General features: G+C 40.7%; 3 protein-coding genes across 7 annotated transcripts; all 3 read right to left on the reverse strand.

The window, feature by feature from the left end:
• Positions 1-1,706: 1,706 nt before the first annotated feature.
• Positions 1,707-68,867, reverse strand: FZD6 (frizzled class receptor 6). 3 transcript variants are annotated; one of them, XM_066564790.1, is made up of 7 exons: positions 29,972-30,015; positions 29,091-29,471; positions 12,233-12,429; positions 8,370-9,387; positions 5,898-6,046; positions 4,230-4,658; positions 1,707-3,741 (listed from the first exon to the last, which is right to left on the reverse strand). In XM_066564790.1, the coding sequence occupies exons 2-7, from the start codon at positions 29,268-29,270 to the stop codon at positions 3,585-3,587; spliced, it is 2,130 nt and encodes a 709-aa protein (XP_066420887.1). In that variant the 5' UTR covers positions 29,271-29,471; positions 29,972-30,015; the 3' UTR covers positions 1,707-3,584. The 3 variants fall into 3 exon arrangements, with proteins under 3 accessions (XP_066420887.1, XP_066420896.1, XP_066420905.1); XM_066564799.1 differs by lacking the exon at positions 29,972-30,015 and adding an exon at positions 29,865-29,957; XM_066564808.1 differs by lacking the exons at positions 29,091-29,471; positions 29,972-30,015 and adding an exon at positions 68,788-68,867.
• BAALC (BAALC binder of MAP3K1 and KLF4) lies at positions 33,428-69,001 on the reverse strand. 3 transcript variants are annotated; one of them, XR_010784939.1, is made up of 4 exons: positions 68,788-69,001; positions 51,096-51,265; positions 37,926-38,078; positions 33,428-37,206 (listed from the first exon to the last, which is right to left on the reverse strand). XR_010784939.1 is itself a non-coding variant. In XM_066564832.1 (3 exons), exons 1-3 carry the CDS (start codon positions 68,951-68,953, stop codon positions 37,995-37,997), a joined length of 420 nt encoding a protein of 139 aa, XP_066420929.1. In that variant the 5' UTR covers positions 68,954-69,001; the 3' UTR covers positions 37,488-37,994. The 3 variants fall into 3 exon arrangements, 2 of the variants coding, with proteins under 2 accessions (XP_066420929.1, XP_066420917.1); XM_066564832.1 differs by lacking the exon at positions 33,428-37,206 and having other exon boundaries at positions 37,488-38,078; XM_066564820.1 differs by lacking the exons at positions 33,428-37,206; positions 37,926-38,078 and adding an exon at positions 42,590-46,015.
• Positions 69,002-88,255: 19,254 nt separating this feature from the next.
• Positions 88,256-107,738, reverse strand: ATP6V1C1 (ATPase H+ transporting V1 subunit C1). The gene is made up of 13 exons (XM_066564844.1): positions 107,624-107,738; positions 103,648-103,830; positions 101,481-101,548; positions 100,306-100,391; positions 99,516-99,610; positions 95,745-95,836; positions 94,598-94,696; positions 93,211-93,279; positions 91,817-91,909; positions 91,635-91,728; positions 91,011-91,108; positions 89,774-89,900; positions 88,256-88,865 (listed from the first exon to the last, which is right to left on the reverse strand). The coding sequence occupies exons 2-13, from the start codon at positions 103,777-103,779 to the stop codon at positions 88,770-88,772; spliced, it is 1,149 nt and encodes a 382-aa protein (XP_066420941.1). The 5' UTR covers positions 103,780-103,830; positions 107,624-107,738; the 3' UTR covers positions 88,256-88,769.
• Between the last annotated feature and the right edge of the window lie 28,563 nt (positions 107,739-136,301).

Consider the following 136,301-nt stretch of genomic DNA (forward strand, 5'->3'; position numbering starts at 1 on the left):
CAACTTTTCATATTGCTTTTTTCTATTTTGCTTCTGAATTTCAACTGGATTTGACTGTTTAAACCAAATATATTCTGTATCCTGTAAGGAAAAAGGAGCTACAGTTCTCTGTAAATCAGCTGAACAGTTGTCAAAGAAAATTGTATGATACTTCACCTTGTTAGTGCTCCATCACTGAATTGTTGGGATTTTTACTCTAAAAAAAACAGTAAGTTTTAAATAACTGCAGGTTTTTGTGGGTTTTTTTTCCTTTGGCAATAGCACATTTTAAATGTTACAAACATCATTTTCTTTATATTTTCAAACTTAGACTTATTTTTTCAACTATATGCAGAGATTTACACTCTAGGTAAAGTCTATCCTGGTTTTCACCAAACACATTTAGCAAAACAGAGCAGTAAGATACAGTATAAACAACATGTACCATAAAAGTACCATATTGGTAATTTCAGGTGCTGTTTATTTCACAAATCAAGTATTATTTGATATGCTAATTTTATCTTGTCCTTTGAAAGATTTTCTATGCAACCTGAAAACTCAGTGCAATGCATAATTTGAACAGATTTATGACATCTTCATTCAGAGAAAGACTATTTGGCACACATAATTCCAGGTTTGGAGAAGCTGTCAGTATCCTGTGATCTAGCTTCTTGCATACAGTGGCAGCAAACAAGACTAAAATGGCTGTATCAGTGTAAATAGCTGGATTTACAGCAACATCTTCCAGAAGACTGCTAGCCTCCATTAAACAACTTCAGCTGATGGAGATCAGCTCCCTTCTTCCCAGGGAGAAGTCATTCTCACAGGTTCAGAAATGCCCTTTGAACATGAATGGTTTAACTTCCTTCAGATAACAAGAAGAAAGCAAACAAAAAAAATACCTTTTGTCAGAGAAGCTGCTTATGATATTCTGCATTGCCCCTCACCATAAGGCAGTCGGTCTTCCAGGCCCTGACTCATCTCTGTGCCCCTTTTCTCTCAGTTTCCTTCTCCTCATCACTGCAGTGAGCATTCAAACAGAACTTTAACTTCCCATTCACTGCTTGAGTACTTGGTTAAAGCACCCAGAGAGGGCACAGCCTCTGCCTGCAAGGATCACCCTGGGAATTCTGTTTTTTCTGGTGCAGCTGCCCTGGAACACAAAGTGCTACAGTCTCAATCTACCACTGATGAGTTTCATTCCTAGTCAATGTTTTGATTATTGCTTTGTATTTCACACTTTGATAATTTACCTATTTTTAAGCCCACAGTATTGCTGTAACTTCAAAATTACTTTACTTTTTGTAGAGCAGAAAAGTTACCACAAAACAAATTTTTTCCAGAGCTTTGTAAAAAGGGGGAATAGCACTAAAAATTAAAAATCAGTATTTTAAGAAGGTGGCAGCATGAGCAGTCTGGAAATACACATTCTACATAATCTAAAGGAGGTCTTTAGAGGTCATGAAAGAAAAGATGCTGTAAATATTAGGATGAAAGAACTAGTTCAAGTTCCTTACTCCTGCATAAGTCTGTGTTCATGAGAACAATTTCCAGCATTGTTCTGTCTCAGTTTCTCACACAGGAGAACTAAAAGCATTGCAATACTTACTAACTCACACAGCCCTACTAAAAAATACTTGTGTTTTAGGTGCAAAAGTACTACAGTAGTGGGTAGAGCAACAAACATGCCACATCTAGTTACTGAGAAATATCCACTCAGAAGCTCATACTATACAACAGCATATTTTATTACCAACAAATACAGTAATAACAAAACTACTGAACATGTGTATAAAGTTACCTGGTTACAAACAGAACTAGAAAAATGAAGGGTATTTTGTGCACCTTTTCACAGGAGGTTTTTCATATCTTTCCTACTGTCCACTCAGTAGCAAGAATTCTGTGTACTTTTAATGGGAAAATTCTAAAAGAAAGAGCATATCCCATTGATAGCAATAAATTACAAATGCTAAAATGCAGATACTGTAATATAAAGGTAAAAAACCTTCATTTTTAATGCATGATGGATAAACAAATAACTTTGGTTTATCAGAACATAGTTACTTTTGTTCCAGCATTTACATGTCCTTTGTACCATGCAATTTTCATTGTTCAATGCATCACCATGAATGCTGCCCCAACTCACAGTAATTCTCTGCCTAATACCATAACATTGAAACACATTCTTATTAGTGGTCAAATGCAAGATGCTGGACAGTTTTACAAAATGCACTGACATTTAGGTTTAGAAAACAGCAAAATCTGTCTCCAAATTATCTCAAGTAACAAATCCCATTGGCTCTTAAAAAAAATTGACTCAAATGAAGTCAGACAATGAAATTGTCATCCACATCAGCAGTACTTGCTCCTGAGAACCACCTAGCATAAGAAAGGCTATATGTATTAAGGCCTTTTTGATTTAGAGAAAATATATTGCTGTAGCATAATAGAAAATTAGGCTTTGTAGAAAACTAGATTTTGGAGGAAAAGTACTAAGGCTGTCTTCTCTGTAAATAGATTGTTAAAGAAACCTGCATATTCATAACTCACCAGTTATTCGCAGCAGTTATCTGCAAGATATTTCTTTATAGAATTTTTTAAAAAATGAAGTTACTCACTTAGAAACAGCACGAGATGAGCTCTCACTGCAGCTCAGGACAAAAGCCCCAAGCCTGCACGTCAGGCTGTGCCCACTGAGCCCAGGAGTCTGAGGTGTCCCCTTTGTCACCATGCCCTGGAACACCAGGCCAGGAGAGGCTCCAGGAGGCATTTCTCTGAGACAGAGCTGCACCTTCTGCAGCATCCCTGCAGCAGGGCCTGTCTCACCCCAAACATCAGTGCATGATATGGGTAAAGGTCCAGCCTGCTTTTCTCAGAACTGTGTCACGTTGGCTGATCACCAGGGGACTGCTGGCTTCAGCAACACCCTAAGGGAAACACAGGAACTTTCCCAAGTTTGTACATTACATACAAAAGAGCAATTCTAAAGATTTACCTTATGCAGTCACTTATTTACAAAATTCATTTTTATGTACAAAATAAACTGCTATAATTTCAGATTCCTTTTCATATTCAGTGTACAAGCTACCACAAACCAGTGCTATAATTGATACAACATGATGCATCATTTAGAGTATTTAGAAATTTGTGCATCACTTACTTAAGTGATACTGTTGTTCAAGAGACAGTAAAAAAGAGAAAAAGTTACAAATTTTGAAAAATATTGAAGAGGCAGATGGAATTTTATACCTTGAGAAGTAACAGTGCTTTTGAAGTATTATTTTAATGCAACTCATTACAAAGTGTTCTTTATATGAGGAATAATATTTGTCTCTCATCTTTTTCTTACATTATTGCCATGTCCTACAGAACTTCAATTTCCATTAGTCCTGGACAGGATTAAATACAGTACATTATTGCTAGCTGTCCCCACAACAAAACATACATTTTTAAGTGCAAAGCAGGATATATGTGTTTTTAATAAGGCACAGAATATCCATTATTTCCAGTGTAACAAAGAACTCATGTCAGTTTTATACAATGCAAATGTTCATATAAATTTTCAGTCTTATGCAATACAAATGTTCATATACATTTTCTATCTTTCAAGGATTAGAACTGTTTCCTGAATCCAACTCTCTTCTCGTGTCTGAAGCTGAGTAGACAAGTAGTGATATGGAAGGTGACTGTGGGACATCAGGTATTTGGGAACAGCTCCTTTGTAGTGAAGGAGATTCACTAAAATCATTTTTAGGAGTTATTCTGTAAGTAAAGAAAAATAAAAGACAGTAACTTTTAAGCACAGTTTAATTTCCATTACACTGGGAAAAAATTGAGTAGTGAAATCATAATATATATTCAGCTGTATTCTTTTCAAAAGAATGCAGTAGAGTTCTGTACACTTTTCCAAGCCTACAATCATCATTGCTCTTTTTCAGACTCATCACCTCTCAAAGTGATTGCAGTGCATACACAGGTTTCTTGAGGGTCACTGTTCAGCAAGGCAAGAATATCCTACAAGCTGAAGCTCCAGCACACAATGCTTAAAAGAAAAAGAAGAACCCTAAAAAAATACAAAACAGCCCAGAAGCCAAACATACATGGCCACAGTCTGCAAGTTCTCTTGACAACTACTGAAGGTCAGGTGCATCCTGAGAGTACCCTGATTCTTCAGAGAGAAGAAACAGAACACCAACAAAACCAGTGGTAATATGTAGAAACAAAGAAAACACTGAGTTCAGGAGCCTTACCTTCCTTCACCTACTCTCTTAATACTCTCAGCCAAAGTACTCATATGGCAGGTGCTGTCTGCTTTGTTTCTCCTTTCCAGCTGATCCACGGTCAGTTTAGCACTGGGGAACATCTGATCTCCGCTGGTTTCACCTTCCTCCACTCTTCGGGCGGATGCTCCATCTGCCTCCATCTCCTTCTCAGATGTCTCTGGAGAGCTTTTAATTTCTGCCACAGTTTCTTGGCTCAAGTAATCATGATTAGTGATTGCTACTGCAGAAGTTCCATGATTTGTTGTGCCACTTGTACTGGTCCCCATTGACTTTGAAATGACTTTCAGTCTGTGTGAAGTTGACTTGTAGTGCTTCTTTTTATGTTTAACTTTGGAATTGTGCCTCAAGAAAAATTCACATGATTCTTGCAGCACTCTTCGACTCTCACTGATTGGACTGGAAGAGAGTACAAGCACATCACTGAACAAAGAGGATAATGTTAGCTATAATATAATAAAGAGTAGTACACAAAACCTTGAAAGAATAGCAACCAGTGATGCAATCTGAGCTGGGTGTTAATGAACACAGGGAAAAAATTATATGTGAAAAGAGGAGGAAAATCATAACGGCTCCAAAGTAACTGTCTGTGGAACAAATAAATAAAGCAGATTTCTACATTTCTTACTTCTGCAAATAGGTCCAATGACTACAGTGAATTAATGATCTACTAGAGAGAAAAGAAGAATTAGCTCATAAGCAGTTGCATTACCAACTCTATATATAGAGTCAACCTCCTCCAAATGAAAAAATATAAGCATTGTAAAAATAACTTCATTATTTTTAAATCCTTGTAGCTAAAAGCAATTGACATCTAAAACACAAGCAAAAATTATACAGGAAATGGAAAAAGAGGGGAGAGGGAAAGGAAGCTATAGATTCACCATTGAGGAATGGAGATGTAAAATAAAAAGACCTTAGAGACTACTGCCTTGGGAAAACCGAAGAAACAAAATTATCTAAAGCCACAATATCATTTATAAGTAACAGATAATCTGAAAAGAAATAATCAAGACATAAAAAGAATTGGAAAAAGCAACAACTATAAGAAATGGAGACAATATTTATAAGCTATTTAAATCCACAGATATAAATTTGCTTAAATTAGGTAATAAAACGGAATTCTTCTGTTTAATTAAAAAAAAAAAGGAACACTAGATTAATGCAATAAAAGTGGTAGTAAGGAGGGTTCAATGAATATTAATTTCAAAAGAAGACAAGCCTGGCAGAGGAGAAAAGAGAATATTATTATTGCATGACAGTAAACATAGTACTAAGTACTGTGTCAAATGAGGTGGTCACAACACCTGAAAAGAACTAAACTGATGGCTGATACTATCTTTCCTCCTTTGACTGTGAACCAGATCTGTATTAGCCAATGCTAAACACAGCAACACACCTTCTGCTCTACAAAGAGAAATCAGCAGAGGAAAATATTTTCTGTCTTCTTGAGACTGTTGTTAAAGGGTCAGTGCATATTTAAAACTTCCCCAGATTCCAGTGGAATTCTGCTGATGCTCAAAGCAGCATTTATAGTCTGAGGACAACATTTTGATTATCTGAGCTATATATAAAAACACATGTCTGAAAGCCAAATTTAAGTTTACGCTTTAAAAAACAGAGAAAAAAAATTCTTACTCTCTTTTGCGGTTTCTGTTGAAGAAATTGGCCCATTCAGAGCAGGTCTTTTTACTTCCCACCCAGAACACTGGAGATATGCCAACAATTAATGTCAGCAAGTATTTCATCAGAAACAAAAATATTTCTGGTCTTGCTAGTGCTTTTGCCTAGAAGATAAAAAAAATTAATAAATGCAAAGAAGAAAATATACTCATTGATTTATTTTTTTAAATGAAGAAAACAAATACATTTCTTAAATGAGAGACTTTCTCCTTATGACTGTTGCTCTTTGTTGAGACTTGTACTGTGGACAAACATCAGACATGTACAGACAAGTCAGATGTGTTAAGCTGAATATACACACAGAAGAGATCTGTCAGAAGGAATTGCTTTTCTTTTAAATTGAAAGGAAACGTAATTTTGGGAGTAATAGTATTAATAAAAATGTTCTCCAGAGGTAAATATGAAAGATTTATCCCTTCAACTTAAAAGAAACAATAAGTGGATCACAGAATGGTTTGGGTTGGAAGGGACCTTAAAGATCATCAACTTCTATCCCAGATGCCACAGGCAGGAACACCTCCCACTAGACCAGGTTGATCAAAGCCCCATTCCAGCCTGGCCTTGAACACTTCAGGGATAAGGTATCCACAACTTCTTTGGCAAACCCGTTTCAGTGCCTCTCCACCTTCAAAGTAAAGGATTTCTTCCTAATATCTTCCTAATCTAAACTTACTCTCTTTTCAGTTCAAAGCTATTCCCCCATGTCCTGTCACTACATGCCCTTGTAAAAGTCTCTCTTCCTCTTTCTTGTAGGCTCCCTTCAGGTACTGGAAGGATTAGTTGGGAGTTAATCTGATTAGACAGCATCTTCAAGGAGCTGCAGGGAACTGCACAGTAGCTGTTTATTGCAAATTTAATCCACCTATTTGCAGAGCTGTATCATAGGAGCTGAGACATTTAACCCAGTGAGAGATCATTATCTTCAGCAGTCATGCTGCAAGTTTAATTTATGCCACTTGTCTTATCTGCCAGACCCATCTATGAAAGCCACTATTTTTGTTAGCCAGGTAACATTAGCTACTTCAGTCTGGTTTTATTTGGTTTTCATCTGGCAAATGTAACAAAAGTCTACAAGCCAGCTCAGATAAGCCAAGGCCAAGCACACCACTTTGAGCTATTCCACAATTAGCACACGCTGTCTATCATAGGGACAGATCCCATAAAGTAGATCTTTGTGTAATATTTAATGTTGATATTTCTTCCTTCCAATGGGTTAATTAAAGGCTAAAAATACATGCTCTGTGTTATTATGCCAAGCTGTTATATTTAAGCACCACAAAACAAATTTATTGATTATTTTTAAAGCATAAAAGTCTTGTTTTCAAACTTGTATATTCTGAAGCATTTAGGTTTATACAGAGCTCAGAATAAAACCCACTGAAGTCAAAATACACTTGTTAAGAAACAGCATTGGAAGCCAAAATAACTAAGTAGTCTGTGAGCTGCGCTGCTCTCAGCCTACACTGACTTCAATCCAGAGGATACTAAATGGTGTTTAAGAATGAAAAAGGTCAATCCTGATCATTCAATAATGCCTGTATTTCTATTCCTCATTTTTAATGATAGTTTATTGCAGCAAAAAACATAGATGGGAAGTGTAATGCAATGAAAGATGACACAAGACACTCGCATTTTTTAGTGATGCTGTCTTCTTATATATTTGTTCTTAAATAGAAAGAAATAATACTTGTCAGTATACAAAACTCCCTGCAACTGCAGAAAATTTATTCTACTGAACATAGGCAGATTTAATTTAAAAGTCTTTCCAAAGAAGTTGGATCTTAAGAGGCAAATATTAAACACAATCACCTCCACAATTTTAGTTGAGGTTTTTTTCTTTATTTGCTTTTTGTTTTGATTGGTTTTTTTAATAAAGAATTCTTTGCATTTCTGAAAATCAGCCTGCAAACTACAGCTATTGTGGAAAAAAATATATGGGAAATTTGTCCTGTAATTTCACATGGTTTACACTTCTACACTTTAAAGAAAAAAAAAGTGATTCTAAATCTGTGGTTATAAGCAGCATTTAAAATCCAATTTAGTCTAAATTTTTAAGAATCCTTATTTCAGCTTCAACCAAAATTGATGAAAATTCAACTTATGTACTTTGATAATGAGCTTGGCACTGAAGTACTAAGCAAATGCTTTCAGAAACAAATATTGTGAAGAACAACCCTCCTCCATCACAATTGTAACATCAAGTTCAAAGATTGCAAAAAGCTATATATTCTGTTAGAGCTGCAAGTTGAATTTAATTGCTGAATGCTACCAATTAGATTAAAATTTTCAAAGCAAAAATAATATTCCATTGTTTTTTGACTTGAAAAGGAACTAATCACTCCATGTTTTTGAACTGATTACTCATTGCATGGCAGATATGCATAAGGGTTTTTGCTAATTAACTTTATAAAGGAAAACGTTACTTGCCTGATAAGGGCAAGGAATATGGTACTGGTCACAGTGGTCAAACACCCAAGTAGTTTCCCAGATCTTCCGATTCACCAGTTCATAAACGTAACATCCGAGAAGGGCTACAAGAGGCACCAAGTACAACCCACTGAAAACTCCAATTCGGATCATGAACTTCTTGAGCTTCTCCTGGTTCCTGCCGTCGTGCTGAATGACCTGCCGCACGTGGTTCAGAGAAATGATGCCAGCTAAAAGGAGAGAGAGACCGAAAAACACACAGAGGCACAGCGGCAAAAGCACGAAGTACAGCGAGGCATCCAGGTCGTAGAGACCCACAAAACAAACTCCACTGATATTGTCCCCTTCCACTTTGTTCATTGCAAGGAGCATAATGGTTAGAAAACCAGGTATTCCCCAGGCAACTGCATGGAACCACATGGCCTTCTGTGCAATAGCTTCACAGCTCCATTTTCTTCCTGCTGCAAGGAACCAAGTGATGGTCAGAATCACCCACCATATAGTTCCTGCCATAGTGAAAAAGTACAAAACCATGAAAAGGACAGTACAGGCTTTGTTCTGGGAGCCAAGAACAACTGTTTCACCAATTTCTAACTTCTCATCTGCCTCATTACAGGCAGTTCTGTTCCCAAGTAAAAATCCAATAAAGTACATTAGAGAGACTATGCTGTAACAGACAGAATAATAGATGATTGGCCTCTCTGGGTATCTAAACCTTTTAACATCAATCAGAAAAGTTAGGAACGTGAACAGTGTAGCACAAAGACAAAAGATTGAAACTATTCCAATAAAACTTTTTGCCACATCCAATTCATAATTCTTGAAGTACATATTGGGACATGGGGGTGCACACTGATCAATTCCTAGAAACTTGTAGCCTTGTCCATTGGTAGTGTGTAGGTGTCGGGGACACCAGAATCCATAATCCCTTCGGATCTGGCTTGGGGTCTTCTGAGTTCCATGTATGTTTGTGGTTACAGCAGCAGTGGCAGGAGCAGCCTCATCACAGTTGATTAACCTGAATAAGTAAAGAGAAGAGGAAATATCTCAATAGCCCTCATCCTCAACTAGAATTGATGCCTTAGGTTTTAGCTTTTATATTTTTCAGACTCTGTACTGCTTTAGTGTGTAGTTCTGAGCTTCATATTATGAGATGGTAAGCTCTCTTCACAGAGCAGCTAGACAAAAACAATTCCTTTCCTAGCTTGGAACCAAGGACAACTACCCAAATTTCAGGCCCCAGAGCATAAACAACGTGGACTGAAGAGAGAAAAACAAGAAGGATGAGACTTCATAACCTAAATCTAAAATTGGACAATTAACTCCAATATGCTAATGGACTAGAACTTATAAAAGTGAGAGACCTCGTGACCAGTTGTCCATTTTGTGACCATTTTGGGTTCATCTTGGGTGTAGCCCTGGCTGGGCTCTTGTGCTGCCCAAGGTGTATCCATTGAGGCCTTCTAATAAATACCTGCTTTATTCTTTAACTCTATCTAGCCTCTGTTCTAGGTCAGCCTTGATAAGGCATCAGAATCACTTCTTATAAATATGAGAAAAATCTGATCCTAAGCACTATTAAATTTTATAGATGATGCAAATGTGAAATTATGTGAAAAAAAATCAGATGACATTATAAAATCCAAACTTCAACTATTCTAATTTCAGAAGATTTCAATTGCATTTAACTGTTGCTCTCTAGCTTTATAATTTATGAAACACTACTCAAATTGCAATCATTCTACACTTTAAAATTAAAATTATTATTATGTAAAATTTTACATATGCACATAAAATATTTACAGTATATCTTTTTAAAAAATGTTTGATAACTGACTGTTTGTGACAGCAAAAAATCTTGTGAAAATACAAGCTTCCAATTAAGGAAGAAGACAGACATCACACTTGATGACTAGTACATGATTATTAGAATTTTTTGTGTTGTACTGCTATTTCATTACCAACAATAAACAAACTAACTGAAAAAAAACCTAAGTAGAAAATGCAAGCACTGTCAAAATTATTAGTATTGTCACAATTTTCTAGCACTGTGCTGTTAATTTAAAAACTGCTCCAGGGTTTAACTGGACATAGGATGTGATCTTTTTATAATACTGCCATATTAGTAGTGCTGGATGTATCTTCAAATAAGATTATGTAACTCAAGCAGGTAAGCATTTACTCAAAATGGGATTGATGGTCACAGGCCTTCCAAGTTTAAATGTACATTAAAAGGAACAAGTTTCGCATTCTAGCTTTTAAAGTGTAATTCTGTTACGTTGACATTCTTTGTCAAACACTATTACAAGAGCCTCTCAATTCAGTGTCCAAGCTCAGCTCCAGCTAAAAACTCCTTCAGTTCTGTGTTTTACTGCCTATCATGCTGTCCAACTAAATCCAGACTAATTGTTAAGAAAACTGATTCTATGGCAGATTCTCTCATTAACCACAGGCTGGAGCAGTGCATGTGGAAAGAGAGTGAACTTCATTCACTCATTGTCTTAATCAGCTTCATGTTCATCTGTAAGAATACAGAAGTGTGGACTTCAGTATTTCAGTTACATGCTCACACCAGCTCTTCTTCCATGGGCTGCAGAAGCAGGATCTCTGCTGCTCTAACAACATCCTGGACTTCTCAGAACATGGACTTTTCAGTACTGGCTACCAGGGAGGTATAACTTCATATATGAACAGGAAAGGTTCATTTCAGTAAACAGTATTAAAATAATTTGAAGTTGCACTAAATCCTGCAAAAAACATAATTTTATTTTAAATGTCATTTTAAAGATATATTGAATAATTGCATTCACTTGTAATTGTCATACTTTTTCAAAATAATCCTTAAAGATATCTGCTGGCTGAGGGGCACTATTGTCACATAGAACCCCACAAAAGATGGGAGAAGTTAATGCCTCCTTGTCTTAAAACTCCACAACTTCTATTTTTCTGAAGAACTATGGGAAATGGCATTAATGTCACTTGTCATATTGACTCCAGTACTGATCTCTACCAGAAGTCATCCCCAGGACAACTGTCCCAGCTCTCCCTCAGCCCCATCACAGATTAGCAACCGCTAAAAATTGAGTTTCGAGTCTCTGCTCCTTTCCTGCACCTCTTGACTGGATGCATGTTAACAAAAAAAAAAAAATCTGGCCTTAATAATTTATAAATATCCACAGTTGGAGGTCATAATCTCAAAAAGATTGCATTGGAGTGTTTCCAGTGGTTTCCATTTAAAATATATAGAAATCTTTTCCCCAAATGAAGTATTAATTGTCCTCTATCTGAAACAGACATGTGAACACCTTTGAGGAAAAGGTGACACTTCAAAAAAGGGAGTTTTGGCAGGCAGTACAGGAAAAGCAACACAAGACTAGGTTGGCACACTTAAACAGGGGCAATGGAAAGTTTCTACTATGCAATGTTCTGGGTCTGTTGAAATACAGAATATTCTACATTCCATCATCTTACGAGCAGTTACTTCTAAAACCCCTAATAAAGTAAGCATGATCATATCCCTAGTTTAGAGATCAGAAACCAAAGCAAAATCTCTGCTGTAACATATAATATTTAAAACTTTTAGAAATGTACAGTGAAAAAGCTACCTCTTGCCAGGATGTGATTATTGAAAAGAACTGTCGCAGAGCTTTGTTGCAAAAACTGTCACAGGCAGAAAATGCAGGTGATAATTTGAATAACAAAAAAGTTTTAATAAAGAAATAGTCCCATGCATAAGCACTGCAGGGTCAGCATAGTAAGGAAATTACTGCGAGGTGATATTTAATAGTCTGCCTCAGATTTTCAACTCAGTCTGTGTGAAACATGAAAATACCACTCCCACCACCTGTCAATATGAAAAATACCTGGTACATTCAAGCTCTTCAGGCCATGCAATTCCAAAAGTATCCATCAACTGCTTGCAGTCAGAATACACTTTCTCACAGAGGCTTCGACAGGGGTGAATCACGTGAATCTGATCTAGGCAGGCTGGGACAAAGGCTCTGCACAGAAATGTGTGGACGTCTGGTGAACAGTGAAGATTCATAAGAATAAGGAAAGGCTACAGGGAAGAAAAAGGCTTTGGTTAGCAATTTTTAAAAGATAATTCAAAGCATCAAAACTAACTTTCATCACTAGGGCTTACATTTAATCCTATATAGGTTTTGAAAAAATACTAGAAAATAGTGTTTGTTCAGCAGTTCTGAAAAAGCAAAACCCACTGGCTTGAGTGGCAAGAGGCTCTGTTGGCACTTCCAGCCCAGCCCTTGTCCCAGGATCTTGGACAAGGATCTTTGGATTTGGCTATCCAAACTTCATGTTTCCTATGTGACAACATTAGAAATCTGAAAGGTATTATGAATGCCCAAGGTATTTAAAAATAAAGTAAAACATTGAGTTTCTTTGTACATCAGTCAGCTTCTAAACAAATGCCCTAAGGTTTTCTAAGGTGTGTCTGTTCCTGTAGTTCCTGTTAGATTACATTTTCAGTCCTAAGTGGTGTGATATACTCATCTCTCATGCTAATTAAATTTAGAGCTTTTTTTTTTTGTTGTTAATGAGGTCTAAACATTATTTCTCATTTTTAAACATCTCATTTAAAATCTCTCTCAACATGACTGAGAATTTCTTTGCCTGGATTACCAAGTACCAGGCAGTGAGTAAAGAGAATGCATAGAATGAAGTTTAACTTTTTCTGCTCAATGCATTCAATTGCTTATTCACAGTCAGACAGGCTTTTAAGTAAAAAAACCCCAGCCTTTCTGTTCTACATTTTCTCAGCTTTATTGTTAGAGCAAATTATTTTGCTCAAAATACTACCATGTGTGCAAATGTTATGTGCGATGTTAAACAGGAACAGTGCATGCAATTTTCAAAGTAGGTCAAGCTTTCAGTAAGATTTTTGTGTAGTAAGAATTTTATTTAATTATTTCCCATCAGTATCTATGTCTTTCAAACATTCAACCAATGGCTGTAAAAGGAAAGATTAGATTCTGAGTCCAGAACAGTATCCTTACTTTTTCTAGCTTTTAAGCATTGCATATCTATCTATCTATCTATCTATCTATCTATCTATCTCCTTACTCAAGAAGCAAGTATTGCTACTGAACGTGCAGTTTAAAAGAAAAGACATTGCTAAATAAAATTCCCTTACAAAATGAAATACCTACAAGTCCTTAAAGGACCTTGGTAATAAACACAGGAATGTATGGGGAGGAAGGAAGAAGATAAGGCAGAGCAAGAATAACATACAAGTGCTTTATGACAAACCAAAAAATGCTGGCAGTACCCTTCAGAGCACTCCAGCTCTGTGCTGCATCTGCACAAGCCATTACAAGAGGCATACATTAGTTTGACCCCCTCTCTGAATGCCTCCTCTTGAGTTGCCTTTGCTGGAACCCTATATTTGAGTATTTCGTGACAAGGACAGAAATGCAGTTCTGGTATACTGTGTTCCAGTTCCATAAATTGGATTATTTCCTAAAGTCTGCTTCGCTTCAGATAAAAAAAGTACTCAGGAGTTTACCTTAAATGAATTAAATTCCCTTTGCATAATTATGATGCTTCCTTTCTTCTCAATTCTTAATTTGTATTTGCTCTGTTCTTCCCGGAACTTAGGATAAACAAAATAGCCTGGGTAGTCATATTCAATTGTTACAGAAATTGAGTTTATTTTTGACATTGTCTTGCAGAATTTGTCTTGATTGTTCTGAATTCTTCCTTTTTGTCACCCACAGTTCATCTCATTCAATAAGAAGTAAAATTAATTTTCTAGAGCAAATTTTGGACTACCAGCCAAAAACTTTTTCATCAATCTTATCTAGAAAAGTAAAGATTTTTTAAAATCTCAGTATTTATATCAATGAAACTGAGTTTACCTACAGTGATATTTTACCAACTATTTTCATAAGCAACTTGACAGTTTCTAAATAGCATTTTCCAATACAGAAAATAGGCTTACATATTTTAAGCCTGTTCCTTTGATACAGAAAATGAGCATAAAGAAAACATCCAGAGAAGAAAGTCAGGACATAAAACTAACCTCTACCACTCTAACAGAGTTTCTGTCATATGAAGCTACCTAAAAGCTAAAATAGCACAAAAATCACAACATGTATAATGGTATTGTATATTAGAGGCAGATAACGAATGACAAGCAAGAATAAAATGCTTGCATTTGCATAAAGAGTTTTACTAAAGCATGTGGTCATTGTCTAAACACTCATTTAAAGAGTATATTTTATTTAAATGCAAAACCACCCCAACAGATAAATTTAAAAATTTTTAGGAAGAATGCCATGTTTAGCCTATATTGTAATCAGAGCAGTATTCCAAGGACTTGGCTGCCAAGAGTAACTGTCCTTACAATATTTCTTTTATTTCTTTCAGCTTGCTAAAAATATTTACCTTCTGACACCTGAAAGTATGAGCACAAGAGCAAGAAGTTTAATGTTCTGAAAACACAAGCTGACCTCCTGAGTCAGACCATCCAGCTGGACACCTCATTCCCCCCTGGCTGGTAGCAAGGGGGCTGTAATAAGACAAGCTGACATCTCTTCCAGTTTCCTACTAGCAAGGATTTAGGAAACATGCTGCACATTGCAACACAACCACTGTGTTGAGAAGAGTGACAAACCTTTCTTCCTAAAATGCATCTTCTCCCTTTTTCAATCATTTATGTTTGAACCCTTTGTAAAATACTACAGCAATAAATTGTCCAGCATAATTTAAACAGACATTGGCAAGAAAATAATGCACTTTATCTGTTTATTGTAACTCCTGGTTTTGCAGCCCAATGTGTGTTTTGACAAACAGGTAACAGATTGCACTATACTTTTTCCTTTCCATTTTGTCTTCCTGCTATAATTTTTATAATATATTTATATATTAGTATAGTAATGCTTTAAATTTTGATTTCTGCTCCTTTTCATAATATACTTTGTCTTCTATTTGCCTTGACTAAATTTGAAGACTGACATCACATTTCCAGTGACAACGAAGACTTTCTGAGTGACAGTAACTGGTAAAATACTGTGCCCACTCACTAGTACAGATAGTGGGTGTTACTCTTCCCCCATATTTATTACTCTGGGGGTTATTTTCCCCCAAACTTATTACTCTGCATTTCCCTACCCTAGATCATACCTACCATTTTATTGTCCAGTTGCTTCTAGTACATGATCTCTCTGCAATTCTTTCATCCCATTTTGTTTTCTCAGCACATTCAGTACCTATCCCTCTTCTAGATCCATTTATGAATTAGTTTGTTATCAGAGGTTTCAGTACAAGTAACTAAGGGGAACCACTCCAGTGATTTATTTGGTATAGCATGAAACTATCAGCTCAGGATTTAATACCTCTTATTGGGAAAAAAACATTTATCTATTTATTTATACCTATTTTTCTTCTTGTGCTTTAGGCTGGCATTGGAAAACAAAGTCTACAATGGGTTACCAGCATAGTTTCTTAAAAATATATAGGCTGTGAACATGTTTTTGGAAACTGAAGTATATATAATCTGAATTATCCCTTTCAACAGAAGCATGGAGTCCCTCAAAAAACTAATAGATTTTACAGCCAATGAGTTTTCTCAACCAAAAAAAAAACTCTATAAAACGTAAAACTTTGCCTCAAGCACACACACATGGAATTTGTAAATACAGATTTATTTTCAGCAACTGCTTACTTTTACCATTTAAGAACATCAGAAGTGTTAGTGAATTGTGCCTGGAACTCTGCTAAAATGAAGTATATTTAAATGTGGGCTTCACTTCCAGCTAGCCAAAATGGAAAAGTCTGCTCATAGAAAATAGTATGTCTGTGTTTCCATAAAAGCAAAATCTTACCAAAACCAAAGTATTTGCTCCTCCAGCTTCATAGTCTGGAAGCACAAAGTAAAGCCAAGATCACAAGCTCACTGACAGTAAAATTCAGTTCTTTCAAGGACACTTTATCTGAACCGTGGATGTCCCAACCACAAACCACATTTTACCCACGTGGTCAGCTGGGTAAATTGCATGCATGCACATGCTGGCGTCCTAAGCATGCAAGTCTGGGATTAAACTCACAATCTTATACCATAATCCTCCTCTCTTCAGGAAGTTCAGGGTCTGCATGTGGCACAAACAAACAAAATTCGCTCTTCCAGGAAACCAAGGCACTTGGCATTTTAAGCATTAGCAACCACTGCCCTGTCATATGAAGAAGAGATGAAAATCTGCACACTGGGTGATGAGAATGCTAAAAATAGAGTGAAACTACACTCTTGAAAAAACAGAAAGGGAGCCTCACACAGTCAGTGTATGTTCTAAAATATAAATTCTCATCTTCTTGACAATGGGAAACAAAACTCAGTAAATATAAGACAAACTAGAATACAGTAACAATCTTTTAAAAAAAACAACAACAAAAAAACCCAAACTAACAATCTAATAGCAGCTGTAAAGACAAAGATGATGTAGCCTGTAACAGCAAGAGGGGCATGCCTCAAGCACTATCAGTGAAGAACCAAGGACTGGGATGCAAACTTTCCACTAACAAACATGAACACCTTATGAAGTCCTAGAGTCCTTACAAGGTGTGTCTATGTTAAATTATCTCCAGCAGCAAAGACAAGCTACCTCAGAAATCCAGTTATGGTGTGGTTCTACAAACAGTAACACAACAGAGACAAGTGAAGACAAATGGTGCAAAACACAGAAAGAATGTCTAAGTGCAAACATGTCCTTAAATGTGCTTTGCCAACAAGTAAATTGCAACCTAGAACTATACATGGATCCTGTCTGTGCTCACCATGCTTCTCTGTTTTGTGCTTAGTAGGCTTACAACTGCAAGACACAAGAGAAACAAGTTCACTATTCCATGCAAACATTTCAAATGCTTGTTGTACCTCACCTCAGTCTGATCCTAGAGAGAAGCATTACCAGAGATGAACAGTCTCTGGGGTTCAGATGTATGATAACTACCAGCATATACCAAAACAAGTAAGTGAAAATACTCTCCTGTACTCTGCTGATCAGTGTCACAGAGACACTTTCATAATATAGAAAACTGTGGACTGAAATATCAAAGTCTTTGTTACAATCATCCATTGCAAACCTTCATTGTAAAAGACAGGAAATACCTTGAATTGCACAGAGGACTTGAGCCTTTTTTCAGCCACTGGAGTCAGATACCTAAGACAGTAAGAACCTGCTCTCCTAACCACTGGGCTCTACCTACCATGTGAAAGCATTTAGCTTCATTAATCTAGTTAACATTGAGGTTACCCAAGTTAAACAATGACAGACACTAACTGTTGTAGTGTTAAGCCATGTCAGCTCTTTGATACATATGTTTTGATTAAAGGAACACTACAACCTTGTTGCTTACAGAATTCTGTATTTCAGTCACTGAAGCAAAGGCAGGCTTAAATCTGTATTTCTACAATTTTACTCCACTGTGTACCTCAGATTCCTACCTATACTAAAGATATACATTGCTATTCATGTAACTATGTATCTGCTTTAAAGGAAATAACACCCACCTAAATAATGAATAATTAGAGTCATAGAACATCTCAGATTGGAAGGGGCCCAGAAGGATCACCAACTCCCTTGCTTATTGCAGGGCACTTTCATGATTAATAATTAAAAATTAATTGTTAATAATTTACAGTACCATACAAACAAACCTACTATCCAGTCACTAGAGAATTGAAGTATAGCCTCAAACTCTAAACCAAATATATTTATAAACATGTAAGTTTTCAGATGTGATAGTCAGGAAATATAGCCACTGTCAATCACAGTGCATATAACCTATCTCAGAAGAGGAGACAGTAATTACTCTTTCTACTCACAGAGCTACACTAACAATCTTCACCGTATCTTTAGCCACTTTTACAATGATAATCTGTTTCCATTAAAAACAGTGGAGCAAGTATGGCACGGCTGATTTAATCCTACACTATTGTTACAATGGAGTTATTCTCAACTGGATGCACACAAGATTAGCATCACACCCTGAGGGATTAATGCCTTCATGCAATTCCTAGACAGGCTGGCAAGGGTGGCAATTTGCTGATGGCCATAGTGAATCAGCTGCCAAGAACCTCCGACTTCTAGTTCATGCACAATTAACTAAGTCATGATAAATAAATGTCCCAACACATGAAACTAAATGAAGGATGAAATGTACAAGTCCAATAGATTCAAAGCAGGGTTGAGAAAAGACTAGCTTTTTCCCATTGGAAGTTACATTGAGGAATTTAGATCAAAGGCAAGTTAAATACACTTAATTTGGTATGTAAGGATTTTGCAGGAAGCTGAGGCAGTTTAAGTGTCAGTGCCTTGTTGCTACATGCCTGTTAAAAGCTGCTACTTAACAGAACTGCAAAACAGGAACATGGGAATGCACAGAAACATTAGTGCAATGTAAACCATCCTTTAAACCAGCAAGGAACATGGTATGAGCTCATCTGAGAGCCCATATACACCATGTCTCTACCTGAGCTCTGAGTAATAATCAACTACTGCTGCCAGCAGCAAGTATCAGCTGTAATCTGTATTTTCTCAATTCAGTTAAAATTACATGGGTAAACCAACAAAAGTTATTCAGGACTAAAAGTCACCATTTATATTTTAGCTATAAATGGATATAAGATGTATATTATAAATCTGAATACTTTTAAGTTTAATATGCATTATTAGTGCATCTTGATTTGACAGAGGTAAAAAGAAAACCATCAAACATACATGAATTTGACTTCTATTTTAAAAAGTTGCTTTAAAAAAAACAGCATTACTTTCTGCAGCTTCCACAATAAACTAAAAGCACATGAAGTTGTGTTTAATCTAAAAGCTTTTCAAACATTTTAAAAATGTAATCAACTTAACATTTACATAGATAAGAATGAAGTATTTTGTCAGAGTACAAAGTAGGTTGCCCCCGTAGTTTAAAAGACAATAGTTTAAGTTTCCTACTCCAGGAAATCTGAAGTTCAAAGAGCTGGTAGAGGCTAGGGGTGGTGCAGAGAAAGAAATGGGCAGTAAACAAGCAGTGGGACAAACGATGCCGTTCTGCAGAAAGATGTTTGCAAAGATATAAGCTTATTTTTGTCCTTCAACCGAACAGCAAAGGCAACACATGCACTTAGACTGTCAAAGGGCTGTGAACAAAGCCTGGGCACAGCCCCGTGCAGTGGCTGATAAGCCCGACCGTGCCCAGCAGCGCTCCTCCCACAGCCGGACGGCCGGAGCTGCCTGCAGCGGATCAGCGTTCAGAGGGCAAAGGATGGCAGCTGATCCCAAAAACCCCTGTGCTGTGAAGTGCCCCGGCACCGGCCAGAGGGCAGCCAGGTGCCCCTGGGGGCGGGACTGAGCTTCATCATTCATCACCCGTCCAGGCAAGAGTGCAGATGCCGGGCTGGGCAATCGCTCAGGGAGCCCCATCGCTCAGCAGTTCAATGGATCTGCAGCAAGAACGAGACTGACTGCAAACTCTTCACCATCCCTCCTCCAACACAATATAATATACATACATACATCATATATATGCATGCAATATACATACATACATATATATTTATACACACACGTGTCTGCATACACATCCTGGTCTGAACTTTCATATTAGCTACTCAAAGGTTATGGGAATATTAATCAAAAATCCTACCAGGGCAAGGATAAAGCACATAGGGGAATGTTTTCAAAGGTTGATAGGACAGCAAGGCACTCATGCACTTTCAAAAAAAGGTAAGACAATCTCCACAAAACTACTCCAATACCACACCTTGGCACTAAGGTTGCCATTGACACTATAAATGGGCACAGACACAGAAGGATAAAGCAGGCTATTCTGCTTCTTTACTTTTATACACTCTGGATGGTTTTGTACTAACTATACAGAGCTGCAAGATATTCTGAGTTGGAAGGGAATCACTAGGACCAAGTCCAACTCAAGAGAATGGCCCACACAGGGATCTAGCAACAGAATTTCTTTCTGTAGTAAAACAACTTAATTCCATATTTTCTCTTTAAGTATTTTCACATGCAAAATAAAAATACATATATGCCTATATTTTTAAGTATAGCAAAGGTTATAAACAATACAGACAGGAATTTTACATCTCACTATCTGAAACAAACTAAAGTACAAGTATTTCAAATACTTTTCAAAATAGCTTATGACCAAAATCCACTGCATTTTTTTGTTCTAACCTAAATTATAACTTGACCTAAATTATAGATATTCCAGCCTCTGCAATTTACAGTCTTTAACAAACATGAGAGCTTTTTCCCAAGTGTTACAGAACTGAACTATTTTTACAAAGATTTTCAGTTATACATTGTATCTGATTTAGGTTTTGCGTAAACTAGACAGCATAAAAGACAGAAAACTATGAGTTAACTGAAGGAAGGTATAATGCAGGCCCTCAGACATCTGAAGTCTGGACAAAGCTTCATTACATCTGGACTGCAGTAGCATAAGAATCTCAAATCTTAAATTCTCCTTTTATTCGCCATGTGTTACAAGAGTACATGGATTTATTGCTAAACTTTTGTGCAGCATTCAATGTAAAGCATTACCTGTAATAATGTTGATAGACAGTCTTATCTTTAAAAAAGCCCCCCATTTCTAAGAAATTCCAGCAGAAGTCATTACTGCTCTGGTTCCAAAAGTCATCCAGATTTATGCTTCCCCCTCTCTCTGTGAGCAAGGAGAAACACTTCAGCACAATAGCACCGCCCAAGTCACCAGAGTAGTAAACCTGCACCGTTTCTTTCTTCCCTACTGCATTTTTGAGCAGTCTTAAATGAAAACTTTAGTGGTCTTTAAAAAAACAACTTTGTTATGATGTAGGAGATATCAGTCAGGCATGCACAAGTCATTTGACCAAGCTGAAGCCCATGAAGCTGCAGTCACCTACCTCAGCATCTGCAATCATTACCTCTGTCTGCTGCTTTCACTACTTCCAGTTGGTCATACTTTGAGACACTCCCTAGCTTTAAAAGCCTGCATCAGACACTGTTTCCTTATTGTTAGCCCACAGTGCTCATCTTGGTGACACTTCCCTCATTATCCTCCCTATTTCTCCTGTTCTAAAAACCTAAGGCCACCTTTTCTTTCTCCCTGTCACGTTACGATTTGTGGGCCGCGTTAACCTTCGACATTTAATATTCTGTTTGTAGCTCTGTGTATAATCCCCAGCGAGATCCCCCACCCAGCTGGATTCTTAGAATGGTGCACCTTGTACCTTCCTTGCAAGAGCATTAGCTCATGTGAAACAGTATGCAGCAGGGACATGGCATCCTAGCAAACAGGTATTGCTAGGTCACCATGAGCTGGATGGGTACAATCCCTCTCCAGAAAAGAAATGCTTTTAATTTTGCATGCAGGAAAACTGTGTAGAGAGTTTGGCCACTAAGTGCTTTGTGGCAGTAGAATCTGGTTATGCAGGCCCTCTGGGGAATACAGCATGAGACAAACTTGGAAGGATGTGGTTATTCTTTGAAATAACTTGATCTACCAGAAGTTTAAGTACAGGAAAGGTGGATTTTTTTTTCTTCCCAGGAAGCTCTTGTCTAGAGGAAGGGTATCTTCAGTAAGAGGACATCCTTACTGTCCTACAAAGATTGATCATCCAGGCCTCTCTCCCCTCATCTACAGTAGCTTCTCACACAGCTCTTACACACCCCTGCCCGCCTCTCCCAATAGCTATGCAGAAATCCAGCAAGTCTCCACTTGTCTACACTACACAGCTCAGAAAAAGAGGGCAGACATATGCATCTTTTACTCTGGCAGACAAATTACCAACGTGTTACAGCAATCACAGATGCACACAAATACACAGAGAAGACCCAAAAAGGCAACCATGTGACAAAGGAACTATGTTTGCCCCTAGGGGCTGGTGAATCAACAGTCAGCACCGAGAGAGAGAAAAAGGCAGCAAATTTTGTGGTGCAGTTACTCCCACCCCCTCCTCTGGAATACAGTAAAGAACTAAAGAGATGACACAACAGTAGTCTTAGAAATTGTCAGCTTTAATCACTGCATTGTCAAACTAGAAAAGAAACCATGGACATGTGACCACATTCCCCATCCAATGTGGTTATTTTCTGGACCATTTGCTTTTATGGTCTTTTTCAAAGAAGGCATAGGTAATATCTTGTAGCCAAGTTATCACTTTGAACATCCATCCTGCAAATGGAAAACTAAGCCTCCATTCAACCTCCACCAGCAAAAAAAGGCGCCTGAGCTCCATCCAGCCTCCTGACCCATGCAGCACTGTGGGCAAAGAGCATCTCACACCCAAACACCACAAAGCTCGCTTCAGAAAGACATCAGGATCCTCTGCCATTCTAAGGCTAGATTCGTAGATGACAAACATCAGGAGCCTTGCAAAGATGTCCCACAATGTACCTTGCTTTACCAAATCCTTCAAGACTACCCAGTTGCTGTTGCCAGAGCTGCTGTGGGCCAATGCACTGGGTGTGAGTTGTTACCCAGTTGTTGATCCCACAGTTTGACAGCTCACAGACAGCAAAGGGCAAACAGTGTGGACCACCAGCACACAACAATATACAGTTCTGTCCTACTTGCCTACTATTCAAAGAAAGATATATGAAGATGACCTTCAAAATCATGGTCACCACATTACCCTCAGCAGACCTATCCTACCTAATCTAATGCTCGGTTTTACTAATGACCAGATGAAGTTCACAAGGTTCCACTGGGCAGCAGCCACTTCCACAAAAACACTAAGACAATATGGAAATTGCACCTGTGTCTCAAAGCTTTGTACCCACTGCTGACTCTCCCCACCACCAAGGATTATGTGTTCTCAGCAGACAGCTCAGCTCCCAGGCCATAACTGTCTTCCATCAGTGAAGGCAAAGCAGTCAAACTCAGTAGCTCTGTTCCTGCTTTCATTCTCTATATAAAAAGTTTCAGGGAAGCTGTTCTGTACATCCACGGGTGTCCTCTAGGAGTAGGCTACAGCCACAAGACTAAGTCCATCACTGCCTTCATTTACCCAGTAATTGCAGATTTGAGTGTGGAGAAGAGGGAATTGGAGACAAGGCTGCACAGCAGGACTAAGAAACCACCTACAGCTTGCAGCTGCACTTAAATATTTACCAGGGCACTGCAGAAGGGACAGACATCCGCAGGAGACAAACAACAAGATACCATGGTATTTCTCAGATGCTGACAAAGATCTGCAAGACAGCCTTCCATAGGCCAGCTTCAGACCCCATGCACAGTGAGACTGGCCAAAATCTAACCCAGAGTAGAACTCCTCTGTCTCAGGCAGCAAACAGGTAAGAAGTGTGCTGACAACCTCAGCTAGTGATCCACTCCTGTAACACCAAATTATTTGCCAGAGTAAGCATAACCTCTGAAGATGGATAAAGAGGAGGCTCTTGGAATCACACTGTCAACACCATCTCCAAGAACCCCAGCCACCATCTCTTTGCCAAGCAAGCAGTATTTTGGACCCCCATGCATTCTAAACAGTATCCTTGCAGAACAAAGAGCAAGGCAGTGCTATTCACATTATCAAGCGGGCAAGTCCTGCTGCTCAGAGAAAGCAGCAGCAGATTTTGCAGATGACTGATATGCTCAGAGCCAGGATAATGGGATTCTCAGATTTGCCTGTCTGCTTTCAGTCAATCTGCACAAGCCAATCACACTTGAAGGGCCTCAGTACTATAGGTAGTAAACACTTTTTTAGTGGCTGTAATTTACTGTACCCATAAGAATCAGCAAAAATGGTTTATGAATGTTGCTATAAGCATCACTCTAAGAACTAAACATGATGTATGTTTCCTTGGAATACCTGAGAGCAAGAGAGTATAAAAATGAACACACATCCCAAATTTTTATGTTCTTTTACAAAATTACACAGATAATTCACATGTTTTCAAACCCTTAGTCAATGCTTTTCTGCAACTTCCAAGGTGATGCTCAAAAGAATTACTCATGTCCACTATATTTCTTGAGACATAACAAACAGAGAAGTCGGTTGTACTATCTTGTAGTTCCTTTGATCCATATGAACTATGTATAAAAAATATTTTGGCATCTGCCAACTTCCATTTAACAAGCATCAATTCAGCTGTTTCATCACCACAATCTTTTGTGACATGCACTACATTCTGAGAAGCTAGAAAAGTTTGTAAACAGTAACACATGATGTTCTAAATTTACCACTTTTTACAAAAGCCTCCCCTGCTCTTTAGTACCATGGTAAAGCGACAACAAAAATGTTACAACCAAAATATGAATTAAAGACTCCTTTGTGCTTGTTCCATTGGGTCAATGTCCACACCTCTGCACACATTTCTCCACTTTAGGGTCTGAGGCAGCACCAGGGACAAAACATAACTCCAAGCAGATCAAGAATACTGACTGTTTTCCTAAAAGATGCTGAGACTTAAGCTGCAAGTTTCAAGTACTAGTGTTTCATGTATTACACTGAGCACTGCTCATGTGGAGCACAAGCAGGAAGCAAAGATGGCTGTCTCTAGAGATTAAGTAAATTCACACCTGTGATACTTTGCAGGCTATCCCAGTAATAACCTTTTCATAAAACAGCACTTATTTGCCCTAAACTCCCAACCTACAGTGGTAGACAGCTTTTTCCTTCCTCTGTGTACACACACACATGTACCAACTGAAGCTTGCAGACACCAGGTTTGCAGGTTTTTATAAGTATTGTTATATTGAATTAACTGTAAATTTGGATTTAGTGGAAGCAAATGAAGCCACTACATTACAAATTTTAACTCACACAACTTCAGTATTAAACTTTGGAAGGTACTTTTTAACCCCCTCTAAATGGCTTTGTTTCAACTTACCCCAGTTCTCACACAATTTCTGCCACTGCTGCAGCCAGCTGCATTTAACCCTCCACAGACATGCACACACATATTCTGGCACATGGCCATGAACTCACAAGTGAGTGGAAAACTCACTACTGAATCATTTTTTCAGTCTCTCTGAGGTACTTCATTGTTCTCTGTGCAACATTTTCCAGTGTTTTCTATAGTCTCCTCTAAAAGCTCACTGGCAAGCCTTTTCCCTTTGTACTTCTACAGACCTGGATCTTGCCCACAACAGGAAGTCTTAAGGGCTTGTCTCCTGTGGACACATTCCAGAAATGCAGCAGAACAGATTAAGAGATACGAATGTAAGTTACAACACAGTAACTCTCTGCCTTGATGGAATAATGCCTTCAGTTGACAACCTATACCAGGATAGTTAAAGTAGGAATTACTTTGGAATTAGAAGTGACTTGTTTTTGTGGACGACCACGAGGGGGAGTTACACCTATTTAAGTACAGCTGTAATGAACCAGATCTTCTGTTATGTCCACTCATTTTCCTCATCAGACAAACCCTACATCTTCCACCTCCCAATCTGAACTAGTAATAACAAGAACAGTTACTGATAAACTGCTTTGAGATACAGAGATGGTAGGCATCTGCAAATAATCAGATTCCAGAGTCATGCAGCTGTTTAGCAAACATACCCAAAACTTCACACCACAAAACCATGTGGTTTTACTTTCCTAAAGCCACCATTTGTTGTGTAAACAAAATGAATCCAAATATAAAGTAAAACTCAAGAAGCCAAAACTCGGTCTGTCAAGTTGAAAGCTCAAAATTAAACTAAATAATGGAGGAATGTGAAGGGAGGGAGCAACTAGAAATTACATGTTTTTTATTGCAGAAAACAAGATCCCAGAGGGACTATCCTCACTAGCCAGAACATCCATACAGAGGCCCTAGGACTGAGTTAGTCATCTTCCTGTTCTAGTGTTGCAGTGTTCTGGTTTATAGCACATCTTTATGAACAGCTGATACATGAGGCAGAATTGTAAAACCATCTATCAGCTGCTTTCCTCAAAGACAACCACTACCTGAGACAGTAGCTCCACATCATCCTCTTCTGGAGGATTACTGTGAAGACACCATCCAGAAATACCAATTTAACACATCGCCAGCACAGCTCTTCTTGCTATGCAACACTCCCTTGCAGCAGAACACACCTGTAGAGCCTTCAGAGTGGGGCACTGTGAGTTACCACTGTTTTGGTGAGTGAACTTCACCTTGTGGTGAGACTTGCCCCCTTGACAAATCATCATCCTTTTGGGGAGCAAACACTCCCCAAAAATTCTTAGAGGGGGTAGAAACATAAACCTGCATTAACACTAGGGCTCTTTGCACAAAATATTTTTGATTTCTGGAAGAAGGCCCTACCTTGTTCCTTAGGATTGCATGATCCTACTAAAAGTCAGTTATGATACAGGGAGCAAAATACTGCAGGCCTCAACCTCAAAACCCTGTGAGACCTTACATGCAAATATGTAAATCTCATGCCCAATTTTGAGAACAGGGGGAAGGGAGGGGGAAGAGCAAGACAGAATTAAAAAAGAAAGCCTTTAAGCATTCCTACTGAGGATCAAAGGAAAGCACTTCTATAGAGTGAAAACATGTCATTAAAATTCTTTCTTTGGTATGAATGAAGTTTGGACTGAAAATTAGAAAAAAATTTAAGCTCTTAAAACAACAGAAGTCTCCTCCACCTCCTAACACACTGCCTTGTTATGGCTGCAAACTGAAATTAAACACTATTCCAGAAGTGAGTGACTCCTCCTCCCCTGCTGCAACACTGAAAATCCCCTGAAAAGCAGAATCCTTTGACAATCCTGAGAAGGTTCTCAGTTGCAATCAACTATGGACAAATTGGCACCATTACTGAATGATATGAAGAATGACATCAAAACATGTGACACTGGTACACACTGGTCCCTCTCAAAAAGAAGGCCCAGCAATGAACCACGGTAAGCTTTTACCATTTTAATGCCAAATCTAACCACTAGCAGTGGATTCAACGTGAACTTCATACAGAATGGAGCAAAGACCCTTTCACCTGTAAAGCAGCTGTCTTAAAAATTCTCTTTGACCAAGTAATCCATCATCACTGCTGGACCACAACAAAGGCAGGCAGCCCACCACGCAAGAGGCAGCTCAGAAATGTCTGCGCAGCACCACAGTAGTTAGGAATATCAAATTAGAGGCCAGGCAGTGGGAATGACAGGAGACTAGGAAGCAAATCAAAGAGGGTAGGCAAATTAAACCCTAATAGACACTGTTGTTCCCTGCAGCCACACAGCCAGTTGGCTGAGTAGTAATCCAACACTAGTAGTCAGGTTATAAGGGTGACAGGATGGAAAAAGAGAGAAAACAAGAAAACTTCTCACTACCACACAATTTTTAATGAAATAGCTATACAAGAAGGTAGGTAGCTATATGTAAGGCAAGCCATGAATACTTTCAGGAGGAACTCCCTCCACACATGCACTAGACACAAGTTACTGACAGTTGAGAAAAGTCAGCCATAGCAACCTAATAAAAATGGCTCTGTGGTCTTTCTGCCCTAGCAGCAGCATGACTGGAAGGCACAAATACTGACAAGTGCTGGCTCAATGGCTGCAGTTAACACACACCGAGTCAGAAGCAGCAGCATATCTGAGGAGATAAAGTGGCAGACACTGCAGGAAGCATTCCTGAGAAGTGATGGCTAGAGAAGCACTGCACAGCTCACACCTGAAGCCTACAGCCTGCCTTCCAACTAAAAAGCCTTCAATTTGTCAGAGATCTGCAGCAAATTCAGTTGTCTGCATACAGATGGCTTAACATTTGATACCAGAATTTCTCACACATCTACACTGGGTTGACAAAACCAACATGAGACCAAAGCCTGTGCTATTCCAGGCTGGCAGGGAATTGTGGTTATCCCCAGCAACACTAAAAACATGTTTCGGCAGCTGAACCAAGCTCCTCCTCCAAGCTCAGTAAACAGTATGCAAATAAGATTTTAGTAGCAGTACCTTCAACAGCACATATAATTTTTTTTTTTGAAACAGAAACTTAATATTGACCTCACTTCTGTTGCACTCTCTGCATAGCACAAGACACTGAGCTTTTCAAGACCTGTGTTAAGTTTTTCCCCCTCCTCTTACCACTGAAAAGCCATTATTAAAACAGGTTTAAAACTTGTTTTACAAGCCTCTCACCCAGAGAGGCTCTCACCCTTCACAGGTATTGCTATGGGCAAAGCCTTTCCACAACGTGGCATATTCTCAGGGGAGCCACACTTAGAGTCAGTTCAGGTAAGAAAAGTGCTTATTTTCAGTTTAAAAGAGTAAAGTTGCTCTTTCAGTCAGAAGTTTCAGCATCCAGTCAGAAGACATCAGAATGCAAAAGCCACAATGGAGAACAGGGCTAAGAATAACTTCAGGTGATCCTCCTTAGTAGATGTAAGGTGACAGAGGAGCAAAGAGCATCTTCTAAATATGATTTTTGCACTGAGTTCAGGCAGGCCAGGATATCATAAACTATTTCTCCTAAGAATTTCAACAATTGTTCTGTATAACAGTAAAGTGCCTGAGCCATATGTGATCAGCTCTGCCAAAATGCTCTGAATAGCCACATTGCTGTGCTACACCCATTCCTCTTCCACTCTAAAACAGGATCCAAGGCAGGGCGGAGGAAGTTGGTAGCTCCCCTTATATAGTGCTTTACCAGGAGCTCTAGAACACTCTGTTTGAAGACACATCTACTCACTAAACATTACCAGTCTTGTCATTCAGTGCAACAGGTATCCCAAATAGTTTCTTAATAACAAATTTGTTACATACAATTTGGGGGGGGGAGACGGGGGTGAGAAACTTACGTCCATTTTGCGAGCAGCCGTGTCCTGATCATAGTGTCCCATGAGGTTTGGGAAAAAAGTCATATTGTAAGGCATTCCTGAACATCTGGAAATAGTAATTGGCTCACAGGTGAATAAGCTGTGCCCTTGCACCAGAGCTAGAAGTAAACTGCAGGTCGCAGAGAACACAAGTGCTCCCATTTTGTCAGGATCTCCAACTTCAGCACATCGCTCTGTTCAGTAGTTAGACAGACCGGCGTTGCACAAGGATAAAAACACGCATCTTCCTCTGCTAGCTCCGGCGCGAGGCAGCAAGGCACACAATCAGACTCCTCAGAGCTGCTTTAGCTATTGTCCCATTTTAGCTGAGCGCGACTTTGCTAAATCCCTTCTTCTTCGAGTCTGGACGTGCAAAGACGGGACAGAGAAGTGAACAGCAGAAACAACCCGACCGCGACCACCCGTCCGAAGGCCGAGCTCGGCCTCCCGGCCGGCCTGCAGGCGAGAGGGCGGCTCCGGCCGGGCCGGGTGCCCCCGCGGCGCCTCCCCGACCCCACACACGCCGCCGGGGCCGCGGCTCGCCGCAGCCGCGCTCCGGGAGCGGCGCGTTCGTCCCTCGCTCCCGCCCGGGCCCCGGAGCCGCCGCCGCTCCCAACGCCCCGTTCCCAGCCCCGCCCTGGGAAGCGGCGCCCGCGGGCTCGGCAGTGCAGTCGGCCCAGGACCCGGGGCTCGCCGGGCGCGGCCCCGGCGCCGCATCCCCGCCACGCCCGGGCCGCGCCCCCGCCGCCCCCTCACCGGGACCCGCCTCCCGGCGGCCACCCCGCGGCAACGCTCCGAGTTGGAGTCGCTGCTCCCTGGGACGAGACGGGACGGGGCCCTGACCCGCTGCCCGCTGCACTCACCGGTGGCGGCCCCTCCGCGATGGCCGCCCCGCGGCACCTGCAGGATGTGGCGTCTGGCGGGCGGGGCGGGGCGGCTGCACCTTCCCGCCCCGGCGGGGCTGCGGGCCGGTGGCGGCGGGCGGGGCTCCGGCCGGGTCTCTGAGGAGCAGCGGGGAGCAGCGGGGAGCAGCGGGGAGCAGCGGGGAGCAGCGGGGAGCAGCGGGGAGCAGCGGGGAGCAGCGGGGAGCAGCGGCCCGGCCATGCGGCCACGGCCCCGAAGTCGTCCGTGTTGTCCCAGCGCGCCTCACATGCCGGGGGACCCCCGGCAGAGAAGGGCTCCGGGACTGCAGTATACAGACAGAAACGGCGTGAAAATCCCTTCAAACTGACTCGGCACTGGGGTTTTCCTAAACATGTCTGTAACGCACTGTATAAATTCTGAAGGCAATTTACAGACATTCGAGTGTCGGGCCGTGAACCTGTCCCGCCGCTGGAAGCGATCTCGAGGATTGTTTCCGAACGCACCTCGGCCTCTGCCAGGCGGGAGGCCCCGCGGCAGAGGGCGGCGGGCCCCGCGCCGCCACCTTCACCGCCACCTTCACCGCCACCTTCACCTTCACCGACATCTTCACTAACATCTTTGCTGCCACCTTCACTGCCACCTTCACTGTCACCTTCACTGACACCCTTGCTGCCACCTTCACTGTCACTCTCTGCCAGCCGTGCTGCGACCTTCACTGCCACCCTGGTTGCTACTTTCACTGCTACTTTTGCTGGCACCCAAGCTGCCATCCTGCAAAAGGCCCGAATCCTCAGGACCTGATGGGTGCAGACACTCAGTAGATGAGGCTACAGCTGAGGAAGAGATTGATATTAGAAGTCAATGTTCAACAATTTAATTTAATGAAGGAAAGGGAAGTAATCAGAAATATTTGGTGAGGAAAGGGATGCTGTGGTGAGAGCAAAGGGAAAGAGACTGTTCAAGTGAAGGAGGAGCATTGTAGTGACTTTGGTGCTCAGACTACTGCTGTCTTCCAGAAATGCAGCTGGAGGATGTGTGAACTGTCCTCCCACTGCTCCCGCACCTGCTGCTGGCCGAGACCACACATACCAGACAAGTACTGGCCAGTAGTGCTCAACTGTGTTCACAAACACAGACCTGAGCTAATGAGACCTAACTATAGAAATTTGGAATGTTACTAAGCAGAGGTGACCAAATTTCTCAGCATGGAGCCATCCAAGGTCTCATCAGGCTGTTGTTCAGCCATGCAAGTTGCTCCATGCTCCAGGACTGGAACAGGAAACACCAGATGCCGAGACATGCAAACCAGATTTAGGAATGGTTTGATGATGTTCAGGCAGCACTGCTTCTCTTCTAATGAGCCCCTGGATAGTCTGTGCAGTCTGGTACATTCATCCAGAGAATCCCTCCATGGATTGTGTGTGGAGAGCATGAAACCTGCATGTGGTTATTCAAAAGACAATAAGTATCTGGAAGCTCTCTATTCGTGCAGATATTTTGTGTGTCATTGCCTGTGTCACCCTAAAGAAACATAAAACTGCTCCATGTTCCCTTACACCATACCATTTCAGCACCTCTATGAATCATGAGGAGAATTATATCTACCTGCTGCATATCCACATAGTCCTGGCACTTGAGCACATGGAGTAACTTGATACGTGGAATTAAATTTGCTGCACAAACAAGCAAATGATGCTAAATTAAATGTTATTTGCAGGTTGTGGAAGTTAATGTACTTTACTATTTGATAAACCTATCTACATTATCCTTTGTCGTTGCTCCATTTCTCATCTTCCAGCTGTCTTCTGTCCTAGTCTCTCAGTAGCTCTTCCTATCCTGGAAATACTACATTTTTCTTTTCATGAGCTCTGAGAGGCCACATAGTCTAGGGGTGTGGAAGTGAGAGCCCCAGGAGCATGCAAGGGACAGTTTCCCTGCTCTACTTCTGCAGAAGTTCTTATTGGGAAGGTCTTGATCAGCCCTTGCTGAAGTTCCAGAGTTGCACTCAGCTCTGGGAGCAGCATCAGACACACTGAAACCTTGCAGAGACAAAGCATGTTCAGTGCAGATTCACACTCCACCAGATTTCTAATGAACTCTCCTTTCTAGTTCCATTGACTAAGGCATTATATAAAGTTGTCGCATAGTTTGTTCCATCAGAATGCATTTTTTAACATGAATCTCTGAAAAACAGATATGGTTAAGTAACATTCTTTTCCTTCCCTAAAGACTCTCATGTTTTTATTAGATGACAGGAAAAGGCAGAGAACAGGAAGCATGAACCCTTTCTTTCTTCAGTCACTCTATTAATATACTTTCTTTGCTCAGAACCTAGTTGTTAAGCAAGTTATTCCAGAGGCTGGTTCTCAGAGTGTGATCTAAATATATTTGTTTCTGGCTCTATTAAGGTCTTGACTAACCAGAGGGGGGAGTGTGAGCACTCTCTTTGGTATCTAGCAAAGCACCTTCAAGTATGATTTAGTATTTTAAGCATGTGCTCAGCTGTATTGCTGATTAGGGATGCAGCTACTCAGATGTGTAAATACTTTTCTTACCTGGCACTGGAGATATTGTTAACATTCCAGTTAATATTGATTTGCTGATCTTCCCTGGCACTGCCTCAAATAATTATAGTTTAAATTTTTTACTGCAGAGAGTATAAGTTATTTAAAGCCTTATTTAAATCCTAGGTCATCTTCAGATGTCTTTCAACAAATTTAGCAGAAGGGAATTCAGCAGTCACACACAGCAGATCCCTTCCAAGCTCTGCTTGCTCCCACCATCTTTGCAATGGATGTTCTGGAACAGGCTTTGTGCCATCCCCTCCATGCCCATGCTCCCTCCAGCTTGCTTAAACCCACCTTCAGCAGAAACATTCACATCTTGCCTGGGCTATGAGCTAAAACACCATTTTCTCCATCCAATTTTTTTGTGGTGACATCCCTCCAGCCAAGGCAAACAGCAAGGTGACCATGTTTACCTGCTGCATGAACATGTTAGTGCCCCATGTGATTTGTGGAGGAGGGATCTCAAGCGATGGCAGTTGTCAGGAAGAAGCCTTCCTCTCACACACCAGGGGGATGTGTGTGGTGATAATGCTTGGAGTCTGCACACGAGTACTTGTACATGAGCTTTCTCCTCTTGACACATCTAAAAGCTTCATAATTGAATTGCACTGTTGGAACATTGTACTGAAGTTTCACCTAATGTTATTTAAATGTTACAGATTTGCCAATTACATAGCTTGATGTTGGCTGATTCAGTTATAAGGCTCATAATGTTCTTATTATTCTGCATTTAAAACACATTATTCATAATTTTTTGGAATTTAAAAGGACTAAATAGCCAGTAGATGGCACCAGTCAATCCTGTTGTGAGACTTAGAATGGCAAAATGTAGTTCTTGTCTTTTTTACAAATGCATTTTGGAAATGAAAAAAACTAGACAAAACAGCATTACTGACAAAATTTTACTTTTTAATTTACAGTAATAGTTTTTGAACAGAATGTTTGTCTGAAGTCAAAACCCTACCGTGTTATTTAACACATAAACTTGTGAGGAAGAACACAAAAATGTCTTACACTATTTCCCACTTATTTAGAAAATCCAGTCATTGACGGGTTAGTCCTTTCTGAGTACTTCTGCAGTCTCATTCAGCTGCATCAGCTTAAACCTTGTTTATAACATTTTCTTCCATAAAGCCTTTAAACTCTAACTCACCCCCCTCAACTCATTACAGCAATGAAGACTAGAGAAGGAATCATATAGAGAAAGCCAGAATGTTGGTGCATTGCTCTGTATTAATCTCATTACTGGGTACTTGGAACCCATGTCATGTTCCTCCCCGAACAAAGAATGTTATTTAGACTTTAGTCCTTCAAAATATTACAGCTGTGTGGGTTGTGGCACCCACACACAAGAAGATGTTGATTTCTTTGATGTAAGAAAGATCTCAAGAAAGATCTCATCTTTCATTTGTCTGTAAATGACAACACCATGCCTTCACAGCATTGCTTTAATAAAACAGTGATTATGCTAATAGTATTTCTTTCCAAACAGGTTACCTCGCCTAGGCTCAGATATTAAGCACGATGCAAACTAAACAGGAAGTACGCTTGTAAAGAGTAAGCTGTCCTAACAGTTTAAGGCCAAGGACACTTCATTCCTTGTGGACCTTTAGCAGCTGCCTTCACTCCTGATAAATCTGCAGCCCATCTGGGTGGGTGACAGTAATGGTAGGAGCAGCATTGAGTGTTTTTCTTGACAGAGCCCCTCTAGTCCCATTGTTCCTGTGGCTGTAGTGGAACTCACCTTAGACAATGTCACACAGGCTGGGGAAAAAGAAATCTGTGTTTCAGAGCATGAGTGATTTCCTATGGAAAAGACTGATACAAACCAAGTGATCTCTTAGAATGGACAGGCAAGGTATAGGTGATTCTGACAGCAAAGCAGAAAATCCTGGCTTAATGAGGTATATTGTAGCTTTGGGTTTTACTCCCTCCAAAAGATCAACCCATTAATTTGAGGTGAACTGTCCATTTTAATACAACAAATTATCTGTAATTATCAAAGCAGAAGAGTCACACATAGGTAAAACCTTACCAAAAAAGGCCTTGTAAAACCATGGTTCAGGCCTTGTTACTTTGGCTAAGTATAGCTAACAGCTAGCCTGTTCTATGAGAACCTGCAAGCACATCAGCCATTGCTCATGAAAACCTGTGAAAATAAGAAGTCTATCCTGTGAGAATCCATGAAGAATAAACGTGAACATCTGTTGAAGAAGATGGCCTTAACACGTACACACACGAGCACCTATGAACCAATTAATTGAGTGGCAAGAAAGTTACTAACCAATTAGAATTAAACACAAGGCTTTTGAAAACTGTATAAAAATAGGCTGTGAACATTAAAGTGCAGTTTTGGCTGCTTGACTTTGAAAGTATCATGTCCATCTTTATCTTTCTCACAGCTACACAGGAGTGACTTCAGATACATTTCAAATGTTGTTCTTTAAGTTGGTAGTTCAAGATATTGATTGAAATGTGATCATGCTAGAGAGATACAAGAAAACAATAGCTTTGGAAGTTCAGAGGCACCTACTACAAGGTGATTCATGTCAGCCTGTTAAAGGCAGACTAATGAGCATCCACAGCAGTGTTCCAGGACATTGATAATTATATCCATCCCTTAACCAGCTACTGTATCATCTCTCCTCCTCATACCACTCCTGTGCTGAAGGGATTTCCCAGGTTCTGGTGAACTACATAACAGAGTACCTTGTAAAAATAAAACAGATCTGCCTGTAAATACATCCTCTCAACACCTTCTCCCAGTGGGAATTCTGGAGTAGCAGATTCACTATTTGCTAAAACGTGAAGAAAGAAGTGCAGATAAGAAGCACAAGTCTTTCATTATTATTGCTTCTCAATTTCTTTACTAGCATTTCTTTTAAATCCTGTGGAATAAAGTTGTTGTTAATGTGTGGAAAATTAATTGGAAAGTGTCATGATCATTGTATGCATCACCCTTACAAACAGAACAGCAAGTCATTTTCTGTCTTTTTTTAGTCACTGTTTATGACAACAAAAACTTATTTTAATAATGGTTTTAATGCTCAAAAATAGTGTCTTTCCTAGGCTTGCTTGCAGGTGCTCCTAAACCATTATAAATAGAAGCATCATGCAGAATACTAAGTATGTTTTCAGCTGAGACATACAGTTTTGCCTGAGATCAATGCACAATACAAAAATGAGTCACACTTTAGATCTTATAGTAAATATAACCACATAAGAACTTATTTCTCAGGTTAATAAAACCTGCTACACTCCAACACTTGTGTCAGCACTACTGTTTTAAATTAGGATTTGCAAAATAGGGTTCTGAAGCCAGTTACGCCGTGTTCTGGGAGATAGTGCTGACCACTTTTAAGGCTTCCAAATTATATAAACCTCATTTTCTTAGTCTCCTTCCATGTTTTTTCATCCTTGATGTTTAAGATCAACCATTGTAGAACCAGTCAATCTCTGGAAACTAAGACTTTCCAGCCAGGCATTTGTAGTCAGATGATGGAGACAATTGTGTGAGTGTGAAAGCATCTCAAATACACATTATAGCAGAAAATAAAATCATGGAATTATAGAATGGTTTGGGTTGTAAGTGGATCCTAAAGATCATCTCATTTCAATTTCCCTGACATGGGCAGGGACATCTCCAAATAGACCAGGTTGCTTAGAGCCCCATCCCACCTGGCCTTGAACACCTGCAGGGGAGGAACAAGTGGAACATGGAATATTGTCAGGCAAAAAAATTAAAATAGACAAAGCCAATAAGGAATGAAATAGGAAAGATTTTAGTATGCATCAGCAGTAATCACAGTAGGTCATAAACAGAAAAAAAAAAGCTTCATTAGTGAGGGATTGAGTCTACCATAAAAATGTTTTTCTGACTACATCTAGTTAACATTCAAATTTATCTTCCCACTTGGCATGCCAGAGTTTCAGTAATTCACAGATATCATCAACTGTGACAGCAGACAATTTGGGACACAAGGAGGCAGACAAGGGGCTAACCACTCTCATGTATTTTTACATGACTTTTGTACAAAGTGTACTGATTTCATGTTTGTGCCTTCATTTCCCTTCTCAGACTTTCTGACATATAACTGAGTGTGTTCAACTTGAAGGTGAAATAGGAGGCCAAAAGTCAGAAATTAAAGCTTCAGATAGAGAAGGAAGGCCAGGAGCCAACAGGGACAGAGGGGCACAATTCTTTGATGCCTAAGTATGAGAAGCAGAGGAGGAAGGCCAGGAGGTTCTTCGCTTCTCTGAGAAGAGTGTATGGCATGCTGGGTGAGAGATTACATGCTGGATGGAGATGGAAATTGTAAAGCTCAGCTGTGGGCAATTCCTAAGGATCTTACAAAGCATCTAAAATGGCAAAGCAAAGCAGAAATGTGGCATATAAGCAAGAAGAAAGGGGAAGCCTGAGATACCAGGCGGGATTTATGCTTTTCTGTGACACAGGAATCCTAATCCACCCTTCTCAGAGCCATCAGTTCCTGGATCCTAGACACCTTCTGAGAAAAAGACAGGATCCATGGGAAAGTTCTCAAGGTTTCCTTCCCAACAGCAGCCTAATCATTGCTGTCATCTTTGTCCTGAGAGGACCCAAATTGCCCTTGAATGAGAGAGATGTCCACGTCCTCTTCCATGGAGCATGATGTGATGCCCTTGTCCTGCAACAGAACACAATTCAGAGCCTTCCAGTAGCAGAGGACAATGACTTAGCAATGGATAACTGCTCATTATTGTATTTAACTGTTTTCCAAGTCCAGCTCAGGGCTTTAGTTTTAGTCCTGCACTGCAATAAGTTGCATTCCTACCTGTGCTGGGCCATATGGGCACAAAAGACCACAGTGAGTCACCCTGTGCCACCAATTGCCACCTCATGCACTGATGATCCTTTGCTCAAACTTTCAAGCAGTTTAAGAACCATCCAAAAGGTTCAATTTGATCATGATATGCTGGAAGTACACATTCTTCTGGAGCATTGTTTTTCATGGTTGTATTTAGAGGTAAGTTTGGAACTATTTTCTATGTCTGGTCTAATTTCAGAGTGGTATCATTCTGTAGAGCTGATTCTTTCGTGGTGGAAAGTGAAGAAAGGCAAAACAATCCCAGTGTAGTAGCAGAGGCCGTAGGTCTGCTGAGCAATAAGATGGAAAGATTAATCATGGCTGGGAGCCACTCCAGAGCTAAGGATACTGACAACACTTAAGGGAATAGGCCAACCAATCCATGTAAAGAGGAGCATGGACATCCAGAGATGGCAACCCTGTTTACAGAGGTCAGAAAGATATTCCATAGCAAAGGCATTGTAATACACATCCTGGGACCCTTTCAAAATGTCAGTAGAGCAAAATCAATAGACAAGTAAAAAATCAGTTTAACTCACCCAATTCAATTTATGATGGAAATTCAATTGGAATAATGTTACTAGAATTTGTCAGTTTGGCTCTTGGATTCATAAATCCTTCATAAATTCAATTGTCCTATCTCTTCTTTGTGCATCACCACTCAAGCAGTTATTTGCTCTTGAACAAAGGGACTGAAATTAAATAACAGATAAAGACAGCATTTTTTTTTCTATTCTCCTCTTTGCACTTGCATTATATGAACATATGCCTCATATTTTGCACCAAATTGATTCAACTTCCTTAGAAAAACTCAGGTGAAGCTGTTTAAGCAAGTGTTGTGCAGTAATTTATCCTAAAAACAGATACTAACAATTTCAATAGAAGTTAATTACAAGTTCTGTTATCATATGAAAAATTTAATGTATTAATTGATTTATGCAGGTATAACTAAAACAACAATTTAATCCAATGGACTGACGTTCCTTTAATTTCATCATTTGTATGTTTCCCTTGTTCCATTCTCCTCTCTGGGCCTGTTCTGGCAAGATATACATGTTTCTGCATCTCTGCCAATTGCATTGTGTCTTTTCTTCAGCCACTAGCAAATACAAGGTTTCTACACTCCTGTGAGTAAAGTGAATAATTTAGCTAAGCTTTTGTTTGAGCTTTACAAGGACTGTGTGAGTGAAACTGTTGAATGCCAGGAACAAGTTCTCAAATCTCCACCAATTCAGAAGAATCTAAAGTTGCTTTATATTCAGGAGCTCTAGCTGTGTCAGCTGAAGTGCTGCTTTTAACCTGTATCTGAATTTGAAAGCAATAAAAAGGGCAGAAAATCAAACCTGCATTACTAGGGCTTTCTGCTTTCATACTAATTTGTAGTGAAGTAACATGGTTTCTTCTAGATTGTGGACTATTGTAGGAGAACAGCAGCAGCATAATCCATGTGGAATGAATGAAACCAGAGGCTCACTAATGAACAGAGCAAAGTAATTTTTGGTATAAAAAATGTTTATAAAATATTGTCTAAAATTATAGAAAAAGTTATTTTTATGTTGTATAAAATTATATAAGCAAAACCGTAGTAAAAACTACAAATGCACTGATTTGAGCCCACAGTTAAGTCACTGTATGTCACAGTGCCAATAGAAAGTGTATAGAGTGTGCAAGCCATACTCACTTTAAAGTTTTTATGCTAACAAAGTAGACAATGGGGTATGCAATGGCTTTAGTAGTAGTGAAAATCAGTGTCTCTTGAATCAGAACTTACCTTTGCTAAATGCAACCAAAATGGTTAGTTAATGGAAGGAAAAAGATATCACATACACCTATTGCCACAGAGTTTTAGATATATGGAAGAAAATAACAGAGTAGAAAAAATTTATATTAAATTGCACTGGTGTAAGCAAAGCTTAAACTTGCCTGTCATGTGAAGATGGAAATCATTATTTCTTTTGATCTCAAAGACATCCCAAACACCCAGCTGAGCTGGAAGGTGCTATTACTTTTCTAAGAGTACAACAGGCAGTCTGAGAGCACTGTCAAGATATATTTTATTATACTACACATGTCAAAAAAGTGGTCACCTGGAGTTGCTCCAGCAAATCTCCAACAGGTTCTTGAGAGCACAGAAATATATCTGAGTGGCACTGCCTCTTCAAGTATGTGGGATAAACCCCACATGAATTTGAAGAGAAACAATTCAAAAACAGTTCCAAAGAACTGAGCAGATATAAGTGAGGGTATCCTGAGCTAATAAGATCATAAATTTGCAACGGAAGATGTCCTGGAGCAGCACAGTTTTATTGCAGAGGGAACTGGTTGTTTTCTTCCTGTGTGTTCACCAGAGGTGGACTTGCACATGTACCACGTGTGCACAGATGGTCTGGGACTAGGATCCAGGAGCAGATATTGAAGCTAAGAGATTTGGCAGCATAAATTCACCCTGTGATAAAAATGCATCTGTAACATGAAATACCAGCAAGAGCTTATTAGACAGAAGTTTAAAAATACCTATATGGTGAAGGCATAAGAAATTATTTCTCACCATGGATGCAAGTAATCAGTACACTGTGAGAAAATACAGCATGCAGACAGATGAGCAGCAATGATGACACCAATTTTGTGCTGGAAAAAAAAAATAAATATATATACCAGTATATATTCTGGAAGTTATTCTGTTATACCTGTTAATTACTCCCTTAAATTGTCAAAAGATATCAGGCACAGACCAGGGACAGAAAATCCTTATCAGATATGAAATCCCAGCTAGAGCAGGAATAGGTATAAAGTGTTGGCTTCCACCATGATTTTAAACATGTTAGTTCATCTGAAAGATGGTTTTGAGTCAGAAATACGGATAATGACTATCATTTGCATAGGAGACTGTACATGTACATTAATATTGCACTCCCTACATCCCAACAGTTCCCAGAGGTGATGATACTGCTTGGGTGGGGTTGTGGCTGTTCAGTGAGTTAATGAGAATTAATTTTGTCCCTGTGCTTGGCAGTTGTGCTCATGACCTTTAGTTTTCAGACCCACATCTGAATTGGTAAAATTATGCTCTCAATAATATAATCATGTGTCTAATAATGTGCTGCAAAAAATATGTCATATTAATAATAAAGAGGAAAATAATAAAGTGGAAAAAATCTTCTAGGAGGGAACTAATTTGAGGGCAAAGGAAATGCAACTGCACTGCAGAAGGGCTGGTTTAGGGACCTGCACAGGCCACAACACCCAATGTTTTAGGTTCAAATCAGTCCTTGAGTCAGGCAAACTGAACATAAAGCCACTTAACAAGTGTGACCTGGAAAGTTCTCCCCCCCTTACATGAACAACCCCTTTCCTGGTAAAACCAGATGAACATGACTAATTTCCTGCCTTTTGTATCTCACAGCTCTTCATAGCTGATAAAGAATAGGCTGCTGCTTAGCTATGGTGCCTTTTCTTAAGCTGCTTTTTGACTGTGAGCAAACTGTTTTTTCTATCCATGCAGTAATACCCCAGACATGTTTCCCTGTATCCAAACATGTGGGTGTTTTGCGGAGGTTAATGGAAATTAAATTAAAGCTGAACAATACTAATTATAATGCTAAAGTGTCAAGCAAAGCTAATGAATACAACTGGCAGCATAGCTCAGTCTTGCCCTGTGACACCACTCTCTCTCTCTTTCTCCCTCAATCCCATTTTTTTCCTAAGCAGGGACCCACAGCAACCTAAAGCTACTTGTTTTATACAGTCTTGAATGGACAGATACACAGCAGCATCCCACTTTTTGCACTCAGGACTTAAATGATATTCAGTCCTCCAGAAATGAATGAAAAGCTATTATGTTCTCCCTTTTTTCTTCTTGCTTATGAACATCCTAGTTCTACCATTAGGATTTCAGTATTTCCTAGATTTTAGTGTTTGCTGAGATTTTCTGTGCAAGGAGCTGTTGCAAATAAACTTGGATTTTATCTTGATTAAGTGACATATGTCAACAAATGTAATTTCTGGTGGACCACCTCACTTTTTATCTTATATTAATGACCCAACTTTGCCATTAGTTTACCAAAGGGCAGAAGAATGACTTTAAACTATGGATAGTATGCACAGGCTAGCTGAAAAATAAAAAATTGAAAATCAGAAGGAAATATTTGAAAACTAAAGGGTGGTAACAGGGCAGAATGAGATCTTGCATCCCTGCATCTTACAGTACACCTTATTTCTTGCTAGCACCCTTTCCACATGCCTCACAGAGACAGTCTGGAAAGCAGGCACCTGAGAAGGCATTGGTGCAATGAGGGATGCTTGGCCTGAGGACAATGAAAGTTTAGTCTTTCAAAACTAAACAGTGTACTGAGTTCAAAGGCTCCACTTGCAAGGTACTGTCTGATCCCAGATTTTGAAGCATCCTGTTTGTAGGGTTCCCATGGGCTGTTACATGCCTGAGTGCTGGACTACAGCTTCCTTGTGTCCCTAAATCCTTCTTTTTTGGCACATCTGAAAGCCATTCCTTTGATACTATTCTTCCTTTTCCACAGGAAACAAACCAGTTGTTGTCAGCATCCTGGCCAGGAATCAAAGAGAACAAGCAACTTGTCAGGCAACACCAAGGGCACAGACAATTAGGATGGGGAGAATATTTCAGCAATAGCCTTTCTGCTAGTAAGGAAAAATATAATGAAAATTTCATGCAATTTTGGAAAAAAATAAGAAGCATCATCTGTAAAAGTTATGAGTTTATTTCTATGGCAGAAGTCAAACAACACCACAGCTACTTTTCCATCCTGTGCTCTCCAGTTCAGGCAGGAAAGAGAGCTTTTTTAGCTAGGTATTCTAGTTGCCTCATAGCTGCATCATGGCATCTTAGTAGACAAAGTGTCTCAGATTCCCACTGTCTTCCACTTTAGCCATGACAGCAACCACAAACTCTCCCATTTCTAATTACACAGGTACAACTGGTATTTTGACCTCATAATCCCTCTTTGGCAAATACACCGATTTCTTATTGGAATATATATATTTTGCCTTCTTTCATATGAACAAACAGTCCATGAGCCACAACCTGAGGACATCAGATACAGAAATATTCTGATTCCATGAATAGCAGGTGTGCCATTCATTACACCTTTGCCCTCTTTGATCTCAGCTTTAAAAGCTAACCCAACCACAAACGCAGAAAAGTGAAATAAGTGGAGTAATAAACAGACACTTTAAAAATGTTCTCTATTTTTATTTTCAAATTTAAGGTCAATCTTCATTAATTTGTAGAGAGTACAAAAATGTTCCCGTTAGTCTAGTTTGAATTTAGATGTATTTGTAAATAAAACTAAGCCTGCTTTTTCAAATACCATTTCTGTGCACAAATGATATATCTCATTCTTTTCATAAAGCATGTAAAACAAATTTCAGTTCAAACATTAAAATATTTTACACTTGGGCATCAGAATTACAAACAGAAATTAAAGGTTCTCAAAAAAATGTGCCTGAAGTGCAGAAGTACACACTAAAGACATTACAACATACACATGCAGAGACATGCACAAATAAATATGTATATGAGCATACTAGGAAGATCAAAACTACCTGTGTCCTGTTTTTTATGAAATCTCAGTAAGTCTACTAACAAGAATGCATCTTTAATGCAGTACTCATATATTGCTTACACAATAATTATAGTTTCCTATTTATGTCAGTAGAAAATCATTTCAGTCACACATTAAAATTGTGTGTCTTCCTTCAGTGTCCTACAGTGATGCTGAAATGAAGAAATATATTAAGGAATCGTAAGGGAGAAGATGAAGGAATAGTGCAAGATAAAGCTGTACTGAGAAGATTAATTTGCCTCATGATGAATTGGTAACTGTAAATCCTCTCTCTTCTTTAGACAATATCCTCTTGATTTTGAATGATTCCATTTGTCACATAGTGAAAGAAAATATATCAAGATATATAGGAAAATTCTATGTATTTATGTATTTATTGTGTTGGAATTGTGGAAATGTGACAAATTTCCTTTCTGTTTAAATTCTGAACTTAGATAAATCACAAGAACTCACCATCTGTTGGCAAATCCCTCCAGCAAAAAGTGTGTTGTTTCAGTGTACCTGTAGAAATCTTCACGTGCAGCCAAGGGACATCAAATAAACTATGTGGCAATAATGCCTTTTTGGGGAAAATTACATTTAAATAGTCCTGACATATAAGACAGAGATGCCCACAGGTCCTTCATCTGAAAGTTCATGTCTTTTAACATGGTTATTTTATTTGATGTCTTTGAGCCATTTATATTTGAAAGATGATGCTCAAAGAACAGACCCTGTAAATAAGACTCCTCATTTCTAGGAAGGCCACCTGGAGTGAAAATGTCCAGATGATTCTTTGGGCTTTCTTCTTCCACTAAAACTAACATGGGAATCCATTATGAGGACTTTAAATTGTCTGAAGTAGTATAGACTAGATTCTGTCACCCTAATTATACAGAGTGGGGTATTATTTTATAAATTGGTTGTTTTTACTTGTGGTTATCTCTAGTCAAAGGAAAGTAAACATAAGTATATCCCAATCTGTGTACAGAAGCAAGATCTACATATCCACAACATGCTCTTAGTTTTGTTAAGGTCATTGGAAGCTTGCACATCAAACACTAAGAAGCCACCTAGGACATAATGTAATTTCTTTTCAGTTACTAATGCCTAATGATAAGAACAGTAATGTATTACATGGGGAGTGTGGATAAAATTGCTTGTTACTAAACATGGCTTTTACCACAGAAGTTGGATCCAATCTTTGAATGTCATAAGGTTAAGTTTCAGGATATAAACAGATTCAGGGGATCTTGGAGTAGCTCAGGAACATTATCATGAGCAGTGCAGGGCAGGCAGCATCCAGCACACTGCAGCTGCTGCCCTGATGGGGGATGTGGTCAGCATGAGCAAGGTCTGTGCTGTTGCCCAGATAATTGTGTACCAAGGCCATCTCCTGCAAGCCATCCTGTCCCAGCTCATGCTGGGAATACAAGGCTCAAGAGCTGCCTCCCTGATGGCTGCTGCCATGAGCCAGGGCAGCTTCATGTGCCATGCAGGTCATGGCCTTCCTTCTGTGGTGTGACCCGAGCTGTGTGACACATCTGCTCAGCACATCATCACTAAATAATTTCTTAGCTAATAAATACTCTCACTGCCAGGACTCCTTTGTTCTTGCATCTACTCACTCTGATGTGGTATCCACCCAAGGCCACAATCTCTGGAACAGCTTCTTACCCAACCAACCTTCCATTTAGCCTTCCTTCAAAATCCTGTTTATCCTTAAACACATCAGGATCATTAATCACTTTCTGTAGCTTTCTTGTATCATATAAGTTTATACTGCACTCTCTCTGCCAGCAAATCCTTTTAGAATATGCTATAGTATGCAAAATTCTGGCTCTAACTCTGGATTCCAGTTTGCCTTTTTGTTGGAGTAATTAATAAACAATTCCTATTGCATAGACTTGTTGTGCAACAAGGAAAGTAACTCACACACCTAAGCAGCAAGCTATTAAAATGATCCTAATACAGAATAAACTAGGGTTCCATTCACAATTCTATTCTTTTATGCTTGTTTGAACAGTTAAATGGCCCTTTAAGGATACTAATATACATCCATATATATATATATATATATATATATGTATGTATGTATATTATGGATATATGGATATATGTCTGAAGAAAGAAAGTTAACTTTTTGAACTGACATTAGAATATGGCTTTAAAAATTGTGGTTATTTTCTTGTAATGTTAATGGTAACTTTTTTCCTAGTCAGACTGGGCTTCAACATAATCAAAGGGGCATTTATAAAACAACCAAGTAGCCACAACTCTACTTACTAGTTGAGACTAGGACCTTCAAGTAAGGCTGATCAATATGAAAGTTACTACTTTTAAGACCAAAATTATGTCAATACAAACAATAAATTAAAACTAAGTAATTGAACATTTAATATAGAAAAACATTACTGTATGACTTAAATATATATAACCTATATATATAATTGAAAAGAGATTTTGTGGAAGACTAGACTTTAGTCTCACTTTCTTCAGATGTCTGGGTTTGTGTTTTAAAATATGTGAGTGCTTTAAATGAACTCTGGGTTTCAAAACAACTTTATGATTAAAAATTCAGATTCATTTGTTCATTTCCTGGTTTTAATTGTGATGAGCTGTACCCCTTATTATCCAGCCTCATCTTAATAGCAATGTGGAACAGGACATACACAAGGGATAACACGGAAGTTGGTAAAAACCAAATATAATGAATTTCTGTGTATGTCTGTGCAGTGCCACTGCTTTAGACAAATGACTATGTCTGTCTTTAGACAAACACTGTAATGTCTACAGTGCTTGCAGCTGGTTTCCACAAGACCTGCTTCTGGAGGCACTCAGTAGCAGCTGTCTGCTGTATTCAACCTGGAACACCTAGAGATCTTCATGTCTTCAGTGACTGACATTTAAAGTGCAGCGAAGTCCATCCTCTTCTGCAATTTTCTTCATTAATTGGCACAATTCTTTGTTTTTCTCCTGTCACTTTGTCTGATGCTTTTTGTAACATTAATGGCAACTTCTTGTGTGGACGTTTTCTGTGTGTCCCATTTACTCTGTGAGAGTTTTAAACAGTACAGTGAGTTCCACAAGGACAACAGAGTCACTGATGATTAACCCCTAATTTACAAAAACAGTTCTATGTAATTAACAGAATGTCTCCAGCATCCTTCATACAGCACTGTGGTGCAGAGCAACTGTCTCATTCAGCGTGGACACAAGCTTTTATCTGCTGCAAAGACAGCGGATATCAGTAGGCTTTGGATCAACATTCTTGCCTATAATTATCATCTCTGCATGTCTGTACTGTAAAGGCAGAGCAAATAAATCTGGTTTCAGTCCAGAAGTGAAAATTAGAGGTTCCTTTTCATGTCGCTGTGAATAGTGCATCACTAGCCTGAGCTTGAATTTTCTGTACTTGATTTTATGTTTCTGATGTGAAAATATAGTTTTAAATTAACACTTCTGCCTGCATACAAAATCCAAGCACAATGTATACCTTTCAGAGATTCATCAGTTTATTTTCAATATTCAAAAAAGTCAGTCTGTCTGAGGCATGCAAGTGCATCCCTAATTTAAATTTGTACTTTTCCATCTCCCAGACTGCTTGTTGCCATAAACAATGCACCATAATGCACAGAAAACTGGACAGGTCTAATAAAGTGTACCCAGATCTGGGCTGATAGAGACACACAGCTGGGTTAGGTGGGTTTGATTATTGCATTGCCAGTGTTCCACGAGACTATTTGTCAGTGTAAGGAATGTTAGGTAAATTAGGCATTATTTACGTGGTAAGAGTGCCAGGTAAAATAATATCTGATAAAGTTCAGCCATTGACATAAGGGAAAAGTTCATATATATCACAGGGAAACACCTGGAGTTAATTTGTTGCTGTGTATTATTTCACATTTCTGCAGCCTGAATACACCATCTCCTTTGCTATTTGCTCCCCCTGTGCCACTGCTCATGCAGGTCCTTGCCAAAAACTACAATGAGAATCAAACCAGATTATTGTCAGTCAGGGACATAATCTGGATACCACCTTTTCTTTGGAGGGATATCTGACCAACCTGTTACCTTCACTGGTATTAGCACTCCTTTCTTTATTACTGTCATCATCATCATCTTTTACTTCTAAATTGTTTTGACATTACAGTGATGAGAGGATAATAAAATTTCTGAGTCAGTCGGTGTCAAACCTTTTCTCCTTCAACAGCACAAGCTGTACCCTGTCATACCCAGGTATCAAGGGATAAGGCAGATGGCTGCTTTAGAGCTTGATGCAGGAGAAAGTGAAAAACAGAGGGGTGACATGATTTATCCCCTGCTAGCCCACAGGCCAATGGCACAACCCAAGCCTTGCAAGGGCACTATGTGCTGCATTGCCCTGTATCCCATAGCATGTCGAGACAAAAGAAAAACTCTAGGCATCTAAACTTAAGTTGTTCACATTATATGCTCACCTTATTGTTCCCTAAAAGTGGAAAAACAGAGATGCAGAATGGCAGACCAGAGCTGGAGCCTAAATTAGCTACTACACTTTCTCTCTAGGCATATATATTTCTTTTTTTGCTAAAAGATGTTCAAACAACTTCTTATGTACCTGCATTGGATGTGGAGAATGATGTAAATGCTTTAGTTATTATCAGAAATTGTTTTGCACTGAGCTGCAACAGCAGAGATACATGTTACTGAATGTATCTCAGCTAGAAAATGCAGGAGGGTATCTTCAAAGTCATGGGGCCTCAGGACAGGAACCCACACTTCACTGATTAGTACCATTACAGTCAACATTCACATGATTAATATGTTGTGGGAATCTGCCCATACTTCCTGCTAAGTGCAACACAGAAGTAATTTTCCATTCAATTACAAAATTAGACAATTTTGTCTAACAGTGGGACAGGTGCACAGGGTAATTATACATTGTGACCAAGTCTTTTTCAAATTGGATTGATAATTTTGTAGTTCTGTTCGACCATATCCAACCTCGCCAATTAAGATTTCTCTGTGGGCTAGTGGCTAGGACAAGCATTTGGGCTTTTCATTTACAGAAATCCCATGGCTCTAGATGTCATGCTGCTGTGGAATGTGCCCCTGTCCACCTGGAGGTGCAGTATCTCATGAAAAGATACAGCAGTATCTGATGAAAAGATACAGTATCTTTTATGTCACCTGGGAATACCTTTGTACTATAGCAATACAAAAGACAATAATACAGTGGAGCTATAAAATAAATAGACATGTACTGATGTGTTGTGTGTTGGCAAATGCAAGGTGAAGTTCAATCCAAATTTCCTTTTTCATTTGCTCAGACTCCTTGGTTTAAGGATGTGACTCTCAAGATGGGACAGCTTCTGATGGGGTGGGTGTAGCTGTTCTGCCACACGCTGTGCTGAGGCACTTTCTGTGGAAAAATGTCAAAAGACTCAGCAAGGAGGAGTGTGCACACTGGCAGTAATTCAACAAACTGTGCACACCTGAGGAGCAGGGACACCAGGGGAGATTGTTCATGTCTGAGAGAGGCAAGAAACAAAGGATGGAATTGCACAGAGGTGTTGCAGTCATTCTCTGTTTAAAACAAAACATCTAACAGGACTTAGGCTGAGGGAATGACCAAAATGGTGACCAAAAGCTGAAATTTGCCTGAACTTGAAAACACATCTTCCTTTTCATGCCCCATGTAGTATGCTAGCAAAGTAAAACCTGTACAATCTTTACATGTATATAAAGTTACTCAAACTCCATTTAAGTGTGAAATTATGTCAACTGAAACTTTTTCCCCCCATCCTTGAAGAGAACAATATAAATATGATTTAACAGGGGAGGGAGGTCAGAGGAGGCTCTTCCTTTGTGTCCTGGGATGCTCAACAGTTCCCCATGGGAACTCCTGTCAGGTAAGCTTTATTCCAATAGTAAGTAATACTATTGCTTATGCATTCTGATGTCAGTGCATTTATCAACAGCAGTTTGTGGACCTTACTCTGTCCAAGAGGCAAGAAATTGCCCTATTTGTGAACGTGGAGTCCTACTGAGTTTGCCCAGACTTACAGTGCAATGCATGTCAGTTCTGCATCAGAGATTGCACTCCTGACCAGAATTACTGTGCCACCACTCTGTGCCTCTGGCACCTCCCCAGACTCAGAGTGCCAGAGTGCTTACTCTGAAATATTGTCTGTGAAGGTCTCCCAGGATGTCAGACAGGCAGATAATACTGAGTGAGGAAGGGAAGGCCCCCAGGCCCACTACATCTGCAGACAACACAGAAAGCAAGGGGGGGGGGTCTGCCTTCCCTAATTTTTTATGTGACAGAAGAATTGGTGTAGCCAGCAGGACTGCCATGGATAAATAGTTACAGAAGTATGAACGTGCTCCTTCCCAGGCAGGAAAGAAATGGGCCCAAAAATTCTGAAAAGACGAAGCAATTATTTGTGCAGTATTGGAGGCTCACTTATCTTACATGCAAAAGGGAATCAAAGAGTCCTTCCCTCAAATATATTATATATAGAACATGCTGCTTTGAAATCAGAAAATGGAGTATTAAAGTCATCACTGGCTTTTGAGAGGGAAATAAAAGAAAGATTGGAAACCTAATAACAAGCTTAAAGATAATTTTAAAGTTCTGTTCGCTTCAACAGAGCATAGGGAAAGACAATTATTGTAGAAATTAGGTAGGAAAAAACCATAGCAGTGTGAAACAAAATCTGAGAGAGGAAATAGAGGACAGGAAAACAACTGAATTGTTACTATCTTTGGAAACTGAGCAGCTGCACAAACAGTTGCAGAAAGAAAAGGGGATAAAGCAAAAACTGGAAGAAAAGGTAAAAATTATGTTTAAGAGGGCTGCCAATACAGCCAGCATTGTACAGATAAGAAAAACAATTGTATCCCTTGGAGAATGGTGAAAAAGCTGAGGGGATAGTGGCCACTCACCATTGTCTGCAGGAGACTGAATGCCAATATTACACCTTTAACTACTGCTGTGCCAAATTTTGTGGAACTGTAATGCAAATTCAGGGAGCATCCTATTCACAGAGGGTAAAACTCGATGTAAAAGATGTTATTTATGAGTCCACTCTGGGAATACCTCAAGGCTCAATTCATGCTCACCCAGAAGGAAGTGCAGCGTACCTTTGACAGATTCCCACAGGGATGTAAACTTTCACCCATGACTGCACATTCTGTGATTGCCAAAACTTTACAGTCCCCCTCTCCCCAGATGTGAAATTCTATGATATTGTAGCAAGAGGAGACTCCCCTGAAAAAGTAGGGGAAGCAGCAACAGCAGCATGGCAAGCACTTCTCAAAGTAGAAACTGAGATTCCCCAGAAATGCCAAGGACCATGTAAAAGACTTTGTCTGCTACATCTGCAGATAACCCAGAAGACAAGGAAGTCTTCCTTCCCCTAATTTTTAGCTAACACCTTCTCATATGAGAAACCAAGGAAGCAGTAAACCAGCCATAGATTTTGGCTTTCTTTATTCTGCAGCAGCTCAGCAGCTGCTGTGCAAACAGGGCAGCAAGTGGAAGGAAGGCTGTAGGAGGCAGGTGGGTGGGTAGGCAGCTGTGGCAGGAGAAGGCTGGACTTTGGTACAGCCCCAAAGTCTTGTCCTTACAATGTATGCAATGTACACAACACATAAGTGAGGGGGAAAAGGGGGGAGGATCTGATCCAAAGCCTACTGAAGTTATTGAAAAGACACCCATTGACTTTTTCAAGCTTCATGTCCAGCTTTGGATGAGCCAGGGTTCATGCAGTGCACATATTTTAAGCAGAACAGCAGTTAAGGGAAAACATGTTCCTTTTCAGATAATTAATCTAAGTAGTTTATATGATACATGCCACAACTGGCCTGAGTTGGAAAGAAATGAGCATTGGGGCTTTTTTTTACTGTAGCAAGTGTGTGTTACACTGATTGACAAATAAAACATCAATTCTGTGGCTGTTCAGGCATGAAGCATTGCCAGAGGTGCTCAGCTCAATCATGCCATGCCTGTAGTGCAGCCTGGCACCATTTTCTCATGTCTCAAGACATTGAATACAGTTTCACTGCAAAGAGAAAGGCTGTCACAAAAGTAACTTAGACCTGGTTGAAGCTAGTGCTGGGCAATAGGGACCATAATTATACTCATACCTCAGTGGTCCTGAAGCCATTCTGTCTCTGTGCTGTAGCTCCCATGCTGTGGGCTATGGGGTTTGCACCCTGAGAGCCACAGTTGCTCCTCTTCTCAGCATTCAGCATTCCAGCTGTGGCTGATGCTGTAGGTACACCTGTGTGAGCCAATTTCCCATCCTCCAGAAGACCTAGCAGGGACACATGGAATTGGGCAGTTAATACTGAGGAGCAATTTGAGCTGGCTCTGCCGTGCCTCTATTTTGTCTCATTTTGAGGTGGTGTCAGTGATGCAAGGTGTGGTACAGTACCCCAGTGAGAGCAGTCTGCCTCCCTGTGGCATCTTCATCCTCACATTTGACATCATTTGGCCTTTTTCCTATGGTCCACTGGTCTGGGAAACATTGGCTCAGGAAATCTTGGGAAAACAGTCAATGAGTGCAGCATGCCAGTGGATTTTTATCACCTGCAGGTCTCCACTGACTTCTCTACACACACACCTCCTTGCATGAGCAAGAGTTGAACTTAAGATCCAGAGAAGGCCCCCTTAAATCTGTTTCAGTTCTGGGAAATAAGGGGTTAGATGTGAGCATGACAGATGAGACCAATATGGATGAAAGGTTGCTCTATGCATGGCCTTGCCTTGAATGTTCTTTTCATTTGAAGTTAAGAAATTTTGAAAAAAATTATTTCATGTTGTTTTGCCTATCAGCAATCAAACAAATGAGTAATTTGCTTTCTGCTCTAGCTGTGTGGATACACATGAATTGTATGATATGATATTGGACAGCATAGATCAATTTTCCTATCTTACTGCATTAACAAAAATCAGTTGTCATTTATGGTGGGTGCAGAGCACTCAATATCTGGTTGCAACAATGGGTCAGAAATCCAAATACAGGGGGTAAGTGGGAAGCATGACTGTTGCTCTCAGTTGAGTTTTGGTCAAAGCTTATTTATTAAGAGATTTTCGTTAAAAGAGAAACAAAGAAGGCAAATTTACTAACTGATAATGCAGGTATCAAATCTAGAAAAATTAGGAGTCACAGACACTAAATGAGAAAAAAGTATGTGGAAAAACAATGACAAGCCATGGCTGTATGAAGTTACATTGTGTCATCAAAACCTTCTACATTAATCAGGTAGGAATTCAAGTGCTGTGTTAAAGATATTAAAAATGAAGCAAAGTCGTGAATTCTTTTTCAGGAATCTGTAAGAAAAGATGATTTTTCAGTAGAAAGCAACATTTGTCAGTATTAGCTAGCAAAGGCAATGACTGAATTCAACAAAGTTTCACCCAAATATTCAAAGCCTTGGTCTTGAAAATATATAAAATTTTGTGAATAAAAGGTCTTTAAGTTTTCTTCTGACTCAAGCCATTCTATGATTCTGTGAGGTAATGTCTGACTACAAACTAGTCACTGCATTTCCCTGAGCAGTCAGAAGATGGAGGCAGAGTATTCCAAAGACACTTTAACTTGTAGTGGTGGTAACTAATAATGCTGTCACGTAGGTTTTGATAGAAAAAAATTGAACTGAAAGTTGAAAATATTATAATTTATTTTTAAAAAAAAATACTTCTGTCTTTGGAAATTGCCTTTTCTGCTAGATATAAAAACTGATGTCGTTCTTGTGCCCAAGTTTAGATGCAACTTCAGTAAGGCAACAGTAAACTTCACCTCTCCTACATCTCCCAGAATTCTCCTCCTAGTTGTGTTTTAGGTCTTACCTCTCCCTATCACTCCACGGGACCAGAGGAGAGGCAAACAAAGCCTTGGTGCAGAGCAGTGAGTGGCACAGGCTGATGTTGCAGACAAAAGCAGCTGTCAGGAAGGGAGGTGGAGAGGCAGTGAGCCACGTGTGAGTCAGAGCTCCAGCCAGGAGCTCACTGCTTCACCTTGCAGTGGAGCTCTGAGGATGAGCTTGAGCACAGCTTTCAACAGGAAAACTGCACAGGAATTACACACTAATTCCATTAATTGAGTCTTTGACATTTCAAACTTCCAAATGATGAGTTTTTCCTTCTGTGGAGTCATCCTATGAAATTATTTCCACCATGTATCTCTTTGGCCATCTGGTCTCTGACTAAATTATCTGGTGAAACATCTGTCAGCTAAAAAGCCATTTTGTTATTAAGTCCAATTGTTCATTTATCAGATTGTGTTGCATCTTTTGGTCTTGCACAGAAAACTTTTTCTTACATTAATCCATTTTCAGAGGCAGATGGAAAATCTCAATCCTGAAAATGTGTATCTGTATCATTTTTTTTGTCTCTGTTAGTTTGCAGCCTGAGCATACTTGCTGCATCCTGTGTTGCAGGGGTGTGACTTTTTTTGCAATACTTATCAAATATAAACCAAGGATACTGAGCCTTCTACTATCACTACTATAAGTTTTATATGGATGACCTAGTGGCCACCAATACTAGGCAAAATTTTTTTTATTTTATACTGTAATATGTTTGCTATTCTGAAGTTAAGGAACTATTTTAGAATTCATTTTCATTGGCAAATAGATTATTTAGACAGTGGGCAACAGCTTAGAGGCTTCAGTGACTTGCTCATTATGTATGAACACCAAGAAGAAATTACAGTGAGCATACATAAGCAGTGCTGTTAAGAGCACGAGATTTGTTGGCAATCCATAAAGCAATACCTATTTTATAGGCTAGATACATAACACAGAATGATGATTGCAAAACAGAGATGATGTTTAAAAAGGATTAGGAACGCAGGGTTGATTTTAAGATAGCAAATATTCTTGCATTGCTATGTAGGATTTGCCACAGTACACAAAAGTGAAGAGTTAACTCTCTTCTGTACTATTGGAATTTAAAAGCCAGCAGGGTGGCAATAATAAAGGTCTTGCCTCATTGTGGTTTAAAACAAGCAAACTGTTGAGATATTTATGCCATCCTCACAGCAGGGGTTTGGTAAATAATCTCCTTGGTCTTTCATGGTAGAGCTTCAGTTTACATCAGTGTTGTTAAATCACTGTAATATCTAAATGAACGGGTTCAGTAATGCTGTTTTCATTCTCATCTTCTCATTCATGGCACCCCTGCCAAAAGTCTGTGGGCCTCTTTAGGCCAGGGGAAACAGCAGATCCCACCTCAATGCTCTGTCAAGTACACACTTTACTTTCAAATGACCTGGCAAGGCTGCAATATTCTCAAGGTTCCCTTCCCAAAACCTGGGTTTCTGGGTGATTATTAAACGCCCACAAATGTGATGGGGACCCTTCCCTCGGGAATGGCTGCTTGGGGTTTGGGGACTGCCAGGCTGCTCCCTCTGTGGGCAGGAATGGAGGACGAGGGGCAGGTATTTCACTGCTTGCAGTAAGGTTTATTTGGAAGGAACACACACCAGTTCTGTGTCAATGGCCACAGGGAGAACAGCTCTGCAGCAGCTCCATTGCTCATAAATTCATAAATCCAAGTCTACCTTTCCAGCACAAAGTGTGCCTAAAAGAACTTGTCCTCCCATGGCAACGTTTACCACCTTCCTCTTTGCTTGCTGGCCTGCACAGGCACACCAAGAATTGCCTTTCTTACCATGCCAATAGAAATCCCTTAGGCTGGAGCTTGACAAATGCTTTTTTTCAGCAGCATCAGGGGGAAAAAAGGGTTATTTTAAACTGAAATCCATCCTAGACTTTATTCTTCCCCCAATGACGCAAGCAGCCAGACTGGCACAACTTGGGAGGTAGCACAGGAATCAGAACAAGCAGCTGAAAGCAGCTTAGCTTGGTGTGCTCTCCAATAAAACAAAGCAAACATGATAATTTTAAAATTTTGAATGAGTTTTCATAAATTTTCAGATAGCATCATCCCCAATTTTGTGGTTTAGGAGACATTTAAAATTGCAGTCTGAAAGATTGCTCACAGACTTGCAAGCTTATGTCCATTCAAAATGTTTAAGTCATATAGCTCTAAACCTCCCCCCTACATTTACCTGGGGAGGCGCTGTCTAAGAAAGCTTTGAAAATAATTATTTTAGTAAATAGGGTGCTCATCACAGAGAGGTCAGTGAAAATGTAAAATTCAGAATGAAAATTTAGGACATTAGACCTGTATTTCTTTTTTTTTTCTGGTTTCTTTTATTATAATGACAACACTGGTGAAAACCAAAGAGAAACATTGCATACATCCTGCTCTAGTTCTTCATACAGCCTAGTTACACCTAAGAAGTCAAATTATTCAATAACAGTATTTCATAAAGAAAAGAGGAAATTTTTACTCTTAACTCTTTCTAACCAGTTTTGTATGAATATTTTTGTATCACCTTTGTACAAAGATGATGTGAAAAGGGGGGAAATCACCTAATTTATTCAGTTTTTGAATGTAAAACTGGTCTGAAAAGCAAAGTTATGTCATGGATTGACATCTGGCACAGAGAGACAGAAAAGAGATCTAGCAGGCAAAATTCTGTAGCTCTTAAATATCAGGACCACAGGAAACTTCTCAAACCACAAATAACACATAGGTAGGTCTGCCTGGATCTCCTGCACAGGCTTAATCCAAAGAGTAAATCTTAGCAAGGTTCAAGGTGACCTGAACATTTCTGTGGCTAAGAAAATCAGTGATGCTGCAGTAGCTAATGCTGTTGAGAAGTTTGGGCAGGGTATGAAGCCTTGCAGTAAGGAGACAAAGTTAATCTTAGCCAGAAGAGTCAACTGTTTGTAGAGAAAATTATTGCATGTGTGTTTGCCACAGTATTCTCCCACTTCATTTTAAAGCAGGACATGAATTCAGACCCAAACCTGCTCTAGGTCTGACCCAGTACCCAGGAGACCCTGTGCTATCAGGTGCTCTGTTATGGAACAACAAGCATACATTTGTTTAAAGCAGGTAGCTGTTGATTAGCTGAATTGATACCTTTGGAACTGACTATGAACAAACCAGTGGGGTTCCATTTTCTAGTTCAGCAACACCCTTTTTTATTTATCAGGACTGTTATCTCATGTACAATGCATAAGATGCTGGTTTACAAAGTGCCTGCCTAAAAAGATGCTGCACTGTAAAGATGGACTCTGAGAAAGCTCACAGGGAAGAAAAATGGAAAGTATTATCACCACATACAGGTGCTTCCAGAGGAAATATGTGCTTGCAATCATCACCAAGTTTCTTGCATTTCATGTTAGAGTGATAATAAGCACAGAAAGCACTGAAACATTTGCTTTCTCTACCTATTTTCCTGATTTGAAACTATTTATTTTTGGGAAAGCCACGCACCTGCAGGCCTGAGGGCTGGTGCACACTTTGGCTGCAAAAACCAGACATAGCAGGGATCCAATAAAAAATGGAGTGGGGGCTGTGACAAAAGTCAGGTTTAAGTCATTTCCTCCAAAGCAGTAGCCTCGGGGATGAGGCCAGATGCTCAGGAAATATGCAATAGCTCTTTTACCTAACAAGAAACAATTTAGAAACTTTGAGGCACAGCAGAGAGTGGGTTTGTGAGCTAGGATGAAGGATCCAGATTTACAGAGATTTCCTACTGCAGCAGGAAAATATTATCAGAAAAAATGTTTTGTAAATACAATAATGCAATAAATTTTCTTCCCAGACATTCAGAGGATCCAGAATGATTTCTCTGAACTCTAATGTGATATGAATTTTAGACAGTGAAGCAAAATGCAACAAATGCATTTTCACTTTCCACACATTTTGGGGGTCTCTCCACAGCTGTCTCCAGGCAGCAGGGCTGAGCCATGCCCAGGCACAGTGCTGGGGTGGGGAGGCAGCCAGGAGCTCTGTGCCTTCCTCCATACTTACAGGAGGAAGCTTATTTCCAGTGAGCTCCTCCTAAAGCACAAACAAACTCTCAAGCTGCAAACCTTGATAGCACTTGCATGGTCTAAATTCATAAGTACATGCTAAATCTTTGCATATTGGTATATTTCAATTTCAAATGGGGATACAGAATCACAGAATAACTGTCTTGTAAACAAATTTAATAGAGTTGTAACCATGTCTGTGAAATAAAGGTGAATATAAAAATTTATATTTATTCCAAATGGGAAAAGCATGCTGCAACACTCTAACAAATGTGTGATCATTTCAAAGCTCCAGACAAAGGGTTCTTCATGGCAAATAGACCCCAGAAGATGAATTAAAGGGAATTGGCCTGACCATCAAGGGAAGATACAGAAGGTAAACTTGAGAGAATTGTAATCATGGTGCTAGGCAAGAACTTAACACCAGAAAGATAACAGAGTTTAATGCATGAAGGTACAAATTTTGATAACTGGAACAAGATAGAAGAACCAAATTTTCACTGTATTTTGGAATAAGCATCAGCAACATTTTGGAAGACCTTGACAGCTGAATACATCTTTTGCCTGGGAAAAATAACACAGAATAGATTAAGCAACTAACTAGTGTCACATGATGTGCCAGAAACAGATCACTCCTTCCTCCAACCTGAAAAACCAACACAAAATAGCAAAGCTCTGAAGTGCTTTTCATGGTACTGGATTTTAGAAGGATAGAGAGTGGGGGTATTTGCTTTTCCACATGCAAATATACTGGCTGTGTTTCAGTAAAGCCCATAAAAAGTACATGTTAAAAAATATATACTCCATGCACAATACCTTATATCATGGGTCCAAATTATGACAAATCAGCCTGTTTTCCCAAAGTGCTGGCTTTTGGCTCAGTTCCTGTCTAAACCTTTCCTTAAAATGCCAAGAAAGAAGTTTTCCTTACAGGAGAGCACTGTGTGAGATGGAAAACAAGCAGCAGGCAGCTGGCCCTCTCTCAGTCACCCTTCCCACTGCAGTACCCAGCCTGTTCTGTGCAGTGCCTTACAGCTGGAGGTGTCCACAGGCTCTTTGCCTCCCTCCCTCTCCTTTACCTGGGCTTTCCTTCTCCTTTGGGATTGGTAATAAAACATCTCTCATTAAGGTCTAGACTAATTTCCAACATGGACATGGAAAGCATTACCATCAGTCTCATTACCTAGCTAAACACACGTGGAGTTTTATGATGAGTGAAATGCATCATTTCACTTAATCACACTGAGGAGCAGCAAAAATATATAGGCAGACTAAATATAAATACAAATCCTCAAGAAAAACATTTAAAGGTATACATGAAACATGAACTGAAATGAATCCTCACTTTTGCTTACCAAGGTTCAGCAGCTGGAATTGAAGTTAAACATTCCAAGTACTACCTTGCACATTTGTCACCAGGATATTTTCTGAAACATCCCTTCACCAGGATTTTTCTCCTGAGAAGCTGAGAAGCCTCAGAAACGAAATGGAAACAATAATTATCTGATTGCTTGGAATGGGGTTTGGAAGTTGCTTACCAACAGGTGCATCTTCGATTGGTTCCATGTGAATTGTTTTTACTTAATGACCAGTCCCAGTCCAGCTGTGTTGGACTCTCTGGTCACTCACAGGTTTTATTATCATTCTTGTCTAGCCTTCTGATGTCTCCTTTTTCCTTCTTTAGTATAGTGATATAATATAATATAATATAATATAATATAATATAATATAATATAATATAATATAATATAATATAATATAATATAATATAATATAATATAATATAATATAATATAATATAATATAATATAATATAATATAATATAATATAATATATCAGCCTTCTGAGAACTTGCAGTCAATTCTCATCTCTCACCTTGTCCTGGAGACCCACAACACTGCAGCACACATTTATTTTTTGAAATAGTGATTGACTACTGGGATAATTTACAAAGGCTTAGGCAAAATGTCAACCACTGGAAAGCTGTAAGTTCAGTCTCAATATCCCAAAGGTATGTGTGGGAATTAACTCAGGGAAGACCAGTGGGCTGTATGGCCTGGTGCCATTCCCAGCCTTACAGTATAAATATACAGAAGGATATACTGCTGACTTAACCAGTGTAACTATGATCATAAAGTGCTCTGCCTTTAATGTATCTGTATGCCTGTGAAAAAGTCATCACTCACATTTATGTTCACTCCAAAATGAAGGCAGTAGCTACATTAAAACTTCATGCCATCAGCCATCAACCATCTTCTAGATAAATCCATTGCATTTTTCCATCTTTTCCACGCACAGTGTAAACATTCAGAAAGCACTCAGGCATCAGCATTGTGCAAATGTCAGATATTCATGCTTTTAGTACTGCAAGTGCTTGAAACAATTCTGATGGCCCACATGGGAAATGCTAGCAGTTTACAAAAATGAAAAGTGCAAATGAGGACAATATCCAGACAAAATGTACAAAGACAGAAACACATCTATATACACTGTTTGGAAACTGGTAAAAAAACCCACAATAAAAATATTTCAGTCAGTCAATAAAGAATGAGCTGGTTATTTTTCTCTTCAGTAGCTAGCATGTATCTGGACCAGCTAGCCTAAATCTTCCATCTCCCAGGAGGAGATGGAGCCAGGAGGAGGCTCAACATTGCTTTGTTTTAATCAGCTCCTTAAAATGTGAGGCTCAGTTAAGCAAACAGCAATGCAGAGGGGCTCAGTGAACTCAGGAAAAACTTAAAATGTAAAGTCCTGGCTCACAGCCTTCAGCTGTCCATGTTAATTGGTAAAACACCACTCCTTCATCTACCTCTTTCACTTACTTTTAACCTGTTTTTTTCCTAAACAGAACAGAAAAGGCATTGTGGCAGTCTAGGAGAACAGACTGGTGTTTTATTTTCTAATGTATTCATCAGAAGATTAAATTGCCTTATTGCATTATTTCTTTGTGCACAGCAAGGGACCAAGGCCCTTGTTTCATGTGACACAGCTGCTGAAAAATGGACCCACTCACCAGAGCCCCAGAGATCTGGTCCTGTACTCCAGAAAAGAGGGGTGCAGGTCAGAGAGAAAGCCTTACAATAAACTGCTGGCTTTGATCATTCTGATCCTGGGTCTTAAATATTATATATTCAATTGAAGATAAACCCCAGCTTTCAATCCCAGATTTCTTTTAATTGGAATATGTTTTAAACTGCAGGGACATTTGAGGGAAAAAAGTTGGAACTAGCAGTACCATTTCTGTTTCTATGAAGAGATATATTTAGAGAACTGATTACAGTTAAAGAAAAGAGAGATTTTTGGCCACTTCAATGCTGAATTACTGCCTAGTAATTCAGCATTGAAGTGCTTTATGTGGAAATTTTGGAAATTTTAATCAATGAGCAAGGCAAACTGCACTCTGAACTGTGTTTCCTGTATGCAATACAATTGCTCTTCTGCTTTGAGATTGGCAGGAATCTTTGCTTAAATCTAATTAAATTTTTAATTTTTTGCTGTGAATTCTACATTCCTAAACTGGAAAATGCAGAATTAGAACTGGCTAGAAAGTGTAACATTCCCAAGGAAAAGAAAAAACAATTTTTAAATGTCCTGAATCAGGATATAAAGGCTGGGATGGAGCAAAGAGTGCTGTTTCCACAAAAAGAGTAATTTTGCAGAGCAATTTCCTTCTCAGCAATTTGCTGGCAGGATCTGCCATTGACAAAACCATGACTCAGGTTGCCTGCTCAACCCTTTCAGGCACTCTCCCTCTCTCATCATCCCTCCCCCCCACCACCTGCTGCAGAGACAGAGTAAAACTTCTTCCTTTAGTTAATGACAGACCTTTGGCTCTCAATAACTAGGAATATTTTTGCCTTTAAAGATTTCAGTGCTGCAAAAAAGATGGTTTTTTTTTCACAGGGAAGTAATTTGGAGAGATGGTTCCAGTTCATCTTCCTGCAAATCATCTCTATTGATGCTCAACAGCCTTTCTGCTTTCTGGCACTGGGACAGCTGGGAAAGTCTTTCATGTAATTCCAGTGCTCCTGTATGTGACATTTTCAGTGAATTTACTGTATCATTGGGTAAATTATTATACTGGGGTAAACTGTGGGTGATCAATCCTAGCAGGTCTGCCTTAGACTGCAGGGAGGGTTTATCAAGGCCGTTGGCCACTAACTGAATGGATACTAATCAAAGCCTGAGAGGTTTTGTGGAAAGGTTATCACAGTTTAGGTTGGCTGGCATTACAACTTTTGCAGTGTTTTAAGAAAATCACAGAAGCAGACAGTGCAATGAAGAGGCTGCTGAGGAAGGAGGAAGCATCTGGAGAGCCCTGCCCTGCCCTGCCCTCCCTTCCTGTCCCAGGGCTGGGAGCTGGCTGCTCCCACCTGAGACACAAGGACTGGTCAGGAGGCTTCAAGCATTATCTGAATCACCTACTCTCAAACAAGATTGAAGATTTCCCAACAATTGGGTCTGATACATCTCACAGAATAGCAAGCTGAAGGGTCGTAGAAAGAAATTTCTCATCTCTCAATTACCTTTGACATTTTTACTTAAGTTCTGCTATCTATGGATGCATCCTTTTTTTTTTTATGGCAGTCAATATATATTAAAAACCAATTAATTTAAAAATACTTCCAGAGGTGGTGGGGTAGATTGCTTAGCATAATCTAATGGGCCAAATAAGTATTGGTGCTATTTTTTAACTGAAATGTGAAATGAAACCATTATTGCACTATCAAATGACAGCAAAGGTGAAATGTATGGAATGGAAGTATTAACAGCTAGGGTTGGGCTGAAAAATATGGTCATTACAAAATTTGCATTTATCATCTGAGTCTGATTTTTTCCAATCATTTCAGTGCTTTCTTGTGGAGCAACAAATAGTGATTTAGGCCAACACTGTAATCCTTGATTGGCTTCTACACTGAGCAAACCCCAAGTATATGATGTACTGTACAAGAAAATCCAAACAAAGGCTATAGTGTAGTGGTAATTTTCCTGCCAGAGAAGAGCAGAGTGAGAATAGGTGAGAGAAACAACCTTGCAGACACCAAGGTCAGCAGAGAAGGAGGGGAAGGAGGTGCTCCAGGCACTGGAGCAGAGATCCCTCTGCAACCCTTGGTGCAGCCCACGGTGAAGCAGCTGTGCCCTGCAGCCCACTGAGGCCCAAAGGGATGCCAAGATCCACCCGGAATGGATGGATGCACAGACCCACACTGGAGCTATGGAGCTCACAACATGCCTGGAGGAGGTTGTGACCCTGTGGAAGAGCCAGTGGAGAGAGGGCCCTGCCCCCAGGCTGGAGCAGCTGTCCTTGGAGGGCTGCAGCCATGGCAGAGTGACCCACACTGCAGCAGTGGTGGGAGGACAGTTGGCCATGGGATGGACTCACACTGCAGCTGTTCACACAGAGCTGTTGCTCGTGAGATGGACTCACATTGGAGAAGTTCATGGAGAACGGTCTCCTGTGAGAGGGACACCCCCCTTCTCCCTGAGCAGCAGGAGAAGCCTCAGGTGATGAACTGACCATAAACCCCATTCCCTGCCTCCTTGAGCCATTGGGGGAGGAGGTAGAGCTGGGAAGGAGGGCTTATTTTACTTCTCATTATCCTGCTCTGATTTTGTTAGTGCAGTAAATTAATTTCAGATCGCTAAGCTGAGCCTGTTTTGCCAGTGACAGTATTTAACGAGTGATCTCTCTCCCAGTCCTTATCTCAACCCATGAACTCTTTATTCAATTTTCTCTCCTCTGTCCAGCTGGGAGGGGAGCGAGTGAGTGCCTGACAGCTGGCCCAGGTCAACCCACAACAGTGTATTGAATGGGAAATGGCCAAGGCACTGCTCTCACAAATTCTCTCTCCTCTCTCCAGCTGCTGTTCTGCAGGTTCTTCCCCCCATTACTTCTTAAATATGTTATCCCAGAGGTGTCACCACTACTGCTGATGAGCTAAGCCTTGGCCAGTGGTGGGTCCATCTTGGAGCTGCCTGGCTCCTCAGGACATGGGGAAAGCTTCTGGCAGCTTCTCACAGAAACCAACCCTGTACCCTGCTCCCCACTACAAAATATTGCCACACAAACACAACACATTATTATACCCAAGGTCTGGACTAACATGGAAAGGGAATGGCTGCAATATGTCTACAGTCCAGAAGAGCTGCATTTATTCACTTTTACTGTAATTCTGAACTGTAATAAGGCTATCTCCTGAAAATATCGCATCAGAATCACTGTTATAGTTGTTTATTAAACACACCAGATTTTGAAACAGCCCATTAATAAAAGAACATAAGGGCATAAGAGCACAAAGAGATCCTGATATACCTAGGTAATGCACTGATCCATCTTTGCCTCTTGACCTAAAACAGATGGTTTATTAAACACTTCTCTGCAGCCCAATTCACGAAAAACACTCTGCTGCACCGGGTTCTTAATTGACCTGATGTTTGCTTATTTATGTCTGTGGAGCTCTTGACTTTGCGTGCACCTGGCGAGGGCGGGAGCGGATGACGGCAGCGCGGTCCGAGCCAGCATCGTCCCGTTGTCACGGCAACCGGAGCTGGCACAGCCCGGCCCGGCTGCGGCTGCTCGCAGCGCCCGCCGCACACCGTGCACATCGGACTGGCCAAAACTTCCCCGCCAAAGGTTACCTCTGAAACGCCGCCTTCGGCATCCTGGGGCCTGACCACAGCCGATGGTGATGAGCCTGGTCCATGAAACGCCCCGGAGCTGTCAGCCAGCGGGGAACAGCGGAGCAGCAGCAGGAGCCAGGCACTCAGCCCCAGAGAGCAGGGCAAGAATCACTCATAAACACACAGGCATGTCAGGGCAATTATGCAAGATAAAACTGTTTGCCAGCCAGATTGCTAGACAGTGATAACATTCCTCCTGTATTCCTCTGATTCTCCCTATTTATTTTACAAAGGACTCGATTGCCCTCCCATTTCATAGCTGTTCTGCAAATGTCTTCACTGATCCTAAATTGCAGGTTTCATTCCTGGCAGACCACTTACTGCAGTTCTGTTTACTGATGCCATGGGCAAGTTTTCCTTCTGAGTACATCAGGTGAGTCTGTGTGAAATATGGATAATGTTTTCTTTAATATGCTTCAGGAAAAAAAAAACCTACTTCACTAAGGAAAAAGTGTAAAGTTCAAAGAATAAAAAGCCATTTTTTTAGCTGATACTGTGGGTGACATCATGATAAAAAATCAACAAATAATTTAATAGCTGAGGAACAAGTCAGCCCTGAGGCAATCCGTATTCAGCTTTTCCATTCTGAGACAAGAGAATTATTTTTTACTTGGTTGCTACATCATTTAAAAATTAATTACTTTTATTTGCATTTCAATAACAATCCCTATTAAAGACTGGGGTCTTACTGTGCTGGTTGCTGTGGGAAAACAGTAAGGAGAGATCCTGTCTTAAGGCACTTGCAGCCCGTGGGGTAAATGGATTGTAAAATCTCTCTGACCACAAGACAATGAGCCATATCCACTCTGAGGGGCTTTCAGCTATAATAAAGAAAAAATAATTGAATACAGCAGCTAACCTTGTAAGTAAAAATAGAAAGAAGTAGAAATAAGAGATGGCTTTAAACCTGCTTTAAAACAAACAACATTAATTTTTTTTTTTGTTCATATTGAATGTGTTTATAGAGTACATTTACAGTTCTGGTTTCTGGCAATAAACTATACATCTTAAATTTCTAGGATATACATATACATATACATTTACATATACATATACATATACATCAGCAAGTTATTCCAATATAACATAACAGGTTGTGCAAGCGCGTTCCAAAATACTTGAGAGATTTTGTGTGCTTTTTGTGAATTCAACCTTTTCTCCGTGGTTTGCGTGCAACCCTTGGTGGCTGCCCTGGGGACTCATCTGTACCCACAGATTATTACTTCCTCCAAAAGTCATTACTTTGCTAACAGTTCCACTCAGCTGAATCAGACCCTCTAAAGAGAAAGCAATTTGTGCAAAGAGTTGCAAGGATCAAGGAACGGTTACTAAGCAGAAATGCAGCCTATTATTTCCCCCAGCTATAGCCTACGCAGTAGCTCAGTCCTGTGAAAAGTTCTTTGCTCACATAGCAATGGATGTTCTTCCAAGAAATGGCTTTATTGTAAGGGCTCATTGTGATTCTTTCCTTTTTTTCTCCCTCACAGAAGCCACTCATCCTATGAACAGTACGTACACTTATTTCCAGAAAATGCCTTTCAATTCCAGCACCTGCAGTGCTTCATGGAGTTATTACTTTTCTATCCCTCTTCATCCACAACTGGTTGCCCTGTTCCTCATTGCCAAAGCCTCAGCAGTGTACTGCAACACTATCAAGTTACATAATATACATTGCTATATAAGTTACAACCACCTATATTTGTGTCTGTTGGTGACTTCTCATCCCCTAAGTCACTTCTCATGAACCTAAGACCATCTCTCTTATTTTAGGTATGTTATAGCAACTAATACTGGTCTCTGTGTCTTCCTGTAAAAAATAGGGAGATTACAATACACTTTATAAAAATGGATGTAAAAAATCAAGTAGGGAAATTAACGAATAGTCCAAGAAGGGATCAATTGAAATTGGAAAAATAGAAAAGCAAATTAGAAAATTAAAAAAACTCAATACTTTCCTATTAATTTAATAATATTTAAGCTTTCAAAATGCTTTGGTAAAGGCACAAACATTTGGCTACAGAAATACTTATAATTCCAATGAGAGCAGGCACAAAAAGCTGAATATGCTGGATAAAAAAAGAGAATCATATGATGAAATTTGTGATGGTATGAAATTACTAAGATTAATGTATGGGAGTTACTAACCCTTTCCTCACTGATACACTCTCTGATTCTGTATACACAACATTCTTTCATCCCTGAGTGATTTACTCCTATTTACATTTTGATGTCCAATTCTGCTGTTTTTTCTACAACTGAAACATGTTGGAAATCACAACCACCTCTTACTGCTTTTGTCTTTTCCCAAATTTTTTTTTCCCCAAATATTTCTTTCATCCTATCTCTAGGTCTCTCTCTTCACAGAATTTCACCAGTTTATTCCAAATGAAAAATGACAGAGAAGAACTTCAACCTCTTTCCCCAACCTCGTTTGGCTGGTGCCCCCTTGCCTGCCTGCCTCGTCCCTTTCTGTGTCCCAGTTACATGTCCTTCCTACCTTACCTTGTGCCAGTGCCATCTCCCATTTCCCCATCTCTCCCATCCTGCTCTTGTCCCCTCCCTTACCCTCCCTTTTTGTCTCTCACTCTAAGGTAGTTTCAGTTCTCACAATAAAGTCACCTATTCCTCTTCATGTCTTAAACACATATTTGACCTCATCTGCCCCTCCACAATTGCTCCTTCCTCTCCCTTTCATCTGTAAATTCACTTAAAGTACTGTTATTGTCCCTGGAGTACTTCTCCTTATCCCTTTTCCTTCCCTACCTCAAACCTTACCCTACAACAGCTCTCCCTGAAGTACTTTATGACTTTTGAGGCACTAACTGGGAGCAGTGTGTGTTCCTCAGGCTCCTTAAACTGCTGCCACCACAGCTCTGTTGAAGAGTGAATCTCTGTTGAAGAGTGAATTGTTTTTGCTTCTACTCTGTCCTTTCCTCATCACTTTCCTTCTGATTTCTTCTGCAAGGTTGTCTTGTAAAGCGTTTCATGCCCTCATCAGTCTCTGCTGGTCTCAAGTGTTGTTCTCCTTATCTCTGGTATTCTCATCTCCAAACACAAAGTATATAACCCCATGTTTCTAGGTAGAATACTAACTGATCTACCTCTTGATTACCTCCTGTTCAGAGTCAGATCTTGAACTGTCTAGCTTCTGTTTATGATTAGGCACAACTCAAAGTAAACATGGCTAAGATAATGGTAAGTGTGGGTAAAAAGCTAACACTCTATTTAGCTTTCACTGCTGGAACACAACACTGTTACCCGTAATTTGAACTTACTGCTCAGCAACATCTTGAGCTTCTTTAAATTTCTTATCTAATCTTCTTTAATATGGTATTTCATAGACCCATTCACCTTCAAATTCTCATGGTTTCCCATGTGACTACTGCAGAGTCTTTCTTTAGCCTTTAGGAGTACAACATAGATCGTTTGTGACTTCTCCCTCCCTGTCTTATTTTGGTCAGCAGAGAGTTTTGGTCTCCCTATTCCAGCTGGCCTGTGATGCCCACCTTTGTGTATTTTCACTCCTGCACTTTCATAATTTCTTCCTCGTGCTTTGTTACTTTCTACAAAAGTCTGTAAAGCTACTTATTTACATCTGAACCTGCCTATAGGCATTTACTGCTTTACACGGAAATTGTAATTATTCTGGGCAGCAACCATTTGTACAGTATCTAGCACAATGGATTTCTGGACTTAAGCTGAGATTTCTAGATACTGCTGCAATACACAATAACTCGTAAATCAATTTAAACTGCACATCAGGTCAGAGCTCCTCAATCCCTCTCTCATATCTGTCACTTCTGTAACACTTCAGGTGCACAACTGGGGATGTAGCATACTGACAAGAACTGGGAAATTCAAACTTGCAGGTCTGCTTCTATCCAACCCATCCTTTGGTCAACTTTCTGTGTATCAGAAGGCATCAGAGGTAGTGTGGAAAAAAGCTGCCTCTTCCCCAATTTCAATTTATTTCCTAAGTTACTTGTCTTGTAAAAGAAAAAGCCACGTATGGGTAGAACCTCAAGAACCTCAAGGACCGAGTTCTCTTCCCTCTGATAACATTGCTCCACAGTTGACGGCATCTGTACGCTGTCGCTCGTAGACCAGCATCTAGAGGCCGTGAAGGGGCTCTAGAGGCCGAGCCGGCTCTGGTAGCGCAGAGCCCGGAGCGCATGGGGCCGCTCCCGACCCTGCCCGGCCCCGGGGTCGCTCCCGACCCTGCCCGGTCCCGGGGCCGCTCCCGACCCTGCCCGGCCCCGGGGCCGCTCCCGACCCTGCCCGGTCCCGGGGCCGCTCTGGCCGTGCCGGGCCGGGCAGGGCAGAGGCTCCGGGCGCTCCGAGCAGCCTCGGGCGCCTGCATTTCCCGCCGGGGGGGCTGGAGCGGCGGGGTACGTTCTGCTCACAGCCGGAACGCGGGTACACCCCGCTCCATACACACACCGTGCGTGTGTACGGGTATATCCAGCGGGTGTCGGTGCACACTCAGGGTGTGTAGGTGCACACACAGGATGAGTAGATGCACGCACAGGATGTGTAGGTGCACACGCAGGATGTGTAGGTGCACACGCAGGATGTGTAGGTGCACACACAGGATGAGTAGATGCATACACACGGTGTGTAGGTGCGCACACAGGATGTGTAGGGGCACACACACGGTGTGTAGGTGCACACACACACGGTGTGTAGGTGCACAAACAGGATGTGTAGCGGCACACACACGGTGTGTAGCTGCACACACAGGGTGTGTAGGTGCACACACAGGATGTGTAGGTGCACACACAGGATGAGTAGGTGCACACACAGGATGTATAGGTGCACACACACGGTGTGTAGGTGCACACACAGGATCTGTAGGTGCACACACAGGATGAGTAGGTGCACACACATGGTGTGTAGGTGCACACGCAGGATGTGTAGATGCACACACACGGTGTGTAGGTGCGCACACAGGATGTGTAGGTGCATACACACGGTGTGTAGGTGCACACACAGGATGTGTAGGGGCACACACACGGTGTGTAGGTGCACACACAGGATGTGTAGGGGCACACACACGGTGTGTAGTTGCGCACACAGGATCTGTAGGTGCACACACACGGTGTGTAGGTGCGCACACAGGATGTGTAGGGGCACACACACGGTGTGTAGGTGCACACACAGGATGTGTAGGGGCACACACACGGTGTGTAGGTGCACACACAGGGTGTCGCCGCCGCTCCCCTCCCCGCGGTGCCCGCCCGCCTCTCCCGCACTCACCGGGAAGCGGGCCGCCCTGCTCCCGGCCGGGGCCCTCGGCGCTGCCGCCCTCCTGCGGAGGGCTCTCGGAGTCCGTGTTGGTCAGCCAGGTGGACTCGGTCTCCCGCGTCCAGCTCTCGTAGTAGCGGGGCTCGATCGCGTCGGCCCGGCTGCCCCCGCAGCCCATGGCGACGCCCGCTCAGAGCCGCCGCCGCCGCCGCCCGGGCAGCATCGCCCCGCCGGGCACGGCCGCCCCGCCGGCCCCGCTCACGCCCTCGGCCCCATCCCCGCTCGTCCAGCTCTCTCTGGCTCCCCTCTTCCGTCTACCCCTTCTCCCCGACTTTATTATCTCCGCTGTCCCCCCCGCACCCCACCCAGACTCCTGGCTGTCCCCTCCCCTTCTCCTCCCGCAACCCTCTTCCCTCCCCTCCCGCTTCTCTCCCATCCCACCGCCTCCCGGCCGTCCCCGATCTTTCCCCAGAAGCGGGGCTGGGGCTGCCTCCGCCGGGGGCCGGCCCTGCCCTGCCCTGCCGAGCCCCTCCGGTGCCCGCGGCCGGGGGCAGACACGGGGGCAGCTCTCTCCTCCCCGGGTTAGGGTCTGCATAGAAAGGATTTACACGTACATGCCCCCGTGCCACAGCTGGCACCGCACAGCAGCCGCCCGGCCCGGTCCTGCACCCAGATCGTGTGCCCTGGCTGGGTCCTGGGCTCTGTTCCACTGAGCCATCCGTCCCTTCCCTGTTTCTGCCGGGAGAGCCTTGCTCCCACTTTGGTGCTGCAGTTTGCTGCTGCATAATTGGGAACTGAAGCTGCAATACTGAGTGCTCAACTCCACTCTTTCCTCTTGAATACTCAGTTTGGGAAACAACCAAGAACAAGACTCCAGCAAAACAGACTGTAATTTAAACTGATGCTCGGGTAATCGAAGTGACAGGCAGAGATTCTGCACTGAGTCATATTGATGGTGGTTGCAGTTTGTATTGCAAGAGCTGCTTCACAAGGTCCCTGCAGGGTTGGAACCAGCCCCATGAACAGTAGGCACTGTGGGATCATATCCTGAGGGGGAGACTTTATCCCAGGTAAAGTTTCTCTCCTGGAGTAATTTTGCAGTAGAGCAGCAGGAATGACTCTTTCCCCTGTGAGAACTTACAGAGCAACACAGAAGTCATGTTCTGCACTTCATGCCATCACCCAGCTTGGCTGTTGACTATAAAGGATTCATCCACTGAAATCCAAAATCAAGCTGTCCAGTGTTTTGGGAGCTACAAAACACAAAGGAACACAAAGTCTCTGGAGTAAAAGCTCTTGTCCCTAAGGCTGGCTCAAGATCTTTATGAGGATCCCACAGGCCTTAGCTCTGCATCCCAGGCAGTAGGTCCCGTTTCTTGTTCTGAGGGGATTCAGGTCAGACACTGCTTAACAAGCTGCCAAATCACCCCCTGTGCTTCCCAAAACAGATGACCACTGAGGTGCTTCTAAGCAGCTTCCCAGCCAAATACTCACTCCCAGCAATCTTAATTTCTGACTGAGATCTGCTGAGTTCCCTTACCCACATGGGTGCTGCCAGCAGCTCTTGTCCCCATAGCTGTGCTACCAAGGTCCCAGGGTGACTGGGGCAGTGATCTGAGCTACTTTTTCATTGCTGTGGTAATGTTTTGCTGATTGAAAATACATTATTTTTATAAAAAGCATAAAAAAGAGATTGTATTTCAATCAAACTGCTCCCCAGCAAACAATCCCCAGGGCAATGGGACATAGTGGTGTCTGAGGCCAAGAAGGAAGCCCAACACACATCCTGACTCCCTTCCCAGGAGTTGTGTGTGCCCTGGGTGAACATAGGGCATGGCCCAGGAAAAACTGCCAGACATCCCTGAGTCTTCAAATGAAAACCTGACCTGTAATTGTGCAAAACTTCCTCGACCAAGAGCTCTAAATGAAGAACACACTGGAGCAGAACCTTGGGGGAGCCTTTGTATATTGTTTCATTTTAAATTGAAAGTTTAAGGGGCTCTGGCAGGCTGCTCCCTGCTGGCATGTGTGCTTTCACATCACTTTGATTTCAGTTCTAGCTCTATTTGCAAGAACTTTGTCTTCTGACACTTATTTTTCCTAGCAGTTTTCAAACCCTTGAAAAACCAATGGCAAGAGAGCAACAAAAGGCTTCTCTTTCTTTCCTGTTATTACCACCACCACTAAAGAGGAATTAGACCATAAATGTGGAGTCTTAAAGCATTTTATTGAACCATGTTCATTTTCCTTGCACTAGTATTTCACATCACCTTCCAAATTTCCACTTTTGGTGGAGCATTGAGAAAATTACTGCAGAAAAATAATAATGGAACTATTACAGATTTCATGTTTAAACTTCTGGTGTCATTTTGATTTTGAATTTAAAAACATACTTTCAAATAAGATTTTTTTGTGTGACTAAAATAAAATGTTTGTTAACTCTAGTAAGTAAATGATTTTATTTTCATCAGCTCCTAGTGGAACTGAGAACTACTTTTAGAAACTGTAATTTTTTCCCCATAGCTAAAGGAAGTTTCATTCTTTGGTGTGTTTAAAATAAATTTAAGAGACTAGGAGAAAAAAAAGATATTTGCATTGTTTTATTGAAAGTGCCAAATACAATTGTGGGTACCCTTTTATCATAATTAATTCTGAATTATTGAAAATGACTCCTCACTGCCAAGAGTGCAGGGCACGACGCTGATGGATCTGCCCCATTCTGACTCCCTCCTGAGCTAAAGGGCAAACTCTGAGGCACAAAGGCACAGAGCCATTGTGCAGAGGGCGTGTGCTGTAGCTATAAAATACCACAGCCTAGGGCAGGGAAGTGCATGTTGGCTGGCATGAAACAGAGATGGCATCTTTAATACAGCAAGGTAACAGTACAAGGGTATGAATTCAATGTTAGCTTTGCACTGAGAATTGTATAGGGAAAGGAAGTGGACAGACAAGGAAATCTGCCTCCAGAAACAGAAAATACCCAGGATCAGCTGAATCCCTGGTCTGATTCCATCTCTTCCAGGAGGGTAATCATATGGGATCTACTCAACTGCCCACTACCCCTGTGAAGCTGGGTGGAGATCAATTGATGCAGGGCAGGAAGAGGTTGATGGCAACGTGCAAGTGAAGAATTAAAATCTGCAGAACACTTAAGGGGAAAAACTTTACAATTTGTTTTTCTTCCTTTACTTCAGCACCTGAGGTGGTGTAGCCTAGCAGGAGAGGGATTAAAAATGCAATTTTTTAGATCAAGTTTAATTTGTCGTGCTGCTACCCTTACGCTTGGAGATGATTAAGGCATTAAAATCTGACCTCTCTTCATTAATTGCTAAAAAAGGGTGGTCTCCCACAGATCCTATTAGTGGAGCTTGGACTGTGTTTTAGCTGCTCTGGTTTTGTGCTGCCTTGTGCACACTGCAGTGATGTTTTTCCTCCTCATGCTGTCAGTGATGTCTGCTCTGTGTATGCTGGTTTCAAAATATGCTACTTGAAATAATGGGAATAGGAAGTAAAAGGGCAGGGTGGGCAGGGGATGAACAAGGGAAGGGAATTTCAGGGAATTTACATTTACTTTTACCTCGAAAATATGTTTAAAATAATGAAAAGAAACTCTTACTCATAAAATCCATGTGTAATTGTTGTAGGACCCATTATTAATTTTCCCTTTGGTGATACTGGGTCAGTAAATTCCTTTGCATCCCAATGGCCATTTCAGTGTTAGGTGCAGAAGAAGCAACAGGAGATTTAGGAGATGTCCTGCCTCTCTTCATTTTTTTGTGTGGCATCTCTGCTTGTTTTATTAGATGGTATTAAATCTGGTTTCAGACCCCACCTTTTCTCACAAATCTGTTCTCTTCACCCCAGAATGTAGATACAGATCAGTTTACTGACCTACTTAGGACCCCTGTGGTTCAAGAACATTATTAGAGGAGGGAGAAGAATTTGAATTTAAAACTTTTTCTTTCTAGTAATGTATTTTGTGTATCTGAGGAGAAATACAATTATTTAGCTGTGTAATACCCATTTGACATCATCACTCCAAGCTTGCAATATGTCTGGAAGCAAGATTTCACACTGTTTATATGAGTAAATGATCAAGCATTCCTCTTTACTGCTGTGAACACATGAAGGATATAATTTGCTTGCCTTGATTTCTCAAATGATTGTCTTCAAACGTTTTAAAATTTATACCATATAATTTCCACATTGCTCTGCATTAATTATGCATTTCTTTCAACAAAGAAATAGTAGCCTTCATTTATCTGATATGGCAAATCAAACAAGGAAAGTTTTCAGTTTAGTATTCACAGCTTCCTGGACATGTGTGGGTGATACTCAATATTAACTACATGTGAAGGTTTGGTAAGATAGCTCCAAACAGCTCATAAACAGAGAGAAGTAAATTAACTCACTTGTCCACTGACTCTTTTTCATGTTTGAAAATTACTCTGAAACAGAACCTCAAATTCCAATTTCACAGAGTCAGAGAGCAAGGCCTTGAATTCCCCCATCTGAAACTTTCAATTTAGTTTCAGAATAATAATTTACTAGATTCTCAATTGTGAATAACTGTAGCCTGGCAGCACAGAAGTTTCCTGTGATGGAGTACTATCAAGGAAATTTTGTGGTCATTTCTTTTCAGCTTTCTCAGCCTTTGAACCACACCTGGACTCAAATGCTGACCTGAACTTGCCAGGGTCCAGTCTCCTTCCCTTGTGAATAGTGAATGTTTCCCAGTGAACAAGCTGTAAGCTTTGCATAAGTGGGAAGTTTAGGATCAGTATAATCATACTCACTTTCCCAGCAAGTAGTGAAAAACCAATACACTGCAGGCATCAAAGTGTCCTCACTGCATGGCATCTCACTGATACCTTATGAAAATTGGGGCAGATGTGCATATCTGTACAATGCGCATCCTGCCTTTTCTGTGAGCTGTGTGAACAGAAATCTTCAAAATCCATATGTGGAAAGAAAAAACCTTAGGTTTGCCTCATCTAACTTCTGACACATTGGAAGTTCAAACATTCCAAAGTTGCATGGGGATCTTTGCTCCATGTGTGAATTGAGCAGCAGTGCCCTTTACTGCTCTCGGAATGCAGAGTTACCCCATTTGCAGTCAAGGATAGAAAGTAGATTGCAGAGACTGGGTGATGGTGATGGAAAAGTGGGATGCTTGGGGGATAGCATGCTTGCTAATTGCTAGCTGTATTTGTCCTCATGGAAAATATCTCCTACTTTCCTGTGAGTTCAAATAGTTCAAATGGGATCAAAAGAAAAGGAGGTAGGAAAAAGGTCATAATAGAGAAGTTTTGGCTTGGATGAACTTTGGATAAACTTTGTCACCTTGAGAGCTGCTGGTTGTTCTAAACAGCCCTTGCCTTCACCAGACTGTTTGGAGGGTGCAATGACCACCTATGGAAACACATCCTACACAGTATTGCTAGGCTGTGACAGCCCAGCTGAGATCTCTTTCTTAAAGAAGGTCTAAGGTCTTCCACCAGTCCCTTTGGGTGTCCCAGGCTTGTTCAAATAAACAGGTAGCTAGTGAAATAAAATTATTTTCTGGGAAAAAAACATTTGTCAGCTGTGCACCAGGCCTCATTTGAGAGTGTTTAAATATCTATTGATTAGGGCTCCTGAATAAAGGACATCAAGTGTAATATCCAGCAAGGATAATAAGTAAGAAAGTAAGTAAGTAAGTAAGAAAGGATAATGCAAAAAGAAGCTCAAAGTACTGGGTGGTGCTCCCCAGCAGAAAGAGCCATTGAGTTTGTCCCTAAAAGGTGCAAATCAGTCACTGCTGCCCTGCAGAAGCTGACATGGGCACCAGCCGTGATGTCCCTGGAAAACTTAGACTGCAAACAGAGCTGTAGCACAGAGCAGTGATGGATTTATTCTCATTTACCCAAGTCTCTGCAGAGCTCCTCCACATCAAATCTGTTTATCTTGTACTCTGTTCCAAGACTACACTTTGTTCCTAAATAAGAAGGTAAATCATAAAACCTAGTTATGAAAGCAATATTTTATGTAACTAAGTATCATACTGGGTAAACATTTAGCACTTCAGTTGTTCCTGGCAGAGCAAGCCTGAAATTTTATGGCCCTAATACCCAAGTCTTAATTAAAATATATTTGACTTTTTCCTTTGGATGCATTCTTCTCTCTGTGGGTATTACAAAATTAAGCATGTACTGCCACAGTTTAATTGTTTACAGGTAATTAATTTGTTTTGAAACATACTAGATGCTCTATCAGCCTAATGCAACAGTGCAGGAAAATCTAAATGCAATTAAAAAGGAAGTAGTCAGACACTCCATTAGTTGTGTTCTACATTAGGAAAGCTCTGTAATTTGAAGAGTTTCTAGTTCTACATATACAGGGCCTACTCGGTCAACTATAAACCTGACAAGTACAATTTTTTGCTGTCTTCTTTTCCTAGGCTTTTTTTCTGTTCCCTACAGTGCCAGGAGGACAGGAAAAAGGAGATGGAAACCGGCAGGACTTAATTACATTTGTGTTATAAGTGTATAAGAGTCCAATTAAGAGCAATCATGATGAATTTTAAACCATATTTTGTAATCTAAAAAATAAAATGTTCAAAAAAAAGGAGAAAAAAATCATCTCCATTCAATAAGTACTTGTGAATATTTCTAAGCTTCAGCACAACCTTTTGTACATGCCTTCCTTTGAGCTCCACTGCTTCTGCTGAGCTTATTTGAAAGTGCCACTGAAAGTTTACCTCAGTGCAATTATTCTGAATTCAGTCTCACTCTTTATAAATGCTAATTCTGAAAGATCCTGTCCTGCTATCTGTCCTCTTTTATTCTGTCTAAACACTGTGGAGCCTAGAGCAGCATCTTGCTAAGATTCCTCCAAAGTTTTGACTCTTGGGTTGGATGTGGTCAGTCCCGGGGAAACCAGAATAGCTGTGCACCACCCATGCCCACTCCCAATACCTTTTAGCAATGAGATGTGAAATGCAACTGTAAATATTTTGAGGTTTCCCCCCTTTTAGGTTGGTACACAGCATATGACTCACTGGCTGCTGCACAGAGCCTGTGTTTGCTGTTGCAGAAAGCAGATGATACTGTTATTATGCAAAATCACTTCCACCCACCCTGGTGACTCACCAGCACGTCACCAAACAGGATTTACATCAGTTTCAAAATATATCTCCATTACCATTCCCATCTCAGCAGATTACTGATTTCTTCCTTGCACTCCTTCTCTGGATGACGACAACGCGGCCGCGTTTTCCTCTCGGAAGCAGAGCAGGGCTGGAGGCTGCTCCTGCCTGCTTGAGCTCAGTTTGCCAGAAGGTTTCACTTACAGATGGAGCAGAAACGCTGGCAAGGGCTGCCTCTCCATCGAATGACCAAGCCCTTTTCCTATAAGGGAGGTTTCCCTCTTCAGCTAAGATTTTTCTTGCTCTCTTAAGATCAGTATCATTAATTTGTATCTTAAAGAGTTGATTCACCTGTGAATTAACATAAGGTAGCACTGATCTCAGCTTGCTGTGATGTGACAGTCTGTAAATGGTGACAATTCAAGGGCTGCTTGACTTAAACAGATTAATTTGCCTCAGTCTAAAATTGTTACACTTTTTAACTCCATAGTCAAACAAACTGCAGTGGGAAGTCCATCAATTCAGGAAAGGAAAACTAAGATAATCCTCTTTTAGAAATGTTAGTTATTCTCCTGTGGTAAGACACTACCTTAGTCTTGTGGAAGCACCTGGTGATGATAGTAAATAACTAAATGCATTCCTATTTATTTGAGGAATTCTATTAAATTATGAATTTCATGGTTCTCCACTCTGGCACGTTTTGTGTCTCAAAGTGAATAGATAACATTTAAGTGTCATTGAATATTTGGGCTTAAATTTAATTGAGATTGGATGGATTTGCAAACCTGAACATATTTGGAAATTAAGAAGTTTAGCTCTCTCCCTCATTTACAAACCTGTAAAAAGGCAATATTCCAGCCCTTGTTTGCTGGAAAAATAAATAAACACGTTGAATGGGACACCATGCCAGTACATCAACTAGGATATATGTATAAAAGCTAGGATATGTATAAAAGAGGTCCCTCAGGAAGATCCATCCTGAAGAGTATCCCAGCTGCTTTGAGGAGGCATGGGCTCATTCAGGCTCAGAACATTCTCTGAATTTTTTAATCACCCAGCTGCTCTTTTCAGAAGGAGCTGTTCTGTGGACCAAAACACTGCTGGAGGGTATCATCTCTTTATCCATTAGGTCTATCCATGACATCCTTTCAGTGCCCAGGTGTTCACTCTGCCCCTGCTGTGTGCTGTGGCTGCATTGTGCAAGCAGAGCAGCCCGAGTCAGCTGGCCCCAGCAGAGAGCAGCAGCTGGGAGGGCACCAAGTGTTTGCTCTTTGCACACCTGATGGTTGAGACCAAGCCACGAGCCTGAAGCTGCTGGGTCTGACCACAGCTGGATCAGTCCCAGCGCACTCCTCAATGCTTGGCTGGTTTCACACTTGGCAGCACCTTTCATGTTCTGTGTGTGATTCACCATAAAGATAGGGGAAAACCCCACAAATTTAAATAGCAAAACAGAGATTTGCAGAGAGCTCCAGGCAAGAACTGCAGCTTGAGGAGGTTGGAGACATCATAGTGTGGAAATGAAGCCCTTGGGATTCAGTATGAGATGAAGACATGTAACCTTATCTATGGCCCACTACATTCCATGGGGATCTAAGGAACAGAGAAGTTCAGCTGCTCAGCCAGAGGGGATTCAGGCAGACAAGCAAAGCATTTCATGATCCAGGCAGGATCCAGGTGGATATGGGCCTCCTACTGGCCCCATGTCTTACCTATCATCCTACCTTTGATGATCTTAAAGGTCTTTTCTAACCTAAAAATTCTGTGATTCTACCAGCAATCTCAGCTGCCTTATTGTGTTTGAAACAGCACTGGCCACCCCTGCTCACACAGCCCTGACAAACTGCTGCTCAGGCTGTCTGTGGTGAGAGCTGAGCCAGCCAGCTTACATGCAGACATCACCATTTTTGCTGTTTAGAGCTCAATTTCACACTTTGGTTAAGCTGCCTTCTGTTTGCTAACCCTGCTCCTCCCATTCTTTTGCAGGAAATGCTTCACATCCTGGTTCCCTTGCCAAGTTATGCAAGAAGGTTGGCTACTTCAAAATATATTGCTTTTTGATATTGTCCTTTGCCAATATTTGCTTAAGATAAGACAAGGTGTTAGTAATTACATAAAAAAATAGTTATATAAAGCAGCTGATCTGCTTCCAGAGGTTGTTGTGAAATTCACAACTATCTTCTGAAACTTGAACTTCATTGTTATGGAGGACCACTTGTTGTGGGTTTGTTGGTTTTGGTTTGGGTTTTTTTGGTTGTTTGTGGGTTTTGGGGTTTTTTGTGGAGAGAGTTGTTGTGGGTTGTGGGTTTGATTTTTAGGTTTTTTGTTGCTTTTTTGTTTGTTTGTTTTGATTTTAATTAGGAAACAGTTCAAGATGAACAATGTATCCACAGAGTTATTTTAAACAAAAATGGATTTTGTATTATTATTCTCGTTTGACTATTACATTTCTTGGGGTCAGCTGTGTGAGAGCCTGAATTAGGAGTCTGAACTGTCCTCCAGCAAAGCAGAACAACAGGAAAATTACAGGTTTGATTTAGCATTTTGAATGTAATCCAAGTCTGACAGAAACAAGTGGCAAGAGATCATTAACTGAAATGGGGATGGTATGTAACCTGCTCATTTTAGTTCCAAGTTTTGAAGCTTTGAAGTTTGAAGTGCTTGAATGAAAAATGTACTTTTTTATTACAACAGCTTTTTTCACAGAAACAAAAGAGAATCCCTATCTGTCTTAAGCAATACCTTTTAATAAGGCCAACTGAAATATTTAATAACTCTAAACCTGATTTTTAAGAATTAAAAGTGGTGGTTTTTTTAAAGAATGTAAAGTTATTTTAACCTAATTATTGTATTAGTATGTTTTCCATTAGGAAATATACTAAAAAAATTTTAAACCACTACTTTACAGCACTAACCACAGTAATTTTTAGAAAAATACCAAGATGCAGGTACCATAATCCATTCTGGTATCAGCTGGGCTAATTCTTCCTAAATAGTTTAATTATCAATTTTCCACTGAGTTTGGTCCCACTGAAAAACACTGAGTATTAGGTTTGAAACTGTTATTTGCAGCACTAATGACTGCCACAGCAGTCACAGTGCTGAACACGGTGGCAGTAAATGCCTACTTAGCATCTACAAAAAATACACCCAAGCCCATGAGGTGTGTTGGTGTTTCCACATGGCTTTAGTGCTGTCCCCTCAGAGACACAATTCCAAAAGTTTTGGTTCTTTCATCCATCTTCATTCATCTACAGTGACATTGGAACACCTCAAATCTTCAGAGGAGGAAAACGTCCTTTGCAAAAGAGCCAGCCAAAGCTCCCTCTGCCAAAGCAGGGCAAAGATGTTTTTCTAAACCACAGCATGACAAGATGACACAAGATGACAATCCCAGGTGAAGACCAGAGGGAAACTGGATTAAAAGCAACTCTAGCTGGTAACAAAGTTGCTCATAGATATGTACTTACAAGCATTTTTCTAAATTCTTATGAAAATTTAGCCACTACAGGTGTGTCACACATTTTTAGAAACGAACCATTTTGGACAGTTTAAGTGAAGAATTCTTATTGCACCAGTTTGGTGTTTGGGAAGAAACTTGTTATTTCATTCTGATCAAGTGAAATTGATATAAGCTTTATTCTTCAAAGTTATGTACTCCAGTTAAAAATATAATTGATTTACTATTTAGCAGAAAATAGTTCATCATTATTAGTTTCAGATTTTGTTGCCAGCACGAATGAAAATCTGCTGTTTTACAGTTTCTCTGTAAGTGCAGACACAGGAAGCCTTACAACACTCTGTGGACAGAATAGTTTCACTGGTGTAGAGCCAGGATCCTCCAGCACAGCAATGGTGCCAGAACTGATCCTTTTCAGATGGGGAAATACACTCAGCAAGTGCCACAATGGCATGTTAAGGCAGACTCTGCCACTTCACACCAGGCTGTGCAGGTAACAGCAGTGGCAGAGTAACAGCATCCCACTGGTTCAACACTATTTTATATGGAGAATTATCTGCTGGGAGAAGAAGGAAGCCAAAGAGTCTTATTAGTTTAGAGCAAATGACAGTAAGAAATTCCTACAGGCTGGGGCTCTGCATGGCAGACATTCCTCTCTGTGCACAGATTATTCATCATGGTCTGAAAAAGTACATTTAAATTTTCCTTACAGTGTCTCTAAAGGTTCTGAGCCCTTCTAAGCCATCTGCACGCCCAGTGTATCAGTGGCAGGCTGGCAAAGCCTCCATGGTGCCACAGTGGCACTGACACCTCTCCCACACAGTCCCAGAAGCAGTACAGGTCTGTCAGCTGGGCATGAACTCTCTCTGGCTGCACCTGCTGTCTATTTCCTATTGCATTCATCTAAGCTCATGATGCTTGTTTTCTTGGTTTTTTTCTGACACCTATTTAACTCTGAATTAAGTTGAAAGAACACTGACATAGCTAACTCTGATCCACAGTTTCACAAGGGGTAAGTGGAATTTTTATGGATAGTTTGACTCCAGTAGCTGGTGAAAACAGTGTCTTTTAATCTTCATTAGTTGCTGTAGCATTAGTAGCTGAAAATCCATATGTAATTTAGTATTTTCAGACTCTTAATCAGTGGAGCATAATGAGCAGATTGGCCAAATAATCAGCCTTTCCTTTGCTTCACAATACTTTGGGGCATTGGTGATGGCTGCAGCATGATGGGATTCAAGTCACAGGCTCCAGAGCCTGGTCCAGGTTTGGATAAACCCTTATGAGCAGGTTGCAAGTCTCTTGTAACAACACACAACACAGTCAACAAATACATTGTGAAATATAACCAATTCTGAAACAGTATTGTCCAAGAAAACAGTTTTAGTAATGACTACAAGCTTTCACAAGGGTGAATGTGGCAAGGTAAACTCTTATTTAGCTATGGGAGATAAAGACAAAAATGCATCTGAATTTAGGGCAACTAAGTGGGAACTGCAGGTACTAAACACTTCTAAGAAAACCAGGCTGTTGAGAAGAGAGGAAAAATATCACTTAGCAACATGAAAACATTCAAAAATGCAGCCTCTGGTAGTGTGGCAATTTATAAATACAAGAGGAACAAGGAAAGGGAGAAGTAGAAGAATGTTAAGAAGTGGGAAAAAGGGGAAAATGGGAAAGTTGTAGTTGCAGGAGGACAGAGAATTAAGAGATTCAGTAAGAAACGTGCAAGGACCTGTGACAGGGTAATGAAACCAAGGTGATATGAGAGAGCAGAACAGGACTGGGAAGCCAGCAGGGCTGAGTCCCTGCTCCTGGCTGCTCTGCTGTGGGAAAGCAGGGGGCCTTACCATGTGAGATTGTCCCATGTAAGCCAGAGTGACACTTCTTACAGCTGCTTTCTCCATCATGTGTACAGGTGAAAACAGCTTTCTGTTTTCCCTTAGCCAAAGGAGGTAACCAGGACATGGGAAAACAGATGGGGTTCAGCTGGACCAGCTGGCAGATCTGCTTTGGAGTGATGCTGTTGCTCACACAAGGCAAAACTAACAGGTGCAAGATAAAGTAACTGTGTCATGATTCCCACATGTCCCCAGAGACCAGGAATTTCTCCTGAAAAGTCTGAAAGGAAAAGGCCAGGCTCTACTAGAAGTTATCAAAGTCCTCCATTTTGGGTATTTGATTTTAAAAATCTAAGTTCGTTGTGGAAATAAAACTTAATAGCTCAGGGACTACAGGAATATTTTCACACATCAAAAAACTCACAAATCTATTTAAAAAAAGATTTAAAGGCCTGCATTAAAGTTCTACAGCCTTCATCTGCAGGATCTCTCCTGTTGCCATGGGTGTGGAGCAGGGTTGAACATTGCGAAAGAAGATAGTACAGAAGGTTGGAAGCTGAAGACTTTTGCTTTGATGGAAAGTACATGTGATCCCTCAAATTCCTTCATTTAATATTTGGTAAAATAAGCAGTACTAGTAAACAGTGTAATCAAAGAACCTACTTTTAAAATATTGAAATCTTATAATGTACCTTAAATTAGACATATACCATTTTAAGTAGCAATTCTGAGTCCACCAGAATTCTCTTCCACCACTGGGACATGCCAATTGCTTCAGGCTCTTCAGAGAGAAGCTGGATATGTGCTTAGCACCACATGAATCTTTAGGGAGTACAGGGAAGCAAAACATAGTAATTATGGAGAATATTACAAACTTCCTTGGTACTATGAGACCATGAGACCATTCAAAGACCAAACATTTCAGTTCAAACTCAAATCATTCAGCAAAGGCTCCGTGAGAGCTTTACCCCGGCAGTTATTTGAGAGCAGCTCGAGATTGCTCTCTAGAGGTGGAAAATACAGATTTCACTTCTGCAGATGATGCAACCAAAGCAACTCGTCAAGGACTCGTGACAGCACGCACCCGGACAGAGTTAGACAGGAGAGATCCTTGATGAGCCTGCAGAGGACAAAAGCTAAACCCATTTCATTTCCAGAAAAGCGATAGTGAGGCCAAAACCAAACGATCGGTCCTACAATGGTGTGCACACACGCTGCTCTTTGTAACTCTTTAGCATGACAGCGCTGTCATCTGCTCAAAGCTGGCTCTCCACCACCTCCTTTGGCCCAAAGTAGTTTCCCCTGTAGTTTTCTCATTGGCTCTGTCCAATGTAGGACTGTCCAGAAGTGTCCACACAGCCACAGCTTCCCAGGTCCCACCACCACCATCCCACCCAGTGTCTCAGGGAAATACAACATTGCAACAACCTACTCACAGACTCCAAAGAACCTCAGGAAAACCACATTCCACTCAGTGAAGCTGCAGAAATACAAATATTACACTTGTATTTCCCCAGAACCTTGGGATGTAAGCTTCTTGGTGAAACAGAAACCCCAGACCTCTGCAAGAGGAAACATTGATGATTTAGTGTATCCACAATTCTTACTATCAATGCCACGGTACAGAGAGTGAGAGAGTTCATTTGTTTATACTGAAGCAATATTAAATGATCCCAGGCAGGGATTCTATCCCCATGAAGTCAAGTGTGATACCATTTGCTTCTGACTCATCTCACCAATTGTGCTCTTAAAGATATTTAAGTCAGTATAAGATAAACTACACACTGTCTGCCTGGAAACAAACACTAAGCTGCTGGCAAATACTGGAGTCTTTCACTCTAAGAATCCAGTCCTGGTTGGGCGGAAGACAAACACTGCAATTGTTGACATAAGTGATGGACCACAATTCAAACATCCCTTCTACAGTGGGAATTCTGCCAGAAAACCACAATTAAAGTACAAAGATATCTGGGAAGAAGTTACTTTCTAAACACTTCTGAGAAACCAGACACTGCCTGAACTATATCTAATAGTTCAGCAGATCATAGATACATTTATCTTTCAGAAGGCTTCCAAAATCATCAACATCTTTATGAAACCTGAATTAATATAGAGGTTTAAATGCTAAGTATTTCAGACTATTATATATTAAAAAGAAACTGAAACAAAGATCCCACATCTGCTGGTCACTGTGCATTGCTATATCCAAGAGCTATATTCCTTACAATAGAAATAACCCCAGAAGACAAGTGCTTGAACACTGCAGAGGCCTCCAGTACCCTCTGCTCAAGAAAAGAATTCATCTCAAGAGCACCTTATCAATGTTTATTCATACTGGTGGGAGGGTGTAAAGAAGAAGCCTGACTTCTCAGCGGTGCCCAAACAGAGACAATGGGCACAGAGATGCATCTTATCCTGTCTAAACAGAAAACAGGTTTACTACCTGGATATTTGAATGCCAGGGAAGATTGCACTGAGAGGGTTGTGGAGTATCCAGTCTTGGAGATTTTCAACCCCTCACTGGACACAGTAGTGAGCAATCTGTTTTTCCTGACCTTGCTTCAGGAGGGAGGACTCAATGATGGTCTTCAGGTATTGCCTGCCAACATCAGCCACTGCCAAGTTGTGGTGTCTCCTTAGTGCTGAGGTGAAGGGAATGAACCACCCTCCGCTACCCATTGGCAGTGCTCTTCCTAAGGTGTGCTGCTGGCCTTCTGCACTACAAAGGAACATTGCTGCCTCATGCTCAGCTTTGGCAAATGGAGCCCTGGGTCCTTTTTCTGCAAAAAAGCTTCCTGGCCAGTTGGCTACCAGTGTGTACTGGTATGTGGCCAATCTGGTATTCTTCCTCAGATGTGGGATTGACATTTCCCTCTGTTGAACTTCACAAAGTTCCCATGTTTCAACTTCTGCAGTGTACTGAGTGCCTCTGAACAGGGACCATTTGGCATATGAGCCTCTCCTCTCAGCTTCGTGTCATCAGCAAATTTGGTGAAGGTGCATTGTCCCATCATCCAGGTCACTAATAAAAATGTTTAAAAATACTGGCCGCAGTACTGAACCCTGGTATATACCAGTAGTAGCTGGTGGCTTCTGCATGGACTTTGTGTCACTGATTACAAACCTTTGGCCCCACAAATTCACCTACTTCTCAGTCCACCTCACCATGCATTTACCTAGTCTGTAGTCCATCAGCTTGCCAATGATGCTACAGGAGACAGCATCAAGGGCCAAGATACACAAACAGCTACTGTTCTGCTCTCATCCACTGATCCGATCATCTCATTGCAGAAGTCCATCAGGTCAGTAAGGCACAAATCCAGACTGACTACCCTTAATCACCTTCCTATCCTTGGCACAGTTTACTCCTTCATCCTTCCCAGAGATCAAGGCCAAGCTGCCCAGACCTCATCAGTAAATCTGGGTTAGTAGTTCCCCAGATCCTCCTCTTGGACTTCTTCAAGACAGAGAGATGCTTATTTTCTTCCAACAGGTTTGTCGTGGTTCATTTTCCTTAAAGTTCACTGAAGTCCTCTCTGACCTCAGCTATTGTGATGCTCCCCCATACCCTTTCCTGTTCAGTAAGGAATTACTAGGTCTGCTTAACTGCCCCTCCTGCCAGCTCCTGGCTGCACATTCCTACTGCCTCTCCCCAGTTCCCTGCTCATTCTTCTTCCCAGTCCTGGTGATTCCAGAACTCACTGCAGGTATTGCTTTGTCACACAGTTTCATTACTAAGTTTTATTGGTGAGCTTTCAAATGGCATCCATCAGCATTTCAAGATCTATGTTAATTTTACTAAAATACTAGTGCATTGCTATTGTAGATACTTCTGATACACAGGAGAAGAATCTCCCCTTCTCAGACTTTGACTACAGACTGTAAATTGTAACAATCCAGTTATGTCTGCTTTTCCTATTAAGACATAAATCATCTGTTGTTACTTATATTATAAGAAAAATAACATTCCCATACTCCTCACATTCCAGAGTGTACTATGTTTTTCATTTCTTCCACAAATTACTTTCTAACCTAATCACTTGCCATGCTTCTTGGAAACAAAATGAAAAATTTCCATTTCTACACAGTTTTAACTTTGTTTCAGTTGCCAGGAATCTTTGAAGAACCACAGAAATACAATAAACTGTAAAATTATGTGGTTCTGGTTCTAACTTCTCCCTATAAATCAAATCTAACAGACTGACTAATCTAACTGACTCCCAGCTCCTGTATCCAGGAATCTCTCTTCATCACTAGAAAGGTCCAACAATATCCAGACATCAGCTATTCCAGGCTGGTTACTAATATTTAATACTCTGCCATTTTCCCTTGTTTTAAACAGCAATTTTGAGTCTACTCAGCCACAAGTAATGCCAGACTAGATACATCACTGAAAGGAAATGCACTGCAGGTTATTTATTTACCTGTAGCCCACAGAGGGGACCACAGTGGAGCAGGAACTGTCCTGCAGCCAAATTAGAGGTCTGTGCCAGAGCACAAATCCACACTGCAGCCTCTGGAGGACCCAAATCAGACCAGGGGAACAAGCCCTGAAGGAAATGTGACTCACAGAGGATCTGTGCTAGACTAGGCTTACTCTGAAGGACTGCAGCCTGTGGAAGGAGCCATGCTGGAGCAGGGGAAACGTGTGAGGGGGAAGATAAAGCAGAGAGGAATTATCATGAACATTTGACCATAACCTCTATTCCCCATCCCTCTAAGCTGCTGGACAGAAGGACAAAGGTTAGAAGTAAAGGAGTTAAGCTGAGCCTCAGGAAAAACAAAGGGGATGAGGTGCTTCACTTTTTGTCTGCTTCTCACAAACCAAATCTTGAACTGGCAATAAACTCCTGCAACTCCAACTCTCCCATCTTGCCAAAGCCTAGCCTGTTTTGCCTGTGACAGTAACTGGTAAGCAATCTCTACATCTTTATCTAAAGCAGGAGCTTTAGCAGCCTGTTTTCTCCCCTGTCCCATCAAGCAGTAGTGAGAGAGCAGCTGGTGGGTAACTGGCCACCAGCCAAGGTCAACCCACCACAGCCTCCAGTGAGCATTTCCCACATTCAAACTTGCATCCCTTGCCTCTCCTTATTGCCATGTACCTCTGAGAAGTTTTCAGGCACCTCAGAAGGCTCCATCTTCTCTGTATCCTCTGTTCAGGCAGTTGGAAATATCAGTAAAATCTGCTCTTTGCTTTTCCCATCTCTTCCCCAGCATGGAGAGAGACACGATTGTCCCAGGCAGTGTCACATGCTCCACCTCCCTGACAAGCTTGGGTAGCTTCCACTGGACTTTCCATTGTGGTGCTCCATTTTCTTGCATTATAGAGCCCAGACAGGACTCTACAAGTGCCAAATACTGGGGAAGGATGGCTACCCTCTAGCTAGCAGCCATCCCAGGAGAAGGCTGGCCACAAGCACAACTAGTTTCCCATGAGCAATCCCAGCTCCTTCTCTGCAATGCTGTTTCCTGCCTAGTCCACACCCAGCCCACACTGGGGCATAAGAGTTTCTCATCCCCCAGCACTGAACTTGGCAATTCTCTTTGCTGCAGTCCCTGCAGGGCCTGTCAGCCCATTTCTACAGAATTTCCATATCTCTCTGTTTTTCAGCATATTAACTGCTTCCCTCACTTTGGATGGTGATGTCATTCTATTGTCCACCTGCCCTTTGCCTCCATTCATTTCAGAAGGATCTAAGGCTGATTGAGCAAGCACCAGTATCTTGAGCAGGGTGAAATACACAGCAAAGCATTTCATACAGCACTTACTGAAAACCCAAGCCCTTACCTGCACTTGTTTGTTGAACAGCTTTGAAAACAAAATCAAAAGAGAACTAAGGTGAAAAACAGAGACAACAGTTTAGCCTGATTTCTCCTGTGATTAGAGAGGCAGGACAAAAAACCCCTCTTTACCTTTAAGCAGTGTGTACATGTTATAGTGGGCTCAGAACCAAGGTGACAACCTTTGTGAGCAGCAGTAACAAAAGCCAGTGGAAGAGACAGAGCTGAGTGATAAAAGGGAAAACCTCTTCCACTTGGGCACACTTTTAACAACCTGGACAACAGACTAAACAGCTGTTATCTTCTGTAAGGAATTGAGAAGTGGGAGAAGCAAAAATGTGACCTCGACAGGACACCTGATCTCACTATTTCCCTTTCTGTCTATAAAAACGGGAAGAAAAGCAAACATAACTTTACACAGCAAATATTTTCATAGATGTCAAACCCTATCAAAATCAGTAGCTAGATGCAACTCTTGCACTCAAAACCTAGACTTCCCTTTTAATAATTAGAGATATCAATGTAGGCATACAAAGTTAGCCAGTTGCTCCAAGGTGCTGCTGGGTTATGATTAGAGAGTCCACAGCTGAAAGCTCTATAGTGCTTGGAGGTCTGATATTTTCAGTTAAGGACTAAATGAGAAAAGAATCCAGTGGTTACAGTACTTCAAATACTAATTTTGATAAATCAGAACTCCTCCAGTCTCACTCGATTCAAGTCAGTTTTAAACAATACTGCAGCTTTTACTGCATATTTAGCTACTCAGACAGGTAGAATATTTGTAATAGCTAGTACTGAAATAAACAACTCCTCTCTGTCCACATTAGAAGGAAGCCATCATATTCCCTGTATGGAGAACAGATATTGCAAAAAAAAAAAAAAGTGAGCATCTAATTGTACAGTGCACAAAGCTATAAAATTGTCTCAAGCTTCAACTGACTGAAAAGAAAGAAGAATTACCAAAATCCCAGCTCAGCCTAGCTTGTTATTATCCCAGCTTGCCATCATCTTCCCAGTGATTGTCTCACATCTTTTCTTTAGAGTTACAAAGATACAAACACAAAAAACACTCATACATAAATGTGGTGGCCAAACGACTTGAGCCTTTCTGCACAAAGCAGAATTAGTTCCTGCATCTCCTACAAGTACTTGTGCTGAAGCCAATTGTATCTCTGTACCAGTGCGTGCAGGATTGCAGCACTATTAAAGACTTAATGTATTGCTTCAGTTTAGACACAAGTATCTGCAATTTTATGTGGTAGAACAAAGTGACACATTTGCACAGGTATGTTTATTTTCCCTGCGTTTACAGTGCATCAGTTGTAATTTTAAACCATTCAGAAAGCACGATTTCATACCAATTTTACATACTTTACATCACAGTTCAACAACGTTAACACAGTTGTATCTACTAAATCAAATGAACAAAATGGCCATGAACATTTACACTAGTCTTCTGTAAACAAGTTTTTTGTATAAACAACAGTAAATGGAATTAACACAGACCACCATAGGAAAGAGGGATAAGCTTTTCCTTAAATAAATCACTCTGTTTATAAATACTTCAATTCTCTCAATATACATTTACAGACATAGTCGATTAAAAGCTGGTTACCTACACTGCTCTTTAAAAAGAAAATGTCTAGAGATGGACCACAGTGTGTTTAATTCACCTAACATAAGAAGCAAGCATATGATTAGTAGAATGTTAAAAGTATTACTATACTTCAACCTCACTTCTGTTTGTTTACATCAACACTGAGAAGATTGTCATGTTAGGGAACTTTTACTTGAATTCCAGCAAATTACAATCGATCTTGTAGTACACATATGGGTAGTACTCCTGTTGGCTGAGGTTTAAACCTGGAATATCCATAGTTGCCTGCAAATAAAGTTTTGAAACCAGTTATACTCTTACAATTCAGACTCCTATTAAGAAGTGGCTGAAATATTAATATGTTTTAGAAGCAAATGGGCCAGGTAAGATTTCAAGGTTAAATTTTCAGATTCAAGTGACTGTTTAAGTAACAGGTAAAGTTAGAACTTTGACAAATGACTAACAGTATTTTTCACAAGTAAATACAAAGTGATTTTTCAAACTCTAAGTAGTTCTGTACCAATAATTCACATCCATTGCTATAGTAAACATATCATCACTATTACATCTAAACACTGCCAGTTTCTGATGAGAATGCTATAGGGTGCTGAATGATCCAGGACATTATATAAGTTCAGCATCTTTAATTTTCACCTAAATTGTCTCACATCCTCTTTCCACAAAAAGGTCTGGAAATACATTACATTCAATATAACATTAAGAATCTTTTTTAATTCAGCTAAACTCATGGTATCTTCAGTTAACCTTTAACTACAAACATCATCACTTTTCAATACAAAGCCAATTAGTAGAATAAGCCTCCCAACAAACCAGCTTTTACACATGAAAATGAGACCTCTACAGATGGAAAGGCTGATTCCATTTTGACAATGATTCAGCCTTCTACAGCAGAGGACTACTATGCTAACTTGTAGTCTGTATCTTTCCATCAGCAGTAGGAAAGAATGCAGTTAAGAAGAAATTACATGTGACTTTTAAATAGCTCTTCAAATATATTGGTTGCAACTTTAAATACCATCTGCCTTGCAAAGGTGTAAAACAGAGGCAGCATTTTTTTAAGGAGACAAAATTCTCTGTACTGTGAGAAAATGAAGAATATGGAGAGGTACAGCTTTTTAATGATGCCAATAGACTTTGTTTAAACATACTAGTAACAGTTAAAAAGTACTTACATCAATGATAGCTGCTGCACTGCTGTCAAGATGTTTGTACAAGTCATACAGAACTTCCCTCAGTTTCTTCATTGTTTTCTTATTAGGCTGAAGCAGCATTGCCTGGAAGTTAACTGGCAAACCATACCTGAGGAAATCAAGTAGAAAACCATGGAAATGCTGAAATAAACCTTCTTTCATAATTCAAAGCAGAATTTTTTTTTGAGAAAGAATCCTATTGCTGAAGAGGAAATTCTGCTAATTTCCAATTTTGCAAAGCCATTCTGTGTCTACAATTCATAAGACATCAAAAAAGAACTTCAAGCTTAAAATAACAAAACAGAAGCCTAAATATTTTAAAAATAATTTAAAATCCTGGAATATTTAGCATAATTCTCAATGTTACCTGAACACAGACTAAATTTTGAATATTCCATTAATTTACTTTGCTTATGACACTTGGTGGACAATGTAGTTTCTACTTAATCTTCCTTTCTAGGAGTGTGGAAACTGCTGCCAACATTTCAGTCAGGTTCAGCTTTCTTCTTTACTCAAGTTTTGTCTTCACAATAAGGCCATAGCAGCAAGAATGCAAGTTCATGTGATTTGTTTTCTTTTTCTCCTCTGCTTTTCTCCTTTATGACAAGTGATCAAAAAGGCTAAAAACACCTTGCCCTTTACTGACTGCAGTAGGAACGTCTTCAACTATTAAAAATAAAGGTCTTTCCTTTGCAGAACAACTACATCTGTTCTTGACTGGTAACAACACTTGTGGATAGTATGAAGAAAATAAAGCAGATTAAATTTCTAATTAGAATATTGAGTGGTTTAAAACTGAAAAATTTAGATTACAAAAGGCATGTCTTAAAGAAAAAGCATAGATTTCAATAACAAGCTATTGTTATTCTGAACTATTCAAATTTGCCATTTAAATATAAGATGTAGTTAGTTCTTGTTACAAGCAGCTCATAAAGTAACCTAAAAATCAGCAAATGTCTCCCTGCTATGTACAGAGTATCTGTAACTCCTAAAGCAATAGTGAAAAGACTATCCAAGGGGAAGATACACAATTATCTACTTCAAATATTTCACAACTGGCAACAAGAGCTATTGCCACCAACTATTCTTACCGCCCTGCTTTTGGCTTCCTCCTTCCCAGAAGAGCAGCATTCAGATGCTTCAATCTGGTAAACCCAAGCTAGATGTGAATTCTTACCAAGTCTAGGAAGGAAATCACTATTCAAATCTGCCTCATTACCTTAAAACAGATTCAACAAAAACACGTAATGCTTTCACATGAATCCATGCAATGAAAGCTTCACTGAAATTAACTTTCAGCCACCGAACCAGAGGCCCCTGTGAAAGAAAAGAGAGGGAAAAAAAATCAGCTATTCAAACATCAGAAAAAGACTCAGCGCATTATGCATGTTTGAGCAGCTACTCAATATCTGTACCATAATAAAAGACAAGCTAAAGACAAAGTTCATTATGGACATAATTGCTCAAGAGTGTTTTGATAGAAAGTAAAGAGACATTTAATGACACTTCCCATTGTCCCTTCAGGTCCCCATCTCAGTTGTCATGATCTAACTATATTAAAGATCCTTTTAGTAATATCTGATTATGCAATTCAAACACTTGTCCATTTTCAAACTTCAAATATTATCAGCTGCAATACCAGCCCTTGGTTCAATGCAGTGAGGAGCACTTGTGCTGCACGAAATTCAATTATCCTGGAGTAGATTAGCTGGGTGGCAGGCTGGCTACATCATGTCATCCCTACAATGCTTTCTCTGAATCACAACTTCATGAAAATTTTATGTAGCAATAACAAGTCTTAGATGTCTCACATTTCTGTAATGACCACTTTATTAAGACTTACAAACTGTTTCTTCTTGTCAGTTGACAGTCTATTCATTTCTTCTTTATCGGCTTTCATCTCTTCTTCATTGTACTGGAAGTCACGGACCATAAATCTGCATTTGGAAGTGAATAAAATCAGAAGTGTCTATCCAGAGATCCTTCAAAGCATGAGAGACAGAATGCACACAAAATAAACCTTACTTATATTCTCTGGCTTTGTGCTTGAAGTCATCCACTGCCTTCCTGAACAAGGTGACATTACAAAGGTAGCTGTCTTGGTCCTCAAAGAGTACACTACACAGAAAGAAAACAGACCAAGTGTCAGAATTAACCAGGATCGAGCCAGCACAGGTCAGTCACACAGTACCATGTGTTGTACTTTATTGCTACAAGGCAAGACATAAATGTAGATAATTATACAAGTTTAGTTCCCAAATTAAGCACCTCATACAGAATGTCACTGACTGCTCTTAATTGCTCCCTTCATAAATAATGGCAGCTTACACTTCACATTGAGAGACTTCGTCACACAAAACCACTTCATATGATATTTGTTCAAATTAAAACTTACTTAACAAAAAAAGTAACTGAAGCTGGTTTAGTACTGAAACGTTTGGACTACAGTTTTATTAGAAATGTGTGTTTTAAAGAAAAATGAAATGGATATAAAATAGAAAAATACACAAAATAAAAATATACAGGTTGGCAAAACAAAATGTTTCTTAGGTTGCAAAGATGCCCCTTAGATTTACTATTTTATAATTCAAAATAATATTGCTTATTTTGAGGATTTACCTTAGGAAAAAAAAGCTTGAATGGATTTAGACTGTTCCTCAATGTCATACTGTCTTCAATACAAGCATTATCCAACAGTTTAACAAGTTGCTTTTTCTTAAGCTAGCCCTAGGCCATGGTTTCCCAATAATTAAATAAGAAGCACTAGCAGGTCTTCCAAATGTGAAGCTATCCAGAGCAAGTTCAGATTTTTTAAGTGGCACAGAACTGGTAGCATCAGATTTTCCTGATCAAAATCTCAGTCTGTCAGTTAAAATTAACCCCAAATAGATGCTTTGTGCTACACATGGACTTTATCTTTCAAAGTGGTTACAAGTCTGCTAAAGTGGTTTAATCTTGCCCACCACAGCACCTAGCACCAGCCTGATACCAAGGACCCAAAGAGACAAGCCACCTTTCTTTCAACACAACAAATTTACACTTCCAGTTGTCCATTCTTTGGAAGCTTTCACAGTTCATATAACTTGGTTCAAGTCCTGTGAATACAGACCTAAAGCTTACAGGCCAGCAGCCAGCATTTGTTGCTTATCTTCACCACACTCCAGCCAGAGGCTGAATATATCTGACCAGAACTAGATTAACTCTTGAATCCTCTTACTCTTCTCACGTAAGTTTGATAATTTTGGTTAACCCTAGAGTTCTATTTTAATCTTTCCTCAATTATTTGATCAGATAAAGCTAGAAAGTTAGATATATTGACAAGTTTTTTGACCAATCTTTAAAATTCACAGTCTTTGTAGATAAAGACACCCCTGAAACATAGCACATGCAAATATGAGATTTAGCATTTCACAACTTACTTGCTGGAACGTGGTACAACCATCTCTGCTAGTGTTTCATACTGCTTAACCCAGTCATTGTAATTTAACCTAGAGAATACACAGGTTATTGTTAGACTTTTAATCTGAGATTAATGGATCAAGGGTTTTTTTTAAAGGTAAAAACATTTAATCATCACATCTTCCATCTCAAGTATAGGTTTTAAGAAATATGCCAGACTCAAAAAACACTCAGTTCTCCTCATGCTGTTTTTGTAATTATTGATAAATAAACTATAGTGATTGCAAAAGTAACATATTTTCAGTCTTCATGTCAGTTTACAAGTGCAACATTTTTTAAATCAAAGAACTATGAAATTAAATCATCATTAAGTAGAGATCTCAGGGGACCAAATGGAATTAACTGTCAAGGTTAATCAGCAACTCCTCATGCAACTCTGCTCTTTTGAGCAGAGGAATACTTCTTCCACAATTATAAACAGGTTCCCTAGAGTCCTACACTTGCCTGAAGGACTGGGAATTTTGGAAGCCCTACCTTTCTCTAGGTATTTGTGAAGAGGTTCCATCCTTTCAACAGCAAAAACAAGACAAATAACAGCAGAGATATTCTAACCACCCGCTTTCTGCTAAAGCCACCGCAAAATTGGTTTTCCTTCACCAGAGGGAAAACATGTGACAGACTCTAATGGCTCCTGTGGTAAAGAGAGCCAGTGGACTTTTCATAAATTAGGAGCTTTCTGCTTGCAGCTCCAGTCAAGGACCATTTTTTCATTTTACAACAGTTTTGAGGGCATCTGTATCACCACTTTCCTTGGCCAAGGGAAAACATGAGGTTTTTGTTGTTCACACATTTCAAATAAGAACAGCCTGCTCACCCAGCAAGCCTTTGACAGAACATAAGCAGGGTTCCAATGGCACAGACTTAGTTAAGTAAAAAAAACCCCAAAAAACAGTGTTCAGGCAATCTAAAAACGTGCAGAGCAAAGCAGTAAAGAGTTCACTCAGTAAATGATGGAAGTTGGCATAGTCCTAACCAGGATAATTTAATGATTAAGCCTTCTAATGTAAAACTAGTCATGTTTTTACTCAGCACTTATTTTCATAAGGACACCCATCTGGAGCATGTCTAGTCATAGCAAACACTGAATAAGAGATATAAATCTAATTTCCAGTTTCTTCAAGAAATTCATGAGCACCCAGCAGTCCTTAGAAGAAGTTTTCTGTGAACAAAGGAACACAGGCACAGATGCTTACTTATCTCTCCTGAGCATCTTAACAGTTCTGTTTGCTCATCCAGGAAAGCCCCAAGTAAACTGAGATGTCATTCTGACAGTATTATAGAGTTGTGAGATCTATTAAATTATTTATATTTCTTATTGTATTCTACTCTTAGGATGAATAGACTTACTTCGGCACAATCACTAATAATGTGACCAAATATTCTGAATCAAGTACAAAGTCCTCTTTCTTTACAATATCAGCAAGACTTCTGGTTAGCAAGCTTCCCCTGCAGAGAAACAAAGCCAGAACAATTACACATTTAAGAACTGAATTTGTCTGGACAACAGTTTCCAGTGCTTGATAATATAGCATTCTCAAAAATACATTTTACCTACACAATTGCTATTAGCAGAGCAAACAAAATGTCCTTATATGCACTTTATATCTCACTGTCCAAAGTCACTGACGTTTTTATCAGTAGCTCTGCTGCTGTGCGTCATTTCCATATTCCAAATACGTCACACGCTTAAGGGGCCAACTTGTCTTTTAAAAAGTGATTTAAAATTGCAAGAACCATTAAAGCCATTAAGTGTGGATTCTAGCACAAGGAGCCTCAGAGTTATAACTAATGTAGTACGATCTACTTGCAGAACATCAATAAAAACTTAAAGCAGTGTATTTCCTTGTATTCATAAAAGGTTTAATGGCGTTCAGCTGACAAACTGCCATGGCTTAGCACAGAACTGATGTCTCACTCCTAAAACAGCTTGTCATGTACTGTCATTGGCATGACCCATGGCTCTGAGTCAGCCAGCAGGCTTGTGCCATTCACTGTAACGGCAGGGCTCAGGCACATTAATCAGCCCCATTTGCACAGAATAACTACTGTACCCCAGCTATACTTCAGATAATCATCACGCATACGTGACAAGACAACACACAGTCCTCGTTTAATTTAATATCTGTGTGTACCTAGCAGCTGTCTCTGCTGGTAAATTCTGAGGGAAGAACACCAGTTAAGGTGGTGTGAAGGGAAGACTTTCTTATTTAAACAAGACACCTAAGCAGCAGCACTACCACTAACAGCAAGCTCCTCTCAGAAGTTCCAGCAATTTATGCTATTTGTACACGCTTCTGTGATTTCTTAATTGCTTTTCAGTCACAGGTAAGTTAGCACCAACCAGACAGCTGATAATAAATGTTCTTTTATGACAGCTGCTCTTCAAGACTAATAAACACCTCAAAAATACATTAAGCTTAGAGTTAACATTTTCTGAAGTTTTCATAATTAGATAACGTTCCTGCACTACATTAGAAAAAATAATACAACTTACGCATTCTTTCTTTCCAAATTCTGAAGATTCCCTTTCAGATTATTGTATGCCGAGGCTCTTGCTTTTAGATCATTGTCAATCTGGTTTACTCCCTTAAAAATGAAAAGAAAAGGAGCTGTGTCTAAAGAACTAGAATAGAACTTATGTTCAGCTTGCCACTGCTGCTCAAGTAATCCTGAAGGATGGATTTGCGAAGGATGGCTTAATTAGCATGATTACCAAAAATGATTCATTCCCAGCTAGACAACTTGGCAGCAAGTGGAAGACTACAAAACAAATTAAGCACTTTAATTAATATATGTTAAACTGCCAACCATACTCATATCGGTGTGCACCCTATACAAGGAGGTGTTTTAAAATCAGCACACTCAGTAACAGTTGGGTAACTGCAATGGCACAGTGTTGGTCTGGGATTATAATGCTGCCTACTGCTTCCTTCACTGCCTCCTCACTGTAGTAAGGAAGTACAAGCATGAAAAAATTCCCAGGGAAAAGTTTCTGAACACTGTCAAGGGACTCTCCCTTTATATAGACTTAGAACACTGATAAAACATTTTGTTTGCATAAAACACTTCAGCTTGGAGATCCAGATATGATTTTGTTTCTACAAAATAAATCTCTCTTAAAAGCAAGGTCACTTAATTAAATAGTGACCTTGTTTATGGTAGCACCTAAGTTGGCTTGTCTGTAGCAGGAAGTCATCAAAATCCTGAACATTCTGTTCGTTTCATGTAGCAACACATTAACAGCTTGCACCTTTACAGATACAGAAATCCTTTAGACAAAATACTCTGAAAATGACAAAATTAAACAGATGAGTACTTAAGGCTATTTAAATCCTTTGACTGATACAACCTTTAGCAAAGCAACATGCGGAACTTTTCAGCAGGTGTCACACAAGGCATATACCTTCATGAAAACTTTTTAATACTACAAGAAGTAACACCAGCACCTTTTTTTTACATCTAGAGGATACCATAAGGGGAAAATTAAACAGAATATATTAAGCTAGTACCTTTGTGCATTTTAGCTCTTCCCCAGACTGACAACCCTTTGCCTTTTCCAAGGATCAAAACTTTCAACAACAGTATAACTATGCATTATTAATGACAAAACCCAAAAACTTTTGATACCATCATTGCCTTTACAAACCAGTTCCATTCAGCATTTCCTACTTGACAATACTTTTAATTGCTCTCATTTGTAGAGTCAGTAGTCTTTTAAAAAATGACTGCTTAGATAAAAACCTGTTACTGCTGCACTGACTGAAGTTTATTGTGAAAAACAACCAGCTTTGCTTCCTACTGAATGTTAGAGAATACAGAACCACAAACCTCTATGCCACAACAGAGCTCTTGAAAATAAATGTTTGTAAAATTACCAAATGAAGCAACAATACAAGCTTCCTTCTGCGAGTAGAATTGGTGAATAACTCACAAAGGTCACTGCAAAAGGAGGCAGACTCACAGTATTGCTAAGGAAAGTGCAGTCTAACACAGGGAGCCTATCTCTACACAGAGCAATCCCAGATATTTAAACCCCTTAGGTAGTCATTGGCAATACATCAGTGTCTTGTAGCCATACAGCTGAGCTGTTGCACTTTGATGCATGCCTGGGCTGCTGAAAAGATTGGACATGGGCACTGAAAATATTGAGGCTGTCTCCTTGCATAAGTCTGATCACTAATTTCAAATCCAAAGAATAACTCGATTAAGTGACAGCTCTCAGCACAGATGCCATCTCAAAAGTCTTCTGTATTGATGGTGGGGCTCACAAAATTTCTGTAAGTTGAAAGCTGAAAAAATCTGATGAAGAGTTTCAGCAGATATAATTTTATTTTAAATGTTTCTGACACTGCTGTAATTTCTTCTCAACTGACAAATCCCCACTGCAATTGCCATTACTCATTTTGACAGACATCAGAATCTGTTGCCTGAGTGAGTGAGGATGACATAAAACCACACAGGAAATGTAGTAATTCATTATTTGACAAACTTTTCAAATTATTTAACATCAACCTGTCAAGAGGCTTCACAGATTTTAATTAACGTAGGTCTATCAATTTTCCTATATCTTCACTTTGGCATGTGATTACATGAAGACTTTATCTCTGTCAGGACTCTTTCTGCCTTGGGACAAAACTGTTTCAAGTCCTGTGATATGATCTCCTTGGGGTCATTTCTGTAGGAACCTAAGGCATCTTCAGTCATCTTCCTTCTCTAATTTATGGACATACATCTACGGCTCACAGCTGAAAATATTTTGTAAACTATTTGAAATCAGATTTATTACACATTTATGTCCTAAAGCTGTTCCTGTGGAATACAAGCACAGCTAAACATGAAGCAAAATGGAAACCCCCAACAGGATGACTCAAGCCGAACTCCAGCAGACCTGTTTGTCTACATTTACTATTCAATACAACAGGTCAATGAGGTCCCTAAAGTAGATGAAGAATGTAAGACAGTTGAAGTTCAGGTTCTAGAGCTTTGTTGAAGCAGATTATTTATCTAGCAGACTCTGGGACACAGAATAACATGCACTGAATATTTGATAATTTTCAAAAAAGGGCATATCTCTTCATGTCCTAGGTTTCTTTTTCAACAAATTTAATTTCTGCAAAAACAAGTGCTGTACTATAACTGCTGTAAAAAGTTCAGTGCTTCATTTTGGTACCTTCTTCTGAAGAAGCAAATATGTGCTAGTGTCAGATATTAATATTTTTATTTTATATCTGTAAGATACTCTTAATGTGCAAATCTTCAGAGCCATAAGACAGCCAGTCATCCTCTAACAAAAGGCCACACTGCAGGTGTTTTCCAAGAATACTTACTAAATGTAATTTGTGGAATAAATTCAAGATACAATGATAGTCCCAAAGAAAATATCAAAAATGAAAGTACTAATTGCATTTTCAGTCAGCTTTGTAGCATATATTAAAATTTTGTAATCTCTGCAAAAAAAAATAATGTAATAGTTTCAGGAATCTGCAGTAATAGCAAAGCACAAGCCTGCCAGCACTTACCACCATCCCAACCCCATTATAGTCCCTACACATCCACCACCAAAGGCTGTCTCTATAGTACCCAGAAGAGCCTCTTCTTTTTTGCAAGTTATGTACTTCAGTTAGTAACACAGGCAGTTCCAAGAGCCAGTCTGTAGATTACAGAAAACAGGGAAGGGAAAAAAACAACCTGAAGAGGCTGGGAAGATCTTAAAGCAAGGATTGTCTACAGAGAATTCTCTCACTGTCTAAACCAGTCACTGCTGAGGATCCTGTAGAGGCTCACAAGCAAGTAAAAAAATAAAGCCCTTCATGTATGAAACACTTTGCCAAAGTAAAGATGAGGAAAACACATGAAAACTCTACATCTAACAATGAAGGCTTATTTCTCCCCTCACAACTGAGTGCCACAGCTTTCAAAATGTGAATAAGTTCCCTGGTTCACTGCTAACAGCCCACAAGGTTTGAGAACATCAGACAAACAATATGCTAGTAGAGCAAAACTGAAATGGAAGCATCATTTCCTGGCTATTTATTTGTTAGCTCAGTGATCCTAGGAAACAAAAATCAGCAAAGACAGCATGTTGGCCTTCAGGGAGCACTCTCCAAGTCCTAGCCACATCCCATGTATTTCTTTGGTTACTAACTGCTACAAAGTTCATTACTATTGTTTGCTGACTAAAACAGACAAATTGCTTTGAGAGCAAGTTTTGTGCATAAATATCTCAAGTTCAAATAGGGAAGTTTTATAAAACAAGTTACCTTACCTTTGCAATAATTTCTGAAATATTCTTCAAGGATTGCTTGATGGGGTATTTGGCCATATCCCACTGGAACCTTGTTATATAGGTGACCAAGTCAACTAAAATTTTAAAGAACTTTGTTAAGATTGACAATAAAAAGACAACTGTATTAGATTCGGTGAAGAACTGCTCTAAGAGAAGAGAACTGTAACAGACTGGACCTTCCCATGTGTGGACCCTGTTGCTTAAGAAATTTGAAAATAAACAAGCTGTAAATTCTCCATGACCTCTGCCTTCAGATAGTGGTTTCACCACCTCTGTAGACTGTAAATGACATTTATTACTAAGTCAAGGATGGTTGGAGAACTACAGACAAAAGCAACTTCTTTTTGCTCTGTGTGAAAAATGGGTGGGAGAAGGGAAGGTTATTATGGCAAAAAAGGCAGCAATGATCATGTGGCTCCCCTGAACCGACAGGTTTGTACAGCTATCTACAAAAGACACTACTCCAAGCCCTTACCCATTGATACCAGCCTCTCTTGCATCAATACAAGCTGTGATAATTCTATTAAATGGCTCTGAAAATAAAATATTGGCTCAGAGAAAAGTGCAGCTCTTTACTGAAATAAAATGCACACTGGCACCTGTAGGCACCCCAAGTCCTTCTCAGCAGGGCTGCTCTTGATCCATTCATGCTCCTGACCCAGGAGCAGCCCCTTGCACTTGGCTTCCTGGTACCTCAGTAAGTTTCAGGATCATTGCCTTCCCTTCTACAGTTTTAGAATACATTAGGATATCATGGTTAACACTTTACCTCCATTGGCCAGAAGATTCTCCTGAACTTTATCTTTACTGTCTTCTAGAACATCAGCCATATATTGGGCCACCTTCTTTACAACACTGAAAATTGGAAGATAAAGATAAAAATATATTTTAAAAAAACAATAAACCCCCAAACCTGCCATTTGAGAAATACCATTCATAAAACTCATTTTAAGTTGCCTGAGATTGGATCAAAAGTGACTGGATCAAACAAGGATGATGACTGCTCTACATCCAAACTTTCTGAGAGCACAAGCTGGGCTCAATATCTGAAGGAGACCAATTTCTCAGTATTCCACACCTTTATTTAAAATCTCTACTGCTGCTACTCACCAGTTCTCAACAAGGTGAGGCTAGCTCCCTCACATTGGTGTTGACTTCAAGTGTAAAGTCACTATATTGCAAAATTTGTTTTAAGTCTGTTGTACTTCCAAAATTCTAACCCCTTTCTAGAAACAGGTAGAGAGGTAGAAGTCAACAGTAATACAAGCTAAACACGGGGTAACCCTGACAATGCAATGTGACACTCAAGACCTGCCTTCCTAACTGAAAAACCATGTATAATATTATTCACATGTGCCAGGCCAAAGAGTTTCCTTTTCTATTTAAAAATGTCTATTTAAGATTGCTCTCCTTGAAACAGAAGATGGCTCCATGAATTCTGGTTATGTGAAATTTTGCTACTTTTGCTTGAAATCACTTTCAAAAGGTCATTAGTTTCTTCAAAATGAGTAAGTTTTGCATTTTAATATTAATACTTTTAAGTATTTCTATGGATTAGGAAATTACATGGTTACTTTCTCAAAGTGTGTAAACAGTATTCCTGCTAGAATTACAAGCTTTTACTTCATTTCCTCACCACTTCCTGCACCTGTCAGGCTCAATTTTTAACAATTCTCCAGGACCCAGCACCACACAGCACTACTGAAGAGAGAATGCATAATGTTCCAGTATTCCATAAGAAGTTCAGAATTATTTTTCTTTTCTCAAGAACAGATACTGTGAAAACCAGCATCTTAGCTTTCTTAAATCTGAGCTTGCTGACTGGCTGCAGAGGATCACTGTGATACAAAAAAATGCTGAAAATAACCTGTGTATTATTAGAACTCAGCAAACCATCACATCATCATTCTAATACTTTCCATCCTAGTAAAAATGAACTGGTACCTCTCCACAAACGCATCCAGTTTAGCCAGCTCATCAGACAAACCAACCAAAACATCCAGTGTGCCAACCTAGAAGCAAAGATCAAAATGCATTAGCAGATGTATATAAACATAGAAAGAGAAAACCAGCTAACAGTAAAAGATACATCTCCCAAGAGGTATCTCTCCAGAACTACATAAAATGCTGGACTCTTAAGATTTCAGACATCTTGATTTACCAAAGTCACACTCTGTTTCACTTTTTAAGATATCACCCCTGCCTCAAAACACCACAGGATCAGATCTAACTCACTAGTTTGGTGCTCAGTTTCAGTTCTGCAATCCAGACATCCAAAACATGTTAAAACAATGCCTATGCTATAAATTGGCTGCACTTTTCACAAAGCAGTTGCTTGAGCACTTAATTCACTACTTTAGATCAAATGAGAAATTTCACTGATCAGGAATCTCAGCACTGGAGGCAACACGGGCATCGAAAACTTTGACAATACAAGAGTACTGCAGCAGTGAGACCAACAAGAGTCTGGACTTTTTGCATCTTGGGTAATAAAATATCTAGCTTGTCTACAAGCTTTCACTCTTTCTTCCCTTCTCCTCCAGAAAAACACTTTCTTCCCTAATCTCATGTACCTAGAGTACACATTTCTCACTGAAATATTACAGGGCTAGTAACATTTAACATACTTGTAATCTAGCATCTACTTTCTATATATCTGACCACTCAAATTCATATTAGTCCTTTTCTGTTTAGTTCTGAAGCAGAAAGGAGCAGAATTACTTAAGAAATATCACATAAAATGACTTTCCATGCCTCACCTTCTTGTGGGCCACAAGCAGAATAAGGAAGCTCATTTTAACTAGTCACTTAAAAGTCTCAGGACTAGCAAGTCTTTAAAAGTCTCAGGACTAGCAAGTCTTTAAGCAATAAGACTGCTGTTCAGCAGAGACTAAACCACTGTTTAAATGAGTTTTAACTAAAGGATCTCACTGCTTTAACAGTCTCACAGAAGCCAGACTATTTCCCACTGTATATAAAGTATATTCAGTTTCTGCCCCTTTTAGGAAACACAGTAGAAGCAAAAAAAATTGCTTCTAACCCTGATGGGCCCCAACAGATTTCAGCAATAACTCTTCTAAATGCTGCAGGCACCCTACAGTTTGAAAGCCATCCTGACTCCTGTCCAAGGATATCCTGGGAGGAGACAGACATTTGTTCTAGTCACTGTTCTAACTCAGGACAGTCCAAATGTGGACACAAGTTATGGCAGTTTGAAGATGTTAAAAGGCAGACTGAAGCACTCTGTGCCCTGGGCTCATTCCTTAGCAGACACAGGAAAAAGGCATTATGCCACCTGACCTTGATGCACTCTGTAGACCAAGACTGATGGCATTTTTCTCCTCAATTTTGTAAGCCTTGATGGGCTTTAACTGAGCTCCAATTCTTGTTCAAGAAACATCCAGGCATCAGGAAAGACCTTTTCTAAATGAATACACTGGCTCATAACTTTTCCGTAACCTGATGATTGTATTAACCCAAGATTAACTACTTTCTTATTTTGTTACTATTTGCTTCTCACAGAATAGTTCTAACAGTTTTTTTTTTCATTTTCCACAACACATTGGCAGGTCACACTGGAATGCTCAGCCAGAGATAAACCACTGCTCTAATAGAAGAATGCTACTTCTGGACAGAGAAAAGGCAGAGCAGCTCTTTGATCAACTCCTGTATTTTTAATTTGAACCTTTCACTGTATCTCAGACAGAGAAAAGGAGCAGACAATTCAGAAGGGGGAAAAACTTAAAATAATTTTTTAAAAAGGCAAAACAAAACCGTCAAAGGAAATTCTCAATAATCAGATCACAAGATCACATTTTTCTTCTCCAAGTAACTGCTACCATCATGAGATCAAGACTACAATCCTCAGAAAAAACTGCTTTATTTGCTGAAAGAACACAGGCTGCTGAATCTTGAAAACTTACAGTGTGAACAACTAACTTAGAAGTTCAGAAAAAAAGATAACTGTTGTCTGAATTATTTCTTAGATCCACACATACACATCAAGAGAAGTCAGCTACTCTCTCTAAAACATCTGCAGGTTTTAATCTAGAGAAACAAAGATGGTGCAAAACAAACACACTTCTTAGGACTTGACACAGGGCTTACATACCTTCAAGTCCGGAATATTGAACTTTGAATTAGTGGAAAGGTTGTTGTGTTTTGTAGTTGCTGCATGTAGCTTCTCCCATGTCTGCTGACAGGTCTTTTCTCCAGGAGCAGAAATCAGCCAAAACTCTGTCATTTTTGTGCCTTTATCTTGATGGCTGTTGATTCTGAGGATAAAGGCAAGATACTAGCAGAAGAGAAGCAAGAGAAAGAAGAAAAAATATCTGCCATCAATACAGCAGTCAAAGCTTTGCCCGAAGAAAAACATCTCACTCCACATTGCTATAGTGCTGTTACAGCCACTGTAAGAGATTTTACCAGAAGTATCATGTGGTTTCAAATTCATTTTTTCCTATCTTCCAAATCATATTTACACAGTTAGAAAACGTTTTTAAACTGCCCATCCTGTATGGTAAAGTGGGCTGAGTTTGCAACATTAGCACCTTTCATTAGTAACTGCAATTTCATAGAAAGATAACAAGCAAACAATCTAACTGAAAAGAAATCAAATAAAACAGGACCCACATTATATTTTCACAGCTATATACCTTTTCCAGTCTCAGGAGGTTGCAGTTTATTGCAGCCCCAAGACATGTGAAAAGTCTCTGTTTTGGCCCGCACGTTCGAAGAATGAGTCGGAGTTCTTCAGTTCTTGGTCTCAAGGTTGTTTATTGTATCTCATCTATAAAATTCTTTCTCCTGCCCTGCCGAGATCTGTCCAGGAGGACAATTCCAGGCCCTCTGCCTGCCCCCAGGAAGGTGTTATCTCTTTATACTACATAATATGTATACAATGTTTACAATTACTTTCCAATATCTATCACCTATGTTAAGACAGTGAGCTTCTACTCTAAACCAATCTGTAAGTGCCAACAGCACAGCAGAAGATGAAGGTCGAGAAGAAGAAGAAGAAAGGCTGGACACACCCAAGTCCCTCCATCTTGTCCCCAAAGCCTCTATTCTAAAACCCCCAAAATCTACTTTAGGTAGTGATAATTTTATTGTTATACTACTTAAACTTCTGTGGCTTTCAGGTCTTCATACACAGCTGGTAATTTGCTCCATGGGTCATAATCAAACCCACAGGTGTTCTAGGCTGTGTGCCAGGGTCTTTGAACCCCCTGGCAGGGGTCCCGGCAACTCTGGACACCCAGAGGGATGTCCTGAGTTCCAACATTCCAGTGTCTGTATATCAGACAACTTTTTCTGAAAACATCAGAAAAAACAAGCAAAACCAAAAAAATTTCAACTCTGACATCTCTTCTCCAATCACTTTTCAGATTAGGACAGTGTTTTAAAGTAAATAAATGCCTAAAATTATTTAAATGCAATAAACTCTAGTTTATTCTTTCAAGTAAAGAAGCTTCTCCTGGCAGCTAAACATTTCAACAAAAAGGAGAACACTTTCTAGTCTTGATATCTCTGTTACAACTGCAAACCATCAATAAGATTACACATACTAGCATTAGTCAAGAAAGTGTTGGTACTAAATACAAATGATGCTGGCTTATGTTGCAGACATGCTCAGGAAGTTAAGAGTATGTGGTTTTTTGTCACTAAGAAGCAGAAACAGCTGGTTGAGAGTTACTGGATGTTTTTAATAAGAGAATGAAAAACAAAATCAAAGTGTACCTTGACAGAATCTAAATTTTGATATCTGCAATGTCTTTTGTAGCAGCTTTGAAGGAGTATAGACTAACCTGTATTTCATGAGCACAGAGTACAGCACTCAATTTTTTTGAGGGAGAATGAATCAAGTGTTGTATTTGCTAGAACTAGTATGTGGTAGCAAACTTTGCCCAAAACAACACATAGGTCCTTCCCTTCTGTATTCATTCAAGGGTGTTGAAAATCCGGGTAAGACACAGGCCTGGTTGCTGATTCTTTTGCTCAGCTCCTCAGGAAGCCTAAAGCTGAAGTTTTCCAGCCATTAAATCACTATCATGAAGCACAGCCTGGCATAGCAGCCATCCATCCCCCTTGGACTTAAGGGGCCTCGTTTCCAGCAGGAGATGACGACACCCAGTTCTGAGGCCCTTGACAGGACACACTCGGTGACATCTGGCACTGCCCACCAGGCCCAGCACAGCAGTGCCAGACAATGCCAAGGCAGGTACAGGTAGCTGATAAATCACAGCATTTACAAGACCAGACACACAACATCAGTTATCATCATGCCACAGGGCTTCTTGGTTTAGCACCAGCTGCAGTATCTCACATAACAGATCTCCACAGGACGTCTATTAATTACTGATGATATGGAACAAAACAAATTTTCCTCTTATTCAGACTACTATGATGCATTATCTTCCTTAATGCATGCCAGACTTGGCTCAAGAGAGGTTTTCCTGCACTCCACTGAACTCTGGCCCTATAAGAGGCACAGCCAAGGCTACAGTAAACTTCACCTACTCAGAGAGACACCACTGTGGCTGACACACACTCTCAAAGTTTGTTAAAGCTTTAAATTGTTTTTGTCTGGATTTGACTAGGCTAGGACTAGAAAAAGTTGTTGGGTAAACTAAGTGGTGGCAGCAGCAACTTACAAATATCCAAGCAAAAGACAGAAAAACAATAGCACAGAAATCCAGAATCCTACTCAGGAAGACACAAGGTACATTGCATTCTCATGTTTTCCACAAACATCAATACTCTCTACAGAATACTTATAAAAATTACAGAAGAAACAGTTGTAGCTGCCAGGAATCATTAAGTCACTGGACTTCCCTTTCTCCCTCACCATTTTTTGTCTGTGTGGTTGTTTTTCCTGAAGCTGTGTTCCATCTCTAACAGTCATGGGAAGTAAGATGATTTCACATTTCAGATAAAATGGAGGTATTATCAAATACACACAAGGGAACAAAAAGCTTGATAGAAGAGTTTTATATGTTTTTTACATGAGGGGCCTTGAAACCAGAACAATGGAGAATACTAAACAAGAAGTGAAGAAAGGAGAAGTGCTACAGAACGGTTTGAAAAACAGATACAAATGCTGGTCAGACAAAAAATACATACACACTGATTGTTAAAAGGAAAGCCAAGCAAATTAAAGAAAAGGGCCACAGGATAAAGCTGGAAATACCAAGTGTTCAAAATAAAACCTAGAATAAGCAGTAAGAATGGGTAGCTTATTCACACAATATACCTCTTTAACCAGGACTTTTTTGTAATGTTCACTGCTTCATCCCTATGTTACTAGGAAAATGGATTTCCAAAGAAAAATCTTTCATGCAGTATACTACAATCTAAAATAAAACTTATGAACAAGTGCTGTACCCAGAAAAACATATAGCCACGTCAAAACAGAATCTCAACTACAGCATTGCATTTTTCAAAAAAAAAAAAAAAAATCCAGGGCAAGGGGCAGGGGACAATTGCTTCTATTTAGCTCAATAGGAAACCTCCGTTTACTGATGCAGCCCAGCACAGAGTCCCTAAAGTGTCACTTCTTCAAGCTCGTCTTCAGAAATCACGTCTGGTGCTTGGCCTCCACGTTCCCTAAGCAGAAGCGGCCATAGCGAGGCAGCCGGGGACATTGCTCCGTGGGGAGTCCCCACGCTTGAGCGGAGCGACCTGAGGCTGGCCCCGGGAGCGGGGGGCGCTGCCCTCGCTCCCCACGGAGCCGCCGAGCAGGATCTCGGGGATTGGATGTCAGTTCCCACAGCCCGGCACCGCCGGCTCGGGCTCCCCGGGCCGCGCTGTCCCTTCGGCCTCCCCGAGGTAAACACTCCCGGCAGCGGCAGAGCGGCGGCCTGGCGGCCCCGAGGCCCAGCAGAGCCCCCGGGAGCCGCGGTACCGCCGGGCCCGGCCGGCGCTGCCCTTCGTGCCAGGCCTGCGCGGCCCGGAGGCGGGGGAGGCCGTGCGCCGGGGCAGGCCGGGGCGCTGCGGTAGCCGCTCGGGGTAGCCCAGACACTCGTCCTTCCTTCCGTCCTCCCCTCCTTCCCCGCCCCCGCCCGCTCCAGGCCCGGGCCCGCCGTTACCGTCACTGCTCCATCCCCGGCGCCGCCGCCCGCTCACCCGCCGGTGGGTCACGTGACCCGCGGTCAGCTGACGCCGCCGCAGCGCCGGGCACGAGGGGCGGGAGGAGGCGCTGTGCCGCGGCTGCGCAGTGACTGCCGGGTGCGCTGGGACCGCGGGTTCGAGCCCCGCCGTGGCGGTATGGCCGCTCTCCTGCGTAGCCCGCCGTCGTCGCAGGCACCTCAGGGTACCGACTGCCTCAGGCCACTTCTAATTAATCTGGGCCTGATTAGGGAATTGGTGTAAAACTACATGTGGCTCAGGGCGGCCCTGCGTCAAGAAGGCTTTGTACGATTCTGCCCTTTGGGCAGAGAAGAATGGTCGGGTTTGAAAGCGTGTGTGTTTCTTGCTGTGGCCAGTAGATTTTCCTCAGATTACGGAAACACAGGGCCAAGGAAACATTTAGACTGGAGAAGACCTCTAGGATCATCGAATCCACCACGTTGAACACCACCATGTAAACCAGACTCTGCCACTGGGTGCCACATCCAGTCTATCTTTAAGCACCTCCGGGGATGGCGACTCCACCACTTCCCTAGGCATGGACAGTCCATTCCACTGTTTAATCACTCCTCCAGTGAAGAAGTTCCGCCTGATGTCCAACCTAAACCTCCCCTGGCACAGTCTGAGGCCTTGCCCTCTTATTCTACTGCTTGTTACCTGTGAGAAGAGCCCGACCCTGCCCTGGCCTCAGGCTCCTCTCAGGGCTCTGCAGAGAGCACTCAGGTCACAGCCGAGCCTCCTTTGCTCCAGGCCGAGCACCCCCAGCCCCATCAGCTGCTCCGCTCAGGGCTTGGGCTCCAGAGCCTTCCCCAGCTCCACTGCCCTTCTCTGGACTCGCTCCAGCTCCTCAATGCCCTTCCTGAATTGAGGGGCCCAGAACTGGACACTCGAGATGCGTCCTCACGAATCCCCAGTAGAGGGGAAAAGATCAGCTTTGGGAAAACACACAGTGCTGGAAAACAGAGTGTACTTTAGAGATCTTAGCTATGGGAACATGTGCTGAAATGCTTAACTGCTGTCAGTCTGCAGTGAAGGGCTTGAGAAAAGAGGAGGCTTGCATGCAGGTGACAGTGGAAAAACATGCACATGAGATGAAACTGCTGCTGTTTTATTTTGGCACCTAACCCCATTTGTCTTAGCTTAGAGTAGAAATGCTGAGTGAAAAAGAGCAGATTGTAAATTGCTCTATTGCTAGCTAAGTTGTGTGAAATGCCTGTCATTGTAATTCACAACATTATCTGAAGAAAGCAGAAATTGTACACAAAAGACAAACTATTTTGGTTTGCTGGTTGTAGGGAAACAAATAGTTTGTTCCTATTTTTCTTCAGTTTTTTGTTTTGTTTTTTTTTTTCTTTTTCCAAATAAGCAAGAGTTGGAACCATTGTATAGCTGTGGGTGGCTTGTGGGGAACTGCAGCAGAGAGAAGGCACAAACGTGACCAGAGATATCAGAAAGGTGACTTCACACAGTTTCAACCCAGCGAAGGATGTGGCTTTGTCACTCTGGGAGCAACTTCAGGCCTCTAGTCCTGTGCTCTTCTGCCTTTAAGTATTTAAAGATGCAGAAGCTCTAAACTCTGCTTAGTCAAAGTATGAATGTTGTTAAACAATATCTGATCTGACAGATCAGTTTTCCTTCAGCCATTTATGTTGTCCTTCAACCACCAGAGGCTGCTGAAAATGTTCCCATTGCTGGAGTGGCCATGGCCCCTTAAAATGCTCTTACATGCTCCTACTGGTAAAATTTTGTTAGAGAGGCTTTTCTCATATCAGTATAAAAAGGCTTACCCTAAACTAACACAGCAAAATAGAAACTTGCCTACCTTAAAAGTGGGCAGACTTATTTTTAAATCCCAAATTAACAATTGCAGCAAGAAAAATTTCTTAATAGATGCATTATTGAGTTCTCAGTGAAAAATCCTATAAAATTTCACAATAGGCACATTTTCACATTAGTATTGCAAGCCATTTCCTCAAAATGTGGCAATAAATGCCATATGCAAACACTAACCAGCAAATGCAAGACATTATCTGTGTTATTTTTGGAACAAGATAAGATTTTTTTGAGTGATCCGTAGCTCCAAGCTATCAGAGGGAAACTTGGCATCGACCTCTATAAATAAACAGAGTGGTTAGTAAATGATACTCTAAAAGTCTTTAAGAGATGAACAACAAGCATTTCTAACCTGCAAAATGACAACATGCCTGTAAACTGCAGGAGGGGATTCTGAGAACATGGATCTATGATCTGTTACCTAATGTCCACTGCCTAATGTGGTTGGTTTTATAATGATATTTGCCATTTGATTAGCTGATATCAATGAGATACAAAGCAAGGCTGTAGGCAATCTATAACTCTTCACTAGAAAACAAAAAAAATAAAAGGAAAAAGTGATTAGCACAAATCAAACAACCAGGATATTAGCATTCATGGAATAAATGCACAGGACTGGTGAGCTGCAATATGGTCATTAAATGAGCTGTTGGTGAGAAACCCAAGCCAGATGTGCAATCATTATAAATGCTGTTAGGGAGAAATCTGTAAATAGTAGCATTTAAAACCACAGCTGCTACAATAGGAGTGGATATATGGTAGATTAAACAGATATGTTCAATAATATTTTTATAATGCTTCCCTGTACTATTACTCCATCTGGCCTGACAGGATATTTGTATGAAGACTCTGAAGCCTGGAAAAAAAGAAATACTTCTTCTTTTCTTATGTCTTGAGAAATCTATTTGTTGAAATTTCATTCAGGGAGGAGGGAACTATTAATGTGTCTTTTTGATCTCAGTTATTTTCTGTTGTAATTTTTGAAAAATAATTATCTCTTTAAATCATTGTATAGAAGTTTTGTTCTATAATAAAACTATATGTCAAAACTTACTTTGTGTCAGGTCTCTGTGTAGGCCTGTATTGAGCTTTGAATATCTGAATGACTCATTTTTGTTAAATACCCTTAATATGCACAGGCTAAACACAGATTGACTTGAGTATGCACTGGGCTGCACAGAGGTATTTGAGATAAAACTACTTAGGATTGAGGAAGCTTACCTGGGAGTAAGCAAGAAGTGATGGGGGCACAGCTGCCCTTAGACTTGATCTTTTACCAGCTGCATGAAGTGGTTGCTCTTTTAGATCTCTAGAGTGAAAATTAGAACATCTGAGATAGGTTATAAAAGTAGCTGCTGCAGTTTGAAGATGCTGATGATGACAGTAACCCTACTCAGGGTTAGGAGGGTCCCACAGGATTTAAATGCCCCCAAGCACGTGTGCTGCAGCAGGCAGCAGTGGGGAGTGCCCAGGGAGGGAACCCAGGGCAGCTGGGCAGGAGCCGCGGCCAAGGAGCAATTGCGGGCAGCTGCCAGAAGCGTCCAGGGCTCTGTCCTGCAGAAACCTCTCAGCCGTGAGTGCGGACTGACATTCCACATGCCCTCGCAGCAATGAATGAACAATTAACGTGGTGAAAACATTCTAGCTTTCCATTCTAGTGTGATGGGTCTTGACATCTCTATCTCCCTCATTTTTGAGGGAAATAGAGATTTTATTTGAATTCTGATTATTCACCTGTTCTTAATTTATTTATTTGATTTTTAGCCAAATTTCCTCCAATTATTATTGCAGAGCTGTGTGTTCTTTGATATGTGGATGGATCTAACAGAGATCATCAGAGATGGTACAGATTTCCCTTGCTTTTTGGTGTCCTCTGAGGCTTCTCTGATATACTAAGAAAAGCTGACAAACTGACTTGCTGAAGACAATGGGAATTTAATCATCAGATTTAACATTATCATAATTTTAAATTATTTTTTATTTATATGTCAGTGGGATTATTTTTTTATTCTGGTAATAAAGGTGGTAAAATAAGGATTCTATACAATTTGCAGGACTAAAGCCCTAAAAATTGAAAGTTATGATTTTAAAGCTGAAAAATATCTGTAGATCAAAAGATAGGGAAGAATAATATTGCTATAGTTATATTCCAATATCATGTTGTGCAGTATTCAAATATCTGAAAAATAAATGCCATTAGGTAAGGTCAAAATGTTCTCTGTGACATGGGTAAACTGCAATATAAAGCCCCATCCTGCAGCTTCCATCAGTTTGGCTGATATGAGAATGAGATAAAAAATACTATTGTTTTCCCAAAATTATTCAAAGAAAGCAGAGAAAAAAAATTCCATTACTTTGTTATTTATTTTTCCTGGAGGTGCTCTTTTGAAAGCATTTTAATAAAAAATACCTATCAAAGCACACTGCACTTCAATCTTTCCTGATGTTGCCTGGGAGACACAAGCCTTAAGATTGAAATGTAAGTAAGTCTTTGAAAAAAAGACATTTGCAAACTGTAGAAAATATTTTTTGTCAGGTAAGCTTTGTGCTGGAGACAGAAGGTCACTTTCCTAGCTGCTTCTGTGTTTAAAACTTCATCCCTGACTTTCAGCTTCAGTTCAAGTAGATGAACTTGAGGCAGATAATAAATCTGAATTTTCCAATTTTTTTAAATTCCTAAATTACCACAATTTACACTGAAATCCCCATTTATATGTATTTATGCATATGAACATTTAATTATTCTCTACAATGTGGGCAGCATGTTCAGGACAGGTGCAGAAGGATTTAAACCATCATGCCTGAAAAACTGTGGGGCAGGCTGTACTCTGACAGAGTTGAAATCCGTGTCCAAAGCCTTGTTCCAAATCAAGCTGAGGGAAGCTATGAACAGCATTTGTGATCCCAATTGCACACTCCACATGGACAGCACTGACCCTGCCTCCCTCCTTCCAAACAGGACAGAGTTCTCAAATATTCTGCTGTTATTTGGGAGAGCACCTGATTTATGGAAGGGGGCACTGGGAAGCTCAGTATTGCCATGGATCTTTGTTTCAGAGCCCCTCATTCAGAGTTCTGGTGTAGAGACAAGCTGATGGGGGCTTCTTGTGGGGCTCCTAACTCCAGGCTTGCATTGATCAGAAGGTGCTGGGAAGGCTGTAGCCCTGTACAGTGTCCCACACCTGGGGACATGTTCAGCCCCATGGCTGTGCAGCACTTCCATCCACACCTGCTGCATCCAGATCTCATGTTAGTCCCATTCCTAAATCACCCAAAGTCAGAGGCAGTTCCCTCTTTGTCCAGTACACCTGTATCTACAGCAGAGCCCAGCTGGCCAGGCTCAGGCAGCAGAACTTCGCAGAGTGCACAGCAGAGCAGTGCCCAGTTACTACTCTGTACAGTGGAAGGAATCTCTAAGTCCAGAGGGGTCTGTCAGCAGAATGGTTGGATGCTTCAGCAGCTGGGGGAGAAGCCATGAACAAGATCTTGGGACACCAGTGATGCCAGGTATCGCTTCCCTGGATCCTCCCTACTGTGAGCCTACACTGAATTACGATTCCATTTAGATAATTTCATTATCATAGAGTAGTATTAAGTGAGTTATATGGCTGTATATTCTGAAAAATGGAAACCATATGTAATCACATCAGTAATAGCAATAATGGGTTGGCAATTTATGTTTTATGACAGATTCAGAAGATATGAGTGACAATAAAGTACCAACTGTTAAAATTTGGCACCCAGCTCTAGAAGCACTCATTCAGCCTAGCAGGATGTATGTCCCTTGTGCCTTTGTAGATGACACATTGGAACAGAAGTTGCTGACTAAAGAAGACATAATACAGACTACCACCATGGTAGTTTTGACAGGAAAAGCAAAATCCCTGTATCACTACTGCAAAACTGTCCTAGACAGCTTTCTTTTAAATTATTATTTAAAAACCAATTTGAGTAATTCACTGTATTCTCATAAATTCTCAGTTTCCTCTCATTTAAATCCTTTGGTTATAATCCTGGCCAAATATTTTCCTCATCACAGCATTATGTTAGAAAATGTTTTAGGACATATTTTGATAATGAACTGCTTGATATCAGATTGCAAAGACAGTTTATAATGTCATCATCTCCCTTCTCTGTTCTTGTCTGCTGGTCCTGCCCCACATTTCCTCCCCTTTTGACCAGCATGAGCAATCTGCAACCACATAATTGACTCATGTGGCTGGAAAACAACCTTTTTCCATCCCCTCAGTTATTTTTCAGTGGAATCAGCTCTTTAACCTAATCTACTCAGTAGTTGTAAGTGTGCCAGTGCTTGAAGGACAGAGCTGGTGGGGGAACAAGAGGCTGATCCGTGCAGCACTTCCTTTGAATCTTGTCATCACATAAATAAAATTACGTATGTGTTTGTGATTTATATGGTGTTATATGTTTCTTTTGCTAACTACACGAATAACATCTGCTACATACAGAATTAATAAATCATGTAACTTTTGTCTTTACTTCAAATTTCTGATAGAGGGCAATGTTAGAACAGCTTATCTCCTGTCCTTGTTTTTCACAGTCTATAAAGGATGGTATGTCTGGCTCTTCACAGACGTGCAGCAGAGCTAATAATTCACTCCAGGTTCCTGGGAGCTGAAGTCCCATTTTGTCACAGATACTTCCAAGGCAACCACATGGACTTCGTGAAACTTATCACTGCCAGTTTATTTTTAATTTGCCAAAAGGGTGGTGATTTACCTGCTGGTAAATTTAGATCTTTGAGTATATTCCCCATTTTTTTACCAAAATTAAATTATCTCACAGGAGGCACTGAAGTTTATGGTAGCACTTATTCCTTATTTATGAGAATAAGTGATCACCTGCAGTGGCATTTTGGATATTTTATCTCTGAGTCTATTCTACAAGTGTATCCCAAAGTTCAGACAAGCAGTACATTTTATTCTGTCTGACACCTGGAATGCAGAAACACAATAAACATTTTTCAGTTAATTCCATCACATCCCTTGCATCTTTTTGTCTTTTGTTTATTTTGGAGCTAAAAACATTGGAAGTCTCTCTTTTTAGCTGGCTCTTCTGGAGCTGGGCTAAATAAAATACTAGATTCTTCCATGTCAAATTCCTTTCAACCACATTTGTTCTGCTTGGGTGGATTAGTAATGAGATCAACAGTGTTTCAATTAAAAAATTAAGATAACACAATCTTGCACTGAATTCCCTGTATTTGGAAAGTACAATGAGAAACAGCAGCTTCTTAAGATAAGGCATGCATTGAGAAGAAAAGGGATAGCTGGAAGAACTGTTGACACTTGTTACATGTATTTGAGGCAGCAGTAAGATACAGAGGCACTTTTTCTTGCCTGAAGCACAACCTGGATGGCAAAAAACCAAATTTGGTAGATGCAGTTCCAAGTTTCATGTAAGGTAATGCCCAACACGTTGCAGGTGAGAAAGGATATGTAAAAGTGTGAATAATAATAAAATACAATAGCAAAAATATCTCTTTAACATTACTTTCATTCTTAAATCTCAAATATAGGTCTCTCATATATGTTTATTTTATGAATGAGGAGGATGAAGCATTGGGAAGGGATCTGACTTGCTCTCATTCAAGCAGTGTTTGAGTGAAGATTGAATCCAGGCTTCCAGCCCCTAGCACATGGCCAGAAAGGCCCCACTGTGGAAATTGCTACCTTCTCCAGGCTGTCTTTTCTCATTAACAGCAGAAATCTAGATTTGTATTTGAGGATGCACCTCTACTAATAGGACTGCTGGTTCTTACCATGCAAAGGCTGGCTGAAAGGATGCACTTCTCAATCAGGAAAATGAGCACAGGAGGGCTTCAAAAAGGCCAGAAATGGTGCAGTTCAACTTGGGATCATTATATTTGAAATCAACTGTCTAAATGCTGTATTTTACCTGTGTTTCAGGTAAAAATGTATTTAAGAAGGGCATAATTGCCAAAGGAAAGAAATGGCCTTCTCTGGCTATGACAGAGGGGAGGTCATCTAGCTGGACAGAAATTCATGGAAAACCTTATTTCTTCACATTATATATATATTTAAGGAGATATTTTGGCAGACAGTGCTTGTGGCAATGCAAAGCACATGCTGCTCACAGAAGTGTTTGGTGGATCACTTCCCTTCCTGTGTAACTGAATAAGATCCCTATGGTAACTTCAGCAACTGCTTTGGTTTATAACTACTATTGGGATAGTAACTACTTTTTTTCTTTCTTTAAAGGTGTTTTGCATGTTTTATTTCTTTTTTGAGCAAGTTAATTGATCTTGACTTCTTCACTCTCACATGTTTTCTTCTCTCAGTGTGTTTTTCTTCTATGCCTATTCTTCCTCACATTTTGCACACTGATCTGCTCCTCCTCTACATGAGCCCTCCAGGGCAGTGCTGTCCTGCAAGTGAGGGACCACTATGGTTGCTGTGATGTGGTAGCCATGATTTGGAGGTAGCTCTTGAGTTTCTGTCACCCCTCTTCTTTAATAATGACAACTCCTGGGATCTTTTGGCCCAGAGGCTTGTGGGTTTCCAGGCTACCGTGAGCAAGAGTTTATTCTGCTCTGATCTTCTAGTTGCATCACTGGGATTTGAGGAGTCATTGTCTGTTAATACCTGGAGTTACATTATACAGTAGATTGGTAGGAGCTACTGTATGAGGACAGAGTGCCTTGGGAAAGCCTGGATGTGCCTCTAATGCATGCCCAGACTAAATGTCACAGCTGTGGGACCTGTGCATAGCAGTGCAGCTCTGCAGGATGGAGCAGGTTGCTCAGAGAGGTTGTGGATGCCCTCTTCCTGAAAGCGTTCAAGGCCAGGCTGCATGGGGCTTTGAACAACCTGGCTGAGTGAAAGGTGTCTGTGCCTATGGCACGGGGTTGAAACTAGGTGATCATTAACATCCCTTCTAACCCAAATCATCCTGTGATTCTCTGATTCCATTTATATCTCTGTGGTGACGTAGATCTCGTGTCTGTGTGAAGGATACACAGCTGAGCAAGGGCTGGCTGGCAGAAAGAGTAAGTGCCATTTCTGTGCTTCGTTGCTCTGCACCAAAATAGTGATAGTAATGTACAATCTGCAGCATGCCAGCTACAAAAACTACAAAATAAGTAATTTTAAAGACCCCCTTCTGATTACATTTTATTAATATCTGCTATTTTCTGATGCCACTAACAATCTCCACCTTTGAGTTTTTCTACACAGCCCATGATTTTTTCTTTTAATGAACATGCAGTAAGTGGGTAAAAACCAGTGTAATACTGTATGCTCCTCCAGTCCCTGTTGCAAGCATTGTGACACCGCCTCTGTCTCCCCACATTGGCAGAGAGACCTTTTGCCTTGGTAGCTTGCACATCCCATTGGTCTTAATGGCACACAGCCAGTCTGAAGGATTAATGCAGACTGTGACAACTGATAAGAGCTGGTGCTTGCAGGGAACCCAGGGTATTGGAGATCTAATACTTGATATGTCCTTTGCTGAGCTGGAGATGTGCACAGACTGCTGGATATTTCTGCTAGTGTGATTATATTTTAAATTTGACTTCTAAGTACTCAAAGTAGGCTATTTTTACAGAGTTATATATATTTAAATAGGTTTCTTTAAAGTGTCCCTTTATGGAAAGGAAGTGTGCAGGGCTAATTATGGTTGAGCACTAGCCTTATATATCCAAGGCCATAACATACCTGTAATCTAACCCATGCATCTGATTTTTAAGGGCAGCACACACAGGCTCCTGGCAGCTTCCACCTCCCATCCAGTCACTAGGTAGCTAATTTTCCAGATTTTACATTTCTGTCATTTTCATTTTCAAGTTCTTAATGAATTTATACAAGGCATAGAATACTCAAATGGGTGAGATACTCCTTAAAAGGAAAGCCACTGCCACCAAGGCCTCTAAGTATTACAAAGTCATGCTGTTTTTAATGCAACATTCATGTGTATGTCACACCAGCTGTTTTGCTGGATTAGCCACATGACTCACATGGCATTATATTCTTTCCCTAACAGTATTCAGCAGAGGAAGGGGCAAGAAATATCCTAATCATGTTTAGCTGAGGATTGAGGTAAACCATGACTGATTTCAAAATTTCAATGTGTTGCAACTCTGAACACTGATGTCGGTGTTCATGCCCTTACCAACTCCTACAGAGTTTTAGCCATTGGTGATATCTATCAGCTGGGAGTCCCACAGTTGAACTGTCTCTCACAAGAAAGAACCTTACTTCACGTCACTCCTAAATGGGTCACATTTTGATTTCTTCAACTCTCCATTCCTCCTTGTATCAGAAGAGATACTAGAAATCCACACTACACATTTTCTGTATTGTCATTATCTGATGCATTTCTGGTACTCGTGTTTCTGTGCTTAAGCAGACTTTTCCATCTTCAGGCTTATTCACCCTGGAAATAAGCTGTTGTTAAAGAAGTTAGAGTGTGAAATTGAAGGTCAATATTATTTTGCACAAACTTTTTGCACAGCTACTCCTTCTCTGCACTCGGAGGGCTTTTAAAAGAGTCTTCCAGATTGCTTCTACTGCATACTGAGAGCATGTTGTGAAGGTGCCAGCTTACTCCCCACAGCTCAGATCCTTTCCCACTATACCTCAACAGGCAGGGCAGATGTGCTGAGCCAGGTGCAGTGCACAGCAACACCATCTGGGCAGGACAGCCATGTCCCCTGGCAAGCTCCACTGCTAGCCCTGTGCAAGCAGCCCCTCCAGAAGGTTGTTGATGACCTCCCCAAAGCCTCCTTTGATCCCCTCTGACTCTATTGTTCCTGAAATAGGGTGAAGTGCTGTCATTGTGTGCATAGACATGGCTGGGCACAGTGCAAAGGAAAGGGCAGAGAGGGTTGTAGGTAAATAACTTGGCTGTGATTTCACAAATTCCGCATAATATGGAAGATTAAAATGATTTAAAAAAGAAGTGGGAAAAAATTAGATATAAAAAGGAGAAGAAGACATGTCCCTCCATTTTTCATGTCCGCATTTGCTGTGCAATCACAAATGCTTTGGTGCTCTGATTCAAGGAGAATTTTGTCATATGGGTGAGTTTGGAGGTAATCTTTGTATAATTCCTTAGCTTGTAGAGCAATAGTATGTCCCAGGTGGAGCTCTGCAGAGCTGTCAGTTTTATTTGTTAGTTGGGTTTTTTTGGTGGGTTTTTTTTTTTATTATTTACAAAAGATCTGGACATTTGAGCTACAAGAGCAATGCAGAAATCATTTATTCTGTAAGGACTTTTGCCTTAAAGGCAAGCTCACAGCCTAAAAGGTCTCCTAGGCTCTGTGGAGGGCTGGCAGGAGTTTCTGAGTGAAGGCCAAAAATATGTTCTTGCAGCAGTGTTTCCAAACTGATGGCACTACAACAGAGGCAGCTCCACTAGAGACGAAGCAAGCAAACCCACGCTTTGGCAGGCTGGGGAGTTCTGCCTGCCTAGACGTAAGGGTAGCTGTCATCTTTTCAGTTTTATTTGTCTTTGCCTAAGGCACTGGGAGGAATTATGTTCATATGGTAAATAAAAATAGTCCAGGTAAAAATATCCTGTGTCTTTATCCTCTCACTTTTATCTTACCCAAGAGTTATCTGCATCACTTGGGAAAGCTGATACTCTCTGAACACAGCACAAGCCCTATATAGTGTTGGGTGCTGTGACTAATTACTGGGTAGTTACAAGTGCTGAAAAGAGCAAAGAAGAAGATAGACCCCCTGAACTTTCCACTGTTTTTGTCTTGCTTTAGCTGCCATGGGCTTAGCACTCCTTTCAGCTGGGGCCAAGAAGAGGTTTCAAATGACTGGTGCAAATGAACTAAAATTTCAGGGTAGCACATTCCTGGGAGGACATTCTCTTCTACCAAGCTAATTCCCAAAATATAATCAGCAGGCATCGGCTGAGCTGAGGGAGCCTCTCACTTGTACAGTGCTTTACCCTGCTGGTTGACCTAGTTGCTGATGCAGAGTTACACACAATGCCAAGCCTGTTAAGTGACTGCAGCTTTCTTCACACAAACAAGCAAACAAGAAATTAAAGAAAAGCTTCAGCAATGCTGATAAGCTTGTAGGAGCACTTAGGGCTTGTTTGTTTGGTTTGGGATTCAGTTTGGCCTTTCTTTGAACCCAGCTAAGATGGAAAGCTGTAGTAAGCTTCAGTGCAGCACACAAGACCAGAGGAGGCCAGAGGTGGCTGCAGCTCCCTGGCCATTTGGGGCTTGCAAGAGCACACACAGCATCAGTCCTGCTCTGTGTGTCAGCTTCCCCAACGCCCTGGAAGTGTTTGCTCTGTCATGCTGGTGTTGAAGAGATAAAAGGAAAGATTGAAACCATCTGTGCTATAACACACCCTAGTCAAAGGTGTCCCAGGGTTTCTGGAAAGGAGCAGTGTCAGTGACGTTGCCATGCCTGCTTACCCATGATTATCACATCACTGAACATTAAAGAGACTTTGAGGAACTTCGAAGGGGCCTGAAAAGTGGAAAAGTGTGTAGCAATTTGTGCACAGTAGCTTGGTAAGGTCTACATCGTCCTTAAAGGATCATTTAACTGCTGGTCTAAATCCTTTTCACTCCTAAAAGTACACAAATATAGAAATGCAAATACATTTAGTACTAGCCACATGTGTTTTAGACCTATATTTAAGTGCCATGTAAATGTTCTGGGGTAGTAGTTTCAAATCATTTCAGTAATTTTAGAAATATTTTTTTTCAGTAAATAAACTTTTTGTTTTTAGTACCAGGCATTTAGTATCACAAAGTGTAGGAGATTATGGTAAAACATGATGATGGTGGAGAAGTGAAGCTTGCTCCTCTAGGAGGCCCTTATCCCTGTAACACAGATAGGCAGGAACTGTTTTTATGTTCTACTTTGAAAGATTATTTCTGAATAATTTAAGAACTGAAGACAGGATTTATGATGCACAAAGAGAAAATAGTTCTTTGCTCAGTGGTATTACTGCTCAAAGAGCCAGACACTTTACTGGGTCATTTGTTGCTCTGCCTTTTTCAGAATATTTTCATCAGGTGTTATTCTTATTTTTAGTATGTCTTCAGGCAGGGAGAAGTGACCTCATAATTTTGTTTTATTGAAAAGAAGGACCATGAATTTTCCTTCTCAGTTTGACTGCATATATGAGGTGTATGCACTGTGGTACTGGGTAGAAGACTACAACTCATGGATAATATTCAGGGCTGTGATGCTTTAGATATGTAACTGCAATAAGCTGTGGGTAAATGAATCTGATCTGCATATAAAATATTCTCTTAATGAAAAAGCACATGAAAGTAGACAGATCTTGATGGTACATCTACATTTTTAGGATCCTGATGACGATCACAGACTCTTTCAGCAACATTTTTGTGAGACATGAATGATCTAGAAAACATTCTTCCTACTAAAGATGAAACTGTGGAAAGAATCTTCTCATCACCAGCAGCACAAAGGACCCCCCCAGAACTGCTTTTCATTTATAATATATTACCCTGCATAAACATTAATGGGCCACGTGTGCTAGAGCCAAACCTTCTGAACCAGATCCAACAACCACAGGCATTACCATGGCAGTGTCTCCACCAGCTTCTGAGTAGTCTTCTTGAGCAGCTCCACCATGCTGGCTCTTGTTCAGAGCCTGAGGCCTAAACTCAGTCCCACAGACCTTCTTTTCCTACCCAGCTAATTACTATCCTCTAGTACCCTTGCTACACAATTGCACAACCACAGCTAAGGTTTGCACTCTCCATGACAGTGCTGTCAACAAAAGGTCTCTTTGCATGGTTTTTGGGCTGAATGCTCAGAGATCTGTACTGCAACAAGGTCCCCAGGGATGTGGTCATGGCCCCAGGCCTGACAGTGGCAAGAAGACTTTGTACAAAGCTTTTAGATACATGGTTTATATTTTAGTCTGCCCTTTGGCAGGAGTTGGATTGAATGATCTTGAGGCTCTCCCAACTCAGAATACTGTATGATTCTAAGTTTCTAGTGTTTTCTGCTTTTCCCACTTCTTGACATGTGACTACAAGGATATTAGCACAACTCTTTGGTGAAAACTTTTGCGATCACTAGCTGCAATAAATAAGAATAGAAGAGGGCTTAGCTTTCTTAGCTTTTAATTAAACCCAAAACCCCAAATAATGTTGCTTACTTACAATGCAATAGAAGTATCATCTGTTGGAGAAGGACAAACAGAGAAGCTAATATGCAAACTCAAGCTGTCCTTCAGTGCATGTTACTATGGCTGGTAGGATTTTTACAATCTGCCTCCCCTGCTATTGTCACTTTATCCTACCATGGAAGTCTTACTCAGCTGAAAGTGTTAGTAACTTATCAATGCCCTGCTAGAGCCTGGATGTGAGCCTGTTTGCTGGATGAACACAAGTGCCAGGAGTAGCAGCTGGCCAAGGGCTGGCAGCAGGAAGAGGTGTCCCTCCATCTGTAAAGAAAATCCTTAGTCATAAATGAATCAAACCAGAACTATTACACTACCTTATGCAATGTTTTTAGAAGGGCATTTATCCTGATATATTGTGAACCTGGAAATCTCTTTTTCTCTCCTCCCACTCCCCTGAAGGTATGTATTAAAACATTAAAAATTGTGGCTGCTCGTACTTTTATATTTGCAGAGTTAATTTCTAAAGCAGAGTGATTCTTTTTACTGCAAGATCTAACTAGAGGGTACTTAACTCTGCACCTCCAGTAATAAAAGAGGCACTGTTTCATTTATGAGAAGAAGCTACTGCAAGGTTTAGGTTTCTTCCTAACATCTCAGCAGCTGCATTACAAAAGACCATCACTTATACTGTCCATATTTCCATATTCTAAATATCACCAAAGCATGTAGACTACAAGAATCTGGACCTAATGTCAGAGAAGCTCCTTTATCTCACTTCTTGCAATGCATAAGAAAAGCCCAGTCATGGTAAAATGCTCATTGCTGCAAATAACATTTTAAGCACAATTGACATTCCAGGCTCAAATCTGGAAAAAAGTTCAAGGAAGGATTCCTTTCCAGGAGTTCTTTTAAAGAATTAATTCTTTGTGTATCATTGTAGCTATTAAGTCCTTAGTATTGGTCTTGTATATGTATGAAATTGTGATTACCCTGTGGTGAACCAAAGTACTGTTTTCACACAACACAGAGGATTGAGATGATATCCATTATCACATTGGTACTGATTGTGGGTAACACTGAAGTAGCTTTTATTAAATTGACCACTTCAGGAAACAGGCAATAGGTCACTGAACTTACCAAAATGAGTTATTTCTTCAGGATTTATTTGAAACCTGATTGCTTGCAAGAGATGAAGCTGAAAAATAAGACAAATGTATCTGTAACTAAGACCACATATCTGAAGCATAGTTTGTCCTTGGCCTTCTATTATATCTGGAGTTGTTATGACAAGTTTAAGGGATGTGTGGCCTTCTGGGCCAAATCCTATTTTAGTAATGCTGATGTATCTGAAGCTTCTATAAAATTACTGTGCTGAAATTGAGCAATTAGGACCACCTATGCTTGAGTATGATTTTTTTAATTATTCTTTTGCTTTAGGAGCACAAGTATTCCCATATTCCCACAAAATGTATTTGCAAACTTTCCTGGCTGATATTTTTCTCCCAGTGAGCTGTAATTCTCACCTAACTGAAGGAACAGATCTGTGTTTTCAGAGGTCTGGACACCTCATATGCCATGTTTAGGACTTCTAACTTAAATAATTGAAAAAGAGAAATTTAAATGTTTCTGGTGTCATCACATCCAACTGTAATTTCAGGGTGACTTTGATCTTTCCCAGCCTCCCAAAATACAATATAGTGGCTTGAAACTTGGTGTACTTCTTTCCAAAGAGCCCCCCTGGTGATGGGAGGATATGAATGACTGCTAAAGCATTTTCTGCTTCATATTTTATCCCCTAAAATACTGCATATAATTTGGTTGATTTTGCAATTACTGCAGTGGATACTAAACACTGGGAGATGGGGATGTACTATTATTTAAATAATGTTATTTCTAATAGTCTACCAACATATCAAACTTCAAGCATATTCCAGACAAGGAGCCTCTGTAGCCAGTAGCTCCTTGTCTCACAGCTTAGTTGCTTCAGTTGGTGCTGTGACTGCCATTACAGTGACACTTTCAGAGCACCAGTCAAGCACATTAATGCAGCTTTAATTACTGATACAGTTACTCTACAGGTATATAAACCTCACTCTACCAGCCAGTTAATTCTTTGTGGGCATTTATGTTTATGATTTAACCCACAGCTCAAAATCACTAATCCTTTAATAAGGTTTGTTGCTGTATCTCTCTATATCATGCCCTATACAAGTCTTTCAAAATTTATTCCTCACAGGTTTAGAAGTCATCACTTCCACTATATTATTAAGAAAACCTGAACTTCTTATCTGGGGTTCGGGTTGAATTTTTCATTTTTATCTTCCCCCGCAGCTTCTTTGGAATATCAGGTCTCTAATCTGCCTGCAAACCCCAAGCAGTTAAATACTACTTTGGGCAGCTTTTCTACTTAAGGGCATGATTTCAGATTGTTTGCTCTGACAGCCTTGCAGTACCAGTTGTTATCTGGCACGGGTAACTATTTAACTTTGTATTTTCATTGGAATCACACTCATTTATTCTCTGTTCAGTGAGTACTGGAAGTTTAACATGTCATTTGGATTCTCTGTGGTATTTTGAAAAATATCAGCTGAATCATTATGATACAAGGAAAATAGGTGCCTCCCAAATTTGTCTCCAGTTTTCCTCCTCTTAGGGCATGCAAACTATGTGAAAACTTCATTTTTGGCTTGGCACAAAAGCAGTTCCACGTAGAGCTGAACATTAGTGAAAACTAATTACACCATCCTCGGCTTCCCAGCAGTGAAAGAAAAGAGGAGTTATCAGAGGAGGATGAGCCAAGAGAATGACCTGGTTTTCCAACAGTGTGCACAGAGAGACATAAGCTGTGGCTGATGAGGAATGCTAATGGTATCATGCAGCTGGCATCCCGTGCTAAAGCAAGCAGCCACAGTGACAGCTTGGTCTGCCATCAGAGGAAATCAGTGCCTGTCTTGCAGGAAGCAGAGCTGCCTGGTTTCTCATCAGTGTCCTGAGGGATTTCACTGCAGCTCTTTATTATCACCTTTATTTTATCCTTCACTCATGGGGTCATTAAGCATGCCATGTGAATGTGTGATTTAGATCTCCCCTATGGGGCTCTGGTGCATGGCAATGGTACATGAACTGCATGGCTTTGTGGTGTCATTGTCCCACAGAGGCTCATCTGAGGTGTGGTAGGAGAAGACAATTTGCCTCATGGACAGCAGCAGTAACCACGTCTGCTTCCCACAATTTGTGCAGAAATCCTATCTCACCTCATCCCATCCTTGTCTCCCTCCTCCTCCACAGCCCCAGGTTCCCTCCATATCTCCTAATATCCTTTGCCCCCAGTAGCCTGCCAAGGACTGGCCAGGGAGAAGACAGTGTATGCTGAGGCTGGTCCAAGCCAGTGCTGTTTGGCTAAACAGAGCAGATGATCACTGAGCTCCTGCTGATACCTCATCTCGGTGCAAGCAGCCACTCGGCTGCAGAAAAAAATGATGAGCAGAATGTGTTTACCCAGTGCCTGCTCCCCAAAAGAAGAGGAGGATTTATTTGCTAAATAAATCCTTTTTACTCAGAAGAAAAAGCTGAAGACAAAACCTTCTGCAGGTGGTTCATTTTAACATGACTTCCTAGAAAAAGATGAGTGCTACTCTGGAGAAATGCAAGGACTTTGGAGTGCCAAAATCACAGAGCTGTATCTGACTGGAGCTGAGTGGAAGGCATAGCAAGTGTGATGGACTGCCTTTGCTGCAATGATAGACTGCTACTATTGGTGCCTGCAGCTTTCCTCAAACTGAAAAAGAAGCAGCTCTCTGCCACTTTCTGATATTTCTGTTGGAAAACCAAAGTTTAGAAGGTATGCATCATCTGTCAAAAATCTTTATGAATCTTACTAAGATAAAGATGAATAAAGATGATAAATAAAGATGCAGGGGCGATGAATACATACTATGGAGTGTAGGGGCAGAGTTAAGCAGAGCTTGCAGCTTCAGGCAGCCCTAGGCCAGTCATGCAGAATTTGTGGAGGTCTCTTTTATCTAGATGGCGAGCCTCAAGGGAAATGTTATCCCAGCCAAAATGTTGGCAGGAGACAGGATGTCATTTGGATGATGTGAACATACATCTGATCAGAATTTAGAGACCAGACAGTTTACAGAGAAAATAATGAGGCAGAGCCTAAAGTAAAGGCTACCAAAAACAGCAGTGTATTAGCTTGGTCCTGCAAGTGAAATTTCCCAAGTCAAATCTCCCTGTTGCAGCTGTTTTTATTCAAGATTAACAGATTAATGAAGACATTGTATGGACAACAAAATTGGAAGGATGATTTGAATGTCTAGGGGACTTCTTTTTCTTCTAAGCAAAAATGCCAAGATGCCCTTTTTATTTCTATGTAATCCTTGGCAGAAGGGGTAATCCATGGTTGCTAATTGTTAAGATTTTACTGAGACCAGTATGATATTTGTGATTTTTTTAAGTGTTCATCATGAAACACTGGTATATTTTCTAAGTTTCCCTTCATCCCTAGTGTCAATTCTTCCTATCATCTTCAGGGGGATTGAACTGTTGAGAAGAATAACCCCTGCATACAAGGAGCAAGAACACATGGAGCTCAGAAAATGGGAGAAGGTACTAGAGTGAGAAAAAATCTCTGAGGAACGGCAGAAGAGTGTAAGATTTAGGGATGTGCCTGGAGGGGCTGCAGCCAGGTGTGGGTGGAAGGAAGAACAAGGAGAGCTGGAGGTGTTTGGGAGGAGGCAGATAAGCATGTGCAGGGTGACTGGGGCAGAGCAACCTGGTGTAGGCCTGGCTTGCTATTATTAAGGTAACCACAGAAATAGGAATTAATTGTCCATTTCTGTAACTCATCATGTTATGGAAGTATTTCCTCTAACAACAACCAGAATTTGCGGTCTGCATTATTTTGAAACTTTGAATAATATAAATCAAGATGGGACAGACCTGCCTTTTGAAGATAGAAGAAAATTTGGAAATAAGTGTATCATGGTTTGACACTGGCCAAATGCCAGGCACTGATGAAATCTGCTCACACCTTCCCCTGCGACAGCTGGACAGAGGAGAGTAAAATTTAACAGAGGGTTCATGAGTTAAAGACCAGGAGAAAAGAGCAAAACAGGCTCACTGAGGAGATACAGAGTGAGTTTATTACCAACAAAATCAGAGGAGGATAATGACAAGTAAAAAACACCCTTAAAAACACCTTTTCTTCTCCCAATGCCTCCCTCCTTCCCACTGACAGTGCAGGGAGATAGGGCATGGGGGTTTTGATCAGTTCATCACCTGAGGTTTTCTTCCACTCCTCGGGGAGAGAAGTTATTCCCCTGTGAGACCATGGGGTCCCTTCCCACAGGAGACAGTTCTCCACAAACCAGTCCTCCCAAAACTGCTGCAACATGAGTCCCTCCCACAGATACACAGTGCTCCCAAAATTTCTATGGTGTTGGTCACTTCCTTGGGGTGCAGTCCTCCAAGGAAGGCTGCTCCAACCTGGAAGCAAGGGCCCTCTGTCTCTGTTTGGGTCTCCCACTGGATCACAGGCAGAAGTGCATCAGGCGTCTGCCCCACTCCAGCATGGACACCTCCCCCAGGGGCTGTGGGTGGGTCTCTGCATCCTCTATGGATCCCCATGGCTGTGGGTGGGTCTCTGCATCCCCCATGGATCCCCATGGGCTGTGGGTGGATCTCTGCATCCCCTATGGATCCCCATGGCTGTGGGTGGGTCTCTGCATCCCCTATGGATCCCCACGGGCTGTGGGTGGATCTCTGCATCCCCCATGGATCCCCATGGGCTGTGGGTGGATCTCTGCATCCCCCATGGATCCCCATGGGCTGTGGGTGGATCTCTGCATCCCCTATGGATCCCCACGGGCTGTGGGTGGGTCTCTGCATCCCCCATGGATCCCCATGGGCTGTGGGTGGATCTCTGCATCCCCTATGGATCCCCATGGGCTGTGGGTGGATCTCTGGATCCCCCATGGATTCTCATGGGCTGTGGGTGGATCTCTGCATCCCCCATGGATCCCCATGGGCTGTGGGTGGGTCTCTGCATCCCCTATGGATCCCCATGGGCTGTGGGTGGATCTCTGCATCCCCCATGGATCCCCATGAGCTGTGGGTGGGTCTCTGCATCCCCCATGGATTCTCATGGGCTGTGGGTGGATCTCTGCATCCCCCATGGATCCCCATGGGCTGTGGGTGGGTCTCTGCATCCCCTATGGATCCCCAGGGGCTGTGGGTGGATCTCTGCATCCCCCATGGATCCCCACGGGCTGTGGGTGGATCTCTGCATCCCCCATGGATCCCCATGGGCTGCAGGGACACAGCTGCTTCACCATGGTCTGCACTATGGTTATCACCATGGCCTGCAGAGGAATCTCAGCTCTGGTACCTGGAACACCTCCTCCCCCTCTTTCTCCACTGACCTTGGTGTCTCTGTGTTGTTTCCCTCACATGTTCTCACCTCCTCCTCTTCTCTGGCTGGAATTAGAACTGCACCTCCCACCTTTGTTTTGATTTCTTCTTAAATCTGTTATCACAGAGGGGTTACCATCACTTCTCATTGGCCCAGCCTTGGCCAGCAGGATGTCCATCTTCTGAGCCACCAGGGATTGACTCTGCTGGACATGGTGGAAGCTTCCAGCAGCTTCTCACAGAAGCCACCTCTGTGGTCCCCCTGCTACCAAAAACCAGGCCATGCAAAACCAACACAAAGTGAAAAATTAGGAAATTACTTTTGTCTTCTGAAGTACTACATTCTCTTTGTTAATTTTTCAATTATCACGGTAAGCTCATAATAAATTTCTGGAGGGAAAAAAAAGTAATAATTTTCTTGTTAACAATTAGAAGATGCATTATGTTAAAAATGCCATAAGAACGTTTAAATTTGAACATTTTCCTTAAGATTAAATATCCATTAAGTGATTGCAAATCAACAAGAGGCAGCATAATTATTTTTTTATTTGTGCAGTTATGAGAAATATATATAAAACTCTTCCAATTTAAGGTTTTATGACTTGAGCATTGACAAGGATTTATTAAATGAAACTCATTAATGGAATCACTTTTTTCTAGCCCTTAGTATCTAATTTTGAAACTTATCAGTTTGCTACGGTTTAATATACATTAGATTTGTTAAATGCCAGAGTATAACCATTAGCTTTGGATAATAAATGGTCTGTTGTAAGAAATAATTTAGCATATCATCAAAGCAAATAGTAGAACTAATTGCATTCCATTTATCATTGACCATGTCAAATCTGGTGTGGTATTTAAAAGCAAACTTTGTCTGAGAATTAAATGGAAGTCATTGACATTGATTACACTTATGATTGTGTTTACATGTAGTAAAACCTCAGAAACACACTCTGCAGTTATTATTATAATCATTCATTTAAACTCTGGTGCTGTCATAAAAAATGGTAAGCACGCCTTTGGTTTCTCACAACAAACCTAAGCCCAAGGCCCTGCTCCATAACTAACAACATATTGGGATGTTCTGAGTAAAGGGCCATCTGGGAGATGGTAACCTTAAATACATACTGCTTTGGGCATTTTTTTCCAGGGTGGATGACATGGGGGCAGCCATCTCTCCTTCCAGCTCCTGTGGCACCTGAGCTGATGATCCAGCTCAACCATGGGACTACAGCAGCTTCCCAGATGCTGTGCTGGGTCCCTACCCCACATTTCCCATCAGGAGAAAAGAGAGGAACCAAATTCTAAATCATGCAAGAAAATTATACATGACAAGAAAGCTGATGGTGGCTTTGGTGGTTTTTTTTTTGTTTGTTTGTTTGGTTTTTTGTTTTTGTTTTTGTTTTAGTTTCAAGATGGAACAGCAATTATCTGTGCCTTTGGAAAACTGTATCTAATAAAAAGAAACAAACCCCATTGTAAGAGCATCAGGCAAAGCTAATGGCCCAAGTCCAGTTTAGGTGGCATTTTTCATGAGCAGATGCAGAGTAAGTATGCAGGAAGCAGCCACTGCAGTGTGCTTACTGGTACCAGTAATAGCTCCTTAAATCAGACCATCTCCCTGCTCATTGCAGCAGTGGAGCTTGCAGAGGCTGTTCCTTGGCCTGGGAGCTCTCTGCAGGGAGGTAAACAGCAGAGACATGGCAGAGCACCGTGGCAGGGAGAGGGCCAGGAGCCCTGAGGACTGGCTGGGGCTGAAGGCTCAGCTCAGCTCATCTCAGCAGCTCTTTGCCCTCTGCTCTTCCTGCTCTGCAGCCACCCAGTGGGGCTCTGGTTACAGCCCCCATGGTCCTGGGGCTTCCTGGCTGGTGTGACCCCATTGTCCTGCACCATATCCTCTTTAGGTCTTGCCCTGGGGTTTGGGAGATGTTAAAAATAGGTGAGACCTTCTGGCTTTGCACTTACATCTTCTGGTGTGAGTGTGCACAAAAGGCTGCTCACTCTTGCTGATGAAACAGGGCAGGACAAAGGACATCAACACAAGACACTGCTCCAGGCTTGTCTGGGGCTCACTTCAAGTTCAGTTTTCACTTGCATTTCTATCTGGTCAGACTTGGAAGGTACTGAGTACTTTGACCAGCTGCAAGGAAATGGAGTGTAACAAAAATAACCCAGCACTGTTTGCCTTGCTTTGCTAACTTTCCTGTTGCTTCTGCAAACCTGGCTGGAAATAGCGAAGCTGGGGAATAGCATTGACACAGTACCCTGAGCAGGTGATTTCCATAGCTACTGTTTCACCTCCAACAATGTATCTGAGCCAGGACATAGCTCCACATTCTTGAGCCAAGGATGTCTCCAGTCCTAAACAAGATCAGGGATCTTAATGGCAACAAAATTAAAAAGGGGTTTCCTTCCTCGATTTTGAGGACCACAAAAAGACTGAGGCTGGGAAAACAAATTGCAAGCTATAAATCTCAGCATTAAGGCCCAGGCCCTAGAGAGAAAGAGTAGAAGGTACACAGACACAAATTCTTGAGGTGAAGATCAAATTTGGTTGAGTAAAATAAGGGACTCAGAAGCATGTTAACAAACAACTTGTTTGAAGACCCTGAGTACCAGCAGCATCACACCTGCAGTGCTCTCACAACCAGACAATGGACATGACAACACCCTGTTCTTTCCTATGTGCAGGTGACACAGATGTGACAGATCCTTCTGTATCTCTGAACTGTGTTAAGGAGGTAACTATTCCATGATGGTCACTATTGCCAACCCATAATCTGTGGCTTTTCTGGTTTTTTATGTGGAAGAAAAAATAATTCTTTTTTTAAACAGCCTTCAATTTCTAAGGGAAAAATGTATATGTCACAGAAAATTCAAATGCAGAGGAAGTGAATAGTGCTACATGCTGCTCATCTTCCTCCTGCTAACATAACAACTCTAATCATGCAAGCAAAGTAAACAAGATTTACAGGATTTATATTAAATAGGTCAATTTTTCTTTTCAAATGTGTTGTTACTTGCTTTTAAAATAGCAGAGGAGTTTGCTAGATTTTTGTGTAAGAGTCCTGATCCTTTCATGCTAGTGGGAAAGTCCTCTGCCTTGACTTGTGGTTCTCTCAACCCCAAAATGTGTGAGACAACATTGTCAGTGAGAGAGAAAATGCAGGCACACATTTGGAGGCATCTCCAATGGCACTGGAGTGCAATCTCAAGAGACTACTTCCTTTCTTGCTGCTCTTGGATAACAAGGGGGAGATCATCACCACCTCTCAGAGCTGGGAGGGTGAGGAAAGACATTGACAAGTAGAAAGTTCTTCTCCAGGTGTTAGCTGGAAATCTTTCTTTTGAAGACTGTGAGTCTTCACTCTTGACAAAAGGCCCTAGCAGCCTGGGGAAGCACAGCAAAACTGGAGGCTATCAGGGGACGCTGTTACTAGAAATCATGAGACAAGCATGTGCATGTTCAGAAAGCTGAAATGTGACTGTCACTGAAACTAGCAAGCCAAGCAGCCTGAAAAAAACTCTTAATCATTGCATAAAGCTAGGATCACATTAGAGGAAGACTGCTTACACAAGAAGTACAGGGCTGAGAATAAACATCTGGGAACAAAAACTTCTTGCAAATGCAGCCAATGATGACAGAGAGAGTATTCATTCCAAAAAAAGTTAATAAGAAGAGTCTCCCCATTCAGTAACCATCAGTCACAGCACATGATATGCATACTTTTAACCTCCTTGCATGGTACACAGACCACTTCATCCTGCTTTAGTGTTTGGACTGTTGTGTTTTAAACTTGATTTATTGCTGCTGACCAGTTCACTCTTCTGGGAACCAGCACCTCCTGTTTATCTGCACAGGGGAACTCCATGCCACTTCTCCAAGTCAGAGATATTTGCAATGAGAAATGATAAATTCCACAGAGGCATAACCTTTGGTCTTCAGCTGACCCTTCAGGTATTAGTGATGATCCATTGCACCTGGATAACAGGAACTGGAATGGGTGTCATTAATAGACAGCTCAAAATCTATCACACCATGAACCCAATGAACCCTAATTTCTAACCTAATTTCAACCTGGGCACATTTCCTACAGTAAAAAGTCCATATCATGTTGCAGATACTTAAAACTTTCAAGTTTTCTTTACTACTTAAAGTAGGCATGAAGGTGGCTAGACTCTCAAGTAATGCTCATATCTGAATATTCTCTTAAATAGCCCTCATTTAGTAGCTTGGATGGTGCTGTTTTGGCTGGAGTATTGTTAGTTTTCTTCACCATGGCTGGTATGGGGCTACGATTTGGATTTTTACTGAACACAGGGCTTCAAATACAGTGATGTTTTTGTTATTGCTGAACAGGGCTTACACAGAGCCAAGGGCTTTTCTGCTTTTCATGCTGCCATGCTGGCAGGGAGGCTGGGGGTGCATGGGAGATTGAGAGAAGACACAGCCAGAACAGGTGACTCAAACTGACCAAAGGGATAGTCCAGACCAAATGACATCATGCTCAGTAAAAAAACTGGGGGTAAGAAAGAGGGAGGGGGGCATATTTGGAGTGACAGCATTTATCTTCCCAAGTAACTGTTACATCTGATGGGGCCTTGCTGTCCTGGACATGGCTGAACACCTGCCTGCCCCTGGGAAGCAGTGATTCATTCTTTTCTTATTTTGCTTTACTTGTGTGAGTGGCTTTTGCTTTACCTAGTAAACTGTCTTTCTCTCAACCCAGGAGTTCTCCAGCTTTTACCCTTCTGATTCTCTCCCAGTCCCACTGGTGAGGGAATGAGTGATGTGATGTGATGTGATGTGATATGATGTGATGTGATGTGATACTTGGTTTCTGGCTGGCTCTTATCTCTTAGTTTCTGCCCATCCAGTCTAGATTTTTTGGTGCTGACATTGTTCTAGCATTGAACTGCAATCAGCTTATGGTAAATCACTGAATATTTATAAACTGAGACTGACTTTTCTCTTGTTCTTTCCCTCTTTTTATTTGACCTTGTAAAACAACCCAAATTTAATTTTAATTACTTGTGATGTCTTTATGTAGTGCTTTGAGCTGATATTTCCATTAACTTTGTGTAAACTACTTGGTTTGAGTATGAGATCTATTCTGTAGCTATTCTCCATGGAAATTACACTCTTCTGAAACCAATAGAAAGGTGGAACCCTATTTTTGCCCCAGTTGTTTTGATTCAGAAAAACAGTCATTAAATATAGGTGAAAGGTGACTGTCCCTGTGAGTTAAGGCAGAGATGCCTTTCCTCCCATTGCCTCTGAACTTTTAATAATTATGAATCATCCTCCAACTGGTTCTCAGCATTTCTGTCAACTGGCTGGAACACTAATAGTTCCAAAGAATGCAGCAATAAAAAAGGTCTGAAGATCAGAGTATCAATTGATACTACTTCTACAAGGTCCTATTTATACAGATTATTTTACTAAAAAGAGGAACTACTGAAGTTCTAGTATTTCTATGTCATTGTTGGTGTGAGGGATCCAGAGCTATCACAGCCTTCATTTTCTTTTTCTTGTAACTCTTCCCTTTGCACGGGCGTTCCTGCCCTGAGCAGCTCAGACAAAAATGCACTTTGGACTGATTCTTTCCTCCCACCCCAAGAGCTGAGTGCTCCAGCTGGATGGTTACAGATTTTTAACTATACCGTGTCAACTCTACCGAGTGCCACCACATGTAAAAGGAGATGGAACAGGGAACAGACTCTCAAGTCCAAGCATTCAGAAATTGAAGCAACCTTTTCCCTAGTTTGGGAGGTGGATCATTATTTGTATTTGTCTTCTGTTGCACTGAGTTTGCAGTAGCTAGGAACATTTTATTTTCAATGGAAGATGAAATTCCTGCATAATCACGTAATTCCTGCACCTGAGGCTTTAAGAAAAAACACTGACCGCTGCAGGAGTTGGCAGCAGTGGGGGAAGAGGAAGAGGAGATGGAGGAGGAAATAATCTCATTCTCTCACTGCAGGAGTGGAATCCGACCCTGCTGCTGATGAGGGGCGATAGAGGGAGAGGAAATGGGAGAACCAGAGGAGAAAAGAGCCCTTAGGAAGACATCCTTAAGAGAAGGAAATACTTGGGATTAGCAGGGAAGGTCATCAGGCTGGGCAGCCCTCAGACATCTGTCCAAACCAATCCAGAGCTCCTGGCCACTGGGGTGCCTCATTAGTGAGTATTTTTTGCACTCCAAAAGATGGGGTGGGGAAGGATGTCTTTCCTGCTCCGGTTTATCTGCGTCATAGGGACAACACCTGATTTTGTCTATATCCAACTGTGAACCATACTCAAAAGAAGGTGTGGAGGTAAAAAAAAAAACCAAAATGGTAGATGTGCCTCACAGTTGGAAGTAAGGGAAGCTCAGAGCTGGAGATGCATTTTGTGCTTTGTTCACTTTCTCTCTTTGGAGCAGAAAATGTAAATTTTTACTCTACTAACCTATGAAATGTGGATATGGAGCCATACAATGTTAGGAATCCAAGTATTAAAACTGAGTGCAGAGAAATGAGGCAGAAGGAAATTTTATATAAGCTTTTTTTTATATTTTGCCTCTCCAGACAAAACAGGACTGCTAAAATATGTACATATACATTGAGCTGTGGCATCAGTTTTCTAGTTCTGCATTAATATAATCTGTAGTAGCAGAAACACTGTATAAAGCATTCATCCATCATTTTTTTCTAATTTTGTGTAAAGTGACTACACAGTTCAGTCTTGTACTCTCCCTAATAGTGTGCCACTCTTCTTTGTCCTGTAGATTTGAGAGGATGAAGTTTATGTTTCTGTTTTCAAGTGTTGCTTCCTTCATAAGCAGGAAATCCTCCCTCCCTCCATGCATTTTTAAAATAGTTGACAGATCCCCCAATTAATTGCATATCAAACTGAAGTTCTTTTCCTGTCCTATGTGACTATGCACTCCTCTTAAATAGTCCATCTGTTTTCCTACTCCCAATAAGAATATTAAAAACATCCCCTACCTACCAAAACAAAAACTCTCCTGGGAAGATGAATGTGGCAGTAACATGTGCCAATGAGATCACTCATATATCACTGGGATATCTTTGAGTATTACCAACAGGAGACCTCTAAGAACATATATAAAATACATAGTAACATCTCCAAAATAGTCAAGTCCTTTTCCTAGTTTATATCCCTTCCAAAGATGTGTTTTGAAAAATCTACCTTCCTAATGAATACAGTTTTCTGGGTTGCTCTTCTGTATACATCACTATGACCTTTGTACTCCCCTCTATCCCTTCCTTCTTTCCTTGCCTGTTAATAATTCACAATTACTGTACCATAACGAAGCTCTGCCCAAATTTCTCTTCCTGTCTCTCTATAGCTTTTTCTGGTTTGGTTTTGTTTGTTGGTTGGTTGTTTTTGTTTTGTTTTTTAATATAATCTAATCCCTCGTCCTACACTTGCATTCTGGAATGGGAAATCAAAATACAAGTAAGTCACTGATGAAGGATATAATACACAACACACCTGAAAAAACAGCATTGTAAACTGTAAATTTTGGTCTTCAAGGGTTTGTTGCAAGTGTATGTAAGAGGTTTTCTGACTTTCTAATCAATGTACTTGCTTTAACTAACTTCATCTATAACCTGCTAGTGCTTTTATCACAAAAAAGGAGACATGATAATGAGACTGCATATATTTCTCAGTTCACTTCCTCCTCTTTTAAAATTATTTGCAAAAGAGAACATGGTAACAGATGAAAAGAGTAAACAAATTCCATCTCTGTGTGCTGTGGAACCTCACTCCCATTCTTTTACTGAAGATATGACAAGTGTATATCTATTCACTCCTTTTCTAAATTCTCTCTGCTATACAACTAAACAAACCCAAATTTGCTTTGGAAAAAAAAATGCAAACTGTACTAACATACCTTTTAAAAAGAACATAAATGTGCCCTGAGAAGAAGTACTTTTGGGAACAAGTGTATCTTTTGGTGGGTTTCAGTGAACTGCATCCCTACATATTTTAGTATCTGGAAAAAATTCTGCTGGGATGAATTTTTCAAAAAGCAGTTCTGTGAGGTTTAGTAAAATTGACAGAGCAGAGCCAGGCTGGTAGATCAGGGTTCATCCACAGCTCCACCATGAAACAGTTTTGTGGCTTTTAACTGAGGCACCTCATCTCTGGGTGGCTCTTTTCTACTTGCAGCTGAGCAACGCTCCCTCATAAGGGCGTTGAGAGAGAACTAAAGGCTTTGAGGTGTTGCTGAAGATGTCCCAGAGCTTCAGTGAAACTCTGTGTGA

Source organism: Molothrus aeneus, chromosome 1 (genome assembly GCF_037042795.1).
Source record: "Molothrus aeneus isolate 106 chromosome 1, BPBGC_Maene_1.0, whole genome shotgun sequence".
Lineage (NCBI taxonomy): Eukaryota > Metazoa > Chordata > Aves > Passeriformes > Icteridae > Molothrus > Molothrus aeneus.

Coding starts and splice junctions, on each gene's coding strand:
- FZD6 (XM_066564790.1), bottom strand. CDS start 29,270: ATGGGAGCACTTGTGTTCTCTGCGACCTGCAGTTTACTTCTAGCTCTG. Junction 12,430..29,090: donor CGGCTGCTCGCAAAATGGAC/GTAAGTTTCTCA, acceptor TCTTCCCTGTAG/CCTTTCCTTATTCTTATGAA. Junction 4,659..5,897: donor AACAGAAACCGCAAAAGAGA/GTAAGAATTTTT, acceptor ACTCTCTTCCAG/TCCAATCAGTGAGAGTCGAA.
- BAALC (XM_066564820.1), bottom strand. CDS start 68,953: ATGGGCTGCGGGGGCAGCCGGGCCGACGCGATCGAGCCCCGCTACTAC. Junction 51,266..68,787: donor GCAGGGCGGCCCGCTTCCCG/GTGAGTGCGGGA, acceptor TGTCCCTGCTAG/GTCTTCTGGAGGATGGGAAA. Junction 46,016..51,095: donor ATGGCTTCAGGACCACTGAG/GTATGAGTATAA, acceptor AAACTCTCACAG/AGTAAATGGGACACACAGAA.
- ATP6V1C1 (XM_066564844.1), bottom strand. CDS start 103,779: ATGACAGAGTTTTGGCTGATTTCTGCTCCTGGAGAAAAGACCTGTCAG. Junction 91,910..93,210: donor GTTGTACCACGTTCCAGCAA/GTAAGTTGTGAA, acceptor CTTTCTGTGTAG/TGTACTCTTTGAGGACCAAG. Junction 88,866..89,773: donor GTGCAGCAGCTATCATTGAT/GTAAGTACTTTT, acceptor CTTTATTTGCAG/GCAACTATGGATATTCCAGG.